The sequence below is a fragment of the Melospiza melodia genome, chromosome 5 (assembly GCF_035770615.1).
Source record: "Melospiza melodia melodia isolate bMelMel2 chromosome 5, bMelMel2.pri, whole genome shotgun sequence".
Lineage (NCBI taxonomy): Eukaryota > Metazoa > Chordata > Aves > Passeriformes > Passerellidae > Melospiza > Melospiza melodia.
Window position 1 is genome coordinate 31,384,875 of NC_086198.1, and position 140,738 is coordinate 31,525,612.

Below are 140,738 nucleotides of genomic sequence, written 5' to 3' on the forward strand. Positions count from 1 at the left end.
AGATGAACATCACCCTCACAGGACCAGCGCCTGCCCCACCCTTATCTCTGGGGCTTTTATTCCTCTGTGAATGTCATAAACCTCGGGGGATTGAATACACTGTGTACACTTATTTGAGAACACGGAGAATCATATTTCACACTCATTCCAATTCACTTTTGCCCTTTTGACTCTTGAGGTCAGATTACTTACATTGAATCTCCTGGAAGGTGGAGTAAGTTGCATCACACTTTGGAGCAGGGGATCATTTGGTGTATGTGAAAATAAGGAAACTGATAACCACCTTAGAGTCAGGGACATTTTGGCCATCAACTCAGATTTCAGCTAACAAGACAGCAGGGCTTTATTAGTCTGAAACGAGCTATTCCCTCGATTATCTTTCAGTGAAGGCCCAGGCCACTTTATTATGAATGTAAATACAGCAGCAGTAACTGTAAAAGTTTACTTTGTAAAAGTTTACTGCTCTACTTCCACGAGCTCCTTAAAATTTTTCTGCAGACAGTCTAGGGTTTCCTTGGCACTTCACACATATAAAAACCCTAAAGCAGTGTCTACAGAGGACATCCAGCTGGTGACAATGAGCATCCACGTTCCTACACACATGGCAGGCAGATTCATTGCCAGGACTCACTATTCAATCACACCTCAGGTACTTGTCTGTGTCTGAATAAAGCCCATGATGACTTTCTCGGCATGATATGGAACCTAGATTATTAGCTACTCTTCACCAGAGTTGAGCAATTCTATCCTTTATGGTCCTGTGCAAATCGTTTTACAGCTGTGGAGTACTGCTCATTAAAACAACAAAACAATGGCAAAACGTTGGCAAAACATTAAAGTAACTTCTCCATTGCATTCATATTTCACTTCCTCCTGCTAGTCAGCATCTTGGGAAATCAAAGTTTAAAATGGTTTCCATTGTTTTCTACCAGTGTGTGAGTCATTCAAGCTGAAGGAAGTGTGTAATGCAAAAGAATTTATACTCTAGAGGGACAATGAACTCCCCAAGGAATCTTTTAGCATTAGATCTGAGGACACACACACTGAAACCATGCCATGAAAAGCAAAGGTTTTATGGTTCTCTGCTCTCTGGTTTGTGGAATAACTCATAAGTTGGTGTTATGACCCTGAAGGTGAGGTAACAGGTTCTTGTTAATGGGGTAGAGAAGAGTGAAATGACACATGAATGACCAGTGTTTATATATAGCAGGTTTAGTTTAGAACTATGGAAAGGAGGTATGCAGCCGCTTCAGATATTATCTATAGAAATATAACCATAGAAAATATAAAGATAGAATTTAAGAAAATATATAAGGAAAAGAAAGAGAAAGGACAAGACAGACAGTGGGAAGATATGAAGGGAATGAGAAGAATGTGTCTTTACAAACAAACTGTGAGCATGCCTGTAGGAAAAGCTAGATGCTGATAGGTGAAAGAAGCAACGGGAGTAACCATAAATTTCAGACAGAGACTTTCTCATCTAAGGCTGTATTAAAATCCTGGACTTGGAGATACAAAGAAAAGGCGGGGGTGGGTATGTGTGTGTGTGTGTGTGTGTGTGTGTGTATTAGAAGGGGATACGGGCAGCCTGTACCTCCCAAGTACCTCAGTCAATGGGGAAAGGAAGAGGGCCATGCGGCCAGGAAAATAGGATTAAAAGAAAGCTACGTCCTCCAAAAACTTGAGAGATGCCACGGGAATGCCCATGGACTCTCCCTTTTTTTTTGGAATAAAGTCAGAGGACTTCTCTGTCTCCTTTTTGGACATAAACCTCCGGTGCTGCAAATTTTTCTGCACAGATAACAAACACCACCTGTGGACCCAGCAACAAGACTTAATTGATGCATTGAATTTTCATATGCGATGATCGCAGTCTTGATCCATCAGGGGTGGGGGAAGCCCCTGAAACATGAAGTTCAATGGGTTAATACACAATCCAGTTCAGGTGGGAATGCTCAGGTACCTCCCCTGTTGCTAAGCGAAGGTGGGCTTGTACGGCCACCCGGGCTGTTCCTGTGCTGGTCTGAGATTTCCCAGCACACATCCCAAGCCCTCTCCTCCTCCCGTCCGGTCGGGGAGAGCAAACCCGGCCTCAGCCAAGGGCGCGCTGCTTTCGGAACCCGCTGGGTGTGGGAGTCATTAACCCCCAGCATTTCAGTCCCTCACACAGACGGTGGGAGAACTGAGTGAGCGAGGAGAAGACACGCAAAGGCCACATGGGAAATTTGATTTTTTTTCTTTTTTAATTACCTACGGTGAGGAAAGGTCTTGGAGATGACACGAATGTTAAGAACGATCACGTTAATAAGTTTCGACGACGAGGATTTCCCGGAGAACGCACTAACCCCGCCCCGCCTCAGCCCCCGCGCGGTGTGTCCGGGGTCGCCGCGCATGCGCAGCGCCGCGAGACTCCGTCCCGCCGGCAGCGGGGCGGCGCTAAGATGGCGGCGGCGCTGCTGGCGCGGTGGTGCCGGGGTGTCCCCGGGCTCCGGGACACACTCGGGCTCCGCGCCGCCCGCCTGCCCCTCGCCGCCGCCCCGCCCCTGCTGCTCCGCCGCCTCGCCGCGCCCCCGGGGCCGCGCAGCTTCTCGGCGGCCGAGCTGGTGCGCGCCGCGCCGGCCCCGCTGCAGCCGTACTTGCGCCTCATGCGGCTGCACCAGCCCGCCGGTGAGCGCGGCGGGGAGGGCCGGGGCCGCCCGTGGCCTCCCGCTCCCCGCTGAGCCCGCCCGCGGGTTTTGTCTCCCCGCAGGGACGTGGCTGCTCTACCTGCCGTGCACCTGGAGCATCGGGCTGGCGGCCGCGCCCGGCTGCCTGCCGGACTGGCACATGCTGTCGCTGTTCGGCGTGGGAGCCGTGCTCATGCGAGGGGCCGGCTGCACCATCAATGACATGTGGGACCGCGACTATGACAGACAGGTAGCGAACCGCGGGGCCAGGCCGCTCACAGTGTGCAGTGACACGACAAGCGGGCGTGGCTTCAAATTGAAAGAGTAGGTTTAGATTAGATTTTAGGAATAAGTTCTTCACTCTGAGGATGGTGAGGCATTGGAGTAGGTTGCCCGGAGAAGTTTTAGGTGGCCCATCACTGAAAGTGTTCAAGGCGAAGTTAGATGGGGTGTAAGTAACCTGGTCTAGTAAAAAGTGTCCATGCCCACAACACAAGGGTTGGAATGAGGTGATCTTTAAGGTCCCCTTCCGACCCAAGCCCTTCTGTGATTCAGAGAACTGAGCATGCGCCCATTCATCTCCATGTCACAGAATCAACAGAATTTTTTAGGGTTAGAAGGGATCTCGGGAGATGATCTAGCTCAATCCCCTTGCCAAGGCCAGCTCATCTACAGCAGGTTACACAGGAGCACATCCAAATGGATTTTGAATGTCTCCAGGGAGAGAAACTCCACTTAACACATGCTGTTTTTTCTCAGCCATGCACCAAGGGTTCTGAAGGCACTGAAATATATTAACATCACTAGTGATTCCTTGATGAGTGCAGGCTCCAGCTTCTGGAATTTCTCCATGTTTCTGTCTGAGATGCATGCAATTAATTTGTTTACATTTCCTCCAAAAACAGTAGAAAGTATTTTTTTCTTTGTCTAGGACTGTAGTAAGTCTTCTAGGATACTCACTCACCTCTGTGTAAGATAAAATACATGCTGTTGTTTGCTTTAGGCAGTACTTGAACAAGTTTATTTTTCAACCTTGTTTTGCACCACAGAACAAACCAAGTAACACTTTTTTGCTACACTTGCTAGTGACAATCTATCCAAGAATTACTTCCCCCCCCCCCCAATTTTAGGAGCAGCATTTCCTTTTATTGTTGTATTGTTAATTTTGGCTGTTCACAGTATCATGCCCAGCCCTGAGCTAATCTCCTTCTATTATGTTGTATGTTTTTATTTATCATCTCCCATTTGTTCAGAAGAGGGAAATAAGTAAAAGGCAGTGCCCAGTGTGAGATTCTAAAACGTGCACAGGTTCCAGCTTGGAGGGGAACATCCTGATGATGCTGTTTACTCCTCCTGTTTTTTTTTTCCTGTATTGTTCCTGTGGTTTTGGAGTTTTGAGTTTTGGCCCTACAAGACACAGACTAATGAGCCAATCCAGTATGTGGAGTTCTTAGTATGGCACTTGTGTTTGTGCTGTTGGGAAGGCAGGGAATCAGAATGGGGTTTATGGAAGCTTTGGATGGTTTAGGGTTTGGAAGGTGTTAACAACTACATATGCTAAACAGATTTGATGCGGGGATTTGATAAGTAAGAAACGAATTTCAATATAATGGTTTAATTTGTGCATTATGTGATGTGGTCAGATAGAAAGTTTTAAAAATTGCCTTCGCAGCTTTTTCTGGGGTACCTTAAAAGGCTTCCTTCAACACAGGTGCCATAAAGGCCAGGCCAACAGCAGGAGTTGGTTGGTGTAGGTGATGGTGTGTCACAGACATCTTTTGTGAAGAATCTTTTTTTTAGGATTTTTCCTCTTTCTGAGAAGCTGTGGCCTCAGCAACAAAATGTAAACAATGATTATCTGCTGCTGTGGAATGCAACAAGTAGATCCGTGATTGGTCTCCTGTGAATGTTTTGATTTACTGACCACTCACGGCAGAGCTGTTCTTGCTTTGTGCCTAGACACAGAACTTTGTTGATTCTTTCCTTTTCTATTCTTAGCATAGCAAGCTTCTGAGAACCTTTCTCTCTATTCTTTTAGTCTAGTCATAATGTAATATATATCACAAAATAATAAATCAAGCCTTCTAAACATGAGGTCAACATTCTCGTCTCCTCTTCATCCTGAAAAACCCTTGCAAGCCCTGTAATAATGGTGCTTTGGGGTTTAGATTTTGTGTTACTGATTATTTGGGACATATTTTCTTTAAGTGAAGCATCCCATGTTTGGTTGCACTGTGCAGTAGAATTGGTCACAGCTGTGTTAAGTGCATGTTTACTGCTCCAAAAGCAGTATTTGATGTTAGCATAGCCTGATGGCAGAGGGGAGAACAAGCTAAAAGGGTTTATATAAATTCACATTATTCAAGCATAGGCAAGATACTTTTTATGTACAGAATATTCTGTAAAAGTTGGCTTTTGAACCTCATTGAATAGACTTGACACCATTTTCATCAAAATGCACAATTTCATGGAATTGTTAGGTTGAAAGGCACCTCTGGAGATCATCCAGTCCAACCTGGCAAGGCAGGGTCACCTGGAGCAGGTGACACAGGAACATGTTCAGGTGGGGTTTGGAATGTCTCCAGAGAGGGACACTCCACAATTTCCCTGGGCAGCCTGTTCCAGGGCTCTGCCACCCTCAGTGTGGAGAAGTTCTTGCTCATGTTGAGGTGAAATTCAGTCATTTGGTGTTCTTTTGGTGTTGGTAATCTTTGGCAAGTATTCACCATTCATTTAGTTTAACTTTTTTCTGACACTTGTTTCTTTCTTCAGTTTAGCTTGTATGATTTCTTGCTCCATACAGAATTTCTGAATTCCACTGTATCCCAGTTGGGATTAAATGTCTTTTCGCAGCTGTTAACTCCACATCAATGGGACTGGATTCTGAAAATGCCATTAGAAAGAAACAAAAGCAAACAACAGAATTAGGACCTTTTCATTTCGCTTCAGAAAATAGGAAAAAAACATTGTAAATTGCCCATCAGTTACAGACGTACCTAGTGGTAATATTATTTCCATTTTTAGGTTGCAAGGACAGCAAGCAGACCCCTGGCAGCTGGAGATATCTCCACTTTCCAGTCCTTGGTTTTTCTTGGGGGACAGCTCAGCCTGGCACTGTGTGTGCTTCTGTGTCTGAATTACTACAGGTGATGTATGAGTTATCTTTTGGTTTTTAAAGTCTGCTTCTTGGTCCTGAGTTAAGCACAGAGATTTTGAGTAGAAACGGTGTTGGGGTCAGAGGGAGGATGTTATTAGTCATGGAATTGTAATTGAAAGGAAAGAATTAGATCAGTACCATGTACATCTCCTGCAGTGCTGCACTACATCTACTGATCTTTAGCCTGGCAAACAATAATTCTCTTGGTACTTTTTGCAGTATCATTCTGGGAGCATCCTCTTTATTCCTTGTGATCACCTACCCTCTGATGAAGAGAATAACATACTGGCCACAGCTAGTTTTAGGTGAGATGGAAAGATTTTTTCTCTTTTTTTAATTTCAGATGTAGTTTTTGGGGTGTTTTACAAGTTTGTACTTGAGCTTTAGCAATCTGACTTTTTATAACTTTATATCAAAATAGAAATACCTTACAGACAAAGCTCTGTTGTGCCACAAGCTTCTTAATTTGTGACAGGCCCTGGCATTGATGTGTGGTTTTGGGGTTGGATTTTTTTTGTTATTAGAAATTAGTTCCTTGTTTTGATGCAGTGATAGGAGGTAGAAGAGTAGTGTGGAAATAAACATTTTGTCATTTGAGAGTGAGCTGTAGTTTTGCAGTTATTTCAAAACCCTTCTTAAATACAGATTTGTCTGTACAGCATTTCAGTCTTCAGCTTCTAAAATAACTCCTGAACAGATACTGATGGTGCTTGTCTTTTGGGTTGAGCTACTAAAATATACCTGTGTATATTGGCTCTCACATTCCAGCTGTCTTCAGCTTCAATTTTGACCAAAAATTGTCATTTTCAGGCTAGAAGTACCATAGTTGGCTGCTGTGTACTGTTTTGCAGCCAGTTATCCTGACATGTTTTGTTACACTGACACCTGAGCATTTCACCTTCAGACCTGTTGTTAGAGTATTCTACAATAGTTCTGTGCAAGTGTTTCCCTACACTAATGAAGTCAAACTCAAATTAGGGAAAAATGTGTGGCATATGTAATTTTTCTTGCATGTCCAGAGTATTAAATGTCAAATTATTTATATTTATTACCTGCGTGAAGATAAGTGGTAGAAAAATAGAGATGTTGGTATTATACAAAAGGCTGCTGATATGATACACTCTCAGATAAATTGTATTTAATTGCTGCTGGCATTCTTGTAACTTCCATTTTTTTAAATTCTCTTAATGTTTTTAGGATTTACATTTAATTGGGGAGCCCTTCTTGGCTGGTCTGCCATCAAAGGGTCATGTGAGTGGTCTGTGTGTTTGCCCTTGTACTTTGCTGGAGTCATGTGGACACTGGTGTACGACACCATTTATGCACATCAGGTAGGGTGACAGTGAAACCTTCCAGATACCCGTGTTTAAACACACAAGTTTGTGTGTTTTGTTTACAAATTTGTTGTCAAACAGCTAAACTAACCTCTTGCAGTTCTTCACCTGCAGCTGAGCTGAAGCAGCCCCAAAGAAGTCCCAGCCCTTCAAATTTTTATTGCTGTTTGCCAAGGTTTTACAAGTCAGGTGGAAAGATGGAAGTACAATACCCGTTGTGCTCTTATGCTTTTGTGTTCTGGAAATATTTTTGACATTGGTATTAACTCCTGGCTGCTAAACAGCTCTAAGGCCAGCCTTCTAGTTTAAATTTTAGTGTGGGGACCTACAACTGCCCTTAAATTGGGCTCCTAGTAAGAAGCATAGAAAATGTAAGCAAGTCCTTAATTTTTATTTTTCTTATGAAGTGGCATTGGATTATGGATTTTGTGGTAATTCATCTTTTCATTCCAGGATAAGAGGGATGACATCATGATTGGTGTGAAGTCAACTGCACTGCATTTCAAGAAAGACACAAAGCAGTGGCTCAGTGGCTTCAGCCTGGCAATGCTCCTGAGTCTGTGTGTGACAGGGGTGAATTGCAACCAAACCCTCCCGTATTACTCGGCTGTGGCTGCCGTAGGGGCTCACCTGGCACACCAGGTTTGATGGATTTATTCATACTTTTTCCACGAGGAAGTTCTTACTAACAAGTCAGAGGGCTTTTCAACTCCCATCAATTAATGAGCTACCCATGAAAAGCAGTTCCTGTAAAGAGAACTAAAGTCTTCTGACAATAAGCTTGGTCTTCTGAAGTACCTTTTGCAGACCTTTTGATTGAGGAGACCTTCAGTCCTGACCACAAACAGTGGAGCACTGAGTTTCAGTTTGTTTGTAACCAAGAGAAGTGCCACAAATTAAGCTGTGATCTCAAGGAAAGTGTTTTTTTCTCACTGCCAGCAGCAGCTGCTGCTAGATCCGCCTCAATGTGCTGCAAAATACTGTGGTGTTGACTGCTCTGATTCAGTTCTTGCAGTGTCTGGCACACATAATAGCAGATGTTAGCATTATAATTTTATGTTAATTGACAGTTCTAAAGAGTTCTCTTAAAAGCAGAGAACAATCCAATTCAGTCTTGTAGTTGCATTCATTTAGAAATTTTTATGAATAACAGAAAGAAAGAGATTAGCTTTGTCAGGAAAGGATGCAGATAGAATCTTGTTATCTTGTTATTTCTGAATACTAACAACTGTGTTACACAGTGTTGTAGTAGGTGACAAGTCAGTCTATTCAAAAATTAATTGCTGGTTTTGATAGGTAAGTGATGGCAGAGTATTGTGTATTGCAAGTAGTAAAACCATTACTAGTCTGAGAAGTTAAATTTGGAATGGTGATGTGGAACTTTTTATAAAGCACATTGATCATAATGTTGCATTTTAGTGGGTGGAGCTCATGCAGGTAATGGATATTAAACATATCAGTGGGTAAGAGAATCCTTGTGTTGATGTAGTCTGGCACTCAGCCACTGTTTTCATAGTGACTGTGCTTGGAAATGTATGAGGAAAAGAATCCTATGTCCTCTGCATTTACAGTTTGAATTGTCAGAGAGCCTTTGTGCTGTTGTTTTGTCCTAAATGAGAACCACTTTTAAGGATCTTTGTAAGTGAGGATGCAGACTAATGAGTATAAATGATGGGGGATTCACAATTGTGTGGACTGCCAAAGTCAAAAGAGCAGAACTGTTCTGTGTACCACAGAGTAGCTTCTTTTTGAGGAATTATTTTAGTATAGTCCTGCTTAAATATTTTTATGCTTATCTTCTTGTTCAAGATTTCTGATTGTGTCTTTAACTGAGTTTAGAAAGCTGAGTAAGATGCTTGAGGATCAGGATTTCCAAGATTTCCTTGATTCACTGAATTTTTTCTGCCTGAGGCAGAAAAATTTGGTCATGATGATATCAAATTGTATCCCTCTCAAGAGGTGTGCCAGTAGAAAAATAACATCTTCTACTTTCCATGTGTTTCTGAAAGAATAGCTTAGCTGCTGTTTAGTTTAATTTTCCAGTTCAGTGTTTCAAGTTCCTAGTGTCTGAGGAGCTGACAGGTTCTTAAGGGCGTGGATCACATCATATTTGAGAAGCTTGTGAAGAGTTTTTTTTATTATTTGACCAGGACCCAGCCCTGTTTTCTCTCTACAGCCACAAATGAAGCAGATCTCCTGGCAAAGGTTTCACTTCTTTCAGTCAAATACTTTTTTCTATTTTAACTTTTTCAAAGGCTGAAGTGCAAAGTTTGAGGTTTTTGGGGCTCCTTCTCTGTTAATCCTTTCAGTCATTTTGCTCAACATTTCCTCTTGTTATTGTGCTCAAGACTTCTGCACCAAATTTTGATTTTGGGAGTATTTTTTCAGTAAATTTGCTCTTGCTGTACCTTGTGAGTTGGGATTTTTTGTTGTTGTTTTTTTTTTTCCCACTTTTATTTGTGACTCGCAGCAGAGAGCTGCCATGTGGGTAAGCCAGGCCTTCTGGCTGCTATTGCAGGTGTCCTGGTCCTTGTTTGGAAGGGAATTGCATGGACTTGGCTAAGAGCAACTGGACTGAAACCAGCCCTGTGTGGCAAGGCAGCCTCTGGCACTTGCTCTGGTTCACTGCTGGCTCTCCAGTGCCTTGTCTCTGCTGAAACATAGCACAACACCTTGTAGCAGAGATGGAAAAGTGCATTCATTTTTATTTAAAGTTACATTGAAGAATTAGGTGGCAACCTACTGAGGAAAATCTCAAAACTTATTTACATACCCAGATATTTTTGTACTTTCAAGTATCAATCCAGACACACCAGTAACTGGGCTTCCATTGAGATGGTCTGGGAATCATGTTCTTATGAGATCCTTGACTTTTCAGCTGTATGTTGAAAAAAATCTGTCAAACACAGATGCCAGTTATGCAAAAAAAAATTAAACACCAAGTATTCCTGTTTCTTGTGTAGTTAAGGGTAGACTTTAGAGCTTAAGAATAATTTTTTGAAGTTGCAGATAATTTTGTGATGTGTAAGATATTTATGAATCTGTAGAATAATAGTAATCCTTTAATGTTATACTGTACTTTTGCAGATTTACACTTTGGACATAGACAAGCCCGAAGACTGTTGGAAAAAATTTGCTTCAAATCGTACTGTAGGAATTCTGCTCTTCGTAGGGATTGTGCTTGGAAATCTGTGGAAATGAAAAGGCTTAAATGCAAAAAGCCTTCAGAAAACAGATAGTTGAAATCACTATACTGATATTTTAGTCTAACTGAAGTGTAGATACTGTAAGAAGGAAAACACTTGTAATATAAATATAGCTGCTTTATATTGTTTATTTATAAAAGCTGGTGGAAACATTCTTATTTCTGAAATCATGCAATTTTGATAATTTGATAATAAAAAAGTGGAAGTTTTGGTTATCTGGGAATAACTTCAATCTGCGTAGAAGTTCCAAAAAGTGAGCTCCAAAAAGCTCTGCTGGTCCTGTGTAGTAGCAGCAAACTTCTGTCAAGCTCTGGAGACTGTGAACCCAAGATTTTATATGAAACAGGTGTCTCTTAGTGACAGCACGGGTAAAAATGCAAAATTATTTCCGGATGTAAATAAATTTGTCTGTACAAATGTATGTATGTTTGATGGTCTGATTTATTACAAAGGTAATTTTGAGTTTGAGTTGGAGCTTGCTTCATGGAAGAGTTGCAATGACTGTTTTCCTTCTGGGATGTCTAGAAACTGTCAGGACTCTAAATGTGTGAGGTCCAGAGTAAGGAGTCAGTAGAGAAGTATTTAAGAAGATTTTCTGCTTTTACTGTGATTGCTGCAGCAGGTGCTTTCCATGTGAAAAGGACAGGCTTCTGCAAAGTTGCCTGCACAGAGTGAGCTAAGCTTGTTTGTCAAGAGTGATTTGAACACACTCTAAGGACTGAAAACAAAAACAGAGAAGCCCAGAGCTGTTGCCAGATGTGTGTGAGGAGTGGTTGACTGTGGGCTACAAGTTCATCTGTCAATGCAAACTGTTGACGTTTATTTTAATTCCGCTTGTTTTGACTTATGCCTACCGGTCTTATTTGTAGTCTCACAGGAAAAACCTCTTTCTAGGGGAACGCCTAGAAACAGTAAAAATAGCAAGTGCAGGCTAACTAAGTGGTCCTTGCACAGAAGTTGTTCTTAAATAGGGTTTGTATTTGTGGGGTGGAGAAAGTATTAAGTTGAAGAAAAGAGTTTAATAATGAAAAACCATAAGCTTCTGATCAGTTTTGTAACATAGCTGCATTTTGTAGGGGGAGAATTTTGATGCATCCAATTTGAAGTTGAACTTTGTTTATTAGCCATTTACTAGTAATTAAAAAGTCTTGTAACTAGTATGGATCAGTTTCAGTAGTGTTACTTTAGTGAGGTCATGGCAAAAGTTTTTAATCTGTTTTTAACATACTGAAGCATCTTTAAGTAGCTCATAATTGGGAAGAGTTCACATTTTGTCATGTGTTTGTACCTTCTGGTGTCCTGTGTCTGATGACTGCTTGTCACAAGTCTTAAAATGAGAAGAGGAAAAAGGTGTCACTAAATACAGTGTAAATTAAAGTTTCAAAACAGTCCTCATGTCCGGAACTTGAAAATCACTTCATATTTTCTGTGTGAGTTTTCCAAATTCATCTTAATTTCATTTCACACAGATAAGACATAGCTGTATTTTAGGTTCATTGCCTGTAAAACAGAAAGATTTAGGTTCCAGGCTGTAATCTGAGGATATTAAATTAATTAAAAACTTTTGTTAACACAAGGAAATAAATAATTTTTCAAGTGCAAAAGAGGTAAAGGCTACTAAGCATGTTAGTTGCATGAGCATTTTATGATTAATGCACAGAAATTAATAATTTTTAAGTGCAAAAGAGATAAAGGCTGAGCTGCTTCCTGGCTAAAACCTTCCTGTTTGGATCTGTTGGCAGATATATGTACATCTCCTCCCTTCATTCCCAAGGTGTTCTATTCCAAATCTTCACTAAGATGCTCTCTGCTATAATTGGATGCAGTTTCTTAAAAAGTTTTCAAATACTCCTGTCTCTAAGCATCAGCTTTTATTAGTGTGTTTTTGCAGAACTAAACAACATCCTCTGGAAGTTTCTTCTCCACTATCATTGCCTTTCTCCCACACATCCTTTCCCAAGTATTCCTCCACAGGATGGTGAGATAACAAATGCATTTTTCCAGCAACAGAAAGGTCAAATGTCCCAAACTGAAACACTGCTCAGTGAAACAGAAAGCTCTGTACCAACATCAGCCCTTGCCTGTGTGTTGCACTTTGTAGAAGGGTGTATCAAAGCAACACTAGCTCTTTGTCCAGGATTAGCCCTATAGAGGTAAGGGATCTCCTGCAAGGATAAAGGGAGAGGTTGCCAAGGCATTGGAAACCTGCAGGGTGGGGCTGGATCTTTGCCTTAGAAGCCTGTTTTGTACAGTGGCACACAGGAGCTCTCACACTCCCCTTTCCCAGGGAGACGACTTGTCAGAGGAGGGTCAGCCAAGGCAAACTCTGCCTGGGTTCTGCTATTAGTATTTCTTGGTAAATATAAAGGTGTTGATGGGGCAGGTCAGGGTTTTCCCTCCCTCTGTTCCCAAGCAAGTGCTGCAGGAGCTGTGCTGTGTGAACAGCTGCAGTGCCTGTGCCAGCCGGTCTGGCTGCTAGGGAGCCTGGCAACACCATGGCAGTGGGTCAGGCATCTCACCAGCCACGGGTGACATGATCTGGAAATAAAAGGCACTCCTTTTCTGTTTCCACTTTGGCAAAAGCTAGCAGAGGGCCATTAATTAATTTCTAAACACTTCACGGTGCAAATACCAGGAGAGAGGCTCTGTTTGAGCTTCAAAGGAAAGCTGCCAAGAAATAATGTGCATCTTAGCTGGCCATGGATAATGAGAACTTTAGGTACTAGCTGAAGGCTCCTGGTGTACTGAAGAGGTGATTTTGCTTTTCCTGCAGTGCCTTCCTGCATTTTGTGATGGAGGCAAAAGGTCAGAGCAAATTTTAATGCAGTGTGCTAGATGCAGTACAAGAATTACAAAAGAAATAGAAAAAAAACTTCATTGGTTTTACAGCATTTTTCTTTGCCTGGATGGTGGTGTTTAAGAAAACCCATAAAAAATACCACTTCCAGGCAGCTGTACAGAAGTGATTCTGTCTGAATAAAGCAGAAAGAGGCCTAATACACTTAAAAGAAACAGAAAAAAAGCAACAACAAAAGAACAGTGTTCATGCCAAGTTCAATGCTTCTAACAATACAGCTGTATTTTTGGGAGTGGAAGTTCCCATCCTAATGCAAAACAAAATCCAAAGCCACCCCTGACTTCTTATGCCTGCGAAACACAGTTCCTCTAAATTACAGAGCTTGTCTGTGACAGGTACAGTAACAAGGAAGTACACCTAATACAAATTAAATAAATAAATAAAATATACCTAATATAAAATAAGTTGCATCAAGTGCATAAAGAACAGAACCAAGCCTGTAACAGTTTGTAAGGGCAGTGGGGGAAAGCGGTGGTCTGCCCATTCCCAGGACCTTACTTTTTTCCTGCACTGTTGTCAAAGCATTCACAGAGTTCAGCTCTGAATGTAAAGTATCTCACTTTCTGCAACTCCCTGAAAGGACCTTGTGGCCAGGTGGGAGTTGGTCTCATCTCCCAGGTAACAAGTGACAGGAGGAGAGGAAACGGCCTCAAGTTACACCAGGGGAGGTTTAGACTGGATATAAATTCCTTTGCTGAAATGGTGGTCACACATGGGAACAGGCAAGTGGTGGAATCACCATCCCTGGAAGTGTTCGAAAGGTGTGAGGCTGTGGGGCTAGGGGACATGGTGCTGAACATGGCAGTGCTGCATTAGTGGCTGGACTCAATGATCTTAGAGGTATTTTCCAACATAAACGTTTTTCTGTGATTTGATATTGAAGTGGAATAATTCTATCTTCAGGTTATCAGGGGTGCTCAACCTCACAAGCAGCAGCGCATACATAACACCAGGGGACTGCTTTGCGGAGAAACTTCAACACTGGTGAAACCACTGTTTGCTGTTCAGTGTTCACTTCAGCACTGTGAAATCACACCACTTAGTAGAAAAACCTGTGTGCATTTTTTGTTGCCTGTCATGCTGCAGCACAGCCAAATATTTGTCAAACAGATTTTCAGCTTCATCAGAGCTTATTTTCCCCAAATTCTGTCATGCTATTAATCACTTTTTCAGGGAATATGTATAAATGGAAATAAAAGTACTTGAGAGGAAAATGGAGTAAAGCACAGACTTATGTACACCATAAGATGTATTATTGTTGTGCTTTTAAGCATTTGCTGGAAGGCACTTTGAATTTATTTGCTTAGAGTTTGCGTGATCCCTTTTTCCCCTGCACTTCCGCATGCATGACAGCGCCCAGTGGGTGCAGCAAGGCAGTAAAAGAAGGATTTGGCAGACCATGTTTAAGTGTCACTTTGACTGTGTTTGTTAGATAGGGGTAGGAGTTTCCTGCCTCTCTCCTTCTTGGGAGGAAAGCCCAGGGCAGAAAGCCAAGGCCATGTATGCACAAGTGGTCCCTGGAGCTGGTGGGGCTGAGGTTGCTCTTGGCTAGGTAAAGGGCAGGCTGGAGGTCTGGTGTGCAGTGCATGGCTCCTTTCCCAGGTGACAGGTGATAAACTTTTGGTTGCTCAGCCCCAAGCAGGACTCTGGCACCTACATAGCTCCTTCCCTTATTGTGGCTTTTTCTGATGAATATGGCCTCCACATCAGGACCACTGCTAGCAGCACCTGGGGACAACTGCTGGTGGGTTTTTTCTCCTGTGCTGGGTAGGATGGGGAAAGTGTTCCCTCAGTCCTCCCTGAGTCTCAGCTCAGCTGTGAGATGATGCGCTGCCAGGGGACATCTTGGGACATGCGCACAGGGAAACCATCCCCATGCAGCAGGTGCAGAGGCAGTGAGTGTTGTTGTCTGCTGTCTTTGGGATTTGCTTGAGAAATCAGTGGCAGGAGGGGAAACAAGAGGCAAAAAATTGCCTTCAAGATTTGAGCTGCTCAGTGCTGATTTATATATGACATGTTAAGTCAGAAAAATGGAGGTTAAACTGCTGGGGAGCTTCCATCAGAGGTTATAACCTACCCTTCCATTGGGGTGAGCAATGCTGGGTCATGAGACTGTCGTAGAGAAGCAAAGCTCTCCTTTGAGGGGCACTTGCAGTCATGTACATGCAGCAGGTGTGGAGCCATACAGCTTCCCCACCTTGCACATCATCTCTCTGGGTTCAGCTCTCTCAATACCTTCTCCCCTTCTCCCATCTGTCTTAAGAAACATCATTATTATTATTAAGTAGTAAAGGCCTTTTTTAATCTACAGTACAATTTATTCTGCTAAATAACATCAATACATTAAAAAAATACATTTCACCTGTCAAACACCATTGCAAAGTGTGTTGTATGTCCTTTTGCTAATACCTTGGTTAATGCTGGATTAACTTCATGATGCATCCTGTGTGGCTGTTCACTTCACTCCTGCTCAGGTGTTAAAGCAAGGACACCCCGTGTGGCAGACTCAAGGGACAGCAGAAGGGAAGGTCCATCGTCCCCTGCATTGCCCTGGAGGCAGCTGTCAGCTTGGGATAAAACTGCCATAGAAAATGCAAAGAGCACATGTTCAAGCTGGAAATTAGCCATGGGCCAGCTTACTTCAGAAAGCCTCTGGAGCTGACCCAAGAGCAGCTGAACTGCTGAGGTTCTCCTGCTTCCCACCATTCTGTGGGGATGGGGATGGGTACAGGAAGATCCACGCTTGCACCCTCTGATAGTTCTGCTTGTGTGCAGGTGCAACTCAGTGAGATTTAGGCGGTTAATGAAGCAGCAGACTACAAAATGTGTAAGTTGGACTGATCTGTTTGTAACAAGAGGATTGACTTGTTGATTTTTACTTTAGTTGTTTTTTACCTTGTGAGCTCCTGAGGTAAAGCTTGATTCCCACAGGGCATTATCCTGTAAGTCTGAGTGACCTGGAGAAAGAGTGGCACCACTGAGAGCATGAAAAGGTAGCAAGCCACAGGAAGCAGAAGCTCAGCTACAAGATGTGTGATGTCTTTCTCACACAAGATGTGTGAAACATCTCGTGACAAACCATTGCTAGTGCTAGCATGCAATTGTTGAGGGATTTGAAACCACTTTTAGGTGTGACCAGCTGTGGCTAAGAGCTGCTGTGAAGCTGGTGGTACCTTTGGCCCTGGATGTGAGCTCTTCACTGTGTGCTGGACTTTATGTTTCGGTGCCTGTGGCACAGGGGTTCAGCCCCTTGCCCAGAGGGCACTGCACACTCCCAGCCATAGCATCAATTCCTCTCTGATCAGCCACCCAAGACTCTCTCCACTGTGTGCAGTGTTCCTGGCATGGCAGAGATGAGGGATGTGCAGACATGGGAGCAGCTCTCTGCTTGTACCAACTGCAATGGCTTCAGTGTTGGTGAGATGTGCAACTGACCCTCAGCTATATTTCTAAGGGCTGTGAAAATTTCCCCTTGCACTTTCTCAGCTCCATTCTCCTGCAGCTTTTACCATTGCAGGAACTTCCCTTCTGCCTGAGCCATTTCAAACTGTGGGAAGAGAGCGAGGTTTGTGGGTAACATGTTCTTCCATTGAAGCTGTGGAGACGTCTAGAAAAAAGGTGAAGTTTCTGATTCAGAAGACCTTCTGCATGTCTGAAACAGAGCTGTCTCTGGAAAGGACTGGTGGGATCAGAGCTTTGGAGAGAGGCCCCCAGGCACCCTCCTGTGCCAGACAGCCCCCCTGACCTGCACACCAACAGGATTCATGGACCCTCTGTGAATGAACACGCCTCTTACCACTGAAGACACCTTAGCTTGTGTAAATAGTACAAGGCAGCGTGCTGGGGAAAGTGGCTTTGTTCATTTGTGGTCATGTTTGAAGCTGCAGGTTGGACTTCTTTTAAGTGGTACAGAGAACAAGCACAAACTTTTACGTGTGAGAGGGCCAAACTGGAACACATAAGTTTCTGCTTGTAGCTGCTCCATAAAATACAGAGGTAGACTGTGTAATCCATACTTTGTCCTTTGCAGAGAAAGCAAAAAGGTATTAAGGGAGATTTTTTTTCATCTGTGCTCCTGAATCTTCATCAGTATTGCATTTAGTAGTAGTACATGTTAAATTGGTGAATATTTTTAATTTCAGTGGAACTTTTCCATTTTCTTCTTAGAAATAAAAATGGAATGGCTTGGTTTGGAAGGGACTTTAAATATCATCTATTTTCAAACCCCATGCTGTGGGCAGGGATGCTTTCCACTAGAGCACGTTACTCAAAGCCCCATCCAACCTAGCCTTGAACACTTCCAGGGATGGGGCATCCACAGCTTTGCTGGGCAACCTATTCCAATGCCTCACCACCCTAACAATGAAGAATTTCTTCATAATACAGACTAAACCTACCCTTCTCCCGTTCAAAGCAACTCCCCCTTGCCCTGTCACTACATGCCCTTGTGAAAAGTCCCTCTCCAGCTCTCTTGTAGCTCCCTTTAGGTACTGGGAGGTGCTCTGAGGTCTCTCTGGAGCTTTTCCTTCTTACCACCTAAAAAACCTGACTGCATTTCAGCTTGCTGTTTCCCTCCTCCCCAGCAGACTCCTGACCATGAGCCTCATCCAGCCAGCTGCTGGGATGTCAGGCATCTCCTCTTCTAGGGAGAATCTGCTGATTCACAACTTTTTGCAAACCTCAGTTTTCATAGCCTATTGCAATGTTCTCACAAAGAACACCAACTGTGTATGAGCCAGCCAGGGAGTGGCCAGGCAGCCCCATTGTAAAAAGCAGGGACAGACACAGAAACTTTGGAGCTGCTGGAAGCCAAGGGAAGCATTTCAAGGCACAGCTCTCTGTTTTCTCAGCAGCACTACTGGTGCTTCCCATAAAGCCTTCCCATAAAGCACCCTAAGTCCCAGCCTGCTGACAAAGCTGCCATACTGAAGTTTAGCCCAAACTTCTCCTTTCCCCATTCTTCATGAGGATGAGAGAGAAGGGAATCTCAGCATCAGCACTTCCCATGGGATGCATTGAGCTTGACTTGCTCCCGAGAAACACCACCCAGACCCTCTCTGGGATCTCTGCATGCTGTGTGCATCCTGCTGGGAAACAAAAAGCGCTGTCCTAGTGCCACAGATTCTCCACAAAATTTGGAAGTGCATCCAAAACTGTCTTGCATGGGGCATGAGTGGTTACGTATTTGGGGCATGTTAGTGTAGAAACTGTAAGATTAGTGTCTTATGAAGTGAAATTTATGTGCGTATAGTAATTGCTCAGGTAATTTTACTGTAGTGGCTGGGCTACATGGCCTGTGACAAGCACTTAAGGAATCAGCCTAATTATTATGGAAAGCCTCCCCATGTAGGATGTGTTTTCTAAGAAATGAAAACCTATATGTCTGTTCTGATAAAAGTACATTATTCAGAACTGCTCTTCCCTGAGCAGCAACATCATGCGGGCAAAGTTAAGGGAATAAGACAATAAGCATGCAAACAATTTAAAAAAAAAAGAAATAACTAATCTTGGGAAAAGGAAAAATAAATTACTGTGTTCTGCATTTGTAAAGTCTGTGGTTGTAAGGACAGGGAACAGCAACTGATCTCCCCCTTCAAGTTACCTCCCACTTGTATGTTTTTTTACTACTGGCTGCCAATAACATCTGAGGGAGTTAGTTTAGTTTCATCTTTGCCAGAGCCTCTTTGTGCAGGGAGAGGAGGCAAGGCTGCTCACCAGGTTAGTTCTCTAAAAGCATGGAAATATTACTAACTTGTTAGCCTGGGAAGAGTGGGATAATAGTGTCAAAGTAGGGGTTTTTTTTCTTTTTTCCTGCTTAGCACAAAATATAAATCAAACTATGTGGCAAATCCTACTGGTGCGGGGCCGGGGGGGGAGGGGATGGGATTTAAAAAGCTGTGCGCAAAAGCTGGATTATGGAGAGTTTACCTTTGCTTACTGCTTTCTGATGCTAACACAATTGTATAAATGTGTTAAAGGAATCTGATTGGTACTCAGTACTCTCTGTTTAAACTGAGCTGCCCTGCCAGAAGTTCGGATATTGATGGGTTTTGATACCTGTTCTCTCCATGTGCTTGCTTGTCCCTTCAATGGCTTGTGCTGTTGGTGGCAAGAGCAGCTATGCTTCAAACTCTTCATTATTGTTTGCAGCTAGGAGAGGAGAAAATAGGTGAATAATACTTGTGTGGTGGCACTGCTATTGCCAGGCAGAGGGAAGCTGTGGGTTGGCAGAGGTGTTGCACTTCCCTCTGGGCACACACCTGATACTACCCCCAGCTGCACTCCTGCAGGGCTTACAGACTGGTGTGTGCTGCCAGCTGAAGCCATGAGTGGGATTTCTGGAGAAAGAAAGTGCTTATGGAGAAAGAAAGTGCTTCCCCTCCCTCAGCATCACTCCTTCATTTCAGTTTCTATTCTGGCTTCTGAGCTCAGAAGCAATGGGATGAGGAGGAGGAGGAGGAGGAAGAGGAGGAAGAGGAGGAAGATGAAGAGGCTGACCACCCAGTAGGGTGGGTCTGCCTTTGTCAAACTGCTGTTTCTAAGACATTAAATAAATCCACTCAATTTACAGAAAAGAAGGCACAACAAATGTGAGCAGGCAGTCTATCTTATCTCAGAGAACCTCACCCAAGCCCAAACTTTCTTAGACTTGTTACCTAGAAAAGCTTTGTGCTTTTTTACTTGGCTTGGGAATTAGAAGCAGAAAGAAATTGCTCTTGTTTCTATTCTTACTATTATCATTATAATCATCATCATTATTATTATTTTAGATCTGAGGTTTACTGATTTTCAAGGTTTACTTGCTTGCTTAACCACGTAAGGCAAGGAGAATGTTTCAGACTTTGGACATTGATTTTCTCTCTTTGTGGCTCCATACATAAGGAAACTGGAGATACGAGTTTTCTATACTACTCTTTTGTGTGTACCTGGCTTTGTTATGAGGAAATGAGCCCACAGCTGCTTCCCACATACCCTGTGCCCATGCTGCGTAAAATACACCAAGTTCAACAACTGGAATGCCCAAGTCACTCCCTTTAGCTTGGGTTCACTGCCCAGTTCAGCATGAGGGGAATGAGTCATGTCTAAGCACTAGCAAAGCCTTTATGGAGTGGAGTGGGGAACATGAGTGATGCTGTTTTGAAGGCTGGATAAAATGGCAGATAATGTGAAAACCTTGAACAGATAGAAATGCAGGCAAGATGTGGTTATGCTCTATGCCCTCCAGTGGCAGCAAGGGAGCTGGGCAGAAGGAGGCCTGCTGAAGGGTGGTAGCCACCAGTTTGGTTGGAGGTTCAGACCAAGCACGGGTTTTTCACTGACTCTCCTGTTTCCTGTCTCTTTCAGAAGAGGGCCTGGGAATGGCTGCCCCAACCGTAGTGACGATCCAGCCCCAATTCGGTGGGGCCATGTCCTCTGTCTCCAGGTGCACGTGGCAGACAGGCCTGATGGACTGCTGCTCCGACTGTGGTGTCTGTGAGTGCCTTGGACACGCTTTCCTTGCCCCTGCTGCCTCTGTGGTGGTGCCGCAGCGCAGCCCGGCAGCCTGGCTCTCCCAGCTGCTCTGGCGGCTCCAGGCCGGCAGGCAGAGCCTCAGCCGGGGCCGTGTTTCTTCCCCTGCCAGGCTGCTGCGGAATGTTCTGCTTCCCCTGCCTGGCATGCCAGGTGGCTGGGGACATGAACGAGTGCTGCCTGTGTGGGACCAGCGTGGCCATGAGGACCCTGTACCGCACCAGATACAACATCCCGGTCAGTGCTGAGCCTGCCCCTCACCCACTGCGGGCCTGAAGGACAGGGCGCCCCAAGGCCCCTCTCTCTGCGCTTGAGGGAGGGGCTCAGGACAGCAGGGATTGCCACTCCCCCTGCTTTTCCCATTCGTTTCCATCTCAGCGCTGCTTCTGTCTTGGAGCTTTGATTGAGATAACTGTGGGCTGAATAAAGAATAGGTGAAGCTGATAAATAGGTTACACGGATAAAGATCCATGATCAGGTCTGGGAGAAAGGTGGACCGTGCCTATGTGAGGGTGTTTCTTCCTGCAAGGGAGGTGGTTGCTGCCATCCCAAGGGCAAACCATAGGGTCCCAAGTTCACTTTCCCCACATTGTCTCTTCCTGTGAACGTTTTTTCTTCCCAGTCTGAACGTCAGAAGTCAAAAGAAAAGCTGTTATCTGCAGCCTGCACAAAGGGCTCCTTCCTTCCTTTCTGTGGTTCCTGGGGTTTGCCAGCCCAAGGCTTCAGTGTTTTCTACTCAGGATGCTGCAGCCTGCTGAGAAGAAAAGAGTACTTGACCTAGAATGCGATTAACATTTTCTTGGCTGGAACGTGGTCTCTGGGAAGCCTCTGTCCCTAACCTGTGTCTCCCTAACAGGGGTCCATTTGCTCTGACTACTGTGTCACCCTGTGGTGCACTGTTTGCTCTGTTTGCCAAATGAAGAGAGACATCAACCGCAGGAGGGAGCTTGGCATATTCTGGTAAGCCAGGGATGGTGGTGCTCGTCCATAAAGCTGCTGTCACACACACGCAGGTCGCTTCCCAGAGCCTCTCCTGCCAACATCTTGACACCAGACCAAGTTTGCTGCAGTGGGGAAATGGCCACGGACAGTTGGCCAGAGTGACATGTCCTGAAGCAAAATGTCACTGGGGACCTTATGCAGGGTGGAGGGAGGAGGACTGGGGTGATACATAGAGTGTGGTGAGGCACATCTTAGTCCTGACACTCCTCTCCCATCCTGTTGCAGAGGCTGCCATCCTCGCTGCATCCTTGGAGCTGCTGCAAGCAGGAGTCACCACCGCTCTGACTGTTGGGAAATGCACCATGTGGAGCTTGCCTTGACTGCATTTGATTTTCCCTACTTAACTGCAGAAATAAAGTTTTGAATTTGTCTTCCTACCTCTGTGTGTGTCACTCTTGCACCACCTGAGAGCACCAATCCTTCTCCTGCTCCATCCATCTCAGCAGCCCTTGGTGTAGCTGAGATTTCCCTGTGCCTGCTGCAGAGAGAGATTTTCACTAGTATTTTGTTATTGAATCAGCTATTAGAAAGGATATTTAATACATTGAAGGAGTCAGTGTTGCTCATCCAAGTTTTAAAATTTGGGAAAATGACTACTGCTGCAGGGCAGAGCTGGGTCTTCCTGCAGCCAAGTGACCTCTGCTGTTGGTGAGTGACGCTTTCTGAATAGAAAGGCAGGGGGTACCTGGCACCAACTCACCTTGATGTTGAAGAGATATGGACCCTGAGCATGAATTCCTCCACACCTGCAATAAAAAACCTGTCTGGGTTGTGGGTTATCTGCATCCTCTCTAGGTACAAATGGTGCCATCTTCCTGCATGGCATTACACTGCCCATCTGTCTGCACTGGGCTGTGAGCCCTGCATTCCCACCCTGAAGGTGGAGGTTGCATCCACCCTCTCTCCATCAATCTCAAGAGAAATGCTAAAGGACTTTTGATCCCTGAAAATATCTCCCAGCTTCATTCTTTAAGGAGAATATGATTTTTTTTTTGTCCCCACTCTACCTTCCCCTTTACCACAAAACATTTTATGGGTAAGTAGCGTCTCTGTCCATGCTGAGGGGTGGATTAGTGTGATGGCACTCCCAACTGCTTAAACCCAGATGGCTCAGATGGATGATCCCTGGCAATGCAGAAAAATGCATTTTTAGCCTGAGGAAGGCCGCCCCTGTGTCACCCAGTGCAGTTACAGAGGGTTCTTGCAGATGCTCGCGTTTGACAAAGGAATGGTGCTGCCCCTCCAACAGCACATGGCTTAGGGCAGCACAGGAGCCTGGCAACAAACTGCCCTTCTTGGAAAACCTCTCCCACCAGGGCTCTGGGCCTGAAGACCAACTGGGTGGGGAGAGGTGAGGGCTGGCAGTAGGAATGCAGCAGGGAAGCTGCCATTGTGCAGAGCTGCACCTAAGCTACCTTTTGCTCTGTTAGTCAGAGGGAGCAGAGGTCACTTGCCAGAGCACATATAAAGCATGAGAACCAGGAAAAGGACACGTCTCTGCTGGGACAAGGACAGCTTGGAAAGTACGTGTGGCATGGCTTTGCTTTGGTCTGGTACGGAAACTGCTTGTGGCTGAAGGGGTGATGCTGGGCAAGGGGAAAGGGTGGAAGCAAAGGTGAGGTTTTCTACCTGGAAAGCTGCTTCAGCACCCACTACAGTGTGGTGGGTGCTGCTGAAGGCATCTTGACAGATGTGGGGAACAGAGGTGGAGGACAGCAGTTTTTGCACTGTGTTGCTCACATAGCGCACTGTATTTGTGCATGCACAGTGCCCATAGATACAGCTTTATGACCTTGGCTGTTGGTGAAATGAAGCTGCATGCACCTCAGTATGCTTTTGCCCCCATCAGTCATTCCAGCACGGCTGGTGATGCCATGGGGGTGTGAATTGTGAAATTGTGATACATTTTTTTGTGCTGGGCCTGGTCCATCTCTCAGTAGCTGAGTGTATGGCAGAGGTTTCTCCTTGCTGCTGCCTGCTCTGCACTGCAGCCACCACCTGTGCAGGGATGTGGTGTGCTCGTACCTGGGGAGGGGAAGAAGAAGCCTGACTGGAGGAATCCTGTCCCTAAAATTTCTCTTGCTCCTGGTGCTGCTCCTGTGCACAATTCTCCCTGTGGTCGGGCCTGCTGCTGAACATCCCTGTCCCTGCATGGGAGCCCCATGCTGGGCTCACCCCTGCACAGCCTGTCCAGGGTCTGTCTCCTCCCCTGCCCCTCCTGGTTCTTCTTAAATCATTGTGTGCAAGGCTTCCTGAAGGGGCTGCTGATTTGGTGTGCTGGGAGGTGTTGCATTGGCTGCAGCGGGGATGGGAATCACCTGAGATCTCATGGATGAACAAACAGGGACAGCTGGCCAAGGCAGGGCCAGGAGGTGACCGGAAAGGGACGATGGATGCAGTGTCCCCTGCTGCACTCACAGGTGTCTCAGGTGGGGACAGCCTAGCCATGCTTCCACTGCCTGCAGAAAGCTGCAAAAACTCAGGAGCAAACCATGTGGAGATTTTTACCAGCTTTCTTCCCTCTTACACCATAATTCAGCAACCCATTTCCTCTTCCTGGGACTGCCAGGAACAGGGGCTCATCCTACAGCAACAGGCTGTTTCCGACAGCTGGGATGTGTCTGTTTTGTTGGGGTGTCACAGGAGCTTCCAGCAGAGCCAGCAACCCTTTGCCACCTGTTGCCATTAGTCAGTGCAAATGCAGTGCCACAGCCGGTGCCACTCTGATTTGAGTAATGAGCTCAATGGCACAGTCTGAGAGCTGGGCATAGTAATTGTTCCACCCCATTTCTTGTGTCATTTAATACTTAACTTTGTGTTACTGTGCAATTCTAGTGTGAAAACAATCCTCTTAGAGTCTTAACAAAGTGGTGCTGAGCTTGGGCAAAGGGTAGGGGGTGTGTCTGCATGGGAGTTCTGTGGGAGAATCCTCAAATTTTTTTTTGTTTTGTTTTTTGTTTTTGTTTTTTGCTCCAAAACCAAAACTGAGAGTGGCAGAAGCTGGTCCTGTGCCTTGCAGGGGTGGCAGGGAGGGAAAGGGCCCCTGATGGAGGTGCAGGTGGAGTTGTTACTTTGGTCAAGTGATTTTGGGGACGGTACTGTGAAGTAGGAGATTTTCTGCTCTCAGAGAACACAGCCCGTTGCTGAGGAAGGATGGGATGGAGAAGAACTCCACAGGCCATGGTGACCCCACAAGACTGAGGAGGAGGAGGATGACGTGTTGGCACAGACAGTTCAGTGGAGGAGGGATAGGAACTGGTGGCAGGGCTCCTGAGAGCTTGGGGAGACCAGAACTGAGCAATAGTAACTTTGGGAGACTGTGATCATAAACAAAACAAAACAAACCCCCCAAAACCTGCCCAAAATGCAGACAATTTTACACAGATATTTTTATGTGATTTTATGCAGACAATGATGAAAGATGACCTGGAGATGAAAAGACTAGTTTGAGGTGTTGAAGCGCTGCAGTTCTGAAGCAGAGGGACCTTTGTCTTTACAGATGTTTTACTTAGGATATGTGCTGTGTATAGGATGATGTGCTGCTGCCTTTGGTGGAAAACTGGTTTTAGAGAGGGCTTTCCTTCAGAGGGTAGTGGCAGCTTCTGGCAGAGCTGTGCCCCCCCCTTTGTGGTGAGAGGGGCAGTGGGGACTCCCCAAGGAGCTCTCTCTGAATGCAGCAGCCTGAGCAAGACGCCCACTTCAGAAACACCTGCAGCATCTTCCTCTGATGGCTTTTCTTTCCAGACCACCAACTGCCTGGAGAGACCTGAGCCCGTGCTGGCAATGGCCTCTCAAACTGTGATTACAGTCCAACCCCAGTTTTCAGCTGCCCAACAGCCTGTTGGGAGTGGCAAACAGGGCTGCTGGACTGCTGCTCCGATTGCGGTGTATGTGAGTACATACAGAGCCCTCATCCCTGCTGATACTTGTGATGTGTTTCCTGCTCCTCCTGCAGCATTACCCTGCCACAAACCCCACTCCCATGGGTCCTGCAGGCAGAGCAGCTCTTGCCTGATGTCAGGAGCCACAGGTCTCAGCTGGCTTTTCCCCCTCTGTATTTGCACCCATCGGCCAAGTCCACGTCTCACTGTCCCACAGGTCTCTGTGGGATGTTCTGCTTCTTCTGCCTGAACTGCCAGGTGGCTGGGGACATGGATGAGTGCTGCCTGTGTGGCTCTAGTGTGGCCATGAGGACCCTGTACCGCACCAGATACAACATCCCAGTGAGTGCCCAGCTCGGGGGCCCGTCCCCACAGCGACAGCGGCCACGGGATGGGTGCTGAGCTGGGGGCTCAAGGAAGGAGAAAGGGGTGCCCAAGGGGAAGGGCAGAGACGAGGAGTTGCATGAGCATCCCAGCTGGCCAGCAGTCAGGGACATATCTGCCTCAGCACTGTGAGCTGGAGGTAATCCCAGCACATGCTGCTTCATCCCAGTTCTTGCTGGATATGAGCAGCAGGATGCTGCAGGGCCCAAGTGAGCTCCCATGGGGTACTGACAATGTAAAATAGGAAGGCTGAAAGGTTTAACGCTTGGTGTGGGAAGGGGTTTTCCATGCACTGTCCCTTGCTCCACAGGGCTCTATCCTGCGAGACTTTTGCTCCATCTGGTGTTGCACCCCGTGTGCACTCTGCCAGCTGAAGAGAGACATCAACCGCAGGAGGGCAATGGGCATATTCTGGTAACTGGGGGTGCTGGCGCTGCTCTGTCACTGCTGCACAGCACCAGTGCCTTCCCGGGGTCTCCCTTTCCTCTGGCACCTGACTCCAGACACAGGGCTGCAGCAGTGCCAGAGCAGTAATGGCTGAGTAAAGGGTGGTCCTGCTCTCCTATCCCGTTGCAGATGCTGCTGTCTTCAGTGCACCCTGTGGAATCGCTGCAGGCAGGAGCTGCTGCTGCCCTGGATGTTTGGATGTGCACCATGAGGAGTTTGCCTTCACTGTGCTCGATCCCCTTTTCTCTTGGTAAAGCCAGCAATAAAAGCACTGTCTGTCTTCCTGCCTGTGTGTTGTTATTTATGTCCCTGTGTCTTTCTGCAGCATCACAATTAGTGCTGTACTTTTCTAGGCTGTGTGACCAGAGGCATGATGAGGTTGTCAGGTAAATGAGGCTTTCTCTTGCCCACCCACACTGGAATGAGGCCAGACCACAAAATTCAATGAGGGAAGATAAAACAAGTGCCAAATCTGCTATGGGAGCAACTTCTCTGTGGACACCACCAATGTGCAGAGCTGGTGACAGCATTGCCCTCTGCTCAGAGAGGCCTCAGAGCACTGAACCCATCCCTATGGATGCCTGGACCGTCCCCAGCACCAAGACACAAGTGGGGAGTGGTGGTGGTACTGTGGGATTCCCAGTCACTCTGCTTTCCCCACACAAACATTGTGAAGCGACCATCCCACGGGAATGGCTTCTCTGTGGGTCAGACCCCTGCAGCTCGTGGGTGTTGGGTGGAAGACCTGGGGCTTGGGGGCGCGAAGGTTTATCCATTGCCTACCATGGTGACAAACAGAGAAGAAGCAAGTCTGGGACTGGGGTTGTTCTGGCTCAGATTGGTTTAAAGTTTATTGGTTTGAACAGAGAAAGGTGGGGCTTTGCCCAGAGAGGGCTGCAGGGGGCCCGGAGGCTCAGTCAAATCTGTGCGTCAGTGCTGGCACCTGCAGGACAGGACGGGAATTTATTCAAAAATACCTTTTCCACTGGCCTGTTCTCACCGTCACAGCTCCCGCTGCATTTGCCGCGGGTGCGAAGGGGCGAGGCTGTGCCGCTGCTGGCGCCGTGTCCGTGTGTGCTCGCACACGTAAACGTGCACAGAGGAGCAGGGGAAAGCGGCTGTGCCGTGGTGCCAGCCGGAGCCGGGAGCTGGCAGTGTGCCTGCTGTGGGAACTGATGTCACAGGCCTGCTGGGCCCCCTCTGCTCCCTCCTGGCTGCTGGTCCCAAATCCCTGTGCACCCTGCCAGCCAGCAGAGCAGGGCTGAGGGCCGGCTCTGAGCCCCAGTGCACAGCACATGCAGCTGCCTGGTTTGAGGGGCCGGTTCAGTGACGGCCCTGCTGCTCCTGCAGGAGCCCACGAGAGTGCTGAGAGCACCCAAGATCCAGGACTTCTAAGCCACTCAGCCAGGAGTACTGGCTGAGCTCTCCTCTTTCCAGTGTGTCCCCAGAACGGGGCTCCCTGACTGACAAATGCTCCCTGTCCCCATCTCTCCTCCCACGGTGATGGCTGTTTGGGGCTTCCCCGACAGTCATTCCTGCTTGGCATCCTTCTACGCCCGTCCTTGATCATGGAGTCTCCTCCCCGGGTCTCTCTCCTCCATTGCATGCAGAGGTTGGTCCATCGGGACCAGGGACAAAGCCATGAACCTCCACAATTCCCATGTCCTACACCCTGAGCCAGAAGCATCCAGGAGGCTGCTGAGCAGACGCGAGGACGCAGAGGTTTTGTTTCTGTGAATTTCTTTATTAGAAGTAACTACAAATGACCACAACTAAAGCGAGTCTGTACTTAAGATCACTCACCTGTATTCATTATTTAGGGTGCCACCAGCACGACCCTCGCCGAGGTGCTGCCAGCAGCGGCCAGGAAGGAAAAGCCTCCTGTCGCAGGTGCTCCGCATCACGGAGTCCTAAAGCCCGAAGCTGCAACTGCCCGGATCCCGATCCCGATCCCGAACCCCATCCCGATCCCGGAGCGGGCGGTCCCTGGCTGTCCCACTTGCTGCCGGTGTTCCACCCTCGTGGTGCACACAAGGAGGCGCAGCAAGCTCCGTTTTTCCTCCGGGATCCCGCTTCTCCCTTGAGATCCCTGCGGACTGTGCCAGGACTCCGCGCTGCCTCATCTGGGCCGCCCCAGGAGCACCGGGACTCTCGGGCTGAGCGCCACTGGGATGGCACCATGGCCCAGGGATATCGAGGGACATGGACCTGCCCACGGCACCCCCAGGGGAGGCACCTCCGTGGCAGCAATTCCCGATCGGAGTCAGCCCTGGATGGGCAGCAGTCCCAGCGCCCCGCGGCTGCTTCTGCCCGAAATAGGGATGTTTTCCGGGTCCTGAGGCGTTTCTGTCAGTAATGCTGAACCTTCCTTTCCTGCTCGAGGAGTCTTGCATTGTGCTTTCCCACCTCCCTTCAGGCCGCTGCCAGCCTGCTGGGGCCAGGATGGTTGTGGTTTTCTTGTGATGCCTCCCTCGAGACCGGTGCAAAAAATGCATGTATTTTATGATTGGCTTTTCGCAAATATTAAATTCAATATTATATGTGTTGTGTTACAAAGTAATGCTGTATTAATTCTCTTAAGTAGTGTGTTAAATATAGTTTTAGGTTACAAAAATTGTTAAAATGGAAACGATGCTATGTAGGATACTTTTTTTAAAGAAAGGACTTGCAGTGAGATAGCAGCCACAGGACACCTAAATCTTTCAGAGAAGAAGAATTTATTGCCCTCTTATCAGAAGAAACTAACTTCTTCCTGCCTTGAAGGCGCTGTTAAGATTAGAAGGAAGAAGGTGATGATGACCACACAGAATCCTGTATTGGAATGGAATTTATGCATCATGTATGAGGTGTATGAATATGCAATAGGCTGTTGCTTTTAAGGGTTAATCCTTTGTTCAGGGGTGTCCTTTTTTCATGCCCAGAAAAAGGTACCCGGATGTCCGTAACTCTTTGTATTTGTTGTCTCATGTTGTCCTAATTCAAATTGTCCACATTATTATTACTCTAATTGTATTACTATTTTTATAACCATTTTATTACTGTTAAACTTTTAAAATTTTGAAAACATGTGATTGGCGTTTTTCACACCGGGATGCTCGTGATGATCATTTTCCTTGCTGGTGCTAAGACAGGTCCTTCTTGACACAGCTTTGCCCTTGTGTCCTCATGGGGCTTTGTTTGCCCAGGCCGTGCTGTGGAAATGCAGCAAGGAGCCAGGAGCAGCCAGCCCCAAGCCTGGGGAGAGCCAAAAGTGCCTACCTCATCCAAGGAGTGTCAAGGGGCTCAGGAGCTGCAGACAATGCCTGGTGAGTGCCCAAAGTCATGGCCAAACAGCCCCACACCCAGCCATGCTGTCAAGGGGGTCTCTCACTGCTGGCTAGGGTGGGAGAAGCCCAGCATAACGAGGAAAACCTCATTGTGGGTGATGGATAAGCGCCTGAGATCCCCTCTGAGGGCTGGCTGGGTTGGTTCTGTTCCTGCTGCCTTTCTTGGCACTGTATGAGTGTGGGTGGGGGGCAAACAATGCCAGAGGGGGGTCAACACCATGTGGGGATCTGTCACAGCCCCCCAGACCAAAGCCTGTCCTAGGAAGTTTGTGCCTAATGTTTGGGAGCCTTGGGATCTTGGAAGGGAGCTCAGGAAAGGTGAACCAAGAGTTGTTTTGGTCTGGCCCAGCTGCACCCCATTGCCAGGAGCTCTGTGTAGTGCTGGGGACAGCCCAGCGTTTGTGGGTACAGCTCCTGTGCACACAGTCAGGGCAAAGTGCACCCTGCTTCACTGAGGGGTTTGTGCAAATGCCCTTACTGGAGTGCCCTTCTGGGAGGGATGTGACTGTTCTGGATAGGGAGGGGGACAGGCATCTCCTGAGGGTCTCTGGGGTGTGCCACCAGGAGCTCTGACTGACTGATGCCTCTCCTTCTTTAGCTACAGAAGGGACTCCGCTGCCTTGTGCTGCCCCCTCACCTGCAGCCCCTCGGAGCAGGGCTGCCCAGAGGAGCCTGGCTCACCCTCATCTCACTTCTGCTGCCAGGAATGGGACTGAGAGAGACCCTTCACCAGTGAAGAGCATGTGACATGTATTTAATCTACAAGAGAAGGGGCCAGGCTCCTTGCTGGGTAGAGCTGTAGGGGGATACAGTGTGGGTAAACAAAGGTGGTATAGAATGTAATCTTATCCCCCAATGAGTTGCAGCTGGACCGATCACTAAAGATCAGGAGCAGGCCTGATGTTAACAGGCCTGTAGCCAATAAGAACAGTGTTATAAAAGAATGGATTGGTGGGATCTGGAGTCAGATGGCTGCTGCAAGGACCAGGAACAGTCAGTGCTTAGAGGAACTGCCTGTGAGAAACATCGAGGGGGTATGAAACTCTGGTGATATGGAATGCTTGCACTATAATGATAAAAGAACTCTTGATAGATAAGATAACATAGAGCTCCTTGCAGAGGACAGCCCATGTGGCGCCTGGGTGACAAACACCCTGGCTCCAGTTGATAGACACCCCAGCTAGTTTGGATTAGGGATGCTCCTGTTTCTCACAGCTCTGACTGATAAATGCTCCAGCTGCCTAAAGCTCAAGGTATTTGATGCTCTAAGTGATTTCAACTCCTGCATCCTCCAGATAACAGTTCTGGCTGCTCTGCTGTTGAGGCACAAGATGCTCTTGCCAGCAGAGCTTCTCCCCAAGTGTTAGGGACGCCTGGGTTTCTCTTGAGTTTCAGGTCATTCCAGATCCTGGATGTGGTATGCTAATTACAGGCAATGGGTGTTCCACCTCGGGTTATTTGAAACCCTGAGCTATTTTGGCTCCAGCACACACCAGAGGAGAGGTGCTCCCACTGCTTCCAGAGGCAGAAATTAAGTTGGGGGATGTTTGCAAACAGTCTGAAGGGCTCCCAGAAGTGGGAGACAGGCTGTCTCACAAAGCACACTGATAAGGTTGGAAAGGCCTCCAAGACTGAGTCCTGCTATCAACCTAACACTGCCATGTTCACCACTAAACCACAGCCCCAAGTGCCACATCTACACATTTTGTTAACACTTCCAGGGCTGGTGATTCCACCACTTGGGCAGCTTGTTCCAATGCCTGACCATTCTTTCCATGAAGATATTTCTCCTAATATCCAATCTAAAGCTCCCCTAGCACAACTTGAGGACATTTCCTTTCATTTCCTTTCATCCTGTCACTTGTTTACCTGGGAGAAGAGATTGATTCCCCACCTCTCTACAAACTCCTTCCAGGCAGTTGTAGAGAGCAATAAGGTCTCTCCTGAGCCTCCTTTTTTCTAGGCTAAACATCCCCAGCTCTGCACTGATCCCACAGGGACACGAGATGATGTAGTGGGGTATGACCCTGAGCATCAGATCAGACACTCTCCTCTCTTCAAGGCTAATGCAGTGTGAGTATTGATGTAGTGGATGGTGGTAAAAGCACAACTAATGCAAGCCTCTCCTGATACAGCCTTCCTACATTTCCATGGTGGTTCTCTATGTTTTCAAGAAGCTCTTTTGCTGTTCCTTCATTTTTGGTGCAGAGCAGTGGTGGTGCTGCCTGCATCAACTACAGGGAAATAAACCAGACCACCGAGTTTCACATCCCACACTGTTACTAATGGACAAAATCGATACTATTTCTTTTCTTCCCCAAGGCCTGGCCCCTAAGCAGGTTTGTGTTTCAGGATTCTGCGCGGTGTGAGCTGGGACATCAATGTCAGTCACCAGAGGGCACCAGGGAAGAAGGATGCTGAGAGTTCCTCTTGTTTCTCTGCTTTGCAATTCAGCACATGAAGGAGGGACAGTTCTTCAGCACTGCCCTGCTGCTTCTGCTGCTGCTGTTTGTCCACAGGCAATTTCACCATGACAAAGCATCTGTTCCAGCCAAAGATCACAACAATTTAGCAGTGAGAAAGAAATATCTCAGTCACTGCTATGTATTAGAACAGATATGAATGGGTGTAAAAACTCTGAGGGTATCTATAAAGTTGTCCTTGTCCTTTGTTTGTGTTCAGGACATTTCACAGAGGGTGCAGTGCTTGATATTGGGGTGCTTTAACTCCCTCCCTGGGACTTGCTGTCTCAAAGAAATCAGAGAGCTGGGGAGGAAAACATGACTGCAGACATGGAAACATGCTAGAAGAATCTGGTGTTAGCAGCTTAAGAGACTGTTGTGTTCACTGAGAGGAAACAGAGGTCTTAGATATCTCCCAGGTGTGTTAATTCTCAACTTAGCCAGGTTTTGGCCTGCAAAGCAAGGCAGAGTCAAAACACCTGTAAGACAATGCAAGGTTGTGAAGGATTATAGCTCTAAGCCTAAATTCAGGAGGTTGGAGCACATCAGGGAAATGCAGCTCACTCTGAGCAACAGGGAACCTGCTAGGAAATCTCCCACTCAAGTGAAATATGTGATGTTAACATCACAGTGATTTAACTGGTACTTTTCTGGGGCACAGTTTAAGCCATTTGTTATGGGAATGTTAAACAACCTGCATATGACATGCATGAAACATCTAAGGCAAAAAAGCATAGTTTATTTTTGACTCTAATATTTACAGATTTTTGAAAGTGACCATGGATTGGAGGATGTAGTTGCCACTTCTCCAGCTACACTGGTCAAACCAAGAGTTTATCAAATTTCTCCTCCTCCAGAAAGGAATGCAAAACAATCATTATTTACATGAAATGTGCGTGAGAAATTTCATTACAAAAATGTAAACATCAGAAGGCCTAGAAGAACTTAGAAGAACAGGGTGACATCTGAGAGGTTTGACACCAAGCTGGAAATACCGCGCAGTATTATGCCAGCCTGATCTGCAGCTCAGGAGAATTCCTGGTAAGCATCATGTTGAGCAACATTTGACTCAATGTCTACATCCATTCCTTGAGGTTCGTCACCTTTAATCTTTCAACAGCAATTGCTCATACAAGGTGTGTTTCCTTCTCCTTGTAATAAAATTTTACGATGTTTTTAAACATCGCAGTGGTGAGGTGAAAGCTCCATTCATTCCAAACAAAGAAGGGGCACAGCTCAGGACACACCTTGGCTGGTGTTGCTGCGGTGCAGATTTACCCTTTTATTTTGGCTAATGGACAGCTGGTGATGACCTTCAGCCAGATTTAATATTTAAACAGAACATGCAAGCTGCTTGGAGGGACTGTCTGATAAGGTGATACCTCACTTACGTTGTGTTTAACATCTCAGGGTTTATGTGTTGTGGACTGATTAAAGCTCTCATGCATGTTATGGATGTGCCTCACATGTGACCAAGCACAAAACACAAGTGTGAAAGGTTGAACTCCGTATTGAATCAGTTGCTAACCTTGAGTAATCCTGTGATATACCACAGGTTTGCCCAAAGATAGATGAGGGAAAATTTATGATAACTTTTTGTGCATTGTCTGACAAATAAGCACGTGGGGCAGGCATGACCTTGGAAACAGTAAGGTAGAAAAAAAATTATTAGGGTAGGATTCATTACTGAGTTTTGCACTCCTGAGGGCACAGGTTTCAAGCCCTGCGGCAATATGTGAACCTTGATCCCTGTGGGAGCCCTGAAGCAGCAAAGCTGATGAGGTGCCAAAGTGTGCTCTGTCTCTCCCTAATGAAATATGTAATCTTATCTCTGAGGAATCATGTTCCTACAATGCATTCCTTTTATTGCTTATTTGAATGTGAATGGCTCTGGGCTATCTTTATACAGGACCACTAAAAATCCTAGCAGCTACCAGAGTTGATAACACAGTCCCTTCAGACTGTCTATACATGTGTCCTATACATGTGTCTAAGAGAAAAAACTTCCCTGTGAAGTTAAATTGCTCCTGGCCAGCTGCTGAAACTGCAGGAAGGCAGAACTCCTTTCACTCGATGTCTCAGACTCTAATGCATGCATCAGTTGGGGCTTTCCTTCTCTGGAGTCTGCTCCACTCCTGAAGACAGGAGCAACTGTGAATTGACGCATTCAGAAACAATCTCAAGGATACCTGTGCCCACAATTAAAAAAAGAAACCAAGTCATATTGGCTCTTAAAAGCAGAGCAAATACCTGTGCAAACAAAATAACCGCAGTTTTTCATCTCCTTTTGTTGTTGTGTTGGTTGGTTGGTTTAAGCTGGAGCACCAGTCATCCTGAGAGCAGCACTCACCTCTCTCTGCATCCTGTGCAAGTGCTCTGGTTTTTCCTAGCTCATGGAAGAATATCCTGAGTTGGAAGGGACCCAAGAAGGATCATAAAGTCCAACTCTTGGCCCATCATAGGACAGTCACAAGAACCACACCATGTACCTAAGGGTATTGCCCAAAATCTTGAACCCTGTCAGGCTTGGAGCTGTGACCACTTCCCTAGGGAGCCTTTCCAGCACCCAACCCCTTTCTGAATGAAGAAACTTTTTTCTAATATCCAACCTAAACCTCTCCTGACACAACTTCAGGCCATTCCCCAGGGTCCTGTCATTGTCACCACAGAGAAGAGGTCAGTGTCTGTCCCTCCTCTTCCTCTCACAACGGAGCTGTAACTGCAATGGGGTCTCTCCTCAGCTTCCTCTTCTCCGGGCTGAACAGACCAAGTGACCTCAGCCACTCCTGGTATGGCTGCCCCTCAAAGCCCTTCACCATCTTTGTTGCCCCTCTTTGGATGCTCTCTATAGTTCATACTTTCCTATATATTGGCACCCCAAACTGCCCCCAGCACTCAAGGTGAAGCCACCCCAGAGCAGAGCAGAGCAGGACAATCCCCTCCCTTGCCCAGCTGGTGATGCTGTCCCTGATGCCCCCCAGGACAGGGCTGGCCCTCCTGTCTGCCAGGGCACTGACTCACATTCAACTTTCCATCAACCAGCACCCCCAGGGCCCTTTGCACAGTGCTGCTCTCCAGCCTCTCATTCCCCAGCCTGTCCATACACCCAGGGTTGCCCTGTCCCAACAATAGGGCAAAATACAGCACTTGTGTTTAAAGTTCATGTGGTTGGTGATTTCCCAGTCCTCCAACTTGTCAAGGTCTCTCTGCAGGGCTTTCTAGGGAGTCAATAGCTCATCCCAGTGTAGCAACTTATTTCACCTTTGAGTCCTTCATCCAAGCTGCCTGGGGAAAGGCAGGATCTGATACTACAAATTGTCTGCTGAGGTTTCCAGCCCAGGCTGCAGATACACTCTCCCTGAACAAGATAGCAGTATTTCTGCACCTCCTTGGAGACACGTGCACCTTCCCAAATGCCACTGGGACTATGCAATGATTTCACTAGCTGGTGGCATGCTTCTAGGTCTTATATAAATACAGTAGAGAGTTAATTATTATAAAGTCATTGATAAAAGAAAGACCAAAGTCTCAGATGCATGGTTCATGAACAATTATATACTTACCCATCCCAGGTTACAGCTACATAAAAAGATCTTGCCCTGTGGTGTTTGGTCCAGGAGAGCTCTTATGGGCGCCCATGATATTTAATAATTAGTGATGAGTCTTGCTAGGAAAAAGAGATTATTTTAAAAATCATGATTTTAAATGGAAACCATCCATAACGTGTACTCTTCTGTGTCATCTCCCAAGGAGAAAGATTGTGACTCCATGGGGTCATGCATTTGTCAAAGCTCTGGCAGAGCCCTCATGTGGTACAGTGCCAACAGAACTGAAGGAGTTCCTTCAGTATCCCCCAGAGTTTGTCCAAAATCATCTTTGGGGTTATTGGAAGCTACATCTGTCCTGGAAAGCAAAACTGCATCAGGGAGCACGTAGGAGAAGAGGTATACCTGTCAGTGATCCTGATCCCCATTAGCACAGCTCCTGGAAATCTGTGGCTGATGCTGCCCAGTAACCTCAGCTGGGGACAAGTGCTCCTACTTTGTATAACAAGGGCTGCCTTACCTTTGGTTCTTTCCACAGCATCAATGTCATACCCACACACTGTCCTGTGAAAACCCCACTCTGATGGGCTCAGAAAAGCCTTTGCATTTTTGCAGGTATTCAGAACTGAAGGAAAACGTATCTGTCTCCAGGATACTGGGCAAGAAGATATCACAGCCAGCTGAGCGTTGTCTGACATGCCGTGCTGGCATTCATCCCACCCTGCCGGCTTTGCCAGCCCTGTTCTTGGCTGCAAGCCTTGGGCAGGTGGGGATGCTCTCCTTCACTGACAGTGTCCCCCCTGTGGGCGCGGGTGGGTTGTGGCAGCTGCCGAGTTGCTTAGCTGAAAGGAGAAAAGGTGGAAGCGGGGCTCGCCCCGGCCCTGCCCTCCCCACGAAGGGAGAGGGTGGAGACTCGCGGGGTGATGGAGCACAGGGTACCCAGCTGCCGGCCCGTCCTGCAGCAGATGTGAGATGTGCGTGGCACTGTCCAGCCCTGCACGCTGAGCGAGCCTCGGAGCTGCGCCTCGGAGCTGCGCCGCGGAGCTGCGCCGCGGAGCTGCGCCGCGGAGCTGCGCCGCGGAGCTGCGCCTCGGAGCTGCGCCGCGGAGCTGTGCCTCGGAGCTGTGCCGCGGAGTTGTGCCGCGGAGCTGTCTCACGGAGCTGCGCCTCGGAGCTGTGCCGCGGAGCTGTGCCGCGGAGCTGCGCCGCGGAGCTGCGCCGCGGAGCTGCGCCTCGGAGCTGCGCCGCGGAGCTGCGCCTCGGAGCTGTGCCGCGGAGCTGCGCCTCGGAGCTGTGCCGCGGAGCTGTGCCGCGGAGCTGTCTCACGGAGCTGCGCCTCGGAGCTGTGCCTCGCTCCTCCCTTCCCCGGATCCTGCATCCCTCGCAGCGCCTCTGCCGCCTCCTCGGCAGCCCCGAGGCGCCGACACGGACCTGCTGCTGGTGAGTGGATCAGGTGCAGCAGCTCAGCCCTTTCATTCAGGCAGGTTTAGCTCCATGTAGTGGCTTGCTCCCTCGTCCATGAATTGCTTGCACTGCCATTGCTGTGGGATAATATTCAGCAGCTGTTCTTCTCCAACACCCAAGGAAACCGCAGCAAAACGCTCACCTGCCTTCTCCCAACTTTTCAAGGGATTTTGCTGGAAAGGCAAAAAATTCAATGAAAATATGCTTTATAAAAGGTGGGGGTGCGGAAGCTTCAAGGCATAAATTAAAACCAGTAAAAAGGTGAAAAATTAGAAATTTTTGCTGGAGCTGCCATTCTCCGTGCTCCCTCATGCATGTTAACATTTGTGCTCTTTTCGTTGAAGGTAGATTACAAATCCGTGGTAAATAAGCTGGCAATTAATTTACAGATTGCCTCAATCGCATTATCCTCATTTACTCAAACGGTTTTAATTTCCTGCACATGTTCCTGAGAAAGAGGAATGTATGGTCCTGCCCCCTTTGCTTCCCCACAGCCATTCTCCGATCAGTCACATCCCTGGAAATGGCTAGAGAAGGAGGGGAGAAAAGGTTCTGTGAATTTATATATATTGAAAGGTTACAGCTTCTCTGAATTTATATATGTCTCAAAAGTCCAAAATGCACATACAGTACTGTTTCAGCTTGCAGGCTGCAAGACCTAACTTTGTAACCACTAAAAATAAGAGAAATAATAGCACACTTAACTGCGGTTTCTCTGGCATGTTCAAATATCCAGAAAAAAGAAAAAGACTGTTTTTAAAAAGGGTTTAGAGCATCTTCCTTTAGAAAATTATGCTAAAAGCTGCTTTTGTCTCTAAAACACTTCCTCCTTAAGTAACTTCAACACTTATTCTCTATAGAGGTAAAATCTATTGAGTATCTACTTGGATTTTTTAAAATGCACATCTGAATTTTGCTATTTATAATTTTACTAGCCCTCCTATAGTATTGTTCTATTGTATATATAACAATACTATTGTATAATATTGTTCTTTATTGTGGTGGGGCGTTTTTTCTGTTTGAAATGCAAATCCCCCTGGTGCCAAAAGCTTTGCAGGAAGACTGACAGGAATAAATGTTCCTTATTTTGTTATATAGACAATGTATCTTGAAGGACACAAATACATTTACTGAAACTGTTTGAAAGACTCTACTTTGCTGTGGAGTCAATCATGTTTGAATCAACTGAACTTTGTAGCACATTTTGTTATTGTTGGATGGTTTTGTTTAGCTCCCTTTTTTGTGTGTAGGAAAATATGAAACTTTGTACTTTACAAGTCTCAGAAGAATACTCAGGAAAATGACTGTACTGAGACATTAATTTCACCTGTATTGAAACAGCGGGCAAAGAGGTTTCTTGGTTGTTTTAAAGAAAGTAGTTTCATTTTGCCACTAATCAAAGGTTAAATCTCTAGATCCAGTACTTTGTCTCCTGGCAAAATTTTTTGAGACTACATATCTCTGAAGAAAATTATTTTCTATGTGCCCTGAGCTGAAATTATGCTGAAATCAGTGGCAATAGAAATATTTCAAAACTATTTGGCAAAACAAACAAAATTTGCAAAATTTCCAGAGAGTTTATAAATTTTTAATTCTGCTGATGCCAAGTGTACTATACTCATGGCTGATATGATGAGAATATGAAACATTTATTGAGATTAAAAAATACTTTTGAATACAGCAGAAAGTATATGTTGTTATAGAATCTCCTGTTCATATCTGATTTAAAGTAAATATTTGTAAGCCAGTGGCAATGAAATCTGAGAAACTTAATTTAAAATTTGCATAGAAATTGATTTGATTAACATTCATCTTGGCTGTTTCTTTGTCCTGTAAGTGTTCTGACTTAAAATGTTTCATGGCTGTATGCCACATTAAACTTAAATAACTATTTTTTAACAGATAGAATCTGCAATATTTTAAAGATTCAATTTCTGAGGCATGGTTGCAAACAGCTGGCAATTACATTAGCTGTGAAGGAGCAGGACCCTCCGTTCCTCTGGTGAAGTTTATTGCTAGATCAGAAATGGGAAGGCTGTTTTGTGAAATACCAAACGGATTATCTCACTGCAACTTTTTACACCGCAGCAAAAAAGAGGCATCCAAAAAAGCAAAGCAAATCCAATGCCTGATTTTAGCATGAGTGCATATTCTCTACTGTTTGCACTTCATCTTCTCCGAGCGCACTGTTAGCTGAGATCCAAATGGCCGCTCCCAGAGGCTTCCACGGATCCCCCAGGCAGAGCCACAGCTGACCCAATCTCGTGTTGATGCCAGACCTTCTCTGAGGGACAAGCAGGAGTTTGGGACTTCCCCAGGCCCCTTCCCACCAGAGGTGTGACGGCGGTCACAAGGGTCTTGAGGCGAAGAGAGAGACGAGAATGTTGACCTCATGTTCAGAAGGCTTGATTTATTATTTTATTATATATATAATACATTGTAGCTATACTAAAAAGAAATGGAAGGAAAGGTTCTCAGAAGCTAGCTAAGCTAAGAATAGAAAAGAATGAATAACAAAGATCTGTGTCTCGGCAGAGAGGGAGAGCAGCTCTGCTGTGAGTGGTCAGTAAATCAAAACATCCACAGGAGACCAATCACGGATCCAACTGCTGCATTCCACAGCAGCAGATAACCATTGTTTACATTTGTTGCTGAAACTTCTCAGCTTCAGCAGGAAAAATCCTAACAAAAGGATTTTAATGAAAAGATGTCTGTGACACGGAGGGAAGAAGAATGTCCAGAGCCCTGTCATCCTGCCAGACCAAGGAGTTGCTGTGGTGGAGACCTTGCAGTGGTTATGTCCCTTTCAGAAGAGAGCAGGCAACACAGATTTTATACAGCAGAAATAACCACACCAGCTCTAAGTGAATGAGCATTCTGCATTTTTTTTCTGCAATAAATTTTAGTAGCTCTGAAAGCATAAAATGCTATTTTCAGTATTAATGTAGCATTTGAAATAGATGGAGTTTTTTACTTTGATAAATGGCATGTCCTCAACAATACACATTTTTTTCCTGAAGGAAGGAACAGAACACAGGTAAATCCATGTACCAGGTGTTCTACCTGCTGCACCCCACCCTGTCCCTGCAAGTGGCACAAGCACCCTGCAGCCAGGAAGGGCTGTGACAACTTAAACCTGAGATCCGGTGAGACCTGAATCCAACCTCTGCTCACAGCTCCCTGTAGTTAATGTTTTCCCCAGGGACAATAGCAAAGAATGTTGTTTTTCTCTGGAAATTTGAGTTATCAAGACTTCCTGAACTGGAAGTTTCCTGCTGACAGCTGTATTAAATAGCCGTTTAGAGACTGTTTGCTATGGATATATGTAATTCTTCCCATACCTGATTTAATTATATAGCTTCCACACACATTTTTGCAAGGAAGTGTACAATCTCATCCTATCTCGATTGATAGACTAAATTTGACTACAACAGACTGTCTGTTCTTAGGAACAACATTGTAAAAGCAGCATGATCCTTCACTTGTGAAAGCAGTTTCTGATTCTCTGCTTATTGTCTACCTGTCTAGTTCAATCTGGAAAAATTAATTTCTTCAATTGCTAAAAAAATTGTTTGATTCCTGAAGAGCATTTCAGAAATTTCAGTGCAAGTGCTGAGCTAGGTTTTTATGCTGGTCTTTGGAAAAAAATACCAAAAACCAACGAAATCAAATTAAACAAAGAAAAATGTAACCATTCTGTTGATTATGTGTGAGGTCAAACTCTACCTCATTTTTTTTTCTCATTTGGTCATAATGTTGCATCTGTAATAGTGAAATATGAAGGTGAGCAAAAATGTGATCAAGGAAAATACTGATCGAATTACTTTGTATATGTAATGATATATCCAGGTCATAGTCACACTGTCTCCTGACTTCTGCACTCTGTGCTGCTGGGTTATCCAACAGCTCAAGGGATTTTCTAATGCCTACATGTGGTGTTGCCCCTGTGGTTGTGTACTTGGCACCTAGATCAGCAAATATCTGCTCAGCACTAGGTGAGACTTTAAGTGACAAGTTCCCTCTGCAGCTCTGAATGCACATCTCCAATTTACCAAAGCATCCTTTCAAAGGCAGTGATTGATGTCCAGACAGATTAACCTAGAGACTGCAGGAAAAATAGCCATGTAAAATTACCTGTCCTCCTCCAGGCAGGTAAATCTCTGGCACCAGTGAGAGTGTATGCAGTTTTTCAGTGAAAGGCCTCTATATTTTAAATGTTGCACATTTGATTGATGTTCAACTTATTCAAAATGCATTTTAGCTAAAATTAAAGCTAGATCCATTGTAATTACATTTCAAACAGGGTTTCTTTGCACTGGGCCAAGATTACTGGCTACTAAAGCATTAAGACCTTATATTTTTGTCAGCACAGAAGACTGCAGCTTTTCAGAAGAGGCAGTCTTGGGCTAGTTTTGAGATAGTACTGCTGGGAGACAGATGAACCAGCCTTTATGTGGAGATAGGCTGGTTGCTGAATGTTGAGCTTCCAGAGGTTTCACTGTGCTGATAGCCACCAAGGAGAGCTCAGCTGTCTGTCAAGCACCCTGAGCAAACTGACAAGATAAGGGCTTGCATTTGGGCTTTTATATGACCATATGAGCCCGATAGATTAAATGGCTTTTTTTTATTCCCCAGTGCTCTTTTTACTGACAGCTCTCAAATGCATTCAGCATGTCTGAAATTGTGTCATAATTTGCCTCCTTTCTTGCTGTAAGCAGTGTAACTATGCTGAGGGAGAGGACTGGTCACCCCAGAGCTCCCCACTGATCACCCTCCCTCTTGATTCCCAGGAACTATTGCATTGTTAACTTTTCCCATAGTGATATTTAAAGTAACTAGACTCTGATGAGTCAATATGTTATACAGAGAGGCCAGACTCTGCCTCTCCCCAAGATGACCCTTAAGGTGGAGCAAAGGGGACAAAGGTCTGCGTGCACAGGGACAGCCAGGGATGCTCCACTGCGCAAGTGGATGGCTCATCGGCAGAAGCCTGGCCAATGAGAGAGGTGAGAAAACTTTAATTATTCCACAGCTACCTTCTCACATGGAAAGCAAACCCAAGGAAGAGAATTTCTTGGCAGCAGTGTCAGTTTCCATGTTGCTATATCCTTCCCAAAATTATCTAGATTAATAGAACAGTTGCTACCTGTGGCCAGGTGCTGCTGCTGAGGGGTAGTTGGAGGGGGAGGATTCTGTGGGATAGGATTCTGGGGTTGTGCTGGGGCAGACACAGCCACTTCCAGCTGCTGAGGCAAAGTTGAGGCTGTCAGGGATGCTGATAAAGCTTCTCTGGAAACATGTAAGAAAGGGCAAAGGATGTTGTTCAGCAACTGTGAGACAGGAGTGAGAAAATGTGGGAGAAACAGACCCTAGAGAAGGAAGTCCAGGTGCCAGAGCAGATATTCACCTCAGAAGGCAGCTAGGTGGGCAGCTGAGGTCTCCCAAGTTCAGCCCACCCTGCAGACCGTCAGGGTGGAGGGAAACTCTTCTATCTCCCTGCCTCTGGCAGACCCTCATCAGCTTTGTGTCATCTCCAGGTCTGAGCCCACCGGACCCAACCTTCCTATCCAAAAGAGATACTCCTAGATGGACCTCTTGCAGGCCCACCATGGGCCCCGTGCCAAACACTGAGCCCAAAACACACACACCTTTCCTCTTCATACCGAATCAAATCTTCTCTTTCCTGTGTTTCATGTCCAGAGGAAAGATGGCAGAAGACCAGCCACACCTGTGTATTCAGATGTCAGAATCCGGTACAAATGGCATTCCCAGTAAAACGCAGCCCTTGCCAGATTTGGCTGGCAGGGCAGGAAGCGTGCTTACCTTCCACAACATCTGCTACCATGTGAAGACAAAGACTGGGTTCCCGTGTTTCCGAAAAACCACCAAAAAACAAGTTTTGAAAGATGTCAAGTACGTATTTAAACATCCCATTAGAGTACCTGTAAGTTTTATTTCTGTCCGGAGAGTTGACTTCACTCATGTCACTGAGCCATACAGCACAACATGCAGACTAAGGTTTAGAAAAATTATTTATATGTGTGGCTGCTTTGTGCTTGCTGTCAGCTGTGCTTAAGCCCAGGTGCTCAGTCCCTGGGCTGAGCCTGTACATCAGAGAGCACACTTCCTTTGGCCCTGGGCATACAGTCCTCCTGGCTCCTACAGCACTGGGCACACCAGCCAGCTCTGCTTGCTCTCCACTGCCTGGCAATCCTCCCACTGTGCCAGGGTGTTTAGCTGAGATACCAGCAGCCTGTCCTTCGTGGTTGTCTCCTTCCCTTAGGTGGCCTTGGGAAAGGTTAATTTTTTGGGGGGTTAAATTTAAAACATTTAACACATTAATATTAGTGAGGGTTAGGTTAACTTTAAGAGATGTAAAGGTTTCTGGAGTTTTGGCTTTTTTTTTGAGTTGTTTTGCCTTTTTTTCCCCAACAGTGAGCACTACTGCAGTAAAGCAGTCATGTCCCTATGGTCTTTGTTCAATAATCAGTGAATAAACTTGCCCATTCACAGCTCAGTAGTTAAACTCAGTGCAAGGCATTGGCATACAATATGCCATTCCAAGTCACCCATGACTTTCAGCTCTCTAACTCCAATTTCTATCATAAATATTTGCCCTTTTTTGTAGCTCTGTCTATCCTACTCTTTGCCCAGGGAATTTCCACGAAACATGAGCTCTTAAAGGCTTTATTGCTTTCCTCAAAAGCCATATGTTGTGGTACCTCAGTTGACTAACATGGGTCATTTGTGACATTTGCCATCTGGCTTTTGAGTTTCATGCGGCTTTAATGTCAGATAAAGAGAAACTATCTATTACATTTTAAGCACAGACAAATCCCTAGTTTGTTCTGACTACAGGGACTATTATTCTCTCTGTTGAGAGAATAAATCCTTTAGAACTGAGTATGGTTAAAGCAAGTGTGTGCTTCTCTTGTAGAGACCCATGTGGTAAAAATACATGTACAGATTTTGCTACATTTTAGTCATGTTTCTGTTCTGTCTTATTATGTGATTATTAGTTTTTCTTGAATTAAGAATAAAAAGTTAAGGTGAAGTCTGATCTTACATATTGCTTGTGATTAGGCAGCTTCATTAATTCCAAAATTAATGGCATGCAGAAAGTAGTTGTATGGATAAATTACACTGGTCTACCAGTTGAAACAGGCAAAGAAATAACCTCACCCTAACTATTAGGTAAAACTTATCCATTTTGTCTTACAGTGGCATCATGAAACCAGGATTGAATGCAATTTTGGGACCCACTGGCAGTGGTAAATCTTCGTAAGTGCCCCCTTCACTCTCCACAGAAATTGCACCAAGGAGAAAGTGAAATTGTACACATTTAGCAGTAGTGGCCTTCTCTTTCAGAGAAAGATTGAGTTTTTATTTAGGGCTGTGTAAGTCTCACAGTTTTCTGAGAAATACTTGAATTCCAAAAGACAGATCATATGAGAAAGGTGAAATTCAGTTTTAGTCCACAGTTTACTGATAGTCACTCCTTACACACCATTCTGCTAATGTGTAACCAGGTTGAGGATAAACTCAAATTATTGAAAAAATGGACATGGACCTGCATGGATCTCATTTTCTTAGGAAACCAGGACAAAAGAAACTCAGTCCTTGAAAGTTGCTGGGGGTTTTCTAGATTGCAGAAATTGAATTTGATCTGCTTTTATGTAGCTGTTCTTTCCATGAGCTGGGTTTGAAGTTCAGAGAGCTTTGCCTCCTGTACATTCATCTGACAAAGTAACCAACTTTTCCTTTAGGCTACTGGACATTTTGGCTGCAAGGAAGGATCCCCGTGGACTCTCTGGTGACATTTTGATCAATGGAGCTCCTCAGCCCGCCAACTTTAAATGTACCTCTGGCTATGTAGTACAGGTAAGTAATTTTTATCTGTGGATTCTATTGTAAGAAGTTGCTGCTTTGTTGCAAATACCTTGCCTTCATCCAAGAATCAATGAAAATTCCTTAAAATTATGTCAACATGTTACAGAAAGGTGGTCTCTCAAACCACATGTAAATCTCAACTTCCCACAACTGGCAGGATCCCTTTGCAAGAGACAAGCAAATGGTATCTTAAAACCTCCCCTCTGTCCTGCTTTGACCAAACAAGTTTGGATGCTGAACACCATCGCCCTAACCCACATGGACCCAACCTCTCTTTACCTTCCCTCTTCTCTCCCTCTTCTCACCTGCGGTGGGCTGAGGCTGCACGGGCACACACACTGTGAGAATGACCTGAGCTGTAGCTGCTCCCTAAGTCCCTTCAGCCCCTGAGTCTCTCCCTCAACACCTCCAAAACACTGAATAAGGTAAGGATACATAAGGGACTGTTTTCAATATTTGCCTGTTTATATATTTTGATATCATGCATGATGGACACTGTTCCGATGTGGCATTGCTTTATGAATTAAGGCAAATATAATTACGTGCATGAAATCCAAACTCTCCCGTGACACGGGCATTGAAGATGCACCTTACTGCATGTTCTGGCTGCTGCTGCTGTCCCTCTGCATGCAAGGACAGCATAAAACATAGGTAGATACAGTTCTCAGAGGAATAAATAGAAACTGCTGAGCAACCACCAAGTATCTACCCCTTTTTTTTAAATGAAGGATGACGTGGTCATGGGAACCCTGACTGTAAGAGAAAATCTGAAGTTCTCAGCGGCACTCCGCTTGCCAAAGTCAGTGAAGGAGCATGAGAAAAATGAACGAGTGAATCAGATCATCAAGGAACTGGGTTTGAGCAAAGTTGCAGATTCCAAGGTAAGACCTGTAAACATGTTACTTAAAATGTAGTAAGTGGTTTATTAATTAACCAAATGAGTCATCATGGCAGATTTGAAAAAAAAAGTCAATTTCAACAGGATGTTTCAGCAATAAAATAATTAGTGACATTTCTGTATGGAGACTTGTGCTGATGCTGCCATATGGTACTACATTGCAGGTAAAAAGAAAGGCAAAGGCAAAGGTGAAAGGGAAAGTTAGTGGTTGGAGAAAAAGACAAGACCTCAAGTAATGCTAACATTAAGAACAAGGATGTGTGTAAGATAACATTTACATCTGCTTCTGAGTGTAGAGCCAGAATTTCTCACAACTCTTCCCAGATACTGCCATGTGGGTACAATACTGTTTGTTGAAGTATTTCTCCTTGGGCCAAACAAGACAAGTTTTTTGGTTTTTTATTAGGTTGGTACCCAGTTCACTCGTGGGGTGTCTGGAGGAGAGCGAAAAAGGACCAATATTGGGATGGAGCTCATCACGGATCCTGCCATCTTGTTCTTGGATGAGCCAACCACGGGACTTGATTCCAGCACTGCTAATGCTGTCCTACTGCTGCTGAAAAGGTGGTGGCCTTAGAAACAGCTTCCTGTTCTCAGCACTCCGCTCTGCTTGACTTCAGTTGTATTTGACTTGAATTACAGTTCAAATGAGCAAACAGGGAATTCAGACATGTAATTATTTACCAGTGAGCCAAGGATGTGAACGGAGTAGGAAAAAAACTGAATGAATTCTCTCTCTCTAAAGTGAGAATTCTTTTCTCATACAGACACTGTAAATATGACCTAAATATTTTTTCTTTTTTTTTTCTTTCTTCTTCCTTCTCTGGCATACCAAGTTAATCAGACTTCATCAAGACTTAACTGAACTTTCAAATGCTCTTATTGAAACACTGAATCAACTTGCAAAGCTGACATCTCTGTCATTCTTCACATTCAGGATGTCAAAACAAGGAAGGACAATCATCTTCTCCATCCACCAGCCTCGGTACTCCATATTCCGACTGTTTGACAGCTTGACACTGCTGGCTGCAGGGAGAGTGCTGTTCCATGGGCCAGCCCAGCACGCCATCGAGTACTTTCAGTCCATTGGTGAGCACTACTTCCAGCAGGGCCAACCTTTGGTTTGCACCAACTCGAGTGCAATGCCCATAGCTCTGGGCCAGAATTGGACACGGTGTGTCCAAGCAGGTCCAGTATTTTAACAGGCTTCTCTGGGTGTTTCTCCTCTTGGCCCACATGTGGATTTGGGTGAGCTGTTCCTGGTACATCTTAATTAGAGGAAGCCTGGGCTAGGGCTGGGAAGAGCACGGGGCTAGCTGTCACCTCGCTTTTGCTGATGGTGCTGCTTGGCAGTGCCGCTCATCCCTCTAGAAAGTGTGGACTTCCCAAAGGCTGCCTGCCATGCTTTGGGGCAGGCTGCTCCATGGCAGGATGTGCAGCTGTGCTCTTGACAGCCAAGCACGGTCCTTGGCCAGTCACACAACCCCACGCAGGGTTCAAAACGCTGTCACCACAGTGTCAGTGTCACCACAGTGTCAATGTCACCACAGGCTACCAGTGCGAGCCCTACAACAACCCCGCCGATTTTTTCCTGGACGTCATCAATGGAGACTCCACTGCCGTGGCAATGAGCAAGGCTGATGACAGTAACACAGGTATGAAACCCATAGCTGAGTCAAGTTATCCTCACATGTGTGGGAACGGGGATTTTAAAAACTGTTTTGGTAACTCTCAGCACACAGAAATAACTTCTTTCATCTTCAAGGCAAACCAGCTGAAATCCTGCAGAAGCAGAGATGATAAACCAGGATAATTGTTCCAGTTAAGGACGTAATTTGATGCAGTTATGACTTGACTATTTTACCTAATGTAACAACTTTTCTGTTAGGAAATTACTGTTTTCCTTCCTCTGAGCAGGGTGGGAAGGGGTAGACATAGGGTACCACTGCTCATCTAATGTTTCTCTGAAGTTGTGCTAAGGCAGAAATTATCCCCAAACTAACGAATCAGCTCTCACCTATTTTTTTGGAGCATGCTTTCTCATACTTTTCTGCTGTCACTCAGTAATAGCTTACTGTCTTTTCACAGGAGTGAAAAGGCAAAGGAAGTAATGAATATGCTGTGTGTCCAAGCACATTTTCACTATACCTTTACCAAACAAGCAGCCATCATTTTACAAAAGTGCTCTGATCAGGGTCTAGCAAATATTATAGCTGGCAGATATGACACATTACATCTGTCATTGCAAAAGCTCACACTACACCACAGTTAAGAAAAAAAGGAGGTCCAGCTGAAATTTATATATGATCAAAGTGGATACATGCAGGATTACCTGGATCTAAAAGTCTGGAAAGCCCAGGATTGTGTCAATATCTGTGAAACAGATCACTTACAGAAGCCTCTGGGGACAAAGGGGATGTAAAAATCACTTTTTGATTAAAAGCCATGTTGCAACTCCATGGGCAGACAAGGGTTTGCCTTGTCAGAGAGCAGAGAGGCTGCTGCTGCTTGTGGGACAGGTTGCACAGGCAAACACAGATTTTTTATCATATTTATACCAACTCTTTTGAACTGTCCTATGGGACTGAGTGCAGTGAATCACTGGAACTACGTGTACATCTTAATTCTTCTGTTTTTTTAATCGTTCCAGCAGAGAGAACTGAAGAATGCTCTGAATATGATAAGACCTTGGCTGAGCAATTAGCAGAAAAATACTCCAACTCTGCCTACTACCGAGAAACAAAAGCACATTTAGAGAGCATTTCTTCAGGAAACAAGAAGAAAACCAAACCACTTTTCCGGCAAATCACATATGCCAATTCCTTCCTCCACCAGCTGAAATGGGTGTCCAGGCGCACATTTAAAAACCTGATAGGAAACCCTCAGGCTTCCATAGCTCAGGTAAGGCTATTTGTATCTATGGTTTTGTGATATACGTTGAATTTATTTGGGTACTGGAGTATTAGATAAGTCACAGGGATGGTTTTGCCTCTTGATATCTTGACTGCAGTAAGCATCTGAAGAAAGAGTGCTCAAGGTCTAGGAGTCTGGGGATAAAAGGTGTTCTGAATGCTCCCAAATGTGGGACTGCTCAGTAATCAATTTTGGACTACTGAAAGGCTTTGGGAGGTAAGACCTGTCCTAGCAGGGTATTCTGCTGCTCCCAGCCAGGAGCACATTATGTCCCAAGAAGTTTCACACGTTTGCTCGAGAGCATTCTTCAGATTTGACTCTAATTTCCCAGGCTTGGCACTGTGGGGTTTGGCCTCAAATCCTCTCCCCTGCCAGGAAAAGTTAACAGACTGTGTTTGTGTACTTCATTAAACTTCAGCACAAAAGTAAGTGCTGGCAGTTGGCTCAAGTGCAAAAGTTTTTTTGCAGCCCTGTAATGTGTGTGCTGTTTGGTTATTTGACTGTTCACATTGGTGATGATGTCTTCTGGACAAGGTGTCATGAAGTCCACAATGGGGTTCAGCACACACCATGAAAGATAATCACTGGCTCTGTCAGTGCTGCTTTTTCTGAAGGATCAGAACCAAAAGTGTTGACTCCTTCAGAGTTGCACATTGATTTCAAAATGAAGAAAGTTCAGCTAGTGTCTGCAGAGTGACTAATCCTCAGGAATCCCCTAATTCATGGGCCAAATTCTGCAGCCACAGCGCCACAAAAATTCCCACTGCAATTCTCAGCAATTCGGGAGGGGCCAATAGAAAAGTTGGCCTGTAGCCAGGGGTATAAATTAACTTCATCATGTTTTATATAATGAGGGAATTATATAATGAGGGCTGGTGTGGAGGTAAAACAAGTCCAGAGTCCCCGAGGTCAGAAGGCTTTGAGTATGTGTGTGTGCCTGTAGGTTGATATTATGGAGATCCTTAATTGCTTTGTAAAAGCTTGACCTTGTGACAAGAATTGGACTCTCAAGAACCTCCTTCATAGCCCAAGGTTAATGGTCCTGACTTGTTTCTCACAATCTTTTTTATCTCCCCACCCTCATCAGGGGGGGATTTGTTCAGCATTCTTTGAGGGGTCCATGCCTCATTAAGCCTTTTTTTCATTAATCTGCTCCAAATTGGTCTTGAAATGATCCCTGCTTTCCTCCGCAACTGGCTCAGGACCTGAATTATCCCTGACATTTGCTCCTTTCGGCAGGATCTTAGCAAGAGAAGGTACCAAGGATCAAGTACTTTATGGTGTTAAGACTCTTGAATTGCTCAGGCTTAAAAGTGACAGAACTGCCTGATACCATTGTTTTCCTGAGATTTTTTTTGTCATTTGCATTTAGCATTTAAAAACTGTGATGCGCCCACTTCAGTCTTTTAAGTAAGTCCTGTTATCTCTGCTATTTAAATAGTTACAGACTGCAAATATCAGCATATCTGTAGCCCTGTTGTAGCGTCTCATTACAAACAATCCCATGAGGAAGATGTATGATAGAGCCCAGTAACCACACACTGAGGAGCATGAGAATAAACTGTCATCCTCATCCTGGCAGTCAGGAAAACCTTTGAAGCAATGAGAATGATACCTCCCCTCCTCTTTTCTCTTTTTCCCATTTAGCTTGGTATTACAGCTCTTCTGGGACTGGTTGTAGGTGCCATCTTCTTTGGGCTTGAGGAGAACTCTGCTGGACTACAGAACAGGTCAGTCAGTCTAGGCAATGGATATTTGAAAACTTGATAAAGCTCCCTTCAAAGGAGCTTAATACCTCTTGAAAGCAAATGCTTCCCTTCACATCAGTAAGGCCAAGCCTGTGTGACTTGGAAGTGAGGATGTGATTTTGTTCCTCTAGCAAGGTCCCTGCAGAACTGAGGGTGTTAAAATATACAGACTTGTGGCTACATAAACCTAGGTAACTAAAGTTGTAATCTTGCAACTGTTTCTACTCACACGCTTGAATTTACCATCAGTAAGAGATTTTCAAATTATGCTGCTCTATGTATCATTTTGACAGCTGTATGACCTGGCCTGACCTGACACATGAGTTTGCCACTATGAAACCTCTGGGTTCTTAATCCCATAAAACTTCATAGCATTTGTTTAAAAACAACCCAGTTTTAAATTGAGTAGGAAGTGCCTTAAATTTTTGTGGAAAAGGTGAAAAGTACTTCTCACACTCTTTATTTGGTTCCTCTCTGTTTGCAGCAGACAAATGCTTCACCATCTGAGAATCTTTAATGTGTCAGGAAATTACATCAAGGAAAAAACCAAACCACAACCCCTCAAAAGAAACCTCAGTTGATTTTCTATATTTTGGCTGCATCAGAGAATGTGCTATCATTGCATGCCAAAAACAAATAATGACTGTACCACATCTATGTCAGGCTTGTTACAGATTCAGGCTCATAGCCAAGAGTTTTCCATGGATTTTGGGATGGAAGGTCAAACATTACTAAACTTCATGAACTGCTCGTGGATTTATGTACTCTGTTGTGGAAACACTACATTCACATCCCATTTTAAATAACAGCTCACTGTTTTGCTATTTTGCAGAGTGGGTGCAATGTTCTTTCTGACCACCAACCAGTGTTTCAGCAGTGTCTCAGCTCTTGAACTCTTTGTTGTAGAAAAGAAGATATTTATGTAAGTAAAGCATACAAAAAAGATACCAGGCTCTGCTGTTAGACTGTGAGTTTTTCTGACATGCCGTAAATGTCATTTAAGTACAGTTAGTAGAGAATTTTCAAATTATTTCAATGAAAGTGCTCATTGCAAATATACTCTCTTAGTCTATTAGTGAGTTGTCTGCAAACCCCTCAAAAGGTACCTGTGATTACAACTGGCTCAGAGTGTAATATTATTGACACAGTTGGTAAAAACCCCTTGAATACTCAATGTTGGCATTGATTAATAATGTGTGACTGGCTAGTGAGGGCGATAAATGTCATCTAACTGGATTCTTTAAAACTATGCGGTATAAAATATGAAAATTATTCAAACTTTACACTCTGTCTTGATGACATGAGACATAAATTTACTAAAAATTATGTGCACAAATACCCATGTTCACTTGCATATGAAAATGTCACCAGTTCTATACTGTATAGGCTTACTGGACAGCTGCATTATAGCCCAAGTATAAAAGATTTTCTTCTAGTTTGAGCTAGAATACATTTGTCAAGGGGTGAAAATCAAACTGGTTTTTAATGGTTAAATTTGTAGTGCTCTGTACCTATCTCTGTGTTCCAGGCATGAATATATCAGTGGGTACTACAGAACATCTGCATACTTCATAGCAAAGCTAATGGCTGATTTAATACCCATAAGGACCATGCCCAGCATCATCTTCACCTGCATAGTTTACTTCATGCTAGGCAAGTATGGTCTCCTACAGTCTCACTCCAACCCTCCCAATCAATCATGGCATGTGCATCTTACAGATGTGTATGCATACACAGATGTTTATATAAGCTAAATGCCTACACTGGCATGGCATTGGCTACTGAGCTTACTGTTAGCACTCCATGTTGTTTTCTACAGAAAAGACACAAAGATTAAAACATTCATCAGAGAATCTGTGACATGTCTCATCTTCACTGTCCTTGGAAGGAAGCCATAACGTTTACAACATTGTTTTGATTTATTCCTTTTCATCTATGGCCTTCTTGGCTTCTGATGACTCTTACAAGATACTTTTCTGATCCTTGCAAGAATACCTAAAAGAAAAGGTTTTATTTTAAGATCTTAATACTGTGTGAATTAATACCAGTTTGTTGGCTTTGGTCTGAGTTTTTACCCTAAGGATTAGGAAACAAGGCCACATCAGCAAGAGGCTCTCAAACTGTGAAACTGGAGAGGAACAGACCTTGCTACCGAATCCATAACCACCTCAAAACTGCTAGGTTTTTTAGGAGCTCTCTGCTGGAAACTAGTGAAATGATGTACAGCTGCCTCTCATGGAAGTGCACTGGAAGTTTCTCCTTTGATGGACGACTTGCAGCCACTTTGGATGTGTGAAGTACAGTACTTCCACACATTCTACTACCTTCAGTCTTACTGCAGTTTTGGGCATACTACTTATTCATCCTCTCTTCCACTGTCAAGACAGACACATAGGGCTGTCACAGGCGCCACAGCAGTCTTGGGTCACAGTGACACAGCCTGTGCTGGCAGACAAGATGTAATTTGAAAGCAGGACACACTAGGAAAATCACAATAGTGTTCAGGTTATGGCAGAGCTTTCAGCAGGATCATTCTGAAGCCCTTCTTGTTCTGATCTTTAAGGTTTGAAACCAACAGCAGAAGCCTTCTTTATAATGATGTTCACTCTTATGATGGTGTCCTACACAGCCACTTCCATGGCACTTGCCATTGCAGCAGGACAGAGCGTGGTCACTATAGCCAACCTACTCTCGACTGTTGCATTTGTTTTTATGATTGTGAGTAGCACTTTTCAGTTCTCTAGTCTGGATCGTGAAATCCCAGAAATGCTGAAATCCAGAAATCCTACTAGCATGGAGTTCAGCTAAATTCTGCAAAAATCTGTTGGGGTTAACATATCCTGTTTTGTTCTGGTTTGAGTATCCTGATGCTGTGGGGTGGAATATTTGTCCTTTGAAAGAATAAGAAGTGAGGGGCTGGAGGCCTGGTTATGAGGAGGGGAGTGGTTCCTCTGACTTCTTCTCTGGGCTCTAGCAGACAGAAAACTGCCTGGAAAGTAGGAAAGCCCCTTAGGGCTACATTTCATCCTCTCTCCCTTAACTTTGTGAAAAGCATATGTGTCTGGCTGAGAGCATGACGTGCAGCCCCCTGTTTTCTGAGACCGCTAGCCCAGCTGTCCTCCCCAGCTGCAGGGCCCACCTTGGGCATGTTAAACTGGGCAACACACAGCCACAGTCAGGAGATTGGCATTTATGATGAGGCAGAGCTGAACTGTCGCAGACATTTTTCCACAGAAATCCTTTCTTTCAGATTTCTGTGTCTTCTGGAAGGCAGAGGCCTCAGAAGGGAAGGTAAACAATTGTTATCAGCTGCTGTGGAATGCAATAGGATTCACCTTGATTGGCTCATTTTCTATGTTTATAATTAAGGGCCAATCACCAGTGCAAGCTAGGGGACTGAGTCCCTGGACACAACTTTGTTTTAGATTCTTTCTATCTATTCTTAGCTTAGCTAGCAGCTCTGCAAACCTCTCTCTCTATTCTATTTAGTATAGTCATAATGTATTATATATAATATCTTAATAAATCAAGCCTTCTGATCAAGATACAAGATTCACCGTCTCTCTATCACCAGCCGTGCCCACTCAGGTGCGGCAATATTGAACCTACAGCCAAAATCCACATTGCCTCAGACTCAGGGCACACAGGCAAAACCCAGAGCAGCTCCACACTGAGGAGCAGCAGAGAGTTCACATGAACCTATGTGGGACCCCTAGACAGGAAGCATGTGGGAAGAGCTAGAGAAGGACCCATGATGAAAGCATGTAATTTGTAATCTGTTTTTTTTTTTTTCTTTTTGTTATGGCTTTTTTTTGGTAAACATTGCCTCTAGATTTTCTCTGGGTTGCTGGTCAATCTCACAAGCGTCATGGCCTGGCTCTCTTGGCTCAAATACTTTAGCATCCCTCGCTATGGAATGACAGTAAGTGCTCTGATTTCCTGTGTACAAACCTGGAAATGGTTGGCTAGAAAGGAATGTCTTGAATCGTGGTAATGAAATCTTCACACTTGGTGGCCTAACAAGGAAAAGGAAAGCTAATTAGGTACAACAACCTTGGAGTATTGTGCAGTGTCTTGAAACAAGAAGGGCTTCTCATCAACTAGCACCAATTGCTGTTGAGAAGAGCTCATTTCAATAATTTGGAAATACCTCATATGAGAGACACAACTACTACATTCACTGGACTTCAGCTAGCAGAAATGTTTCAAAGTAAAGAACAATGTCATCCCCACCCAAAAAAGTAAAAATCTCCTATTTGTCTTTTCCATCAATCAAACAAAAAACTTGCTAAAGCTTTTCTCCTAATTTGCAAAAATTTTAGTCAGAGTGATGTTTTGCAGAGAAATTTGGGCTTTACTGTGCCTGTGCAGAAATAGCCTGGCCTGGGAGAAGTGGTAAAGCCTGTTTGGTGCATGCTTTACTAGGTGTGTACAGGCTATATATATCCCTCTCTTAAAAGAAAAAAAAGAACTCTGCTACTTTGCTAAAAAATGAGGATTTGGCCAATATAATAGTGATACCAGCACATTTTTAGGATGACTTTAATTGCATTATTTCTCATCTTGTTAATGTATCAGTCCTTTACCTACTAATTTCTGTTGTCATTGTTTCTTTTATTTTAAAAGGCTTTACAGATCAATGAGTTGCCTGGTCTGAACTTCTGTGGCAGCAGTAACAGCACAGTGTTAAACAGTGGCGGTAGCTATCGAGAGACAGGCCGGATGTAAGTATTGTGGTACACTGAAATGAATCCCACTATCAGCAGCCTTAGAAGTCCTAGAACATCAGTCTGAGTATCAGAGATACTCACTGATGATCAGAGAATCTGTGAGCTTTTACATGGAAAAGAAACCTTTGATTGGGTTTTTGCATTCTACTGCATGGAACATTCTGCTTGTTGGCATATTTAGTATTTATGACACTAGAAATACCTCGTATTATGCTTCTTACCTTTCTTCAAACTGTATTTAGTGAGAGCTATGCACACACACACACAATTGTACACCCTCACAAAATCCACTTCAGCTTCCTATGTGAAACTGGAGCTACAAGAAAAGCGAATTTACGATGGAAAATTAACCACTGACATAGAGCTGGTGCTTGCCCAGCCTACTACACACATGCAACCACATTACAACTTCTAGAGATCTTCCTAGATCGTGCTGAGTGGGTTATCAAGTGACTAAGCTTATCAATGTGTGTGCATTTATCTGCAGGCCATGTACTGGAGAGGAGTATCTGGAGAGTCAAGGCATCGATATGAGCACCTGGGGGCTGTGGCAGAACCACCTGGCTCTGGCCTGCATGACACTCATCTTCCTCACCATCGCCTACCTCAAACTGCACTTCATGAAGAAGTTCTCTTAAAACCAGAGGGAAAGGCGCAATTCCCACTGTTCAGCAGTTTGCTGAATGGATTGTGCAACTGACTTGATTATTTTTAAGGAGACATTTCTTTGTACTTTTATTATTACCCAAGTCAACAACATGAATGCCATCCTTGTATATTAAATACTTGCTGTTAATTTACTCTGTCAAAATGTCTAGCATGGCTCACTCCTCTGTGCCACAGAGGAAAAGAAAAAGTGTACAGCTGTTCATTTCCTCAAGAGACTGAATCAGTCTTTCTGCATATTCTAGCTATGATCTTGTCAAACACTATATCTAATATTTAGTGGCTTAACCTGAAATAAATAGTTCCATACTTTAATTAGCACCTACCTTCACCAGGAAGAAATTAAGTCTAAAATGATGCTTATCAGGACACCAACACAATCTCAGCTGCTTATGTGGTCACAGGATATGTGAGACAGGGACAAAATTCCTTTAATCCCAGTGCCTTTTTCTATTTGGGAATCATTACTGCGCTAGAATGTACTTATTGATGCCATCAAGCCTTTCCTGCCTCAGTCAAGTATAGAAGCACTGTGCTTTTAAATAAAGGTGTTGTTCTTACACGGCCAGTTCCCATGATCCTTTCCTGAAATTTGTATCTCCTCTGCAAAACTGCAAGTCATCTTCACTGTCCCATTAGTGCTGCTATCAAGAGTAGTTCTTAGTAATTTTTATGGGGACCAATTTCAAGTGCATGACTAAACAGGATGGCAGCACCTTTGTAAAAGTCCATAGATTGGAGCAATCACTTCCTGGCAGGCTAGTGTTTCCCTGGCCACGTGCAGCAATGCTAACTCATTTCTTTTTTATATCTGCATAGTTATGCATAGTAAATGCATAATGATGCACAGTAGACAACTTTACAGCTCTTTCCTGGGTTGTTACTGTTCATCTTGTTGCTCCTGCAGTGTTTGCCCCAGCTTGCGTAGGCCACAAAAAAAACCTTACAGGACCTTGTTTCTGTAAGAGATTTAGAAACATGGAATACCCCGAATGGGAAGGGACCACAAGGAATCCTGGTCCTGCACAGGACATCCCCAAAGGTCACACCCTGTGCCTGAGAGCATTGTCCAAACACTTCTTGAACTCTGTCAGGCTTGGTGCTGTGACCACTTCCCTGGGGAGACTGTTCCAGTGCCCAAACACCCTGTGGGTGAGGAACCTTTTCCTGATATTCAGTCTAAAACTTCCCTGACACAGCTTCAGGTCATTCCCTCTGGGTTCTGTCATTGTCTCCCCAGAGAAGAGATCGGGGCCTGCCCCTCCTCTTCCTCTCATGCTGTGGATGTTGTGGACTGAGTTGGGGCATCCCCTCAAGTCTCTTCTTTTCCAGGCTGAACAGACCAAATGACCTCAGCTACTCCCCATGACTTCCCCTCCAGATCCTCCACACTCTCAAGGCCTCTGTACCTTCAGTTACACCACTCCTTGAGAATGGGCAGCTTACATATGTTGTAAATTTAACATCTCCATACATATGACATTGGGATTCACTAATTATTATATTGCTTTGTTGGTAAGATGTCATGCTGCTGGGGAAAATAAAAGCTTCAGAGCACAAAAAATTAGCAGAGTGTGTTCTGTACCTTTAGCTTAACCCTTTTTAAGCCAAAGGAAGCAGTGAGGAGATAAGAGTTATGTTGTTATTAAAAAAAAAATTACAGGAACTCCTGTCATGGAGTACCAGGTCCTGGTACTACAAAGAAATGAAAGCGGAATTTTTGCTTTTGGAAAAGAGAAAATCATCCCAGATTTTAAAATGTAGAAATCTACAGTTGATTGAATTGCAGCTGGTCCTTGTAATTTCAACAAGTTATAAGCATGATCACACAGACTGTGTTCCAGTCATAAAAGAAAATTATTTCTGTATATAGCAGTGGCTTCTGAGAAAGGAAATGATCAAACTAAGTTGAATTACTCACATTTTGAACAGGCTTTGACACCTTATTGCACAGATAATATTTACCACAAAACTCCTATACTTTTCTTGCTTTCTACTACTTATTTCAGCAGCTGGTCATCCATAAGAATGTATTTACATAAAAGAAATGTTTCTTCCAGTACTTTCCAATACTTTATTCTGTAAACTTGTAAAATTCTATACCTCAGTTGCATGGGCAGAAATTACAGTAGTAGCAACGTCAGATTTCTCTCTCACACTACAGGCTTTAAATTAAGATTTTATTTTTCTCTTTTTGTCCAGCACCGCACATGACATGTTCTAGTGAAAGGTGCCCCTGCCCATGGCAAGGGGTTGGCAATAGGCAATCTTTAAAGTCCCTTCTAAATCCAAAATTCTATTATTCTATGATATATCTGGTTCTCCCCTTTAGTTTGGTGCAGATCAGTACAAGTACAATTACAGATTAGTACAACTACAACTTCTTGCACAAGGCAGGAGACACATCATTCCTACCATTACTCGAAGGTGTATTTTGCAAGCAGTGCAAGCAGAGGGGGAGAGACAATCAAGAGAACGGAAATGAGTCCAGAGTCCCTGAGGTCAGAAGGCTTTGAGTGTGTGTGTGTGCCTGTAGGTTGATATTATGGAGATCCTTAATTGCTTTGTAAAAGCTTGACCTTGTGACAAGAATTAGACTCTCAAGAACCTCCTTCATAGCCCAAGGTTAATGGTCCTGACTTGTTTCTCACAATCTTTTTTATCTCCCCACCCTCATCAGGGATTTGTCCAGCATTCTTTGAGGGGTCCATGCCTCATTAAGCCTTTTTTTCATTAATCTGCTCCAAATTGGTCTTGAAATGATCCCTGCTTTCCACTGCAACTGGCTCGGGAGCTGAATTATCCCTGACATTTGCTCCTTTCGGCAGGATCTTAGCAAGAGAAGGTAACAGGATTAAGTAGTTTAGGGTGTTAAGACCCATGTATTGCTCAGGCTTAAAAGTGACAGAACTGCCTGATACCATTGTTTTCCTGAGATTTTTTTGTCATTTGCATTTAGCATTTAAAAACTGTAATGTACAGAACTTAATGATTCTGATTATATCACTAACTCAACTGAAAATGTGTTTTCATGTATAAAAATTCCTCTTTAGTTTTCGTACACTTTTACAGCAAGTGATTTAATCTGTACTCTTGGGGAAACTATATAAGACTTACTTTTATTTAGGTTTTAGAGTACTCAATCTAGTTGAAGATTTTTCTTTACATCCTCTGTCTGAACAACTTCAATTAAAATAAATCACAAGCTGAGGGTTGATACTTTCTAAAGAGATATTAAACTCATTTATTTCAATTAGTTTAAATGAAACTTTATGATAATAATCTTAAAATATACCACTTTTAAATTTTATTTGCTTTCAGTACAGAAACTAAGGTTTTGATATTTTCTGTGCCAGTAACTGGAAGTAATTGCTTTTTCCTTGTAGTGCATGTTCATGAAGGCAAGAATAGATAGCAAACGGGCTAGATACAGCTACTATATCACCCAGTTGAAGTGGTCATGTCCCAGGAAGAATATTCAAAACTTACACAGATTTAGAATGCCATTATTCAGAGCTCTATATTTATTTATTAAGAAGAAGAAAAAATAAACTGCAACCTAATGCTAAGAGCAGCCTAAGGAGTAAACCTGTATTAATTGAGAGCTTTTAATATGCAGAAGGGCACTGGCAAAACTCAAATCACTGGTATTCAATTCTACCCATTCTATTCAATTCAATTCTTCTTCTTTGTGCTAAAAATATTTAATTATCAATAATTAAAATTGTTGGAACAATTCTTCTGGAATAAAGAATTGTTTCAGTGAATTTTGAAGCGGGTTAGTAAGCTTGGAGGCAGAGCAGTATGAATGGCTTTTGATGAGGACTCAGAAGGCTAGACAGCATGGAAAATACACATACCTGGACAACTGAATGACATAGGCTGCTGACTTTTCAAATGACACATGTAAAAGGCCTATTACACTGACTTGGGGATTGTTACTTATTTTTCACAGTGTACCAAGGGTTTATAAATTGTATTTGTTCAAAAGCAAAGATTTAACAAGTGTCTGACTGCTTGCTGACCCTCTCATTCTCACCAAGGGCCCCCATGTTCTACTGATGAAGCCACTACCACTGTCTGGATGCTTTGGGCTGCATAAAAAAATGTCATCATCTTTCTTGACTTCTGTGCTGGTGGATAAAATAAGAGCCTTGTAGGCTGCATACTAACCACCTGTGAGGAAAAACATTTGTTTCATTTGGGTTTTCCACAGGCATTGAGAAATGTACTTGTAGGTTAGCACTCCTCTAAAACAGAGAACAAATCAATAAAAAGGTTTGCAGTTCTGTGTTTTTGCAGTACAGAGCAAGAACTGGGAAAAAACACCATAAAGGACAGAAAGAATTTATGTCAGGTGGACACTGGAAGCTGTCAAACAATGATAATGAATATATCCACTGAAAAGGAAGAAAGAAAACAATTAGGATAGCAACATCAGACTGATCCCTGTTATGAATTTGTAATTACTTCAGTTTGCAAATTTTCTCTGGGATGCTGTTATACACTACAAGTATTCAAACTTTTATTTCTTGGATAAAAATTTTCAGTATTCCTTGCTACAGTGCCAGGTTTTCTGCACACTTCATACAAATGTTCTTCTAAAAGAGAACATATAATTTAGAAAATTGAAAAAAAAAGATGAATAGCTTTCTCATATTAACTGGTGAATGCCATTTTTATAAGCATCAACTTGCTGTCTCTTGAACATTCAGGGAAGTGAAAGTGCTCACTTTGTGTTCAGCTGTGTTTTTTTACACAAAAGCTACATAGCAGGAGGAGAGAGTATATAATCTGATAATGTAAATAGCAGCAATGCCAACCAAGGCTCCTGGCGTTGCTCCCCTGGATATTCCATGTGACACACTTCTATTTGCTAAATAATCTGTGATTATGGTTCTTACAGACATGAACAACTTCTTTCAACATAAATATTTCCCTTCTTTTTTTAAAAAAATTAGTTCTCCTGTCAGGTAGATCTTATTTTCATCTTCCTGTGCCATAAAAAAAGGGAGAAGTATCCTGAACGTAAATGCTTTTCCTCTCCCAATTGACATCTCCCTCCTCTTCTTGCTGGACATGAAATTACAATCAGTTAAGACAGTTAAAGCCCTTGTCAAACCTGTTTCAAATAACTAAGCCAGGAAACACAGCTGGCCTTTATGACACAGCTGTGGCATCACAGGAACACTGAGAGAGATGGAAATATCTTTCCAGTGCTTGCCAGCTCTGCCTTCCTGCAGCACAAGGTTTCTCGTGGCTGCATCCTCTGCACACAGACATCTGAAACTGAGGAGCTGGGGAACTCAGTCTGACAGCATCTACCTCAGCTCCAGGAAAAGCTAGTAGCAGTACAGAAGCGTGGTTACCTCAGACCTTGGAATGAATTGGTAATTTCAGGTTTAGCCTGAAAGGAGCATTCTTCTCCTTTGAGTGTTTCTCGGAGTCTACATCGCACCACTCTCCATGCAGCAGTGAAAAGCAGCAGCCTGAGCAGCACACACAGGCATTTTTGACAGTGTTAGGTTTTTATTTTGAAAACACCTCTACTGTGACTTCCCAGAAAACAAAGCCTAACTTTTCTCACTGGAAATTATTTTTTTCAAAACTAGAAGTCTTAAAACCTGAACAGGAGTTAAAACAAATTCTAACTCTGAAAGAGATGAATATTGTTGATTTGTTTTTCATGAGTAATTCCTTAATGAGCACTTTGTCCCCTGTGAGTCTCTGCTAATCTTTAACTCTTTCCATGACTTTGCAAATGAATGAAATTACTGGTTTCAACTTTTGGCAAAATGTCACCAGCAAAACTGTGGCTGATACAAGTTGTCATGATCCTTTGGCAATCTTACTGCATTGACTACTAATGGCTTTTTGAAAACCACACAAAACCAGTACACTCCCTCACATCTCAAAACCCTTCTTGCTCCCTTCCTGGTACCCCACTGCTGCTAGGCCTGCTCCAAAACACCTGAACATCTGGCTGTAGGATCTGCTCTCACATTTCATCCAAATTCAGGCCTGTTACAGAAGGCACAAGTTTGCTGCTCTTTGCATCCTGGGATGCAGTTTCAGTCTCCCTGACTATTCCTTGGAGTAGAAACAAAGCAGAAGAGCTGCCAGAATCTCCAATCCAAGGAAAATCCAGGGTTTTAGCATTACTGGTGATTAGGCAGCATGTCTGTAGCAGCCCTTTGATCCAAGCTGGAAGCAGCTGAGTGTGTGCTAAAGCAGCAGTGTGAGGTGACACAAATAAAACACAACTCTTTGAATGCCAGTCTGTCACCTGAACCATTAAGCTGTCACTCCACCTTTCTGTACCTATTTTGCATGATCAGTGCTTAAAATCTGGAAGTCCTTGTTATACAAGTGACAATTTCTTGCAGGCTTTTAATCATAAAGGTCCCCTTTTCCTCAGTTTTTTGACGAAATTTTTCTTCTTGTTTGGATTTACTGGAGAAGAATCTTGGATTATACAAGACATCCAAGTAATGCCTGTGGACATGGAAGAATTACTCCAAAAAGCTCTTATTTCAAATATGCACCTCAAACTGCACTTCCTGAAGAAATCTTCCAAAATCAGCAATATTACAGCATACACACAATATTAAATAAATAAACAGATAAATCAATAAAGTTCCCACTCCCCACACACTGTGACTTTTATACTGCATTGACTAAAGGCTTAATATACTTAATAAATTCAGTATGTATGTATTTCACTAAAGATTGAGATGTATTCACATTAATAATTCCATTTTCATTAATACAGCTGTCCAGAGAGAACCATGGGTTTTACATGACAGCCTGGGTTTTACAAGCTCTATTCAAACCCTCCAGATGCTGTAGTATTCTCTCCTGAATGAAGGCGGGGGGCAGGGGGAATAGAGAAAAAAAATACTTAAATTACTCAGCAATTAATGAAGAGACAGTTACTAGTAGTGGGAGCTGCTACCTGAAGTAGCAGAAAGCAGATCTGTGCATTTGCAGAAACACGGATTTGAAATAAAGTGTTAAAAAAGGACTGCTTGGGTAATGAATCAGCAGGATCAGCCCAGTCCACTGTGTTCATTTACACCCTCTACTCCCTTTATTAGGTAATCTGAGAATAAGATATGAGCTAAAAGAAACACAAATAAAATGCAGGATTCTTCATGCTCCATTATAAACAAACCAAATATAGGCACAATATTTGCTTTGTAGATTATATAAAATGTTTATTAGGAAATAAAGTGCTCATTCTTGATCATTGTAGAAGACTTGCATAATTAACAGCTTCCAAATAAGACCAAACACTGTACATTACTATGCATAACTGTACCTTTGTAGTAAGTGACAAAGATATTATAATCTAAAACTCAAAAATGCATCAATAAAATGTTTGTAACATTTATCAAGCGGCAATGCACTTACTGCAAGGCCCACTGTCCACGCACATGGGTACTCCATGAAAACTTATTGCACTTCAAGATGAAGTTTGTTATCAAGTAACGACATGTTACAGAAATATACCCCAAAAAATACAGCTATTAATGCAAACACTTTCATAATAAACATATAGTACAAATGAAAGGTGAACTGAGTGACTGAATTTACATTTTGAAAGACATATTTTGGATATGAACATAAAGACAAGGCTCTGTATATTTAAATTGCTTTGGTATAGTATTTTCTATTTTCTTGCACACCCAATGGCCATGAATACAGCTGGTGTTTCTCTTTGGTCTGTTTACAGTCAGAAATGCAGTTCAACACTGAAAAGCTTCCCTCAGAAAGGTTTCTGAGGTGTAAAACCCTTCAATCAAGGCAAGTGAGAGCTTAATCTGAATGCCCTCACCCTGCACAAATGGCCTACCCCCACTGTGCTGTGCACTGTTTTTGCAGGTTCATGAGGACTCTTGTGAAAGGGTATGAATTCCTTCCCAATACAGGACCAAATAACCCACACAAGAACCACAACCTGCTCTCCTACTTAATTCTGTTCCCAAGACACAGCTACTAAAAAATTCCAGTACTGAATTTCGTCCTCTTCCAGCTTACATTAATTAGGTTTCTGTGCATATGGTTTCTCATAAAATCAAAAATGGAAAGGTGTGAATTCTATTTAGTTTTAGCAAGTTCCCTGGTGAGAGGAAAGGCATTCCACACATCCAGGCAATGCCATTGCAAGAAGGTATGGAACATGGAAGCTTTGCCTGGGCAGCACTCCCACAAGAATGAAGAGATACCAACTGCTTGTTGAAACAGAAGGCACCAACATAACACATGCCACTTATACTCTGTTAAACTGGCCTTTTCTCCTCTGCATATGCTACTAATAGCTAAGATGAGGTTGATTATGTGGCTTCCCATTATCTTTTTCACCAGCTCAGTCTTTAAACACCAGAACACTGCCATCTTCAGGAAAAAAGCACAACTGACAGCCTTCCTCCTAAACCAGCATTCCACACATGGAGACACATTCCTAGGCCAAACTGCAGACACTGCCTCGGTGCTCTCTACAGGAAACCAACAGAATTTCAACGTTGCATGTCCTTTCAAAAATAAAGCTTCTATGACACAGAGCAGAGGGAATACTAAAAATGCTAAAAACCAGTGATTGTAATACAAACACCTTCCCAAAGGAATCCTGTGCTGCACCTCAGCAGAGAAGTCTATGTAGAAATGTAGCTAACCATTTCACAAGCAGTTTAGTTAAATGTAAATACAGACCACATAGTTGAGATGTGATTAGAACTTCACATGGCACAAGATCAGATTTTCCCAACCGTCAGAAACTTCTCTGCCCCTTTCCCTGTCACACCCAAGGAAAACTCAGTGGTTTTCAATTTTGTGTGCTTTTAAATAATGTATTTTCTGCAAAGTAGCTGTACTTATCTAAGAACCTTTGGAATGTTTATCCCAGAAACACATTAAAAGATAGCATTAAAAAACAGGCACTTTGCAACTTAGCTGAAAATTATTATGTTAGTTGGGTGAAGAGTATTTCTTGCTAAATGCTACTTATAGGGCATTCAGTTTCTACCACAGAATGATGCAATTTACAATTGTACAAACTAAGTGCACTTTCTTCTGCTTAAAGAAATGTACCTCTCAAAACAGGAAAAAAATCTTTTAAATTAAGTAAAATACTAAGTACACAAGAATAACTCAGAAAGACAAGTAGAAACTCCTATTTTCTAAAAAAGTGCCCTTTTATCTGTCAGCTGTTTTAATGAATAAGACAAACTGATGCCATATTATTTTAAAATTTGCTTTTGAAAGCCTTTAAAAATTGTACATTCCAAGAGGAAGCAGAAAATTAATAGCCTCTTATTATGTCAGCCACTGCACATTATTTTGTCTGAAGCTTGCTGCCCTCGTGCAATTGTTCCCAATAACAGTTTTATGGAATCAGATTTCTGTCCTGGTGGATATTTTCCCACTTGCTATCCATTCAGTTTCCAGCATTTTTGTTTCCAAGGGTGACACTCTCACTGCTGGCATTACAAATGGCTTATGCAGGCCTGAAAATGATTTATGGAGTGAATATTTACTTTTACCCACCAGTGCAAGATGTCCTTAGGGGTCTGATCAGAACGATCCCCTCGTGCTGGGGAATTTGCTGACTGAATACTGACCTGAAACATGTGGGATCCCCTACAAAGCTGAAGCTACACATGGATGTTGCTGCCCCCATTTCCTGCTCCTGCATCAACGCCGTCTGACTGGGAGGAGGACGGCCGTGAGCTCCGGGAGCGCGGCTGGCCGCTCGGTCCCAGCGGCGTTCCCAGCCGGTGGCTCATTTGAGAGCCCGTGTCGTCCGACTCCCAGCGCTCCAGCTCCTCTCGCACCAGCTGCTCCATCTGCTCCCTGTGGATTTCACTGCTCCGGCCCAGTCTCTCATCCTAAACACATTAAAAGGCACAAGCTGGAAGTGCAGCTTCCAAACTGAAGTCTAGGCAAAACCCTATACAACCACAAGAAATTCTTATACCACTTGAGTACTTCCATAGGCTAATGGGGATACAGCTCCCACAGCAAAGTGTTTTATTTCCAGGGATGAAATTAAATGCCCAGTTTGCCACCTAGGAAAGCACAACTTATGTTCCACCTGACAGATTTTAGCATCTACAGAAATAACACATTTCTCCCACTGGCCATTTCCAAAGGGCCCTCAAGGAAAGAGAGAGTGAAAGGGGAAGCAGCAGAAGTCAGGTCACCCTCGTGACAGAAGTGACCTCCCTCACCTGCCACACACAGTCCCAGAACAACAAAGGAGAATAAGAGCAGACTGGACTGGATCCCATAGACTCTAACATATTAGTCCACAAAAAATATTGTATTAATCCCAACAGACACCAAGGATTGGAGGAGCTGCTTCAGCAACTACTGCTGTCCAGATCACAGGTTTAAATGGTGACACAGGGCTGCTGTAAAACATGTTGTCATATCAGAATCTTGAATCATGTTCCCAAAATTTCATGTTTTAAATTTCATGTTTTCCTAACACCTAACTGAAATCACTCACCTACTGCCAAAGCAACCATCTCCTCTTTACAACCACTCCTTCAATCCTGCCAAGCCAGGCAGTAGGAGGAACTGCCAACAGAAAGGAAGACATTCAGGTTGTGACCAGATCACAGAGAGTGAGTTTCTTACCTCTGTCACTCCATCTAACAGCCTTCCCAACACATCTCTTCTTTTCAGCTTGGCCCTCTCCATGGCTTCCAGCTTCACGATAACAGCATCAATCTTGGAGACGATACTGCCAATGGAATGCTCCATGCGATCCACCCGCCTCATGAGCCTGGGGGCAATAAGTGGGAGCTTCAGTGGCTCGGACACCGCCCAGACAGCACTGTTCTAGCATGTCAACACCAGGGCAGACAAGGATGAGACATCACTGTTATCCAAACACGCCCCTGACTTCCCACAAACCTACCAGCCAGGAGGGATAAGGCATCCCAGAGCAAGAAAGTAAAACAGGGGCAAAGCACATGGGGGAAAAAAGTACATCTTGCACTCTGCTTTCACTGCTCTTAGGGCATCATCATGGAAATTTGTTGGTTCCAGTTATAAAATTCTTTATTCAGCCAGTGTTGCTGTAATTAATTAATATGGAGATCTATCACTTCGGACAAAATAAACACTCATGAGTAACTTAAATCTTATTAGAAACAACCATTAAAGCTCTCACTGAACTTAAAATAAACTCAAGGGTTTACTACTTAAAAACACCACAAAAGTATTTTCTGGCATTATTGTAACATAACCCTTTTGTCTGACTTTTCAGTGACAAGATTTTAAGGACAGGGGATTTGTTGCTGTTTTTTTTTTTTTTTTGTTTATTCTGATTTTCTATATTCTAACCAACTCCCATGAGGCTCTCTAAGGCACTTCCAGTTCAGATATTATTTGAAAGCTACTAAAAGGAGTGATTTATGTACAACAAAATCCTAACACTTGCTTTTATAAATAATTTGAATAATATCAAGGAGAGAATACTATATAACCCAAAGAAGAAAACCCACAATAAAAAAAACAAACAAACAAACCAAAACCCAACATGCAGATTTGTCCCCCTCAGAAGGACAAACTTACACTTGGAACTCTTCATAGGAAACCCCACTGGAGCTGCTGCCCCTCCTCCTGGAGCTGTGTCCACTGTCTTCATCCTCATCCTCCTCAGAGTCGTCCAAGCTCCGGGGGAAGCTGCGGCTGCTCAGAGGACGTGGTAGAGAGCTCCTATCCAGGTCCAGATCCTCCTTTGTGAAAACACAAGCCAGAGAGAGAGAGAGAGAAGATGTTAAAACCCTTCACCTGTACATGGGGGATGGTGGTGTCAAGGTCAAAGAGCTCCTGTCCTCTATCAGTTTCAGCCAGCCAGGAATGACAGCAAAAGTGAAGGGAGACAAGAGGATTTTTCTGAGGCAGGAAACCAGTGCAGGGAGCAGACTGGCAGACAATGCTGGCAGCATCCCACTCCTAATGCTGAGCTCACCCTCTCTTTCTCCAGGTCATCTCTCATCTGCTGATGTTCATGCTCTGTCAATTCCTGGTCCCCATCCTGATCATATTTGGTAAATATTGCTTCAATCTCTGCATCCGTGTGCCCCTTCCTGAAAAGGCAGTAAAAGCAGTTCCTTCACTTTCCATTTTTCAGATGCTGAAAGAACTCTGTGTATTAGAAAACATTTCACTTCAAATGGACTTTCATCCTCAAGACACAGACATCCCATTGTTGCCTACAGATTCACAACACTGATAAAAACCCCTCAGTCCTTATTGTTCATTAGTTGAAGCATCAGTCTTCCCGACATTGAACATTTCTCCTTCACAACTCCCTTCTATATCTCCTTGATTTGTACCCTTGCCTTGGACTCCCGACTGGTTCACAAACTCCTGCAGCAGTCTGACAGAAACATTACCATTTCCTCAAAGGTCTCTGAGGAAATGGTAATGTTTCTATCATTTCTGAGGAGAAATGGTAATGTTTCTGAGGAAATGGTAATGTTTCTGTCATTTCTGAGGAGAAATTGTAATGTTTCTGAGGAAATGGTAATGTTTCTGTCATTTCTGAGGAGATTTCTGAGGAGAAATCTCTTCCTCAGAGATTTCTGTGTTGTTCTCCCCAAAACACAGAAGTTCAAGGAGGTTGGGCCCCAGAGCCCCAAAACCTTTCTCTGATATGTGATGCCAACACCAGCCATAATGCAGAGAAAAACACTCTGGTGTGTGTCTTTATCCACATTAGTGTGCTTCTGCTAGAGGAAAATCACATCACAAAGCTAACACCACAAGTCCCTGGGGATACTATTCAAGATAAGAAGTAACAACTCCCTTACCCTTTGAGATCCTGCCGGAGTTCATCAAAATTGAGTTTTCCTCCACCTTGTCTCAGACTTTCTGAAATATCATCAACAGTAGTTTTCTTCAATTTAAGTTTGATCATGGCTTTGTTGTAGCCCTAAAAGAGAAAGTAAAATTCTGTTGTTTCTCATGAAACGAGATTCCTAATAAGTATATTGATTACAGAAATTAGCTACTGTATAATCTCATTCAGTGTGTTCAGTGTGATCATTCAAGGCAAAGTCTCAGATGACTGAAATACATTGTGATGGGAAGTTTTCACTAATTTAATTTACACTCAGCTCAGATTAATTTATTTTAACTGAGATGTGTACTCTCACTAGCTGCTGCCAGCTTTACTTTGTACAGTTTATATAGTATTTTATGAAATAAATCCAGATGTGATGAATAAGATGTCAAACAAACAAAGCATTACATTTACCTTCCTGATAAGGTCAGACAATTCCATTTCTGCCTTCTGCTGTGCCATATCTGATTTGACTTCAGAGTAGGTATCATTGATAATGGCCAAAAACATGTTCTGTTCATAAGAGAAAACAAAAATGTTGAAATTTCAAATTTCAACAGGACTGAGCCCTACTACTCCTATGACCTTGTTGTGCAGACCTTAACATGGATTTTGTTTCAAAAGGCCAGAAGAAAATGGTGATCTGTTTAAAATGAAACTAACATCCAGAGCTTGATATTGAAATATGATGTGCTGAAGTATAACAAATTTTAATCAACATCACTGGTTATTAACATAACTGGAGAATTCCTTTCCAGAGACAGTTCACAGCTACACACAGCAGTGGCAGTAAACCCTGCAAAGCAAAGCTTACATAGGTAACAGCTGTGAATTAATCCAGGCAGAAGGGCTGGCAACAAAAATGCCTGAGGAATCAAGTTAACTACTCATCCTGTAATAATCAGTACAAAACAAATGTTCTTATCTATTTACAGCTCTGCTTGCATTTCAAACTAAAGATAAAATCAAAAAGCTTAAAATCAGGCACTTGGCATTTATGGCACCAGCTCTGGAAAGAGCTCTTTCTGGTACAGAGAAAGGAGAAAATATTGGTCTCACTAACTCTGTGCCAAGCATGTAACTTAATCAAACCATGCTCTCATTGCTGAAGGGCTCCTGCTAGACATGGAGTAAGCATGACTGAATTACAAATTGCATATTCAAGAAGAGTTACTCAATTTACTGGCATGCTCAATGTAGAAAGGCAATGTTATCCTCTGTTTCTTCATGGACTTTTAAAACATGCTTTGGGACAATCTTTCAGTGCTGTATCCTTATGCATTCATGCCCAACACCAGAGAAGTAAGAGGTAACTTGACAACTCACTGTTGTGCTATTTTCTGCTGCTATTTTGCCCAGCTTTAAGAGTTGGTGCTTTCTGCTCATCTTCCCTAACTGAATTTCCAGAGTGGTCTGAAGGGACTTGCACCAATATTTCATTCAGACAAAATGATATTAAAAACCACACAAATTATAGTGAGTATTTTGGATAACCTGCTCTGACTTCACTTTTCAGTCCTTTTCTGTTGCCCCTTAGAAAAAAGAGATTTCTTTCCCTTGCTGGACACTAGACTGTTCCTCTGGAACACTTTAGGTGCTACAAAGCAAACAGGAAACCTGCTTCATGTGAACCTTTGGCACATAGTGACATATTTGTTATTTTCCCATTGAATCCTGGTCCATCTCACCAAACACATAAATTCCTCACAAAAGATTTGAAATTCTCTGCATCCCTACCAGTGAACTTCATCCAAGATGAAGTATTTTCCCACAAATAAAATCTGAATGCCATTCCTCCTCATCTCAAACAGTAACAAAAAGCTGCACTAAGTTTGAGGGTCACTAAATAACACTAAAAATTATGATGATACAGGACTGCTGAAGAACCATGCTCTTGCAGCAGGCAAAGCTGTGTGTGGCATGCAGGAACAAAGCTGTTGTAAACCCAGCCAGCCACACATTAGAGCAATTTATGAATCAAGAACAGTACAGGTACTTTTCACCAAAAGAGACAGCCTTGCTGTATCTGACTACCAGGCACTATTCAGATTTTAGAAATAAAATTAATAATAATAATAAATTAAAAATGTGGATCACTACATGAGAATGACAAAAAATATACTATGCAAATCAATTCTAAAGGAGGAAAAACAGTGTAAAAGAGTATAGCGAGGAAAGAGTGTAGTGACCAGCATGTAGCAGTCAGGCCCCTTCATGGGCCATACACTCATCATTATCAAAAAAGCCCCAAAAGTAGCAGGAGGAATCAAAGGACAAGTGATGCAAAAGCAGCCACTGACACACTCCATATAAACAAAGTGTACATACCAAAAGAATGAAGAACATAAAGAACACAAATGTAGTGAAATAAACAGGTCCCAAAATTCGATTAGCTTCTTCAACCTCTGTGAAGTTGAAGTCTCCCAAAATGATGCGGAATTGAGTAAATCTTAAAAAACAAAACACATCCAGGAGTTGGAGAAAATATTACTGGAGCTGTGTGAGGATTCTCAACCTATTTTATTCTAGCAGTGGGACTGACAGGCTGCAGAGAGATCTGCACTCTTGTAACACTTTATCAGGGTCTGCAAAAACAATTCATCAAGCACATCTTATAGGCATAACCCAACTCACAGTCAGGTGCACACACAGAACAAAGCCATGGGGGTTATTTCTCCTTTTTGGTCACAACAGGAAGCAGAACAAACTAACAATTACTACCGTGAAGCTCTTAGATCCAGTCCCATCTTCCTTACACACATACAACCCCAACCCTCTCCCTCTAAGCTGGAAGAAGCTTGGCAATTTATGGCACAATCAGCATATTTCCAGTTCCTTCACTTCTCTGCAAGAAACTCCTTGCTACACTGCCCCGGTGTAAGGGAGCAGAGGAAATCAGTGACTGAACAACCTACTAATTTCCTCAGTTACAATCAGGTTGTGTTGCACCAAATCGATCAAGGAAAAATTGATCAGCAATCTTATATTAAGTCCTCTCTCTCTCTCCTGGATTCCAGATGCTTATAAATTTTGTGATTGTCTAAGATGGACTCTGAGTCAAGCAACTATGAACACTATCACGAACACAACCTTATTATGCATCCAGTATTTCAATAAGCATTTAACCACTGAACATGGAGTCATTGCTTTGTCTAGGAATGTAACCAACCCCTATAAAAATCATATCACACCAACCCAGCCCTGCCATTTTTAGCTTACTGCTCTGACAGCAATAATACAGAGATTAAAATGCAATAAAAACGTGTTTGCTACCAGGTTATATCAACAGCAGTGTGCCTGCAGCTTATCTGCTTAGACGGACATCACAGGATTTGCCTCTGATAAAGTAACTGATTCACCAACGCACCAAAATCTTCTTTCCTTTTTTTATACCTGTACTTACATGCAATCTTGGAAAGTGCTGAAGTCATCAATTTGAGTGCCAAAGACAAGATAGGCCAACTGAGCATATGCTAAGAAAATAATAAAAAACATAATGGCAAAGCCAATTACATCCTTGACACAGCGAGACATTGTGGTGGATAACTGACTCATCGTTCTGTTGAAGTTAACAAATTTGAAAAGCTGTTAAAATAAAAAAAAAAAACAAAGAAAAAAGATGAAAAGAGAAGGAAGACAATTTCTTAACATAATTGCTTAACATAATTGCTCTTTTACATAAGATGTCCTGAACATGGCTAGAGACAAAGCAATACCCAGTAAGAATTACTGACTTATCAATTGAGGAATAATAAAAACATTTCTTAACATGTCTGCTGACAAAACACAAGGACTCGCTACTTTTTCTAGACCTAAACAAGAGCTGACTACACCTGTGGCAAATTACAACTTAGCTTTTCATCTGCAAGAAGTTACCACTGCTCTGACTTTCTCACATGATTGACTTTGAGAGAAACATGAGTAAACCTCAAATAATGTGTCTCATGAAACTCAGAATACTGCTTACATTCTAACAGTAGAATAAAGATGTGTGTCTTGAATTACCTTAATCCAGACAAAAAACACTGTGACTGCAGCAATGTTGTTAAACTGCATTTGCCAATATGCTAAGGGTTCAAAATTGGGGAATGAGTTCTGATCTTCCAGCAGCTTCTTCAGGAGCATATCGACAGCTGATGTCCTATAGATGTTAATTCCTATAGCTACCACAGACAGCTGAGGACAAAAGAAACACACAAATTTACAAAAAGTAATTAGGGCTTTAAAACAACATGTTTGAGACATCTACGTCAGATAAAATTAAGATATGTGGAACTTCATGCATTTCACAATAAAACCATTATAGTCCTGGACTACAGACAAATAGTCTGGGAGTAAGAAGATTTAAAAGTAATTTCCTTGCCACTGTTTGTGAACAACAAGATGACAGTGGCAGCTAGCAGTATTACAGAAGTGATGTTGTCGCAGAGAAGAAAATGTAAGGAATTCAAACAGACAAAGGTGAAAAAGAACACAGAACAGAAAGACAGCAGTAGCCAAAAAGGTACTACAGTTTCTCCAGAGCACAGACTGAGCAGTACTGCCCAGAACTGCAGAGAAGCTGCAGTTTTACCACAGAGGTTTCTTGCTTTCACTTCTGCAAATGTTCTGTTCATTACTGTAAGTGAACACTTCACCACAAATGGAGAGTCATGTAGGGGCCTTAGTTAACTTATGTATTGTAAATATATGTATGGCAGTGAAAGATCTTTGTATTGTATTAGTGACCCTGCCCTGATTCTAGTTATTGTAAATGGGCTGCAGCTGTGATGTCCTTGATTGGGCAGCAGCTGTAGCCCATGGAGGTAGCTGAGATAAAAGGGGGCGGGGTGGTCAGGGAGAGCCTGGGAGAGGAGCCCTGACCGAGAAGTAACAACACCACTGCTGTGAAGATCTGCCATGAGAAAATCATCAAGAAGCTATGAGACTCAGAAAATATAATTATACAACAATATGAATACAACATCTGGTGACCCCGACGTGATAAAGATCTGCAGCCACAACGAACATCGAAAGAAGGTATGGAATCCCCTGGACAGCTGAGAGCTGCGGCAGCCTGAGAGCTGGGACTCTAGAAGAAAAGACAGCTGAGAGCTGTGGCAGCCTGAGAGCTGGGACTAGACAGCTGAGAGCTGTGGCAGCCTGAGAGCTGGGACTCTAGAATATAGTAAGGCCTTTAAATCGAGGAGCTGTAACAGCAGAAAGCTATAAGATTATGGCTTTTCAGAGAGCTGTAAGACTATGGCCTTTGAGGAGAAGAGCCTGGGAACATCTAGGGATTTGTGTGTGTGTTTAAAGACAGCCGAGAGCTGTGGCAGCCTGAGAGCTGGGACTCTAGAAGAAAAGACAGCCGAGAGCTGTGGCAGCCTGAGAGCTGGGACTCTAGAAGAAAAGACAGCCGAGAGCTGTGGCAGCCTGAGAGCTGGGACTCTAGAAGAAAAGACAGCTGAGAGCTGTGGCAGCCTGAGAGCTGGGACAGATATGTATATTGTAATTGTAAAGTTGCTAAAAGAAAAGGGGGAAATGTAGGGGCCTGAGTTAACTTATGTATTGTAAATATATGTATGGCAGTGAAAGATCTTTGTATTGTATTAGTGACCCTGCCCTGATTCTAGTTATTGTAAATGGGCTGCAGCTGTGATGTCCTTGATTGGGCAGCAGCTGTAGCCCATGGAGGTAACTGAGATAAAAGGGGGCGGGGTGGTCAGGGAGAGCCTGGGAGAGGAGCCCTGACCGAGAAGCAACAACACCACTGCTGTGAAGATCTGCCATGAGAAAACCACCAAGAAGGTATGAGACTCAGGAAATATAATTATGCAACAATACGAATACAACAGAGTCATAAGTACATAATCCTACATTTAAACAATGCCCCTCAGGCAACACATAAACAGAGAATTCTGACCTCTTGTGTGATCTGAATTTTACACTCACAGTAGAATACTCTTCACTGACTGTAATAGCAAAGCATTTTTTCCCTGCCCAACCTTTAAGTGTAAAAATCAGCACACAGTTCATGTAAACATCCTCCTAAGCAGCCCTTCATTTACAAAGCACTGTGATGCAAGTAATATTTCCCTGGATTACAAATACCGGCTTCAAGACTTGAAGCCTTTGATTAATCCAATCCTGAAGATATAAAACAAGTACAGGACTGGAACTGTTTCAGCATTTCTGGCTTTGTACACTTTTGGTAAGCACAGCTTGATCTGAGTCTAGAGAGAATTACATTATGCAGCTTTATATCCAAAGCTCATATTTTTTGGCACACTAAGATTACTAATGTGCAACACTGTCCACTTAACCCAGACAGCTGCTAGCACTCTACAATTCTGAGGCACTACTTCAAACTTGGTATTAGCTGGTGAGTATTTAATACCAAGATAAATCTCCTTGTGGTTCTTTGCAAACATATTCAAATCCAAGTCCCATTCCTTGAAATGTAAATCACTTCTTTAAAGCAGATGATTTTCTTATTTGAAAGCCAATAGTCTGTACCAGATATGTAGAAGGGAGGGCAAGTTTGTCACCTTCAGTAAAAGTCTGTATAAACAAAAACCACAAATGCATGATGGACAAATACTCTAACTTTGCACCAGGCTGAAAGCACTGAAGACAGAACAACCAACTTTGTGAAACACAGACTAAAATTGTCATATTCAGACTGAATACCCTAATAGTCTGGAAGTATCCTTCCTAATGATGGCCCTGTACTTTAAAACCACAACAGGAACACTGAGTAATTCATGTCTCCCACAAAGTGCACTCTAGAAAGCAATTTTAGCCTGATTACAAAGATTACTCACCACAATGATAAGGATATCAAGGCAATTCCAAACACTTCTGAAGTAGCGCAGTCCGTGAATGCGAATTTCTAAGACCTCTTCCACCATATAATACAGAACAAAAAGACAGAAGGACATTTCACAGGCTGCCAGGAAAAAATCAAAAGTGGAGATGTAATGAATCAGCCTCACAGGCTGAAAGTGCCAAGATGTAACCAGGCCTCCAGTGGCTGGAAACTCTATTAGCAACCTGCATTTAAAAAAAGGCAAAGAAAAAAAAGAATTTAATTTAACAAGAACTGATGAAAAGCACTACTAAAAGACACTTGGGTTTATTTGTACAATTATCTAAATAATAGAAACAAACCCATATATGATTCCAATTTTTCACACCACACAAAAGTTGTAAACGTGACCACACTCACTTTTGACTAAAACTCAAAGCCTTTCAGGAACAGTGGGGAAACAGAGACTGAAAGATTTGTTTTCATCTCTGCCTGTTTCATTCTGTCTAAACCAAAGGCTGATGCTCTACACCCATGTATTTACTTGAATATGCTAACTCTCTAGAAAGGTCTCCTGCAAACTGCACCCAAGGCATGGTGGCACCAGGAAAGCTGGGACAGACTCCGTGAGGAGCCTCACTTCTTTGACAGGGAGGTATGGCACTTCAGCTGTCTGTCTCTTTTACACAAAACATACACTCACCTATGTGGGATTCACATTCTCTGAACCTGAGAGAAGCAGTGAGAGAAGCAGAGAAAAGAATGATCAAAACAATTCTTATCTCATTCGCTGCTCCTGTGTTGTGCCAAAGCAGAATGCAATATGGAGATTGTTTACCCAAAGTGACGGGGTTTTGTTTCCTTGGCCTATCAGGGCCAAGCACATGGGCAGACTGTCAGTCAGCAGACAGTCACAAGATTCTGTGCAGTTGGGTGCTTGCGCAGATTCAGTTTAGATGTAATATAGTGTAATATAATATAGAATAATATAGTATAATAAATTAATTAATTAATTAGTTTTCTGATATCCATGGAGGAGTCCTCATCATTTCTCCCGGACTTCAGGCAAAAATATCACCCATACACCTATGTCCCCAAAACAAAGCCATCACAAGAAAACCCCAGTTTACAACCCACGCTGTGCAACTGAACACTGCGGTGATTCTGTTCATACCTGATCACGCAGAACAGGTTGATGTTTGCATTGTACACAGAGAAATCAATGAAGGCTGCTCTGGTCCCTCTGTCCAGCCACAGGTTCTCCTTCAGGCTTGCAATCTGCAGAGCTGTCACTTCTCTGGTCCGCGAGAGGTCTTGGTAATAACCAGCCCCACTGTACGTGGCAATCAAGCCCCAGTGGCTGCTGCCATTCAAATCCTTCTCATTGGTGTATGTCCAGCTAGTTCAGAAATGAAAGAGAGCACATTGGTCTTTCCACTTTCAACTTACAATTAATAAAACAGACACCAACCAAACCTGACCAAAAAACATGCATTAGCTATTAAATATACTTTAATTCAGAGGGTCCTTGCTACAAAGTTTTGATGTAACCTCCGAGAAAGAAGTTACAAAGTTCCTTTGACTAACACTGTAAAATTAAGTTAGAAAACTGGGTGACTAGTATATAAAAAATGAGTATGTATCTACAGGAATGCTACGTACGCAGTTCCATTCCGGAGCCCAAAAGGAGCAGTATCTTCATTAGCTACAGAATAGACATCATAGCAGTCTTTGATTTCCTCCTTTAAATCTTCAGGTATGGAGCAGGAACCATTTCTGACTTTCAGCTGCCGAATGCGAGGCACTCCTAGGAGCAGGTTCTCATAATAAATGAAGCTTTTGTTTTCTGCCATGGTTTTGTTGTTGTACCACATTTCCCAGTAAAGACCATCCAGCAAAGGGCCTTCTGTGAACTGGGGAGGATGACAGAACTTCAGTTTGCATGCTACCAGCACTGTTTTTGTAGCTCTTCATTCCACAGAAGTGTTAGAATTGCAGTTAATAATTTCTCTGACATAAGACTTTACTATTACCTGCCCTCCAAAGACATCCCACAGGCCCTACCCTGCCCCACCAACATTATTTGAGCTCTAAATTTTCACATATTAAAGGCCTACTTTGTTCCATAGCTTTGACATTGTGCACATAGATTTTCATGCACAAGTCTGACCACATTAGGAAATAAGATTCTAAAGGTAAAATTTAAGGTTCATGACAGTACCAGTGAACCACAGCAACAGAGATATAAAAACTTGGGTTTAGATTACCTTCCAGAAGTCATCCATTGTGGACAAAGTTTTGAAATCAGTTTTCTCCGTTTTTGACACAGGTGTTTCCAGGAAGAGCTGTGACATAACCCTTGTATAATAGTACATACTGGAACTCACTGTCCCATAAGTCACTGCAGAAGGTTTGGTAAGGAGTGAGAGATAAAGGAATGAAAGAAAGAGGGGGGAAAAAAACCAACAAAAGCCTTTATTTGTTTTGAATGCATCAAGCTGAATTTGTACAGATTTTGTAGTGGAACTATTAAGCTCCAAAACAAAATCCACACCAAGCAGCATTTATCTGTCAACTGGGATTAAAATACAAAAAGCAGTGAAGGTAGACTGATCAACCAATTTGTAATACTCTCTTCTCCTTTCCACATCTCATTCTATCATTAATGCTTCTACCAAAGTAAACCTCAAGGAAAAAAGGCACAATTCAGCCGCCTGAAGAGAGGCTGGCAGGGCCTTTTAGGTGGTTTGTGCTACCCAAGGCATGCATGGAGAACTGGCACAGATGGCACAAAGACCTCAGGACAACTATGCTCTGCTTGAGCAGATAATGACAGTCAACCAGGATACTGCAGGGCACTGGGAATGACATGGATTAAGCAATGAACGTCCAGTACAGATGTGCAGTGCCTTTAAGAGAAACTCCCCACAGAAAATAAATGACTGTATTTCCTCACACAGGGCCAAAGGTATGGCTGAGGGCCACAGAGCATAAATTATAAAATGATGTACAAAACTAAGATGCGTTGAGGAAACAGTCTTTGGCATGGGTATTTATGGGGAATAAAACAGAGTACAATGGAACTGATAAAGGAGCCTGATATCCTAGGCCTGATCAAGCAGAAACCTTGGGAGAGACAAACACAGATAAATTCTCCCTGGGCAAGAAGTGAGCAAGAGACATGTTGTGAAACTTTTGTGATAAGATAATGTTACCAGGTGACGTGATGTGATGTCATGTCATGTCATGAAGAATATGTAACCAATGGGAAATTGTTACCAAAAATAGAACCTTAATGAAGTGCCATACCAGTAAAATCATATATAAATGCCTTGTATTCTCAATAAAATTGGCTTCTGATCCAAGCTCAGATGCTTCTGTCTCTCCATTGCCAATAGGTATTGTTACCACCTGTAAATACTTGAACCACTCTGTGGCTAAAACTCAGAGGAATCTGAAAGATTAGGCCTACACTGAACAATTACTGTCAGTTTTGATAATTGTTTAAAATTTATAACTTTTTTTTTTTCCCTTAACAACCAGAGAGCAAAAATTATTTTTAACAGAGTTCTGCTGTGCACATGGATGGAATATATCACATGACTGTGCAATACCTGGATTCTCTCTAAACATTACTCTCCAAACAACAAGAGAACAAGAAATGCTCACAGCATTTAGCCTGCATTGGGAAGCACTCTCCTAGGGCATGCCAAGCCACAGAACCAGACTGACCTCCAGTTATTGCTTATGTGTAAAATAAAAAGGATACTTAAAAAATACTAATAAGTTAGCAATATCTCCAGATATTTAACACACTACATTTTCCCTTTATTCTGTTAGCAAAAATCTTTTTCTGTAGCAAAACAAACAGTTAACAGCCTGTTAAGAGCCAAACTTCTCCTGCTGAAACAAATTTCACTTTAAAGCAGACCCCTCACTGCAACACTTCTCCTGGGGTTACAGTGTGCCAGCGACAAGAATCCTTGCACTGCTTTGTTCATAAACCTACTCTAAGCACTCTTAAATTACTCAGGAAGGAAAAAAACATGATATTTCATATATAAACATGCCTGCAGTACAACATCAAAACAGTTGTGTCAATAGTATAAAATTGGGGCTTTTTAGTAATTCTGTTATGTTCAAGCAGAGCAGACTTGCTCTCAGAGACAGTCTATCAGTGCAGTTTTGCCTTTGCTTTTCCACTCTGAGACTCCCTCTCACAAAAACTTAAAACATCATTTTGTTATATTAAAACCGATCATAAATGGCAACTCAAGAGTCACCACCAGCATTTCAGCCATTTAGGGCAGAACTGCTCACACTAAAAACTGGAGACTTGAAACATACTGGCTTTCTAAAGATACACTAACTTAATGTGCACATTTTGTTGGTTTTCTCCCTAGCAAACAAATAAAACAGATATTTTGTAACTCCACAAGAAGTTCTTTCTTGCATTGTAAAAGTAATGTTACTATGTTCTGTGCCCTTCAGTGTTATGATACTTCATATGGTATCAAGACAACAAATGGCACAAACCACAGAAGTCTCCAGCTGTGATCTGTATATAATCTTGCTGATGAACTTCAAATGTTCAATTCAATTATTTGTCCTGGATGGCTAACTCCTCCTCTTCATTTACCATTTCTTCTCAGTGATTGCAAAAAGTGTAGCAGAAGTATTACACGGCAATGTGGTACTACAATAAAAAAATGCTGTCTAAAAACAAAGAATAAGTCTACTATCATCCTGCCTGAAGATTCTAAGCTTGTTAAGATGCAGAAAGTTGTAGTATTTTCAGTCTCAAGCAACAGCCCATGTGCAGAAAAAAGAGAAATATTTGATTCCAAGTATTTGCCTACCTGTCTATTCATTCTCCCACATTAAACAACCTCCTTTCTGGAATGACACAAGCAGGTAGTACAGAACTGATGCACTGGTGCTGGATAGTACTTACAGACACACAGGACCACGAGGAAAACCATGTACGTGATCAGCTCCCGTAAAATACTTTTCAAGTACTGCTCTCTGCTGGTGTTGCTCTCTTCCATGAGTCTTGTTCCCCACAGACCTTAAAAGGAAAAATATATATATAATGATGTGCACAGATGTCTGGTACAGTTACACAGGTGACATAGTAAGTGGTGTTGAAAGCTTAACCTTTGTCATTGCTGCAAGTTCTTCTATGGATTTTAAGTTTAAGAAAGAGGAGTTTTGTTGCAGACAGAATGGGGCCTGAGGCAGTATCAACTATCAATGAGATACCATAATAATTTAGGAACAGTTCAGCAGAACTCTAGCAGAATTGCAGAAATACTGTTGCTTAGAACCACATGGTATAAAAACAGATACAAGCATACAGAGACATGCACAGACAGCCATCCTTCAAGAAATGGAAATGCAGTGCTTTGGTATGTTATCTTTTAAACATGCAAATCATTGTTCAATGAATGAAAATGCACATTCATTATTGAGCCTTTAGAAGCAGTCTTAATTTTCTACATGAAAGGAGGATACTTGAGTCAAATTTATTTTTAAAACACCATATGATAACCTTCCTCTCTCAGATAGGCAAGAGACACAGCAGGGATGTTGGTGAGCATTTCTGCATGGTTTCTTTCCCTGCACAACAAAGAGTTATCAATTAAACATCAGTAGCAGCCTAAATGAGCAACTGCTGTACAGTCTAGCTGTCAGCTTGAGCAACTGCATCAGCTGAACACTCTCTGCCTGGTCCTCATTCCATATAATGCTTGATATTCCCAAAAAGACAGGGAGAGAAGCTATTAAACTTTGGTGATCTCTTCCAAGTGGGTAACAAAAAAGCAAAAGAATCTTTTAAATAGACTCTTTTAAAAGGAACAACCACCTCAAAACAAAATGCAGTTAGCAATCACCATCCCTATTTCCCATGTCTAGTATAGAGTAGAAAAAAAGCTGGGAACAGCTGCTGTTGCTCAGACTGCTCCCTTCATGGAGCTTCTCCTCATTTAAACCTAAAGCAAGGCAATTTGACCTCAGTTTCTGATCAGTGAAAAAGCATTTAAAACTAAAAATTCACTCCTACAGAACTGCAGTAAACTTCCATCCTTTGCAAGTGTTTTAAACAGCTAACCTTTCAAAACATCCTTTACCTTCATAGTAGATGGAAATGTAGTAACCTCAAACTCCCTAGGAAAATCCTGGGTCCATCAAACATACCACAGTAATTTGAAATGGAACAGTAACAAGGGATAGCCAAAATGCATTATAAACCTGACAATGAAGCATGAGTTCAGTCAATCTGCAAGCACTGCTGCAAGGCTAAGACAACGGGCTAAGCTGCCAGCTGCAGACCTTTGTTTGCTAACAGAGATGGGAATAAGGAAGCTCTGACCACTACCTGCATAAATGAGAAAAAAATGTCTTAGATGTTTCTTGAAGCCTTTCAGCTACCACATTTTTAAGTTGTGACATAAACCTGGAAACCTCTCTTGCATGGGCACAGCAAGCACTAACAGTTTAAGCATTAATCTCTGTTCACATGGTTTAATTGGTAACTTAGGGCCTTCCCTAGTGTCAGCCCCCAAATAGGAGAGCTTTTCCAAAGCTGTTCTTTAAGGCCCAGTTTGAAAATGTGCAGAAAAAAGACCGCAACTTTACTACACTGAATGCCAAATCCTCCCCATTAGGTCATTCTGAAGACAAAAACACAAATCCAAGAACATTTACTGAGTCACTAATAATAATAACTCAATAAATTCAGCCTCTAGCACAGCACTACGTTGCACTAGCAACCTTCATAATAAAGGCAGGAAGACATTATGGAAGAGAGGAGGAAAAGGCTGGAAAAGGCAGTGAGCTAAGCTGGCGAGAAAGCCAAGTCCCGGCTGTCAGCAATTACTCACCAATAAGATATGTGGTGAGCAGAAGCAGAAAGTTTCCAAACTCAAACTCTGTCATATTAGACTGCTATTAGGAATCAAGTCAGCAAAGAACAGAAAGTTACAGCAAAGAAAAAATCCAACTAAACAGCACCAGGGATCACACAATGATTTTTGTGTTAAATGAGCTAGCTTGGAGCTTTCATTAGCTGTAACATTTTTGCAATATAAATATTATTCCCCTTTTTCTCTTGTTAGAATATTGATTTAGATGCATCAAACATAGTAGAGGTAAGCACTGCTGGATGTGACATCTGCTGCAAACAACAAACCTGTTTTGTTTTCCTATATACATTTGCTATTCATCAACTTTTTGACATAATCTGTGTATTTTTATCAAATAAATCTGCAACTAGAAATTGCTCATACTCATTTTGTATGTAGCATTCTTCATGAAAGTATCAATTAATGAGTGACTGGGAAGGGTATTTTGTACCTTTATATAGCAATAACTAAGAAAACCTTTCAAGAAATGCCCAACACACATCAGTGATGACAGACATGAGGACATGGCAGCACTGGGTGACCAAGCACAGCTCTACAAGGCAGGATTACCTTTCCAGGCTGGCTCTGGAAATACACCTTGTTTTTACCCATCAAAACTTCTGGCAACTTCCTCCTTAAGAGAGTAGAATAATCAGTCCCTCTTGTCTCAGCATCTGGGATATTTGCTGGAGAGATCTGTAAAACTAGAGGAACTAAAGGCACTTCACAAACATTCATGTTAGAATCTGAACAGAATCCACATAAAGAAGGACCTCAACTACTGATAGTCGGTTCTATTCACTTAGAAACTCCTGTTACAGCAATTACCAAAGTCCCAATACTTTAAATCCTCTCTGCATTTTTCTTTCATAACTCATGGCAAGTAAAGTGCAATCTGTCATTGAACATCCTTTAATACTAAGTGGCATCTTTTTTGCCATGGTGACTCTATCACTTGTGATATCCAAAGGATTGTTCCCTCTTGTTGAATTCTGTCTAGTGAGATGCAATTCTATTAAATAAATCTATGCCAACTTTCCTGTAGTCCTTGAAATAAAACTGAAAGCACCATTTCCAGTCTTCAAAGATACTCATGGACATCCATGGAATATCTAAAGAACCGTGGAGTATTCTTTCCCACAGTAAACCCACAGTGATCCTTCAAGTGCCCAATAATAATGTCAGGCTTGCAATCAGCCCCTTTGAACTGCGCAGCACAGGGATCACATCCTTCAGATAAGGTGTTTCCTATTCCACAGAAGTACAGCACCCTGCAGCACCTCCACAGCACCAAAGGCTCACCCAGACATTTACTGTGCCCAGGAATTTATGGCAACATTCTCATCAAAGAGCCAGAAAAGGATCTGTCGACTACAGCAACTTTAGCTACACTTGCCTACAGAAGGAGGTCAGGAATCACCAGAAACTGTTTTCAGTACTACTGCACAAATCACAACAGAGATGGAACAGGAGCAACACCTGCCAGGTCACCACCAGGTGACTCACATTCGCCTCATGTACAAACATTGCTGTTTTTCACCACAGCTGAAAATATGCACAGGAGGCTCCTTCTTGGCAACAACTAAGGTGAAGGGAGCATCTGAAGGATAAAAACTTTGTAAAACTTTTTATAAAAGTACTCTGCTTTCTACATGTGAAGCAGCTCTTTTCCTAGGAAATTACACATCTCAGCAATGGACTAAAACAAACACTCTACTGGAGACTCCAAACAGCACAGTGCCAATTCATGCCCAACACAATTATTCCTGGTAGTTCTTCCTGGTTATTCTGGTTTCTTGCTATGAAGTGACTTGGGTCATTGAACATGGTCCCAATAAAACCTGCTAAAAAGAAAACATGCTCTCTTCCATAATCTCTGCAAGTCTGACTTGCATACCACTAAGATATTGCAATGTTCAAGAGGGATTTCTTTCGGTGCAATACAGCCAAAGCTAGAGAAATCATTACAGCAAATAATCTTTGAATGCCCATGAAAATCAGAGAAGGCACAAATCCTTCCTTATAGTCAAGCTTGTTTTCATAGTTCCACTGATGCCATGGCAGCCAGTAACAGCAGTACGATCTACTATCTTCAGAAAATCCACATTTCAGAAGAAGAATCTTTATTTTCTAAATATGTTTTACTTTTTCTGCAGTTTTATAACTATAAAGATTTACCCGACACTTAAATCGATGCTCTGTTTAAAATCCTTGTACTTTGAAGCTGACATTTTAAGCTTCTCTGAAAAGAAAGGAAGGTTTTCAATGTGTTCTCACAATCTTAAATCCAAAGGACTCCCCATCCAGCATTCTCTCTGCTGCTGTCAAATCACCCCAAGGCCAGATCAGCAGGAAGTTACTGCAGTAAGCTTTTAACGACACCTCAAATGTTCACATGATATGTGCTCAGTTTTGCTTCCAACTCTGTCCCTGGTCACCAGCTGTGTGGCAGCAGACAGCACTTGACTGTAAAGGGCAGCACCAAGGCACTGTACAATACTGCAGAAAAAGAAAAGTGATTCAAACACCCTCCCAGCAGCCCACTGTAGGTATCCTACCCCATCCTAACCACTTCTATAGAATAGGGTTTTGCTGAAAATGAAGCACAAGCATTCTGCCCCAACCTTCCAAAGACCTGGTGGTGGGGCAGAAAGCCAAGGTTGGAAAAGACCTCTGGAGACCATCACGTCCAACCTATGACCCAACATCACCATGACAATTTGACCATGGCATCGAGTACCACATCTAGTCTTTCCTTACACGCCTCCAGAGACAATGACTCCACCACCTCCCTGGGCAGTCCACTCCAATGCCACCTTTTCTGTGAAGAAACTCATCCTAATGTCCAACCTAAACTTCCCCTGTGCAGGAGTGTGGCACACGGAAAGCAGCCAGGAGCAACACCTGGGAGGCAGAGAGGTGGGGAAAGGAAGGAGCGAGATGGGGGTGCGTCTGCGTGTGCTGGGGCCATAACCGGGAAGACAGATGTGCACGAAGAGATGGGGACATAGAGGCACAGGATGGAAAAGGACACGGGCAGAGGAAAAGGAGCACTGCAGGCAACTACAGAGGAGAGACTACAAACAACTCTACAGGAAGCGGCACCCGCGCCTGAGGAGCCGGGGCAGGGTGCGGGGTGCGGCCCGGGGCGCTCTCACCTCGCAGTCTCCGCGCCAGGCGCTTGGCCCAGGCCGCCCTGCGGGGCGCGGCTCCGTCGGGCGGCCCCGAGAGGCGGCCCGGCCCCTCAGCCCCGCCGCGCCCCGCGGGGCCCCGCCGCGCCCGCCGCCCGCCGCCCGCCGGGCCCCCGGTGCCGCTGCCCAGCGACGACGCGGCTCCGCTGCCCCACTCCACGTCCATCTCCAGCACCGGCCCCGCCGCCGCCGCGTCCTCCTCAGGCTCGAAGCCCGGGTTGTCCCGGCTCCAGGCCTGCCGCGAGCAGACGGAGAGCGGCGGCGATGGCGGGCAGGAGCCGGCCCGCGCCGCCTGCCCCAGCCGCTCCAGCTCCAGCTGCTCCCGGCCGCGCCGGCAGCCGCCGCCGCCCGCCATGGGCCCCGCCGCTGCCGCCCCTTCCCCGCCCTCTGGCGGAAAGCCCGCGGTGCGGAGGGAGATGTAGTCCCCCCGGCTGGCGGCGGGAGCGGCGGCCGGGACCTCCTTCCCGCCGTCCTTCTCCTCCTCCCACGCCTCCCTCCGCTCTCCAGGACAGCCCCGGACCGCCCGTGCGGTAACGGGGCAGGGCCGGCGCTGGGTGTTTGCAGTCCCGCTCATCCTCGGCGAAAGTACGAGGAGGCCTCGCGAAGAGGTTGTACTGGTTAAATTTGTGAGGAACAGCCATTTCACATCATTTTAAGAAGAAGTATTAAAGCTCCCCCGGTTCGGTCCAAGCCCCAGTGAACAGTAATGCAAGTACAGGGTTTTGAGGTTTTATTGAATTCCATTTACAGCAAAACACCGCTCGGCAGCGCAGAGAGCAGCGGGCCCGAGGGGCGACGCTCTCCCGCCGTGTCCCACCGTGTCCCACCGCCTCTGCCGGCACAGCCCCAGTGGCCACGGACCGCCCCGAACCCCAAAAGCCACCACGCGAACTATATTAAGAAACAGTGCCCCGAAATGAAGAATGAAGCTACTCCCTGCTCCCCTTAGGTAGAGATTGGAAAAGAAGGGAAAAATTATTTTTATCTCCTTTTAAAGGGTGACTTCGTTGCTTTCGATGCTGTGACGATCTTGAGAATCCTCGGCACTTTCCAGCGTTTGGCTTCTGATATGGTCAGAGAGCTCCGCTGACACGCGGTCCCGGCTCTCCCTGCTTTCCACACTCGAGTGGCTGTCCCTTCTCTCCCTGCTTTCCACACTCGGATGGCTCTCCCTGCTTTCCACACTCGAGTGGCTGTCCCTTCTCTCCCTGCTTTCCACACTCGAGAGGCTGGCCCCTCTCATACCAGACTTGCTACTGTCCCCTTCTGCCTCGTGGCTGTCGGATTTGGGCCTGCTGTCGTTTTCCAAGCTCCGGTCATGCGGGTGGCTGTCCTGCTCGCTGCTGTCCCGCCCGTGGCTCCGGTCAGACCACACCACACTGCTGGCGTGCTTCCTCAGGGACCTGCGGGAAGCAGGATCCTCCCGGGAGACAGAGTGCTGGCTCTCTGCATCCATGTCGCTCTCATCTTCCTCAGTCGCATCATAGATGAGCTGTGTTAGAGAGCAGAATAAGAGCCATTGTCACCCCTGAGGAACTGTTTCATCAAGTGCTGCACTAATGCAGGCTGCTTGGACTACAGGGATGCTCAAAGCCTGCGTGATGAACCTCTGCCTGGAGCTACTCTGATGTTTTATGGAGTTACATGAACCTTTCATATGAGAAACTCTCATTTGCTCCTGGCCTCAGATTTCATGTGTGCAAGTAAATCGTGACAGTGCAACTGCAGTTTGGCACAGCTTGCATCAGCAAGCTGCACTCCTGCCCCAGTGCATTGGCAGTCATCAAGACCCCTGATCTGTGGTACCCAGAGAAAGGAAATGCATTCCTTCACTTATGCCTACTTTCCCCATATCAGTTTTTAAAACCAACCCCTATGAAATGCCCATTTTCAAGTTCACTCCCCATTTCCAAGAACATGGGCACCACTGGTCAGTGCTATTCACCTTTTTCATGGCTTTGCGGAGTTTGATAGACTTCAACAGTGCAGCTTTTGCCCTCATCCTGTAGGCCACACTGTCACCTCTGCCAGCATTGTCTCCTCGGGTGAAAGGGAAAGTGGGGAATGGTTCAGTTACTGGAATGTCCGTGGGGAAAATCGTGACAACCTCTTCAGATTCATCCGTGTCATTGGAATCATTGTCATCGTCATCATCATCATCATCCACGTCTTCATGGCTCTTGCTTGACACATCAGGAAAGGGCTGGAAAACATTTATTACACATCAGGCAAATGAACATGGATGTGAGAGGGGCAGACTGGTACCTGTCCTATGGGCCCAGGGCATAGGCACTGTTGAGGAGCTATGTGCAGGAACTGCACTGAGTTCACCTCCCCCTGCCTGGAGCTTTGTTTTGTTTTGGAAGATGTTACTGCAAGACCCACACCTGAGTGAGGAAAATGAGAGCTGCTCCACACTGGCTGCCCTACAGCATTCAACAGACATGCTGTCCTTCAAAACACTTACCAGTTGTTCTGGGACATCCACACTTTCTTCTGAAGAGTAAAGGGTCTGAAAGCAACACAAAGCTCAATGTTAGTACACAAAGGCACATACAGTAGAGCTGATCAGCATGTTGACTATTCTTTAAGTGCTTAATCCTAACTTGCAAATATTGGCATGGAAAGATGCTCTGCTTTCTCTTCCAGTTAAGTGTCTGTACCTGCTGAGATGATGCCAGGTCACTCTGTGGGTGCTGCTGACTCTCCTGAGACTGAGAATTCACATAGTCATTGTGGTACTTATGCAAGTGATGGCCCCTGGAGTCCTTAAAGAGAAAATAAAAAGAAGGGGTTAATCCTCTAAGGAGCAGGGAAAACTGCTGCATCCCATCCTGTTCTTTCTGGCAGATGTGGCATCTGCAGTACCTAGTCCTTCTGTATGGGATGTGTCCTCAGCTGTTCATTGCAGTAGGAAGAGGACTCAGAGCAAGCCATCATCCCAGATGAGCATTGATAGATAAGATAGAGAGATGTGCCTCTCTCACTGGCAGAGCCTGGGCAAATTCCAATCAGTTTCTCCGGCTTGTTTTCATTAAGTAGAATTTGGAGTTATATCTAACAATCATTGCTTCTTCTAATTCTTAAGCCCTTTCTGGAGGGAGATTTATCTCCCACTTCATGAAGACTCTAAACTAAATGCAGTAGTTGGTTCTCAGAGCCAAGAATTGATTTTACAAGGGTAACAGCTAGCAATAGGGAATGATTTAAAGAGCTATATAACAAGACTAAATGCAGTTCACTTACATCACTCAAAAAAATAAATAGGATATTGGATTAAGGCGCTCCTCCAACACCAAATAGTGATCCACACTAACAAATATGGGTCATAGTAATTTTGCCATACTGCAGTGTTGGAGAATTTTGCTCAGAAATGGCTTATAGAGTTTTGTTCAGACATGCCATAATCATATACAGCTGATGGAAAAGTAAAAGGCAGCTGTGAGGAGCAAATTCTCACAGCCTGTTTTTGTAAACAACAAAAGTTCTCAGGCACATTTATGTAAACAGCAGAGGTTCTCAGGTTGTTTTTAATAACAAGTAAATATCTTGTCCTTGACTGGTTTAGGAAAGCAAAAGTTGACAAACATGGAGGCCTTGAGAACTTTCATAACAGGGTGAGAAAATAAATATTGGATTCAATAACAAACCACAGGTATTGAAAACAAAAGGAGGGGTTAATGTGTAATCTGTGACCTATGATGAGCTCGGATTTTGCAATATGCATGAGCTTAATTAACACCACTATAAAAGTGTGTAAGTGAGATCAATAAATTGGAGTTCGATGCTGATCAACAAGGATGGGTCGTCTCCCCTTGCTTTCAACACTGCAGTCTCTTTCTCTTTTTAATTAACAGCTAACACATTTTTCATTAAAAAAAAAGATTTCCAGTGCTGGTCTGGAGATAGAACTAATAGAAGTCCACAACCAAGACACATGACACAGGAAAAAGTCTGTGGACATCAGGGGCTCTCTGCTTTAAAACTAGCTCATAACAGCCAGGTAAGGACATGTTCTGCAAGCATCTACAATCATAGAACAGGTACCAGAAAATGTGTTTTGGAGGAAAACAAACCACAAAACAAAAATCAAAAAGTACTTATCAAAGAAAATTAACAGAAAGACAAAATGAGCTTACATATTTTTCTTTGGAGCTGGAAGAAATGGCATGCTGCTTGGATTGAATCACCTTGAAGGGAAAAAAGAGAAAAAACATTGATCAGTGCTTCTCGCTGATGTGCAAAGGAAATAATGCAAGTACTGGGGATAGTGATTGTGATTTACTCACTGGCCATGCAGCTGTGATGCTGATAAGGCATAAACACAGAACTACCACCTTCATTGTGATATTTTACCTAGAAAATATTTTGGAACAGTAAGTCAAGAAAGTAAAATACCCCAAAAAACGATAGGCTTTTCCTTTATCTTTGTATACTTCACTATGCCAAGACCAGGTCCCTGCTATGGATTCAACTTGCCCATGCTAATTTTATTTCTTCTATCCTCTGTCACCACCTCCCACCTACCTTGTAATGATTTAGCAACTCAAAAAGCTCCAGGAATTTTGAAACTGAATGCTAAAAAGAGCTGAGCAGTGGTGAGAAAAACCACACTGAAAAGGTGAACTGACCTCTGCTGTCTACTGACTTGCATAGGCAAAGGAAAAACTCTGTGAAAAACTGTTATAAATACCAGCTTTCTTCAGTCATTTAACACGATTGTTTTGAAAAAGAGGCAGGTTAAGGCAAAGAATTTGTATTGTCTTGTCAGCTATTTTGAAACTAGTTTTTAGGGTTATTAACTTGAGTTGCTGAGTAAAGTCAGTTTACATGAACATAAACGGCTTTTATTTATAGATCTCCATTTCCCCATCCAGAAGTTAGAACAAAATAACCTGTGTTTCCAAACAAGAGATTAGGTGAAATAGCTGCTCCAATAGCAATTTAATAAATAACTGATTCCTGCTGAAATTAGGAGAGCTACAGTAAACTTCAGTGCTTACTGACCAGTTCCCAGAATAAAGAAAATCGCTGAGAATTCAAACCAATTTACTGATGAAAAAGAGTCATTCAAAATTTTGGTAAATCACAGCAGAAAAGAAAGCTGCTTGGGACATTTAAATGCATTAGTAAAGGCTGGCCCTGAGAACAGGGCACTCTATTAGAGGTATTGCAATTTCAAGTTTCACAGAGAAATGTATCCCATTCACTGTCTCATCAACTCAGGATTGTGCAGCACAAACCATGAGCCTGCCAGGAGAAACAGGACACTGGCAGGCAGTGGTTACATGAGGAAGAAAGCTTTCTGTGTTTCTGGTGCATGATTCAGTGGCAGGATTTTCAGTAACCTTCTCCCAACATCTATCAGTGCACAAATTTAAAATTGTGATTATGTGCAATACCTGGCATTGCTAAACAACCTTGGTCCTATAAAAGCACCCCTTTTTCCGCAGAGAAATATCAAACATCCCTGCTCAGTGAAGCAGTTTTCAAAGTTCTGCTCAGTGTTTCCTAGGCTAAAGCTGCAGATGGACTGGGACATGTCAGGTGAAAAAGAAAAAAAAAAATTACCTTTTTTGGTGCTGAAGGAGTCAGCCACAACAAGAGCACTCTCAGTGATCCCAGCAGCAGCTCCAGACAGTTGGCTCCCAGCAGCTCTGGCTTTCTCCCCTCGTCCCCTGCTGCCTGACATCTCTGAGCTCTGGGAATTTAAACTCTGTCCCAAGCACAGCCACCAATCCCCGTGTGGTGGAAAAAGATGAGGTCATGAGGCTCGTGGCCACCGTCCTGCCCACGTTCTCCTACACTTCCTCTTTGGCTTTGTGGCTTTTGAAGCAAACAAAAACCATTCTAAGGTTGAAACATTACTTATGAGCGAGATCATTAACCAGCAGGTCTGTTGAATGCACAGTGTTTGTTTGGTATCGTGTAGGAGGGTTTCAGGGCATGCCTGGTTTACTTCTGTAAAAAGCCCAGCTTTCCAGAAATCTTTTGTACACTGTTCTGTAGGGGGTAGGAATGTCTAATGTGTGCTGGAAGAAATAAATCTGAACATAAAAGATGTGTTAATGTTTCCACAGAACTGTAGACTTTCTCTCCAGGGCATGCATGGTGCTACAGGAATTGCAAAGATGTTGCAGATTATGGCCTTTTGCATTTTTTGGTCTACCTGGATTAAAAAAAAATTAAAATTAGTAGTACTAGTTGTCTCAGTAGGCATTCTGCATCCAGCAACTTGTTTGTAAAGATGTACAAGAGCTCTTATTAAAGAAGATTGGTGCATCCTTATAAGGAATTATGAGGAATTCTTACTCATTTTCTGTTCATTTGTATTCCTTCTGGCTCCTTTCTCAGGTGGTTTAGTCAAGTCATCTGCTACAGCTGTCTCATGCACCAAATCCATTTCAGAGCCCTCTTCAGGGACCAGTTACCAGATATTTTTCAATTAAAAAAAAAAAAAAAAGAAGAAGAAAAGAAAGTGCAGATATAGCTCCAGCATGAGGAGTTCCATGATTGGCATTGGGAAGCAAAGGACATCATGGGATGAAATTCCATGCCTGCTCTGGAGCAGTGCGTCAGCCCTGCTGATGGGTGACAAACCTATTGTGGCCTCCCTTAGATGTCCATAACTTTGGACTGATTCTGCATCAGCTGGGATGTGCTGGGGGACTCTCAGACCCTCTTCCGTGTGGTGTTTCTCTAAAAGAACAATGAGGTGTCACTCAAACACAGAAAAACATTCCAAACAGCCCTCTTAGAAGGCAGAATATTTGTAACTGTTTCAAGGTGGTTATCTTGCTCCTCATTTGTGGCACCCCACTGGTGTTTGCTGTATCTTTAGCCAAGCGGACAAGAAAGATCTGTTTGTAGCAACTCCTGTTCCCAGTTATCCTGTGCTTACTGGCACTGCTGGGGCATGCTTAAAGACCTCAGGAGCAGCATACCCATGCTTGGCTCAGCACCTCCCGGTTACACCATCACACAGACCTAGCTGATTATATTTTTGAGTTGAGATCAGCAACAGCTGGAAGTTCAACTTAGTGTACTTAAGAGAGTGTTCTAATATCCCAGTGAGAGAAGTGGATAAAAACATAGTAATAGTATATCATTAGTAGTTCTGACTGTAAGGATCCACCTTAGCCAGGACCATCCTAGCTTTTCTTTTTGAAGCTATATGACCATTGTCATAACATAACTCAGGAAAGACTTTTCAACCAAAAAAGCCTTCAGCAACTAGGATTTCAGCATCAAGATCTTATGCAGATTTAGACAGATCTACCATCTCCCATTATACCTGCAGCTCAGTGCTGCTGAAAATTAGTTTGCTGAAGGCCTTGCATGCAGATACAGGACTCCAGCTGGAAGTGGGTGCTCTTTGGAAGTGTTGATTTGAGCATCAGGTGGTAGCCAATACTTACTTAGTTACTAAGAGGGCTTCAAAAGGCCACTGCTGTTGACTCCAGGGAACCCCAAGCCAGGCCCTTAGGTGGCCAAGTACATTTTGTCCCAAACACCAGTCCTGACCATCAGCAAAAAACTACTTTGGTCTGACAGAGCAAAAATGGAGACAGAGTGAAGCCAGTGGCTCATACCACTGCATGTGGGACTGGGTGTGCTGTGTCCTGCTCTCCTGTCCACACCCTGAATTAAATTTTGAGCCTGAAAAACCCACTTTCCCTACAAGCCTTTCATCAAGAGACACAGAACTGAAAAACAACATTATGCTCAAAGATCCTCTAGAGCTGCTGTCTGGCCAAAACCAACACTTGCAATCTGCATAATGGTGTATTACTGAGTATCAGACCATCAGGAAAATCTGTATTATGTAAACAACCTGTTTCACCAAGTTCAGCAGCAGTTATCAGTTGTGCTGATGGAGCCATTAGAAACAAAGCCTTCCTGCAGTTTGTTACAGACGTTCCTGTACAGGTCAATTATTACTGTGGCACCTCAAGGCAAATGTTTTGCAAGAACCTGAAACACTTGTCTCCCAGCAGAGTCTCTGTGTGACCCCCAGGGAGCTGTTTCTGGCAAACAACTGGTGTTTCCAGTGTGCTGGGAGATTACAGTGTTTTTGAGTATGTTGCCAAACATACTACGCAATCCATTATACAGTAGATTTTGTAAGAGCTAAGGAGCAGCAAGGATGTTTTGCAGTAATCCAGAAGCAGGATGAGAAGCCATGGCTATTAATAAATGTCTTCATTTTATGCAAGATTAGCCTGTACAGAGCTATAGTAAATTTAGCCCTTGTCTCATGCCTATCATTATGTGGTTATTCCTCCTGTAAATTATCTAGCTGAGAAATCCTTGGCCTTGGTAGGATTTGTGCTTCTTTTGGTGAAAGCAGGGAGCTTTCACCATTTTCACTTCCCACATTAAAATCCATGGTTCTGGAGAGAACTCGTGTCTGCTGGTGGCACAGCAGAAGCAGCTTGCTTGAATTTGTACAGGTGGGAGGGTATATGATTCTGGTTGTGAAGATCTGTCAGGGTCTGTGCAGAGCATGACTCTGGCTGTGATTTGTTGCCATGTAGGTGACATTTTCTACTTGTCTGTCCTGTTGAACAAAGCTTTTGACCACAATTCCTTCCATCCTGGGCTATATTGGTAACATGTGGTTAGGCTGTCATTTTGTGCTGTCAAGAAGCTGTATCAGTGCCTCCCTGCACAACCTCCAACACCTACCTAAGATCCTGAACTAGGACATCAGTGTGATGCCCAGCAATACCTCTGGCTGGCTTGGGAAATCCCAGCCTCCCTGCCGCGACCTGTAGTGGTCAGTCAGCTTTCAAGACAGCTGGCTTTTGTTGAATTTTGTTCATCAAAAAACAAGTCTGGAGGTGAACATGAACAAAGACTAGATGGCAAAGACTAAGGCTGGAAGAGAGAGGCTATTTTCTTTGGTAGCATTAAGAATGCTGTCAAATACTGTTTTGCAATTAGAATATCTCCAAGAAAGGCAGACTTAGTAAAGATAGGTTTCTGTGAAAGACAGATGAAAAGCAATATTGCTACCATAAAATGCTCTTTGGAAACTCAGTGTATTAACCAATATACCTCCCAAAGCCATTACATATTCTTAATTAAACCTTCAATAGTGAGGAAAAGCTTACCTACAGCAGTGGGTAGACTTAAAACAAAGCCTTCTGCCTCTTAAATAGACCACATAGACCACCACAGTGTTTCTGTCTGGGCCCAGGAGAATATTTGGTACACAGTAGAGATATGGGTGTCAGATCTGTTTGATAAAGCAATTACAACAGAGATTTTCTCCTTACATGTGCGAACAGGGCACCCTGATAACAAATGCTTTGCAGCACAGCTGTATATCTCTTCCTTTGTACCACTTGGAGCAATTAAAGTCACTTTCCCAGAGTCAGCCCTACCAGTTCCTTGAGGAGTTGCAGAACTAGGCACAACACTGACCTAAAGCTAGAGTAGGTGATAAATTGGCACAGACTTTCTGGGAAACAACCCCACAGTAGGCTGACAGCATACTAGAAAGTGCCAGTGTCTGACAGATTGCAGTTTTTTGGTCTGTCCTTATCTTCCTCTACTCAAAGAGAGCCCACTCATTTGTCTCTGGCTTCTGGGGCTAGTCACTATCTATTCCCATTTTCAAATGGCTTTTTAGGAACAGCTTTGGAAAGTGAAGAAAAAAATTAATATTTGGGAAACTGCCATGCAGCTGAATCTCACAAATCTGGAGGTTAGTCAACCTCAGTCAGATCCCACCTTTCAGAGAGGCAAGTGGGTGCTCCTGAAACAGCATAAATACAGACAAGCTGTCTAGAACTTCTAAAATGAAGCCCCACTGATGTCCCCTCCCTTGACTTTTACAGCCAATTAGAAAAAAATCCAGATTTTTTTCCCCATTGAAATTCATGTATTTTAATACTCAAGTCCATGTAGCAGGAGAAATTAAACCAGCACAGAAACATTTTGTTATTTTCAGGTCATCAGAGTTACCAGTGTGAAGAGCTAAACACCAGCTTTTCAGTGCTGGGTTTGTGGCTGTGCTTCAGCTCTGAATTGACAGGAGAAGAAATGCATTTGTTTTGACTGGAAAATAACAAACACAATAATAGTCTGAAGTACTCGTAGAATCAAGAACGACCAGTGAAAGAATTTATGTGTATACCATGTTTTCCTAACTGTACCATTTCTTAATATATGTAACCCTCAAAAAGCAATTTTTTGAGAACAGGAGGATGAGACCTTCTCATCTCAGGATGAGAAGGAGCTGAGCTCAGTCTGAAGTCTGAACACTGCTGCAGAGATAATGCTCCAGGATGAAGGAAAGCCTGTGATGTGAGGTGTGTGTGCTTAAATCCTTTATAAGCTCACAAAACAGCAGCCATCGGATTGCCAGCTCAGGGCTCACAGTTTGAGTGCTGAGAGGAATTGGAAAGTAGGAAACAGCTTTACAGAAGATTGCTTCTCAGACAAGTATTGGAAAAACTTTGTGACAAGTTGTTTCCCTCTCTCCGCCTTGCTCAGTTCCCTGTTTCTGATCCTACTGCAAAATTTTCTCCTCCTACTGAGAAAGGACCCTAATGGAAAAATCTGAATATGCAGAATGGATATGGAAAGAACAGCATCCTCTCACTCTGCATTGTGAAACTTGGAAAGTCACAAGATGCCTGTTCTCCCAAGTGCTGGCAGTTTTGGCAGGTCACAACAGGAAAGATTCTGCACACTGCACCCCTCCAGCTGTATCTCCATGAAGCTGTGCTGGCAAAACAGAGAGAAGCCTTTGCTGCAAGAAACAGAGTGGATCACAGCACAGCTGGACAGAGAAGAGGTAGACAGGGAGATGACGGGCCAACTCTTCCATGTGCTGCTCTGTGCATAACTGAGACGAGCATGACAGAGTCCTGACTGCATCCCGGGAATCCTTATCACACAGCAGCCTTGATTTTGCATTCCACACTTACCATGTTGAGCTCATGTCATGTTTCCATACCCAGCCACACAAGGATCACAGCACAAGGAGCTGAGTCCAAAAAAGCTTGCTACCAAACCCAGAGCCCAACCTTTGGCAAGACACAATTTCTGAGTGGCTCCTGGAAGAGGCCAGTGCAAAACAGACAATTTGGAGAGGTGCCAGGTGTTGCACAACCCAGGATTCCATCCTGCATATCTGTGGCTATCTGTACACAAGGCATCTTTTCTGCAGAAGGCTGGAGCATGTGCTGCTTGCATGTTGTGACCCTGTCAACAAACCTGACCTCAGGTACAGGCTTGGCTACATATCAGAATCCTGTCAGATTTCACACGGCTTCAGCTTCTGCTGCGAGCAGTTTTCTTAACTCTCAGCCCAGGGCCACTGTGGTCTGAGGCGGGCCGGGGGCAGAGCTGAGTCAGTGTGAAAGCAAACATGTCCCAGGCACTGCGCCCCAGGCTGTGCGGGCCCTGTGGTGGAGTGGGAGGAAAAACCCATCTGTGGGCCTGGTGAAAGGAAATTAAAGAGTTGGGGACTGGGCTTAGGGAGGAAGTTGTTTGGCCAAGAAGCTGATTTGTTTTTGTGGGGGAACCAAAAATCAGCAGGCCGGGGTCAAGGCCTCTCCCGTCTCGACTGAATAATGGAGACATTCCCCACAGCCTGCTCAGCCTGGAGGTGATAAGGCTATTTTCCCACAAAGCCTATGCAGGCAGGAGCTCTGCAGGAGCTATCCTCTCCACTGCAGCAAGGAATCACTTTGGCTCTGGCTTGGAAAGCCAGAACATATCCTGCATGTCAGTACTCTTCTTTGAATTGGTATTGGTGGGGGCACCACCTCTTGTACAGCAAGCAATAAAAGTGCCAATAGAGAAATCCCTCAGACCCAGCAATTTCTCCTCATGTTAGGCATACTACATTTTTTAAACTTGAAAAGGTTTTTAATGAAATTTGAAGTAATAACTCATACCTGACAGATATTACCATCAGCAAATCAAAGGGGATGTTTTCTTAAGCATGTAATTTTCCAAGAAAATAGGATAAATTTATAGACTGAATAGTTCAGATACAAGTGTCTGAGACTGAATAGTTCACATACAAATGTCCGGGGAAAAAGGTTTCTTCTCATTAAGCACAGAAGCACAAATACATTTGGCAAATCCCTGCTCTCCCTCCTTGCTTACCAGCTCTCTTTGGAAGAGAGCTGCTATTTTGGAAATACACAGTTGAGAGATAATCACATCCAGATTTAGGAAATAACATTTTGCGCATAATTCATACTGGCTACCTAGACAGATTGTTGGTTGAGTGTGTAGCTATAAATTTGGCAGAATAAATGGCAAACTGTGGTTGGCATATGGAGGCAAAGCAGGATGCAAACTGCAGCTATACATTAACTAGAGGAAAGAGAAGCCTAAGAAACTGAGTTAAGCAGCAGGATCTGAATCAAACAATAAGAAGGGGCAGCTGTCAGGGCAAATTACTTTTCAGGAGGATATACAGCATCAGAGGTCTTTGCATTAGGAAGAACATTACCAGTCAATAAATAACACTGCTATTTTCTTCACTGAGTCTTGTTTGTCACAAAGAAGTCAAATGACTTCTCCTCACCCATGGAAAATGTGAACACAGTGGATGACAGGCAATTTTGGGAAGGAACATCCATTCTGTATGGAGAAACTTGATTTGCTGCACCCAAAATAACTGCTGTTGAAACACAGGCTAGATCTCATCTCAGCAATTGATTAGGCAAAAGGAGAAAGCTCAACTGCTGGCTGCAACTGAGTTGGTCTCACCTCAGACAGCAGGGCAGCAACAGGGCAGTGACACATGGGCCGTGCCAGGCTGGAGAACACAGATCTCAGGGTGCAGGTTGTCACCAGATAACTCTGTGCCCTCTGCAGAGCTGAAAAGCATTTTTTATGCACCCAGCTCCTGAAGGGAGCACTATAGGAACTCTGTACCTTCATTGGCACCACATCCCACAGGAGTTTGCCACATCCCTGACAAATCCTACCTCTGCTTTACCCTAAAAGTGCAGGCAAGGGCATATTACACAGCTACATTATCCAGGCTCCCTAAACCTGGCCACTGAAAAATCAACAGCAAAGGAGTGCTGCATCACAGAAACTCCCAGTGAGATTATTCCTAGTCTTCTGATTCAGGCTTAAGTAAAGACAGGAAGAGGAAGGCTTAATTTCAACAAATGTTCATGGTCATGGAGGTCTCTTTTCCTCTCCCCCAGGCAAAGAAGCCAGGCTGAGACACTGAATTTGTATATATACCCCCCAATACCTATTGGAATTTGTAGATATACCTTCCAATCTCTCAGGTCAGCAGATTCATTCATCCTACCTATTTTTTAGGTAGCTGCTCTCCTGAGACAGAGAGCAGTGTGACAGTCCCATTGGACACAGATTTTTACAAGAGGAAAGGCAGGACCAAGTCTCAGAGCAAGAGCAATAGAAGATGGATTGTCCAGGGAATATTATCCATGACTCTCTTTTGGGCAGTGCCAGCAGTGTCATTGCTGGGGTGTAACACTGCTGCTTCACAGGCAAGTTACAAGGCACCCTCAGTGGCTTGTTTGGGGTCTTAAGATGGTAGGAATAATGTAGATTTTCCAATAACAATTAAAAACCAGTAGCATCTAAATAATTAGAAATGCAAACTACCACAGCAAAATTTTTTTTTAAGTGACCTTTCATTCATCTTCCTGTCTACCATACCTGCCCTTCCCACACTGATGTTATAGCATGTGACTTCGATAATTTTCAGCAAAAATAACATTAAGTATGGCTCTGGTCTTGCAAAGCTGCTGTATGGGCACAAGCTTTCTGTTAGAGATCAAATAGTTATCAGGTCCTGTTACTGAGTAGACTATTAAATATACTGTTTTTAAAGCCAGGCCACTCTACATCTTGATGTAAAAATAATTTGCTCATTTTGTTTATCTTCTCCTGGCTGCCTACTGTTAACAAATGAGATGAGGCATAGATGCCTAAGAGATATTAAAAGCTCTCTCTGAACTCCAGTTGTACTAGCATTTCTCTTAATACATTGATTTCCCTTCTTTATCACCACGGATATCAAGGAAAAATACAGAGGCAAAATAGAAAACAAACAAAAAATAAACCCAGCCAAGTAATTGCATTCATTGGCTGTAGGTTTTAAATCTCTTTCTCCAGCAGGAAGTCTTCTCCATAGACTCCAGTGAAGAGCAGCTCTGTTTACACATACAGAGGAGGCAGAGAAGGAGAGAGTCTCTTTTAATTACATGGGCTTCACAAATGCTGCAGATTGAACCCTTAGACAGCAGGGCTGCTCCCCTTTCACAAAGATAAGGCCTATTGACAAATTAGCCTGTCTGCTTCTTCCCTGATTAGCAATTAAAGGGGGCATAGGCAAGCCTATGGCCTCCCTTGTTCCATACTCAAGCTGCAGAGCTGTCCAGGTGTCCAGGTCAGTACCAGGAGATCTTTCCTGGAAAGCCAACAACTCTCCCAGGCCTGGACTGGTAATACAGACAGACTTGAAAGGTCAATTACCACAGTGTACAGATGATACAAACCAGAGGATGAGACTCTGTGGATTTTAAAAGCTTAAACAGGCCACGTTTTACTCTGACCCCCCTGCACACATCAGACTGAAGGACAAACTTCACATTCTACTGAGCTTATCAGCTTGCATTTGCCCAAATGTAGTTATTCCTCCTGCACTGGAGTTGTTCTGTTGTTAAAGCTACTCTCCACACAGTCATGTTGATGAGCAGCAGCTATACCACCCAGCTGTAACTCCAAGAATTAAATTAAGCACAGGCCTTCGGATTTCCCCTTGTTTTTTGTGGCCAGAGAAAAGATTAGATTATTGGGGCCATTTACACAATTCAGCCACATATAAACACAGCAGATTGGCTCACAATTATCAGTTCTATTCCAGTCCCTGGTATTCACAAGTTATATTCTGATTTTAACAGAGATCAGCCTGATGGAAATGCTGGTGAGGTTTTGCCAGCATCCTTATGCTCACAGCTGGGAAAGCCTCCCCAGAGCACTGGCTTCTCACCTTGATCCAGTTTCACATTTTACTGCCCAAGAAGTCTGTTTCACTGCATGGCAAACCTATCTGTGACTTCCAGGGAAACAGGAGCTTCCCCAGCTCCCTTAGGCTGCATGCACACCTCCTGAGATCTCCTGGCTTTTTGGAAATAATATTTCTTCTCCCAGTGATCAACTCTGAAAAACAGCAGGATGTCAAATTACCTGAACCACTGATGCAAAATGAATTGGAAGCACATGGGTATTAAAAATATTTAGAAATTACAATATTTCTCCACATCTTTCTTAATGCAATACAATGTACTCTCATTGCTCTTTCTTCTGCAAAAGCTTTTCTCAACTTCCTAAGAGCACCTTGTCTTCCAGCAGGAGCAATTCTTGTGCAGGTTTTCCTGCTCTTACTCTCCAGAAAATCTTTTTGATGACACAGGCCCTACTCTAATAAGCAGCAAGGTGGAAATTGGGCTCTCCAATGAAAACAGCTATTGGTTTATTTGTTTGGGTTTTTATTTCGACATAGTAATCTCCCTGCAGGCGCTCTAGGAAAGCACAAGAGAAATGTTTCTTCTGCGAAATGTAATTAACATGGTTTTCTTCCTGTTGCAAAGTATAATTACAAATATAGACTGACACACAAGAATGAGGTTATTTTGGGTGATGGTTTTGTGCAGCAAAATACTGTGACTAGTTCGGTTTGTCAAACAGAAGACGGGGCAGATGTCTCTTTCCTTTCCTGTTTAAGCCAGTGGTCTGGGAAGGGCTGCCATAACCTATAATGATGGTCAGCTCACGCAAAGAAACTTGCTTCCCCCAGTCTATAAATGCAGTTTTCTGAAGGCTGAACATATGCCAGAATATGCACGTGCTTTGTGATCCTGTGTGACATGGCAAACCCTGGTCTGATTTCAAGTTGTGTTAAAACTTACATAAAAATGCCTCAGTTCTGACAAACCTGCTGCCTCTCAATACCTGAGGGGAGCCTACAAGAAATCTGGAGAACTCAAGAAATCTGGAGACTAACTCTACAAGGGTATAGGGCAAAGGGGGAATGGCTTTAAACAGACAGAGGGCAGATTTAAATTGGCTGTTAGGAAGAAATTCTTTACTGTAAGGGTGGTGAGGCCCTGGCATAGCTTGACCAGAGAAACTGTGGGAGCCCCATTCCTGCAAGTGTTTAAGGCCAGTGTTGAAGGGGCCTCTGAGCAACCTGGCCTAGTGGAATGTGTCCCTGCACATGGCAGGAGGATTGAAATTAGATGACCTTCAAGGAGCCTTCCAACTCAAACTATTCTATGATTCTATATACTTTCTCACACATAACTCAAACAAGGATGTGGGATATCCTTTCAAAGTCAAAGAAACGAGCGAGACTTTCCTCTGAAAAAGCATTTCCTAAGAACCTGACCAAACGTGGGATCATCTTCACATTTCACTGTGTGTTTGCACTTGCTCTTCAGGTGGCAAAGCACTTAAACTTGTACACAGCTGAGCCCCAAGAGCTTTTGAGAGCAGTGGAGTGTGGCACAGTGGGACTGGATGGCTGCAGCCCAGGGAAGCAGTGGTGAGTCACCTCCTGCCTGGAGGTCACTTTATCCAGATGGGCAATTCCCTGCAACGTGTCCCCACATGCAAAACATATAATCCAAGACGGAAACAGGGGACTGAAATAACAAATGGTTTACTTTCTCCAGCTCTCCACACCAGGTCAATCATTAAACGTAAGTGAGAAATTACATTCCATCAGCACAAACCCTCTCTAGCAGAAGTAGGAATTTGTGTACTGAATTTGTTTGGATGTGGGCTCTACAGTCATTACTATAAATCTTTTTTGAGCCAGTGTACCTTAAAAAAAACATCAGCTGCTTTCTCTCTTATCTTCTTTATTCACTGCAGGAATGTACAATTGTCCTCCATCCATAAGACAAGACACTGCAGCACAAGTGGCCTGGCTGAATAAACCACTGGGAAAAACAGGCATCAAATTTGCACCCTGAGGAACTGCAGACCAGTCAGTCCCCCCTCAGTGCCTGGAAAGATCCTGGAGCACGTCCTCCTGGAAACTGTGCTAAAGAAGATGGAAAACAAGGAAGGTGATTAGTGACAGCAAATGTGGCCTCACTAAGGGCAAATCATGCCTGACATATTTGGTGGCGTTCCACAATGGGACTAAAGTGTTGATGGATAAAGGAAGAGTGACTGAAATCATCTATCTGGACTTGTTCAAAGCATTTGACACTGTCCTGCACAATGTCCTTGTTTCTAAACTGGAGAGGTGTGGTTTGGATGGCTAGATCACTCAGTGGATAAAGAAGTGACTGGATGGCAGAATGCAAAGTTACAATCCACAGCTCATTGTCCACCTGGATACCAGGGATGAGTGGTGTCCCTCGGGGGTCAGTTTGGATGGGCATTGTTAAACACTTTTGTGGCACACATGGACAACAGGATTGAGTACAGAGTCAGCAAGGCTGATGACACCACAAAGCTGTGTGGTGCAATAGGCACACTGGAGGGAAGGGATGCCATTCAGAGGGACCTGGACAGACTTGAAATGTGGAATCTTACGAAGCTCTACAAGGTCAAGTGCAAAGTCTGCATCCAAAGCAGTGTGGCCAGGTCAGGAAAGGGGATTCTGCCCCTCCTCTTCACTCTGCTGAGACCCCACCTGGAGTGTTCCATCCAGCCCTGGGATCCCCAACAGGAGATGGACATGGAGTTTTTGGAGGGGGTCCAGAGGAGGTCACAAAGATGATCAGAGCCCTGGAGCACCTCTCCTGTGAAGACAGGCTGAGAGAGATGGGGTTATTTAGGATGGAGAAGACTCAACTCCAGAGAAACCTTATAGCACCTCCCAGTATCTAAAGGGGGCTGCAGGAGAGCTGGAGAAAGACATTTTACTAGAGACAAAAAGAACAAGAGGGAAGTGGCTTTAAACTGTCAGAGGGCAGGTTTAGATTAGATATTAGTTAAAAATTGTCTACAGTAAACGTAATGAGACACTGGAGCAGGTTGATCAGAGAAACTTTGGAATCCCCATCTAATTGTACAAGACCAGGCTGTATGAGGCTCTGAGCAACCTGGTCTAGTGAAATGTGTCCCTGCAGGGGACACAGGGGTGTCAGGGGACACAGGGGCAGGGGGTTGGAACAAGATGGTCTTTAAGGTCCCTTTCCACCCAAACCATTCTGTGATTCTGAGTTAGAAAGCTTTAGGAGCACACATGACTAAGCACATGACTTTAGGAGCACACATGACTAAGCACAAGTGGTATATACACACAGCATACACTTTTAAAATTAATTTTCTAGATATCAGAAGATAGCTGGTTATCTACCAGAAGGTGCCCTCATCCTGCTGGGAAGGTATGTTCAGAAGGGGAGTTGGAAGGATATTTTGATTCCCAGGTGATTGCACAAAGGCCACTTCACAAATCCTGAAGATTTTCTTGAATCAAATTCCTGCTAAAAACCAGGAATCCAAAAACTGTCGCCAGTGTTTCACAATATTTTGGCCTATTCAGTCTGACGACTTGCTCTGTCACATACAAAGAACATAATGAACATAACATTCACAGCTACAGCTCAGCAAGGATTTCCCAGACTTCTGACCCTTCCAGCAAGCTTTTAGAACCCAATTATTCTTTAGGCTTTGTCTGTGAAACCTGTGAAAGGATTCATCTATGAAAACCCAGGACCTTGGTGGCCTGGGTGGTCCTTGTCTGGGCAAGTGGATAATGCAGGCAAGCAGGTGCAAAGGAGGGTGAGGGTGCCAGGCACAGCTTGGATTTAGCATCCATCTGATACTGACAGTGGTCACTGGGACTGCCACAGGCTCACAGCCATACAAAGTTCTCCTCATAGCCTGTCATAGGGTACAGAAAGACTTCTTAAGGAAAAACAAGCAGGAAAAGACACAGAGAATTTGTCAGGCCAATCACTGAGGGGAGGTGGGTTAAGCAAAGCATTCTGTGCATTGTGTGCAATGGTTCTGCCTCATGCACCCCCATCCACAGGCTCTGTTGGCTTGTAGCTTCTTGCAGATGCCCATCTCTCAGACCAAACACCTGCAGGCTTTGGAGAGCCAGCCTGACTCTCAGAAGGAGCTGAGGTCCAAATTTCCTCTTCTTGTTTCAAACACAAGGAAATGCACATGAATTCTGAGCAACTTGAGAGGTGTGACAGACTGCTTTGTTTCAGTACCATGTAAAACTTTTAAACTGGAATTTTCCAGCAGCATTCCAGTGCCAGACTAATGATTTCTGAATCATGTTCTGCCTGTCACATCAGCAAGGTATGTCAGACCCTGCAGCAAGGGACTGAGCTCTGTGTTGCTCACTGAAATGAGAGCAGGGTCCAGCCTGAGCAGTGCTCTGCTTGTAAAAAAGAGGGGGTGAAACTTCCACCAGTCACTAGACAACATCTCTCCAGTTCAAGCTAAAGGTCCCCCCTTTCTGGGGACCTTTAGTGGCAGCTTTCCATTGCAAGACAGAAGAACCCCAAGTAAAAGTATTTCTCAGGCACACAAATATGGAATATCCAACAGTGTCAGAAGAACACAAGTAGCTATCAGTAAGTGCTTTTAAATGAACTAAATTGAATTATATCAGCATTTTGCTAGAAACTATACTGAAAACTAATTCCTGTATGGTTTCTGCAAGAAGGGGAGGCAAACAGAGCAAGCCATGACAAATACCTTGACAAACCCCCCGCTTTGTGCCTGCCATGCTGACACATCAGTGGCCCTTGCAGCAGGCTCTGGAAATACAAATCCTGAGTGCAGAAAGAGTAAGAAACAACATCACCATTGCCCTTCTGATACAAGTCACACCAAGGGATTGCTTAGTGGAAGTGGAGGATTAAAGAGAAAGCAAGCAAGCTAAATACGAAGAGCACATCACAGTAGATGTTCACACTAGTTCTAGACTATCACCTGTGCACAGTCAGCTGTCCCACACTGAGCTGTTTACAGCCTTAGGGCTTTACCTGCTCTGGAAAATGTTAGCTTTTGACCTGTGCCCTTATATTTCTTATATCTCTGAGCCCTTAAAAACCTTTCTATGGTCCTCATGGCTATTGGAATTCTTCTGCAAACCCTGAGAAGCAGAATAGGTGTTTTGAAAACAGTCTGATTCAGCAAGTCCATGCCAAAGCCCTGCACAGCTCTGCCTCCTGAGCCCAGCAGCCCTACGAAGGGGTCTCCTTCCCTTCCCCTCTACAGGGCCCTGGATAAGGCTCTGACATGAAGCTGTGTACTGGTCAGTTGGTCCCTGACAGCATGGTCTTTGAAACCATGGAGAGAAACCAAGGCTGACACCAGCTGCTCCTGAGGCTTTTGTACCATGGGTTCAAAGGATTTTATTGCTGTCATTAAAAGTCAAGTGATTTAATCTCACTGGTGTCCTAATGCATACCTTGTTAACTAAATCTCATTTTCTAGTAAGCCATGAACTATCAGACTATTCATGCCTTTAAACAAGCAGGACTTCCAGGGATTAAGTGTAGTGCAGAGTTGGCTATGCCAAACCCACTGCTAGCACCTTCCCTTCCTGTCAGGTGTGCCACAGCGGCCTGCCCAGACAGCATGACCCAGGATAGTGCCTGACCACAGACCTCAGTCCCTGGGTGTTGGGAAATTTAGGTGACTAGAGAATGGAAAAGTACAAAGCCGTGGCTAATTCCAAGTCCTGCACCTGCTAGATAGTGTGTCCTTGGGTCTAGCTGTAGTATAATAACAAATAGTGAAAGAGACATGAGAAAAGAGAGATGTAACCCCTAAGGAATGAGGAAGAGTTGATGGTATAGTTTAACCAATAGATCGCTTGGCTTACAGAATATTCATAAGCCTATTACTTGCTGTATAAGTGTTTGACACATTCTTTAATAAATTGGACCTGTGATGAACCAGCTGGTGTCCTGGTCCCCTTCCTACAGCACCTGGGGCATCAGCCCTTTGATTTTCCCTTCAGAAGCAGATGCCATAGCCAATGCAGAAAGTTAAATTTTCTCACCAGCCACAAAACTCCTCCGGATGACACAGACGCCCTGCTGTTTCCTTGTGCCTGTGTGGAGAAACACAAGTCCACACCTCAACAAACACCTCCACCTCCCAACTCGGGGGAGGTTTCTCTAGCTCTGAAAACCCAGGCCTGGGCAGTGTTTGAGCTGCATGGAGAAAGGACACAGATCAGTTTTTCCAGTGATGATAGCAATGCTTTGCTCTTTTCTGGGATCTGGCTTTCTAAGTGGCCCAGAGCCAGGCAGCACTAAGTAAGCAAGGACACAGTAAGCACTAAGTAAGAAAGGACACAGATCAGTTTTTCTAGTGATGATAGCAATGCTTTGCTCTTTTCTGGGATCTGGCTTTCTAAGTGGCCCAGAGCCAGGCAGCACTAAGTAAGCAATAGCAAATGTATAACATAATTTCTGTTAAAAACCTACTCCTGGCTCTGCAAACAGGAAGCTAAAACTTCCTTACCTTCCTCAAGCCCACCTCCACAAAGCCCTTTTAGTGGGACACACTGGTTAGGGCAGGCAGGACCACACGGAGGCAAAGGAAAGCATACAGGGCTTACAGGGAGATTGTGCAGGATGGAAACAGGGAGTGAGACATCCTCCTCTGATGGGAGAGGGCAAAAACTTGTTATCCTTGTGTATCACAGCATGTCACCTTAAACACTCTTAAGTACCCCCAACAGCCCCAGCTGGTGACTAAGGGAGAAGGCACACAGGGAGGTTAGAAAAAGGCAGAGTTTCCTGACATGCATTCATTTCCAGGAGCATTTACTCACTGCTGGGAACTGCTGAGAGCAGCAATTGTTCCCCAGTTCTTCCACAGAAAATCCCATCTTGCCCCCAGGCATGTGTCAGAGACTTTTTCCAGTGACCCATGAGAGCTGGGAGGCCACAGCAGACAGTGGGTCCAAAGGAGATGACAAAATCATCATCATCTGATTGTGACTCACCTCAAGTTTTGGGAAATCAGAACATCTCTCCCTGCCTGTTAGTGATTTACATCCAGAATTTATATCCAGAACCTTTAGGTACAGGAACTGTTTGCAAAACCCAGGAATTTTTCCAAGGGAAACTCATCCTGAAGGGTCCCTAAGGTCATGGCAAACTTGGCACCGATGCACTTTGATCCTATTCATGAAAGGTGCACTGCCTATCTCTAGACAGGAGATAATGTAATCGTTGCCAGACATATGAATTATTTTACCATTTACTAGGAACTAATATTTAAATTCTATTTTACGCATTCATTTTTTTTATCTTGACTTTTTTTTGTTTAATCAAATAATTAAACCATATAAACTCATCCTGAAGGGTCCATGCTCCTCCTGCAGCATGGACCTCCCCCTGCCAAGTGGAGTCAGAACCTGTATGAAGTAACCTACAGGTCTTCAACATCAACATTCTCATCACCAGTGTAGCAGTTATTTACTTTGTTAAAGGGGACTATTGCACAGCAAGAACCACTCCTTTGCATTAATGATCATTATTCAGAAGCATTAATGATAAACAGGAACAAGGGCAAAAATTTTCCAGGCAAAAAATGAGACTCCCAGATATGCCAAGCCATGGCAGCACTAGGTCTCTTGATGTTCCCCCACAGCCTTCCCTACAGCATCTCCCTTTCCCTTCTGTTCTGGCCCATTTCAAAAAGCATAAAATTAAGCTAGGAAGCATTAAAGAACCAGATAAAATGAGTAGCAGACTATTGCACAAAACTGATATCCAAGGAATTTCATTAAGGGGTCCCTCGACCTCATTTGGCTGAGAATTTTGGACAGTCAGAGCAAGGAGCTAGCACCAGTTTACTCAAGTTGGAACACAGAAGGTGAACACTGACAGAGGACAGAGCAGGAGAAAATGAAGCACCAGGGTGGAAATGCATAGTGGAAAAGGCAAAGCTGGAGAAACAGCAGTGGAAAAAAAAGGTTGAGGGAGAAAAGGCCAATAGGGAAGAAAAGCCAGAAGGCTGGGAGGGAGAAGGATTGAAGCACAAGTAACTGAGGAAACTGGACTGGAAAAGGGGGAGAGAAAGCAAAATAATGAATTTAAATCCACTCCATAAGGCTGAGCTGGTCTGTCAGAGGCTGAGCTTAAGCAGAGGGAAAAGCGTGGCCCCAAGTGTCCCTGTCCCCACAGGCCCACACAGCCTTCTGCACAGGTGGCAGTGGTCCCTGCTGGGGTAGGTCTGGCAGTGTCCGTACTCCTGCATCAACTGTGCTCTCATGAGCTTGATTGTTTAATTGTTTTAGTATTAGGAAGAGATGCTTGTCATCAGGGATATGGGATTATGCCCTGACCAAGACAAAATATGTTTAACATCTGATAGCTGATTCACATCACCACTTCTCGCATCCCCTGGTCCTGACTAGACAATCATTACATGCTTTTGTTAGGTTTCTATATATGCTCTTTTCTGTAAATTTAAAGCGGACCTTCCCTTCCAGTAAATTACAGCTTTGTTTTTGCTTTCAGGCCAGTCTGCTGCACATGTTTTCATGCAGCCCGAGCTGCTTGTTTTTGGCTTTTGCAAGACGCTGACTGCGGAGAAGGTTGAGCAGTTTAGTGGTTGAGTGGCTGGTACAAAAACAAACCTACAGATTTCTGATCCAGAACACCAAAACAACACAGTATAGAGAACCAGCTCAGCTGGGGCCAAGTATACGTGCTATTGCGTTACACACCCCCGGTGTTTATTGACAAAGCAAGCCAAGCTGGGCTGCCACCCCTCCTTAAACATGTACTTTTCATGCCCAGAAATTGTCCTTGGATCAAGTTTCTGGTGGGAGGAGTGTGCAAAGCAGCAGTGCCTGCAGGATCTGTGGCCAGCACATCTTCCCAGAGGTGAAACACGTGTGTGAAGGGCTTGTCCACACTGCTGTGAGATGCCTGAGACAACAGTGGGGGTTGGTTCCTGTGTTGCAGGCAGATTGGGAGCTCCAGAAAAAGTTTATTAAGAGAAGCCATCCCATTAAGTTGAAAGGTGTGGAAAGAACCCCCTTGCTTTTTGAATTCCTCGAAGAAGAGCTTAGTTTGCAATCCAGTCTTGGGCACCAGACTTTGTCAATGGTATATGTGCAAAAGGTTATACAGGGGTAATTAAGACTTTATGCAACTTTGTCCAGCAGCACAAAGGATGGCAAACCAAATATATTTATAAAAATAAATTGAATTATTCATTTAAATTGGTTGCAATAATATTTTTTAAAGGGCTTAATCAGAGTTATTTACAGCTAGGTAGCTATTACTACTAGTATAGTGCACTGGATTTGAAGCAATATTGAAGCAGTTATAATAAAGCAATTATATTGAAGCAATTATGTCCCTAATCTTACAGGCTTTTTAGAAGCTGAAGAGCTTCATAGAAGCTGGCAGTGCTCCTGTCATTAGCTGGCAATCATCAATGGAACACTGCAACCAGTGACAAAGAAGCAGCTTGGGCCATAAACAAGCTGTCTAGATACAAATGAATTATTCTCAAAGAAAATAGTTGTCTTTGGATGTGTGCACAACCTGCTACTCTTTCAACCTTCAAAGCACTGAAATAATGACATTTTTTAGCAAAACATCCAGTTGTGTCTGTCCTAAGAAACAAAAGTCTTCTCACCCCAAGCAGTGCCTGTTTCCCTTCCTCTATAAAACACATGCTATCACAAGAACTACAAAGCTTATGCCTTTAGCATTTCCCCCCAAAAAATCAGTTACTATACTGTGATGAAACGAACAAGCACTTCTGACTGATCAAACCTAGGGTTTTATTTCCACCTGTTAAAAGAAATCTCTGTCTACCAGCAAAATCTAACATAGATGAGCAGACTTGATTATATTTAAATAAATTTAAAATTTATTTGTAATCAAATTCAGAGAAAATGGAACTTTATACAACAAAAACTATATACACATAGAGAAAAAACTCATTATACCACCTATCCCCCCAAATCCATCTGACGCTGTCTTGAAAAATAGAAGTACTTATATATAAATGGGATGATATTGTCCTGGAGTGAGATCTGTCCTGCAGGTTGGGCAAAAGCTGGCAGTCTGAAGGGCAAAAGGCAGGCACTGACTGCAGAAGACATGGCCACACAGTGTTGACAAAATCAGTCGTCCACTTTGCACAATCTGGAAGAAAGGAAATCACAACAGGAAAGAATCTGAGTTAGCTGCTTTACTGGAAGCAGGCAAACAGGACTTGGAGTATCTGCAATGTGTCAGTTACAGCTGAAAAATGAGGAACACATAGCTCTGGCAGTGCCTCCTTGGCAAGAGTGTCTCCCTCTATGTACACCAACAAGAAGTAACTTTTAGAGCTCCAAAGCAAGGTCTGTGCTTCAAACCAGCTGCTCACAGCATCCCACATCAGCCAGCTCAGCTTCCCTTGTGCAGCTCCCCTTGTGCCCCATTCCCCACCCACAAAGATGGAAAGATGACAACAGGTGGGTCCTTACCTGTGGGTAAAAATCCATGCAGATCGGACACCTAACAGTACCTGGTGGCCAAGCACTAGAGAGAACAGAACCAAAAAGAACATGCAGCTGTTTATGTCACCAGAGTGACACACAAAATGTCACGTAATCTCCAGCTGCACTGAGCAGCCACAACGCATTTCCTTTGGAGAACCCTGCATATCCTTAACTCTCTCCGTTTGCTGTATGCAATAATGAGTGTGGGTCTCGCAAAAGAAAGAGCATCTTGGTTGTCATTGAGAGGAGGATGAAGTCAGGCACCCTGCCCTAGGATCTGAAGTACCAGCAGCCTCCAGCACTGGGCAGTCTATGTACAGCAGCATTTATGTCCAACAGGTCATCAATAACAGCTTTGTAACTACAGCATTGAGCTGTCCTCTGGGAATTATTAGTTCTAGAATGGAACAAGGCCTGACACTACAGAGTAACACTGCAGACAGCTCTGGCAAGAAGGACTTTGCTCAGCATTAAGTGCTGCTCTTCAGCCTCACCTAAACAGAGCAGGAAGGCACAAGCTGTAACAGAGCAGCTTGAGATCAAAGGGAAAAATTATGCCTTTTTTATATCAAGTTCTCTCCTATCTTGCCTTCCAGTAATCCAAAGCACACCAGATTTAATAAAGCCTGCACAGAATATGTCCAGCTGCTGCCAAGCCATCAATACCAATGAAAGTATTTCCTTATCTAACAGCACTAGTAGAGCCTGGCATGAAAAGAAACTGTAATGTATTGTGAGCTATGGCCTGTGCCTAATCACCCTCTCTTGCTATACTCCCAAACTTGTCTTGAGGGTTGTGTGCAAAGCTTTCCATCTGCCTTGGGCTGCCTTCCTCTCCTAAAGTAAAAATGGTATCATTTGATCATCATGCAGCATGGGATGTGGTCATCACTGGAAGAGGGAAATAAGTAGAGTAAGTAAAGGTTTCAAAGGTAAGCCAGCCCACAGCAGTAAAACATAGTCTTGTCTGTATGAAAAACAAAAGGCAAACCTCAATGTCTGGTACATCATGAGGCATACGTACTCTGAACTCCCAGTTTCATCTTCTGATGAATCCCTTTCTTCAGATTCTGAATCAGTCACAGATACATCATTATCTGTTGCTTCATCCTCATCATCATCACTCAGTGCAGAGGTGTCCAACAGCAGCTGGCTTCTTTGCTGATCACACTCTGCAATTTAATTTCTGTAAGTTAGATCTATTATTTACTCTCTCTCCTTGGAACTACCCTTTAAATGAGTTATTATAAATAGTCTGTAATGGTTCCTATTTGAAATGGACCCTATTCAGCTGGGTTAAAATCAGTCTTAAATAAACTAGTTTCGCTAAATATTGAGGCTGACCTCTTCCACACATTGAGACTATTCTGCTGCAAACCAAAACAAAATTTTTGTTCTGTTCACCCTATGAACAGCTAAAAATGTTACCTGAGAGAGTCTCAGTGTTATAAGTTCCACAGAGTTATACTATTTATGAACAAATCTGCCTTATAAAGGGAAGATCTCTCACACAATTCGTACTAACAAGGTCTGCTGTGGTCCTATGGTGTTAAGGTAACTTGAAAATTATGACACATATAGTTCAAAGGAGATACATTTTTAATGGCCTGGTAACACCTAAAGGGTAAGAACTGCTGTTTGCTTTTTAATTCTCAGAATACACATGCAAAAATGATCTCTGCAACTCCCTGTCCATGTAACAATAATCAAGCACTAAGCAATTAAAAATTACAGAAAATGTCACCAAATTAAAGTTCCTTCCTACATAAGTATAAATCAACAACTTATGTTGTGGGGATTTTATACTGTGTTTGATAGCAGCTATCAGACATAGGTGGGATCCATTCTTTGAGACACTGGCCAGAGGCTTTAGCACTGTTCTTTGCCTTTTGCTAAATGCAGTTTCAATCCCTGGTGTTTGAGATGGTTGGAAAGGACACAGAAAAACTAATAATTATATTTATAACAGTTCCATTATCAACTTTAAAATTTAAACTCACCTTCAATAAGCTTGCATCAGTGCATATGGGAAGAGAGAAAAAAGAAAATACAATTAGATTTTGGTGTGCAGGGTTACATACCACCACCAGCACATCCAAGCAATTACAACAGATCAGATGAAGAGTGCTAGGCTATTGCTCTCTAATTTTGGTTAAGAACATTAAAAGTAGTAGCCAAATAGCTGTTGTCCTGAGAACAAATAAGAGCTTGCTGCTAGTTCTCTTCCCACTGCTAGAATAGGATAGAAATAGAGGCAGCTTTAGAACCTCCTGAAAACCCTCCTCCCTCCTCCCATTTCAGCTTCCAAACTGGATGCTGGCTGGAGGTGTTTCTTTCCCTCAATTTTCCCCAAAACAGGAAAATTCATTATTAGATGAACTAAAGAAAAGAAAAAACCAAAACAAACAAACAGGCACCAAAAACAAAACAAAAAAACCCAAAAACCAGAACAGGGATTGGGAGGAAAAAATTCCAGTTGTCTGCTCTATGGGCACTAGGCAAATAGAACTCCAATGTCTGCAATCTGTCAGTAGCTGCTAGAAGAATGAGGAACCCACAGATCTGCCAGTGCCACCTCGGCTGGAGTTTCCCCCTCAGGGTACACCACCAAGAAGTGACTTGGAGGGTCGAGCTCTTTGGAGCTCCAAAGCAAGGGCTGTGCTTCAAGCCAGCTGCCCACAGCACCTCACACTGGCCACATGAGCTGTACAGTGCCCTCTCTGCCCATTCCCCTCCCACCAAACAGAAACCATAACAACACATGGATCCTTACCTCTAAGTACTCATCCACCCAGTTTGGAGAACTAAGAATACCTGATGACCATGCACTAGAGAGAACACAGCCAGAAAGAACATGCAGCCATTAATTTCACCACACATAAAGTGTTACTGATACATAGAATGTCAGAAATTAAAACATCCCCTGCTCTGACTTAGCAACACCCCAGCCCAGCAACACAATTATTCCAAAAACTCTTATGTACTGCAAGCAGTTCAGCACCTCTCAAGCAATTATGTAAGACACATTCATTAATGACCTCATGAACACAGAAGAAAAATTTCCATTGGATTTTGCTAGGAGTTCTTTTTTTTTTAAGTAGCTCTCTTCCAGACAGGATATTATATTCTAGGTCTGAAGTTTTTGCATAATATCAAGCAGAACCCAAACTTTGTCAAAAGACTGTTTCTACCCTATGTCAGAAATTAGAGTGTAGAGAGACACTTTATCCCACACATACCTATTGTTGATTCCTCCTTCCTCATCATCACTTGCCAGTAGCAGGACTGAATTATCATCTGCTCTGGAAACAAGTGGGTGCTGCTGGTTTTGCTCCAGCTGCTGCAATAGGGTAGAAACAGGCAGTTTAGGAGCCACCTGCACACACTCCACCCTACTCCCCTAGTTCCATGACTGGATTTGGATTATACATGTTTCTTTTCCTCTTTCACCCCCAAATGGGCAAATTCAGTTGTGAGAGCCACAAACACTTGGTGTTAGATGAACAACTGCTGAAGAAAGGAAAACACAACAGGGACTGGGAATAAAGAATTCCAGTTTGCTTCTCTATGGGCAGCTGGCAAAGAAGACTTGAAATATCCTCAGTCAACTGCTGCTAAATAATGAGGAATCCAGAGATTTGGTAGTGCCATCTTGATAAGGGTTTTTCCCTTGGTGCAAAAAAATGACTTGGAAGGATGTACAGATTGGAGTTTCAAAGCAAGGGCTGCACCTCAAACCACCTGCCCATTACCAGATGAGTCCCATAGCTTCTCCTCTGCCCCATTCCCCTCCCACAGAAAATAAAAGGAGGGTGACACTGGGATTCTTACCCATAAGAAGCAGTCCTTGTAAAGCACACTTGATAGGGGACCAAAGAGCCTTGTGGTAGAGTGAACAGAACAAGAAAAATATGCAGTCATTATTTTCACCACACAACAAGGGTTACTGATACATAAAATGTCAGAAATTAAGTATTTCCTATTCTGATCTAGCAACATCCCAGCCCAGCAACAGCCCAGTCCAGCAACACGAGCATTATAAGTACTTTTATGTACTGCAAGCATTTCAACATACCCCAAACCACAGTGTAAGATTCAATCAATAATGGCTTCATGAACAGAAAAGTTTCTGATGGATTTTAGGGGTTTGTTTTGTTTTGTTTTTTACTCAGTTCTCTTCCATACAGCCCACTATATTCCAGGTATTAACTTTTTGCACAGGATTAAACAGAACCTAAAATCTTGGCAAAAAGCTGTTGCTGCTCTCTCAGAAATCAGACTTTGGAGAGACACTTTATCTGTCACATACCCATCATCATCTCTCAGGTCTTCATCATCATCACTGGCCAGTAGCACAACTGAATCATCCACTGGTATGGAGAAAAGTGGGTACTCCTCCATGCAGGTGGGTAGAAAGGGTAGCAGCTTAAGAAACATGTTAAAACCCTCCTCCTTGCTCCCCTGCTTCATCCCTATCTGGATTTAGGAAGAGGCAAATCCTTCCCTCTTTCTCTCTTAATTTGCCAAACAGGCAAATTAAGTTGTGTTAGCCATAGAAATTTCATATCAGTTGCAGAGCTGATAAGAAAAGAAAGCCAGAACAGGGATTGGGAGGAAAAAATTCCAGTTGTCTGCTCTATGGGCACTAGGCAAATAGAACTCCAATGTCTGCAATCTGTCAGTAGCTGCTAGAAGAATGAGGAACCCACAGATCTGCCAGTGCCACCTCGGCTGGAGTTTCCCCCTCAGGGTACACCACCAAGAAGTGACTTGGAGGGTCGAGCTCTTTGGAGCTCCAAAGCAAGGGCTGTGCTTCAAGCCAGCTGCCCACAGCACCTCACACTGGCCACATGAGCTGTACAGTGCCCTCTCTGCCCATTCCCCTCCCACCAAACAGAAACCATAACAACACATGGATCCTTACCTCTAAGTACTCATCCACCCAGTTTGGAGAACTAAGAATACCTGATGACCATGCACTAGAGAGAACACAGCCAGAAAGAACATGCAGCCATTAATTTCACCACACATAAAGTGTTACTGATACATAGAATGTCAGAAATTAAAACATCCCCTGCTCTGACTTAGCAACACCCCAGCCCAGCAACACAATTATTCCAAAAACTCTTATGTACTGCAAGCAGTTCAGCACCTCTCAAGCAATTATGTAAGACACATTCATTAATGACCTCATGAACACAGAAGAAAAATTTCCATTGGATTTTGCTAGGAGTTCTTTTTTTTAAAGTAGCTCTCTTCCAGACAGGATATTATATTCTAGATCTGAAGTTTTCACACAGAATTAAGCAGAACCTAGGAATGTGACAAAAAACATCTTTCTACGCTATGTCAGAAATTACACTTTGGAGAGATGCTTTATCTCTCACATACCCATCACTATCTCGTGGTTCCACGTCCTCATCACTTGCCAGTAGCACGGCTGAATTATCTGCTGCTCTGGAAAGTGGGTGCTGCTGGTTCTGCTCCCATTGCTAGAATGGGTTAGAAACAGAGGTAACTTAGGAATCACATGAACACCTCCCCCCCTGCTCCTCTGTTTCAGTTCCCTGACTGGATTTAGGCTGGAAGTGCTTCTTTCCCTTTTCTCCCACAAATGGGCAAGTTCAGCTGTGATAGCCATAAACTCTTTGTATGAGATGAACAGCTGTGGAAGAAAAAAATCCACCCCCAAACCCACAATTATTTTTGCAGAATTGGGGTTGGGTAATGCAGATTCTTCCATAAAGTTCAAAACTTTTGCTAGCATCACTGCTGCATGTTTCTGCTTTGCCATGCAAAACTCAGGGAATAAACTACCCTGTGGGCCAGATCTTTGTAAAATAATTCTTAGAGTGAAAAATAGGACTGGATTAATAAACTTTAAATACTTGGAGTAATAAACAGTCAGTACCCCAGCCAGCTACAGTAGTGCTTGGTATCTAAGTGAGAGGAGTACCTCAAATCACTGTGCAGCTCAACACTTTGTATTCGGGAAGTCAAAGGCTTCCTGTCCTCATCTTTCCTTTTTCTTTAAATCACTGGCCTGTATCTTGTGTGTTTCTAGATCAGCTTCAGCTTTAAATTGGTACCTTCTATTCTATTACCCATGATTGCTAAACATTCTCCCCAAGTTTTAGAGCCACAAAAATTTTAAATTACTCTTTAAATCATTCTGCAAGTGATACTCAGAGATGCTGATGCATTCACAGGTACCTTTGGGGTTGACTGAGAGCTATACCTGAAGTAGGTAAGTCAGATCTGTGTTTCAGCCCTGAACATTTGGATGCCAAAAGGCAGGCCTGGCAGCACAAGAGAAAACTAATTTGGCTGTGAGATAAAGAGAAGCTTGTCATTCACTTCTTACCACAATACTACCAGAATCATTGCCAGTTAGATTGGTGTCTTCAGAGTCAGGAGAGTCAGCTGGGACACCTATGAATTCCTCACCAGCTGAAAACCAGAACGTTAGAATCAATACGAGAAATTGCAGAGGAATGAAATGGGCAGTGCCAGAGGAACATGCTGAAGTAGGATTCATCTGTCCCCTGGGTCTCTTCTTTTCAGGAATGTGTCCAACATTTCACTTCAGCTTTGCTCTCAACAGTCCACAGGAGAGCATTGCCAGCCCTGTCCTCTGCAAGAAAGAGTGGCTGAACTCCTCACACAGTTCTGTTGGATGACAGCAGCTTGCAGGAGACAAGATTTATCTAACACAGGGGAATGTTTATCACACAGGAAAAAACCCCAAACCAAAGCTGGAATCATAGCAGGTATCCTGATTTCACAGAACCATACTGTAGAGGTTCCCTTGAGGGATGGGGCACGGCTAATGACAAAGTTTCCTTATCTGCTTCCCAGCTGGGAGATCCCAAAGTTTTCTAGCCTGTGTAGTGGCTAGAAAGTTAAGTTTTCTAGCCTGTGTAGTGGCAGCTGGGGCAGCTGCCAGCTGCTCAGTGGACACCAAGGTACTTGAGCAGCACTTGGACCTTTGCTACACAGTTCATCTCCCACTGGTGCAAATGTATCATAGCAAATGTATCATGTGCTTGCGGGGAGCCTTGCTGTTTACAGACGCCATACTAGGTGCTTCCTAAAATCCCAGATTTCCCTTCTTCCCCACTAAAGGGCCTAGAGGCTGCCAAATGCACACATTTGAGTGGACCCCAGCCCTCCACAAGCAGATTCTGTCCTTACCAGGCTCAAAAGAAAGTGTACCACTTTCCTCGAAGTCTACTGGCTCTGGCTCTGAAGCTCCACCTGTGCTGGGAGCCACCAACCTGCTCAGTTTCTGAGCTTGACTGGAATCATCTGCTTCTCCACAGTGCTTTTGCTGATTCTAGGAGGGAGCAAAGCCTTAGCATTTTCTGTGGGCATAAGGGTAACGTGGCCCTCATTTTTGCAACACCAATGAAAGCAGAAGGGTACAGATAACACTCATGAAGAGGCTGGAATATGCATCACATAGTGCTATGGGTCACTCCTTCCTGAGCACATCAAGGAAAAGGAGTCGCCCCTGATCTCTTGCCAGCTGTCTCACCAAGAAAAAGCCTATCCCAAAGGCTTGAAAATGAGGAGACTACTTCACAATTTTATCATATCATTGTTCACAGTGTAAGCATTTCTGAGAAATTGCTAGCACCCAGAGAGGTTCAAAATCTTTCATGTCCCAAAACATGAAGTTACATGAAGTCTTAATAGGCTTCTTTTCCCAGGCATTTGCTACAAACTCTTTAAATCCTTTCCAGAAGTACCCCAGACAATGTGTTTTAGGAATAGGATTTGCATTGAGTAGTAAAGTACTCACTGTGCTCATGGTGCTTCATGACCTAAAACCACTGGAAGTGTAAGTGTGACAGGGATCAGAGGAGGATGTCAGAGAAGCTGCAGTGATTGATCCCTTCGATTCCTTTAGGTAGCACACTGCTACAAAACCCTAACTTCTAGGGGTCAGAGGGCTCTTCCAAACCTACCAGAAGAGAAGAGAGGAGATTACCTATCTGGAACACCTGTTCTCTTAAATACCACCCCTGCTCTAGGATTCCCACCCCTGAGTCACCAGTTTCTGTACAAGTTCAGTACTGGAGCCTCAGACACCTGCAGCTGGGCCAGAAGCCCAGAACAGCCCCTCAGCATCAGAAACCTTTTCAAAAGTAATCTACGCTTACCTGTGTAGTCAGCCAAGGGTTTTCCTCATAAATGTCAGCAAATCACCTTCTGTTCTCACCAGGGATGGAGAAGATGCACACTACACGGTGGAGACGGACACCTTGCACCTGCTTCCCAGCAGAGCATCCATCAACTGTCTCAACAGACCCCAGGTCACCTGGGCACCCTGGCATGGAATCCATGTGGCAACGGTTTGGCTGTGGCAACATTCCATTAATGGTAGCAGAAGCCCTCTTTGCACTCTCCTGGTGTCCCAGAATGCTTTGGCATGGAAGGGACCTTAAACATCAGCTGGTTCCAATCTCCTGCCATGGGCAGGGACACCATCCACCACACCAGAGTGTGCAGGACTCTGGCCAGACTGGCCTTCCAGGGAGAGGCATTCCACAGCTCCTTCACGTATTTTAGTCTGGGACTGAAAACTGACATGAGACTGTTTTAACTTTAATCCCCAGTAAATAGAAATTTAAACTAAATGAAGAGATTTTTGAGGTTGGGTTGGATTTTTTTCTAGATTGGTGAAAGTCTAATAATTTAGATTATTTTTTAAAGTCTCAGAAGTCTTGAATTTTTTAGGTGTTCAACTATTCCTCTGCTGAGCATTTCGCAAGAAGATTGGGAGGAGATTTGCTCTGCTCCTGGAGATAGCACCTTCCTCTTGAAGCCCTGCTCTGCTATGAAAGGCAACACAGGAAGGAAAGTGAAATTAAAATTCAGTTTTTCTTCTAGCCAGTCTGCCACTGGACCTGCATTCAAAGGGTTGGGCTGGTGCTCCTGAGAGTAGCAGTAAACCCATCCCAGCCCTGCTGGATACAGGGATGCTCCTCAGCCCCTGGTCCCATGAGTGCTCTCAGGTGTGGGGACGATGGTGGAAATTCATCCAGTGCTGTGGATAGCATATGGATATTTTCAGCTCACAACATAACAGAGGAGGATCATTTCTTAAAATAATTTCTCTGTTGATACAATAGTTGCCCTTAGATAATGGGAAAAGTATTGAGTGGTTAAAGATAGTTGGGGATGACTTTCCCGTTTTTCTCAGTCCTGTGTCTGGAAGTTGAAGCAAAGTCTGGTTTTGGTCATCATACACACATCCTTCATTTCTCATATTTGGTGCCTGGCACAAAGTACTTACTTATTCATATATTAAATATGCATTTGGAATTGATCAAGCACCTTAGCATTTTATTTCAAGCATTAGATCTCCTTTAGGAATTTTATTATCTAAAACTCTGCCCTTTGGACCCAACATTTTTGGAAAGCAGGAGTGTTTAAAATGAGATGAAGATTTATTGGCGTATGAAATATCCCATGTGTAAAGGCAGGGATCCTGTTCACTCACTCTACAGGTACAGCTGAGGTTGGCTGAGTGGGGTCAGCCTTGATTGTATTTTGGGGTGGAATTGGATGGCTTTTAGCAGGAATGTGTCAACAGGGATAAGGGAGGAGGGAGCACTGAGGAAAAGGAGGGTCAGCTTTCAGTAAGTCAAACATTTGAAGGCTGTCAGGCTTGATCTTCCTCATCACTGGTGGATGATGGCAGCAGGAGGCTGGGAGATTTTATTGTGAGGCCCAACACTTTTTTCATTAAAGCCACCATTGAAAATATTCATCACTTGGTGGTGGGAGGGAGATAATTGCAGGGAAGCTGAAAAGGTGACATACCTATTTTATCTCCTCCCATGCGGGCCAGTTTTGAAGCAAGGTGTGAAATCTCTGAAACATCCCCTGCATTCCATTTAATGACAGAAGTTTTTATCTACCAATTTCCCAAACTTAAAAGATTAATTATAGCCAACAGTCTAAGCTGAACCCAGACTGACTGGCTTGGTATATCAGTCACCTGGAGGAATAGCATTGGGATTTTCACACAGTGGCTACAGTTTGCCAGGATTTTTTGGCAGGAGAAGTTTTTTCCAGACAACCTCAGAAGTGTGAAAAACCCACAGTTCACTGGCCAGAGATTGTCAGCTCTGTACTCTTGCAAATCATGAGTACCCTGATGATCAGAGCAAGGCCCATAAAGTAATTTAAGAAGGATGAATGTAGTATGGAGTGTTGTTTAACAAAGTATCCAGTTGCGAGACAATTGCTCCCCAAAGAAACCTTGCAGACCAGTCCGTCTAAAGCTACCACGAGGATGCAGGGAAGTAAGCTAGGATTACCAAAAGAGGCCCCAAACAGATTGTAATATTGGCTAATAATATTTTTTACTTATGTCACTGAGATTTGCATTTTACTCCATGTATCAAAATGTGCCTTTATTGACTATAGTGATGGTTCTGACTTCAGAAAATGTTTTCCAAAATGTTTACAGGGAAGTGCTGGTGGATGGTCTATTAGAGACTGTTCAGAGTAGGTAAAAACATTTTTGAGCCCCCCTGATAATAGGCAGTACTGTGTGGCTTCCTCTGCAGAAATAAACCCCAAGTTTCCTATTGCTGGGGCTGCTTTGCACCCTCCTCAATGTCAATGAGGCAAAGGATGGAGGCTTTGGGGCATCTTCCATTGTCCAAAAACCCAGATGTACTCAGGCCCCTGCAGTTGCCCAGCCTTGGCTGCCAACTTTGGAGCAGGAAGGCTGAGCACTGGGAGGAAGGGTGTGCTGGGGCTGTGCACAGTATTTCAGTCCCTGTCAGTCCCTCGTCTTTGGTGTGGGATGAAGATGGGTCTCACTGAGTAACTACAGCAGGTGACAAGGAAAATCATTACGGTCCTGCAGCCATGCTCAGTCTCTTTTGAGAGATGCTGCTTTCAACTGCCCCCTCTGGCTGTCTGCTTTTGCCCTCTTCTGAAAAACCGCGGTGTTACATCGGGGAAGGCACTCTTGTCTCTCTGGGAGGTTCCTGCTACCACCTCACAGCCAAGGAAACACCTGGGAAGGGCTATTTGTGATGGGGACCACCTGCCCCGTCCCTACAGCCAGCATTGATCTCTGGAGCTGAAAATATACAGTTCAAAACTCCATTCAAATGGTTCCTCAAAGTGCACCATTGGTTTTTAGGCTTCTTTTAAAAAGCATTTTAGCAGTTCTTTACAACCTTGCCGGCCTGAAGCAGGAGTGTGTACCCATACTTGCCTGGTCACATGACCACAATTAACATTCATCAGAGGAGCTGGGATTTTTAGGGACAATTTATTTTTTGTTCTGCACCCTCAGACAGTATATATCACACTTCACTTGGGTTCGTGCACTTACAAGGTGGGATGAATGACCTTAAATCACTTCAGGGGCAGCCTCTGCTGCCCCAGAGTGAAGAAACACCTGTAGATAAATCACTGCTGCCCTTGATTAAAAAAAAAAAGCAAACAAAAACAAAACAAAAAACTCCATAACACAAGGAACATAATATAGATGTGTATTTATTAAGTCTAAATTAAATCTTTTCTCAAAAACAGGCAGCTCAGCCAAGCCAAAGAGCAAAAGGCCGCAGAAGAACCTCTCCCAGGCTTGGTGACTACCTCTAGCTCAGCTGTAAGCTTGCTGTGGGTGTTTGAGCATGACGGGTGGGCAGTGTCACCCTGCCAACACCCATCCTGCCAGCCCTCATCTCCTCACCCTTCACTACAAGGAAGAAACAGCTCCCTGCTTTGCTCCAATACTCTGGGAAAACCTTTTCCTAGGGAAACTTGCAATTTTTATATTCAGTGGCCTCTTGTGCAGTTTGGCAAGTGAGATTTGAAAGAGCAGGGCCAGGCAGCATTGTGGTGCTGAGCAGGGGGCTCAGGGTGAGCATACCAAAATACTGTATTCTCCCAGATGCAGAGCCAGGGTCACAGCACAAAAATTCCAGGTGTTTTTGCAATGACTGTGCAAGGAGGTAATGCTGGTTTATGTGTATGCCATTTATACCTGAACTAGCCAGTTTTATACCTGACCTCGCCATTCAGGCAGAGCTCCCCAGGACCTCGGGGAAGCGGTAGGATGTCACAGACATCAGTGGGACAAGATGGCAGCAGTGCCCATGCCAGTATCAGGCAGAACTGGGCATCATTCAACAGGCACAAAACATTCCCAGCAACAGGCTTTTTATTCCACTAGATGGTGCCCAGCCCTTGTTTAAGGATGTTGCTTAATCTTTTGGACCTGATATGGTCAGGACTGAGGATGGAGGGCCCTGGGCACTGTGCCGGGGCTGCAAACTCATTAGTTCCAACCCTGTCAGCAGTGAGACCCCAAAACCATGCTCTTCATTTGCCAGGCAATCATGCCGAGCCCTAGACCCCCAGAGCATTGCCGTAGTCCATAAATCCAGGGGTGTGATGTGCCATGGCAATTCTAGGGGTGAGTTATCCAGCCCCGACTGCCAGCAACTCTGCAGCACCTTTTAATCTGAGCTGGATGGGCCAGCATGGGAGGTCCATGAGCCCTTAGAGGTCCTCTGCATGCTGCCCCAAGCCTGGGAAGCTGCAGGCAAATCCCTGCCACAGGCTGCCTACATCTCCATGTTTCTCCAGCACTGGGACCAAGGTACACAGAGCAGCTTCCCCAGAGAACCGGGGCCTAATGACCTGGTGGGGGACATGGGGGGTACATGCAATTTTGACTTTTTCTGCTGGAGAGCATGAGCAGTAGCGAAGCAGAGTCCCAAGAGCTGGTGGTAACTGATAGCACCAGTGAGACACAGTGTCCTAGTGTTCCAGCATGAATCAACTATGTATGATCCCTAAGTACTAAGTTGCTGCAAGAAGCTATGTATGTTTCATCCCTGGAAGTGTTCAAGGCCAGGTTGTTTGGGACTTGAGCAACCTGGTCTAGAGAGTGGCATCCCTGCCTGTGTCAGGGGAGTTGGAACTAGATGATCTTCATGGTCCCTTCCAAGCCAAACCAGCCTGTGATTCTGTGTGCCATAACAGGATCTGCCACTTCCCTGCATGCAGGTGTGCAGAGGGCAGGGAAGCAGGTACTCTATGAGTACTTCACTGACATCACGGCTGCTCCTACCTACTCCTGCCTGCTTCCTGCACAGGCACAGCACTGGTGGTGAGTCTCCTCCACCTGTGCTGAGGCAATACCTCTCCCCTCAAGGCTCAATGCCTCTCCCACTGTGCCGCTCCTAAACACGCCTGTTTTAGCAGCTTCTCAGACAGAAAAAGCAACCTGCAATTGCATAAATAGTGATTAACTTTGATTAACACTGAGGGCATGGCTCCAGTGTGTCGAAGCCCAGCCAGGCCTGTGCGCAGGGGCCAGTGGCAGGAGTGGTGGTGGCACAGTCAGAGTGTTATGGTGCTCCTGGAAGGACAGTGTGGCCAGGAAATGTACCATCAGGAGGGCATGATGGGGACTTCTTGCTGGGGGAGGTGGATGAACTGAGGGGGAGGATGCTCTGTGGGCCTCCCTAGCAAGCCCAGGGATGCTGGTGGCTCTGGGCAGGATCTGGTATCCCAAGGGAGGGGTGTGTAGGGCTTGTTGGCCAAATTGCAGTCCCACAAGAAATCGCAGGGTCAGGGATGTGCTGGGGCGAGAAATCCCCTTATGCCCAGGGACCAGCCCACCCCCAGCATGCTGCTTGTGGCAGTGACTGCCTGAAGTCCCATTGCAAACACCAGAGTCAGCAGATCCACAGGTACAGAAATGCCTTTATTTCTCCAGTAGGCTGAAGTGAAACTGCGAGGACAGAGGCTTTTTCTCACTGCTTCTTTAGTTGCTTCGCATCAGTGCACAAACATCGCTACCCTATGCCCTGTAGCACAGCTGCTGTTCCCTGGCTGTCCGGCACAGCGCACCCGTGCATTCCTGCTGCTGTGCCATGTGCAGCCTCCCCCAGATTAACAGCAGATTGCATGAACCAGTGATTTTTGGCTCCTGGGCTCTGAAGCACTGTGTGCCCCCCAGCAACCTGCCCCTCACCCAGGCAAGAGCAGAGCCCGCAGGGGGGATGCCAAGGGGGAAAACACGGCGAGTTACCCCCCAGCTCCACCGCTGGAGCCTACCGGGGTGGATAGCGGCCACGCCTCAGAGGGGCCCCTGGATCCAGCGGCCTTGGGGGTACCCTGGGGATCCCCACCCTGAGGGCTGCAGTCCCGTCTGTCCGCTCTCGCTGTGGCTGCCCCGGTCCCCCTCGGAGGACTGGCTGCTGTCGGCACTCCCGAGGCCTGGATAGGGGCCGTGGGGGCCGCCGCCCGCCCCGCCAAGGCTGTAAAAGGCCCGCTCACGGACATGGAGCTCGTCAGCACGTTTCACCTGGTCCAGCTGCCGGCTGCGGCCCAGTGTCGCAATGGTGCCCGGCGCCCCAGCCCCCAGCCTCCTGCCATGGTGCCCGGGCAGGCGGCCACCCCCAGCCCCCAGCCCTGTTGTCCCACTCTCTGCACCTCGCCCCTGCTCCCGGCCCCTGCCTGCTGCCATGCTGCCCGTGGCTTGCCCTGCCTGTGGAGCGGGGCTGGCTCCTGCTTTGGCAGCTTGAGATCTGCCCCCAGCATCGCCATCATAGTCGCCAACACTTTTCTGGCCCCCGCTCGACACCCCGCCGCTGGGTTTCCCACTTGGGAATGGTGCTTTGTCCGTCCTGGGTGTCTTGTCCAGCCCTGCTCCCCCTGGACGGACCCTCATCCCTGCCCCGGGCCGTGCCTCCACACGGGAGGGAGTGGAGGTGGCTGTCCCCACTTCCCCACTCCCTCCTCTGCCGAGCACAGTGCCCATGCCTGCCCTGTGACTGCTGGCTGTCACTGACGGGGTGGTGCGGAACCCCTCAGTAAGGGCTGGGCGGATGCTGTCCCCCTTGGCTGGGACTGTGATAGTGGCCTCCACATCACCCCTGTGGTGGGGGGTCGTGGTAGCCACATGGTCTGGCTTCCCCTTGGACTTCTGCCCCTCTTCTCTCACCTCATCATCATCTTTCCCATGGATGCTGGCCACTGTGGGACTGGTAATGTCACCACTAGTGACTCTCCAGGGAACAGGGGTTGTCAGTCCTCTATCAACACCGATGGTGGTGGCACCTTCCTCATCCTCTCCAGTGAGACGGCTGTCCCTGAGGCTGCTGGTAACGCTGTCTCCATGGGTTGGGGTGGCTGTGGTGGCCAGTCTTTCAGGCTGCCTGCGGGCAGGCATACTGTCATCTTCACCTCCACTGGGTGCCACGGTGACGTCCAGCCTGAGGGGAGGCCTGCTGCTTCCCACAGAGGGGATGCCATCATTCTCCCTACTTGCTGTGACACCAGCCTGGGTGGTTACCTGCTCCCCCATATGGATGTTGGCCCTCCCAATGAATATGTTTACCTCATCATCCTGGCCTGGTGAGACCTGGGTGAAACCCTTGGCCCTGTCTGTGCTGCCGAGGCTCCCGTGGGTGATGGTTACGCTGCCTGAATCGGGGATGTAAGCGTATTCATCCACACCTGCGGCGTCCACTTGGACATCCTCCATCTTCTCAGTGACAGAGGACAAGGCAGTGCCTCCTGTCCCTGTACCCTGCTTAACACTCTCCTGCCCTTGGCCAGAGACAGTGGCCTCTCCGCTGCCCTCATCCCCTGTCCCTCTGGTAGTAGGGGCCCTCCCCCTCCCCACGGTCACGGCTCCCCCCTCTGGAACCACCCTGGGGACACCATCATCCTTATTCTCACTCCTGACCCTGGACCTGTTCCCCACCACAACCTCACTGGGGTGTTCACCCTGAGGGAGAATGGGAACACCGCCATCACCTTCCACCACCAAATCCAGATCGCCGCTGCCCTCTGAGCTGGATGGGGTGGGACCCATGCCACCCCCACTGCCATGCACGCGCATGCCAGTGCCAGGCTGAGGACTGGGACCATCCCTGCTGATGCTTGGGGTGCTGCGGTTTTCGGGACTGAAGACAATCCCATACTCAATTACTTCACTGCTGCTGTTGTCACTGTGCTCTGGGACTGTCCCTGCTGACCCAGCTGGTGGCTCCCTCCTGGCATTGCCCTCATCCAGCCGGTGGCTGGGGATGATCCTCTGGTGGTCAGCCTCTTCTTTCTGTGTAGTACACACAAGGGAGAGGTCAGGGTGATGGATTGCTGCTAGGGGTACCCCAGGCAGGCCAGGGTCCCACAGTGTCCCCTGGCTCCCTCCTTACCTTTATCTGCGTCTGGTTCCTCCGCGTTGAGAATGAGTAGACATATTTGAAAATGTAGAAGCCATGTTTGGCATTGCAGCTTTTCAGAAATATCTGGTGGGGAAGAAAATAACCAAAACCCACAATTTTCTTATTAATTGCATTGGCAGGAGTTTCCCTTTCTGCGTCTGGCACTGCAGTAGAGTCCCACCAGTACCCACTGAGGCCCCAGGAGGTGGCAGAAGGATACATACCCGATGTTGTCCCACACAGTTCCCAGCAGCTCTCTCAGGCAGCGGCGGTGGCACCTGTGGGCAGCAAAACACAGGGAAGAGCAGAGGCATCAAACACTGCCTCAGCATACAGGCAGCTACCAGTGCCAACTGCTGACCACCCACCCTTTCCACCTTCAGGGAAGGGTGGGAAAACTGCATTGATTAGCCACGAAATTCCCAGGCACTAGCTGGGGTGCTGACTTAGAGACAGCAGCAGTAGGAAAGGTCAAAATCCCATATCCAGGATCAGAAAATTATTGTGAATTTTGCTCCAGCATGATTGTATTGCATGCTAGCTTTCATATGGTGTTGTTGATAAATAACAAATAACCTTTTCCTGGAGACTGCTGCAGAGGATTTTACCACAGAGCATTTTTAATACACAGCATCATTGCTCACAAAGGAATGCTCCAGCTTACTGCTTGGATCTGCCTGTGATGAGACCGGAGCTGGTTAACTGGTGGAGTTTCCAGTGTTTACTAAGCTGCTGAGCACCAACCTGTGTGTCCCCACAGCTGAGTTTCTGTACATGCTTGCAGGTTTCCAGCTCTCCCTGATTATCCTGGCATCTTTTGGTGTGTATTGGCTAGTGCATCCCTCAGGGTTGGGGAACCTGCTAGTGGGAGCATCCTGTGAGCCTCACAAAGCCATTTCAGGCATCCCTTACATGCCAGAGAGAGAGACAGCCCCGTGGAAGAGAGTCCTCTTTGATTTCAGAAAAATTAGTCTCTGAAACATCCCAAGACCAGCTGAAGGGGCAGAAACACACCCCAAAGTATTGAATATCCCCAGGTTGTTTCATTGTTTGTGAACAGTGTCAAAGCTGGATTACAGCTCTGGTCACACAGCATAGCACTAACTCCCATATGTGCTCCTTTTCAGATGAAAAGCAAATCTGATTTATTGCCTTCCCCTGGGCTGCTCTGCTACAGACCGGGTTGTAAGAGCTTGCTCTGTGGGGTAAGAGACACATGGGAGGGGCCATCTCAGGAAGATGGGATTTCCCTCTTCCTTACCCTGACAAAAAAGCAAGCCTCTTCCAGAAGCAGACTTTCACTCTAGCTGTGTATTTAGTAAGCTAAGCAACAGTTATGCAAGACAAAAATGGCTCCTATTATATTCACCTTAGCTTGCCCTGTTTTTAGTTAAATCTCTCAATATTTCAAATTAGGAGAGCTGGAAAATAATTGTGGGCGCCCCTCTGACCACTGTTCCCCACACAGGTAAGATCAACATCCTTCCCGCACCTCCCTGCCTGTGACTTCATTCAGGCTAAAAGCACATTTTTGCAGGCCAAAAGCACCAGGCAGACCCCAGATCCACAGAAATCCAGGAGGTACAGCCACCCAGATGGATACTTGTGCAAGTCCCTGATTGCTAAGCTGAAGGAACATGCTCAGCCACCCCAGTGCTAATATACATTTTTCCTTCTGGGGTCACCTCTGCTGTTCACGTTACTTCATTCCCCAAGCACCAGAGGTGGTATACACAACTACAACCTATGTTTTCCCACTGCTGAAAGCATGCCAGGATGCACTGGATAGCACATCTCATGCTTCCAGCAGGAACCCAGGAAAAGCCATACTCACAGGTGTGGCGAGGGCTGTGCTGAGCAGGCACAGGCACAGACAGGCAAGGGAAGTTTGCATCTTGGGCTGCTCCTGGAGGTACAAAGTGAAGCATAGCTGCAGTTAGTATTCCTGGGACTTGTGGTACTCAATAATCCTGGTTAGCAGCAACCTAAAAGCTCCTGCTATCCCAAAGCTCCCATGGCAGCAGGGTTTTGCAGCGACCCTGGTTTTTCCCAGGCTTTGTGGTGGCCCTTGGCATTGTCCTGCCTCTTTGCATCCCTCACAACAAGGGCAATGCTCTCACCATGTGCTTAGGACACAGCCAGCAGCTCCAAGTGGGAGCTCTGACACTGGCTATTAAAACTGCCTAACTTCCTCTGTCAAGGTAGCTTGGGTGGATATTTGTAATAAATGATCCCCTAAAGTTGCTGCAAGTTAAGCTGTTCATAAATCCCAATTAAGAAAGCAGCAGGCTTTAGGCTTTCACAGCACTGATAAATGGCAGCAGGCAATATCTCCATTGGCCAATTCTCATTTCACCCAACCACCCTTGCCTGGGCTTGCAGGTCCATCCCAGAGACTGAAGCCATACCAGTATTGCTACAGGAAACACCAGAAGGAAATACATGCACAAAGATCAGCAGTACAAAAGCAATGTAAGCTCAAGAGATGTGCACAGCCAAGGATCAGGGTGTCCCCATCCCCACTGTGGCTTGCCCAGAGTGAAAGCAGGAGAATCCCTGCTCAGGGACAGCAGAGCTGAAGGGCTAGGGAGAGACAGGGCAGGAAGCTAGGTGAGAAGATTACCTTTTCCTGTCGGAGGCAGGTCCCACAGGCAGACTGTGGAGCCTGTGCCCACTTTGCTGAAATTTAAAGTTGGCCCCGGGTGCACAGAGCCAATCAGCTCCCGCCCAGGGACATTTGTCAGCTCTGGCAGCACTCACAGATAACCAGGGGGAGTAATTTCCAGCTAAAAATGTGTTTGTGGTAAAAGACAGCTATCAAATGTTCCACCTGGCTGAATAAACAGAAAGCACAGTTTATAAATATCTGTTCTGAAGGCAAAATTGCTCAATGATTAGTGCAGATCTTAGTGTGGCACACATCCAGCTAGGTTATTGATAAGAGGGTGTGCAGTGGGTCTTGGCTTGCTCACTGTGACCAACATGGGAAAGCTGGCAGGGCTGCAGACATGGAAGGGCAAGATCCATAGCCAGGCCTGGTCCTGGCCCTTTGGCACAGAAGGGCAGTGTTGGCCAAACTGGAGCCTCACCATGCTGTGTCTTCTGACACTTGCTTTTTGGGTTTCAGCCTCAACCACTCTGAGTTAAACCTGTGCAAGCGCAAAAGAGAGGAAATATGTATGGCAAAAAAGAAAAAAAATATGTATGTTTTTCCCTGCACTGCTTGCACAGGTCGCTTTGAGCCCTACTTCATTACAAAGAAGTGCTACAAGGGTGTGGACCATGTACAAACCCTCCTTCTCTCCACCTATACTTTGGGTGGCATTGCTGGTCACCTACACCCTTACCAAGAAAGGCTCCCACTGCTGCAGCCAGCCTGGCTCAGGCAGTCACTGTGGAGGTGGTGGCAGCAGCTCCCATCCCACTCTCCATTCTGCCTCAACCCAAACCCTGGGAGCTGGCATAACGCCCACGTTATCACCAGAAATGCTTAAACCATCAGCATCAGCCTCAGGCAGGAACAAATCCTGGAGCCAGCGGGAAACTGGCCCTAGGCACTGGCCAGGGAGTGGCAGTCGGATGTCACCCCACAGGGCAGCCAGCCCACGTGCCTTGGCTCCTGGAGGAGAGCCCTTGCCAGGTGCCTGGGGGGCTGACGCACACAGGGCTGGGCTAAGCGCCCTGTAGGAGTGGGACCTGGCCCCTGGAAGTGCCAGGGCTCTTTGTCCATGCCAGTTTCCTGACGCAGCGGAACACCCCCCGGAGATGTGGATGATGGAGCTCTCGTGTCCCCGCACCAGCCATGAGTGCACGCAGGGCTCCTCAGTGCCACCATAGGGATTTGTCCCCAGGGGTGCCCATGCTGCAGGCAGCACCTACTGCCTCCCCAGAAGCTGCAGCCTGGCTTTGGCAGACAGAAGCAGTTTTGTACAATGGCCAGTGACTTGCTGCTGCAGGAACAGACTAGTTCCGCAGTTGGACCTGCATCAGAAGCTGAACTCAGGTTTCCTTCCTAGGAGTGCAAGAGAAGCACGGTACCTGCCATAAACTGTGAATGAGGGCCATCACTATTCCCAGATGGTGGCATCTGCCTGGAAACCAGTGGGATTTGTTCTATCCCTATCCATAGTGCAGAGCACCAGTTGGCCAGGGACATACTCCTGTTGGGAAGGGACCCTGAACTGAGGACTCCCAGCTAGGTATCACCATCACTGATGAAGGAGGGGAGTGGATGCACCACTGTCACTGTGACAGCCCTGGGAATGAGGCTGTGTGACAGGGACATTTTGGGCTGCAGTACTGTTGTTCAAGACACACATCCAAGTTGCCCAGCCTCATACCCATATGACTGGTGCAGGGACAAAGCAAAGCCCTCATTACAGGGGTGTGCGTCTAAAGCTAGTGATGCACAGAAAGAGAAATTAGTGGTTTTGCCATTATTAAAATTGCCTGATGTGTGGTCAGGCCATGGGAGGTGCATTACCAAGGAATAGAAGACGTGATAAAGTTATCACTGCTCACATATTGGAAATTCACATCAACTTTACGTAAAACAAGGCTGTAATCCCACCGCAGTGTCCCTAAGAGCACCCTTTCATTTTTCAGAGGGCACTCTACAGCAGCTTTCCAAGTTATCCTTGCTATTTCTCCCTCCTTTCATGTGCATCTGAGCTGGAATAACAAGATTCAGCCCTAAGCATCATGCAGCCCCTCAGTCCCTCCCCAAGTGCTGCATTCTTCCACTGACCACAGAAAATTTGGCAGCAAACCTTTTGTCACCAACAAGCTCAGTTCAGTTGCTTTATTTCATTTCATTTCATTTCATTTCATTTCATTTCATTTCATTTCATTTCATTTCATTTCACTTTGCAAGATACAAAAAAAGCCTGGGATAGAGCCAGGGATGCAGCCTGTGCATGACAAGCTGCCTGGCATCCCCTCTGGCATGCAGAGGCTCCAGAGAGCCTTGGAATGCACCTTCCTGAGTGGCTGGGGCTGATAGGGACAGCACCGGGGCTGTGCTCACTGGCTGTAGTAGTAATCCTGGCCGTACACGTCGTACCCGTGCCCTTTGTAGTAGCCGTACTCATCCTCATAGGCGCGGTAGCTGTCCCCACGTGCGTACTCATCCTGTTCCTCGTACCCACCCTCAGTGGTGCCCTCATCCCCCCGGCCGTGGTCCCTGGCTGTCACATCATACTCCCACAGCTCCCCAGCTGTGGTGGCATCTGTGGTGACATCTGTGGGTCCCCCATCATCCATAGTGGTCGCCTGTATCAGACCCTCTTCATTGGTGGTGCTTGCAATGGTGGTAGCTTCAGCTTCTTCCTCCTCCTCTTCTTCCTCTTCTTCTTCCTCCTCCTCTTCCTCCTCTTCCTCAGCTTCACCAGTGCCCTCCTCAGCCGCCGCAGTGCCATTGCCATGAGGTCCAATACTCTCTGTGGTATTGGTGCTTGTGCCGTTGACACCGTTCTCGTTCTCATCTACTTCTTCTTCCTCCTCTTCCTCCTCATTCTCATCACTGTCTTCATTTTCAGAGTCTTCCCCCTTGCTGGCAGTTCTCTGCCTGATCCTTTGGCAGTCCTTGCCCTGGCAGAGGGAAGACAGCACAGCATAACTTGGATGTCAGGAGCTTGCAGCTCCATGTGGAAAGGGGAAGGTATGGGCGCAGCTGAGCATTCCCCCACACCTTTCATGGCAGGACTGTCTTTTTGGGGTACCCTTTCCAACCCCAAGTTAATGTCCAGAGCTTTGTCCTGCTATAGGTATTTCCACAGCAACTCCCCAAGCAGAAACAGGGTGCAGGGTATCCCATGGGTACAAGCAAACATGCAATGAACAGCCCCCTCCCCGTGGGTGCTCCCTCTATCTCCCAAACCGCACCTGCTGGGGGGATGGGATGTCTCCTCCCAGTGCAGCTTGGCAGTCCTCAGGGGCTGCTCCAGCAAGGTGTCCACCTGCCTTGGTTCCAGCATAAAAAGGCCCCTGGAAGAACAGGGACAGACAGGGCAGGGGGTCAGCAGCTGGAGTGGAGCACAGGCCTCTCCACAGCGAGAGGGATACAGTGCATCCACACAGAGCATTTGGGCATGGCTCCGAGTTCCCTGCTTTCTCACGGCTCTTGTTCCAGGCTGAAATGTAGAGGCTGCAGCAGGGCAGATGGAGCTGTGCAATTACATGGTGGTGGCTGGAGTCTGATGTTCCCATTCGGGCTCCAAGTTTTGCTTCGCAAAGCATCTAAAGGTTTTCTTCTGAAGTTACCTCCCCAGTTTCCAGTAAACAAAGAAAGCCACAGGCACACTACACGCGAACACACTGCATGCCATGTGTGGATGGCCAGTGGGAGTGTGATGGCTCAAAGCCAGGCGTGAGCCCAAACCCCACCAGCAATCAGCCATCAGCAACACTTGGCCCCAGAGATCAGCAGCAGAGCGGGGCTCTCAGTAGGGTGCACAGCTAAAAAAAGGGTAAGGAATAACCCAAATACAAACAGAGCCTGAAGCAGACACTGGGGAACTGGTGGGGCAATTCACTCAGGGCCCAGCCTGGGAGGTGGAGCTGGTTGGCACCAGCACACGAGCCCAGCCGTGGCAGGGGGACCTGAGGTCAGTGTCATCGCTGCCCTGAGCAATCTCTGCTGCTCACATGCCAAGACCAAGGACACCTACCCTGGCATTTTGGGCCACCTCAGACCTTGAAATACAGGTGCAGGTGCTGGCAGAGAAAATCCAGGCTGCTCTCCTCTCCAACAGGATAGCCATCAAATTGCACAGTGCAGCCAGCTGTGCCAGTGGAAGTGATGCTCCCTATACAGCAGCTTTTTACAAACTGATATGCTTTATAATGCTTTTTACATAACTGACCTTGGGGCCTTTCTGCATGATTCATCTTGCTGACCACCCTGCCAGTGAAGGCATATCCCTGCATGAGAGCAGCCACTGCTCTGGTGCCCTCAAAATGAAAAGGGCAGACCTAAAGAGCAGCTACATTTGTGCATACCAGTTAATTTCTTTCTGAGAAATGAAATTCCACATTTTGCTGCCCATCCTACTGCTCAAATTTATCCTTAGAGATTGCAGTGGTAGGGGAGAGAAACAGCTAAAATGGGGCAAATTGCAGGGAGGTGCCAGAGCTGGCACAGGGGCCACCCCATGCTATATCCCAATCCCTGACAGGCCTCCGAAGCAGGGTTTAAAACCAGATTTCCTGCTTTCATTAAATAATTTTTAAAAAAGAAAAAAATAAAGGACTTGATTAAGCGTGACACACAGGATTCTAAGCATACTAGATCCTTATTTCAAAGCACCTATGTGCCTGAGACCGCTGGACTATTTTTGAGCATTTGCAGCCCAATAAGGCACAAAAGATCTTTGTAATCCCTTACATTTAATTTTGGACCTGTGTTGCTCTCACAGCTCCAGAGGTGCCCAAGCTCACACTGATCCAGCAGACAGGAGCAGCTTTACCATCTGACTGATACAAATTTGACTTCCCCAATATAGCATCAGTTTGTGTCACTCCACAAACACACATGCAGAGCATAACTGGGTTTTCCATAGGGGTATTCTCAGTGTTACAGGGGTAACAGATCCTGAAAGATGAAGATTAGAGGAATTCCTAACAGCACCCTCTTCCTTGTGTGAACCTCCCTGGTTCTGTTCTTTGGCCCATCCTGCTCCTTTCTGATCCACTGGAAATGGAAACCCAGAGAATTTGTCTCAGGGTTGTTTGGTGCAACCCCTGCCCAGGAAGAAAAAGGAAAGCAAAAGGAAAATATCGACAAAAAAAGTAAAATAAGGTCCAGAGTAGAAAATCCAGTTGTATCCAGAGTGCAAGCCTGTGGGAAGTCAGTGACCACAAATGCTGATGAGAAGAGACTACAAAACCAAAGAAAGTTCCCAAATTCCTGTATTTGTTTTGCAGACTGCTGGTTTGCCATACTCACCCCCTCTTCCTCCTCCTCCGAGCCATCCCCCTCTTCCTCAGATGAGTCACTACCCTAAGAGGAAAAACCAAGTTGGAGGCAGGTGGGTGGGTTCCCAGTGGTGTCACAAGTACAATGTTCTGTGCCCAGGCCCACAGGCCAAGCCAACAGGGCACAGACCTTGCCCCCATCTCATTTGGGCCAAAATCTCTGCATTTGGAGGGCAGCAAAGCAGCAGCAACCCCTAAGAACCACCCACCTGGTACCGTCGCTGCGGGGGATACACGTAGATGTATCTGTACAGGTAATGCCGGTGCCGGCTCTTGAAAACCTACCAGGAGAAGGAGGGGGAAAATCCCATCAGTCTGGGGCCTTGGGTACAGGAGCCACCAAAATGTGCTCTTCCTCAAGATCAGCCCTGTGTGGGACTAGGCACAGGGGAGACCCTACCGCATTCTCTTCTGAGTCATCCAGCTTGGGTTGCCGCAGCCAGCTCTTGACCTGGGGGAAAGGGTGAGTTGGTACGTGCCCCACACCAGCCCTGGCAAGGCCAGGGGTCCCCCCTCAGCTGGCACTCACCGAGAAGGTGCACGCCATTCCCACCAGGCAGACAAACACCAGGACACTCCTCATGGCTGCTGTCTCTAGGAACACTGAAACACATTGAGGGCTTGCATTTCAGCTAGAAAGCACCAACACCACTCCAAACCATCCACGTGTCTGTGTCCACGTGGGTGACTGGGGAGAAGAAAGGCTGACCTCCAGCCTTCCTTGGTGGAGTCACCCAACCCCTCCATAGACCCAATTCTTTCTTTTTCTTCTTTTTTTTTTTAAAGATCTGCCTCAACTTCCATTAATACATTTTGTTTTTTCTAGAAGCCACCATATACCAGAAAAGCAAGTTTCTCCATGTAGTGAACTCAAAGCTTTCCTGGAGAAGGATAACTTATTCCTGTTTCCCCATTGCCCTTAAGGGAGGGGAGAAAGCCAAGCCCCACTGGAGACACAACAGGAGCAGCTGGGAGCACTGCCCACTGTGGTTGCCCTTCCACAGCTCCAAGACCTGCTTGGGCTTTGCCCAGGAAGCAGTTGCTCCTGGGAATTACACCACAGACAGTGTAACCTCACTGAGGAAAAACAAACAAACAAACAAATAATGGAAGTAATTGGCTTCACAGGCTGCCACTGGTAAAAACAGCAGTGGCAAGGCACTAATGCAAAGAGCCCCCCACAGGCACAGCTGGAGGGGATTTAGCTCTAGGCAGGTCTGAGCTGCACACCCAAAGCACCAAAACACAGCCTGGCCTCGTGCATCAAGGAGAAAGGAGGACACCCAATCGTTTCCAGCATCACCCCAGCCTTCCCCCAGTGAACAACGCTCCCAGCATCCCCCTGAGCTCAGTCAGGCTTTCTCCTACCCTTCCTCTGCCTAAACCCAGTATCCGCTGGGCTTGTAGGGAATTGTTATTACATTTATCTGTGCTTGAAGTTTCCCTAGTTTTGCTTAATTCAGGCTATAAAACAAGTGTCCACAAGTTTCTCTGACCTTGCAGCAAGGCTCTGGATGCTCATCCCCTCCACCCAAGTGCTTCATGAAGCCACAGATCCAGAAAAAGACTAAAAGCAGCACTCCAATCCTGCCAGCAAGCTGACCCTCCCATCTCCCTGCAAAAAGCAGACATCAATGCACAACCCAAGGGAGAAAAGCAGCAGCGAGCTTACCCTGCCCCAGCGCTGAGAGCTAACCATGGAGTCAGCCGGCAGAGATTTCCTCCCGCTGCTGCCCTGCTGGGATATAAGGCCTGGCTTTGCCCCCCCTAAGCCAGTCACCGCCCTGCCCAGAGTGACGCCAGCTCTCCAGCATGCACCAAAACCCCTCCAAAACTTCAACGCTGGCAGATTTGGTGCACAAACATAGCACCCCACGCCGCTGCCAAACCCAGAGAGGCTTGCCCTGCGCCACTTAATTGAGGGTCTGGCCTCAGATGTGCGGCTGGGAGGCCGAGGGTATAATAACACTCTGGGTTTTAATTAAAATAAATATTGGGAAATATGTTGCTGGGGGGTGTCCACCTCCCTTTTTGAGAAATCATGTCACTGTTTTTTCAAGTAGACAAAAAGACCGACCTCAAAAGCCCAGCCCCACAGCCGCTTGTGCAGAGCCGTTAGACCAAAAAAAAGCTAAATCCAAAAAAATCCCTCTCCAGGATGCCTGCAGAGGCCTTGGTAAGGGAAGGGAAAGAAAAGGGGACTCAGATACAGGTGTCCCTTTGAGAGCCATTTCTGCCACAATGTTGCTACAAAATGCAGGTCTGCTTTGTTTCTAATGCCCTGCAAACTACGCAGACCCACACAGGGGCCAGCCCAGTCCCCTGCTCTCAAAAATCATGCATTGCTCAGCTGAAATCTGTGTATGTCCCCAGCAAAGCAGAATAACTTCCTGGGAGTGGGGGAGAAATGAAAAACCCCACCCACATGTGCCCTCAAATCACACTGTGCATCTTGGTGACAGGATACAGCAAGTGGATGCCGTCCCCTACACCCACCTCTACAGGGATGTCTTCTCTTCTTTACCTATATTTATCATTTCCTGCTTGGATTTTATCCACCCAGCTCTCCAGTGCACCTCTGCTCCCTCTTTCCCAGATTTTTCTTGTGCTCATCAGCAAAGGCCCCTAAGCTACAGCAGTTCAGGGATTGACTATTCACCAAATGCAACTTTGCTTTCCACAGTGGCAAGGAGAGCTGCAACTCCCACTTGATGCTTTCAGGCCGAAAACCGAGGAGAAGGAAGAGAGGTGCTGAAAGATAAATGCCTTCAGGCAGATCTGTAATGGTCAGCTTAGCCAGTGGTAAAACTATGGTTATTTAGGACAGAAAAATTCACTTTGCCATGAAATGCCTGAGTATTTCTTCTCAAAACTAGGGGCAAAGCCAGCCTCAGCTACACGCAGGGGAGCCCATCATTGACAGGTTCATGGTGGGGAGTTGATAATTGCTGATGGAGCACTACACACATTAATTGTTTCTGAGAAGGGGGACGTCCCCCATAGCCCCCCAATGGTCCAACACCCCTGGCAGCAGACCATGCCACATGCCCACCATGCAACCCCCTGGGGCTGAAGGGCACAGCTGCCCCATGGGCTTCAAAGCCCCTTTTGTGACTGTGAAGAGTCCTAATTATAAGGGAGGCCTGTAGCTGGCCTTGGCTTTCAGCTGACGCCTTGTGCCAGGAAAAGCCACGCAAAAAAACTAACCCAAAAAAAACCCCAAACAAACAAAAAAAAACCCAAAAAAAAAACAACAAAGCAAAACAAAACAAAAACCCACGAAAACACCTCAGCCATGTAGTTCTTCGGTGCCAACGCAGCAGCCTCTGACAAAGATAGAGATCAGCATTTGTGAGGATGAGGATTCCCATGTCCCCCCAGCTCCATGGAGCTGGAGCAGCTGGAGGGGCTGCCCTGCTAGGCATTCAGGGCAGAGATAGATAGCCCTGCTTCCCATTGTCCCCTGCTGTCCTAAGCTGCCTGGCCTAGGAAAGCAATGAGCAAAGTGCCTGGCTTTGAGCTTAAAATTTCAGCAGGGCTTGGGAACAGAGAGTCCTGGTGGGAGGTGATTTTTAATGTAATTAAAGGGCTTCTACTCCAGGCTGCTTAAAAAAAATTATGGAAAACTGACTATAAAAACATACGTTTCACCCAAGATCCCTAAAAAACACCAGGATAATTAACGTGTGCTGAAGTGCCTTGTGCAACCAGCACCTATGTTTAGCTCCTGGAGGGGGTGCTGCCCAGGCAGGCTACCAGCAGCAGCAACCTCAACGGCACCATGGTGGAAAACCAGCCAGGAACTCAGCCAGCACATCCTAATGTTTCCATTTGAAATTTATTTTCTATTACGACTTTAAAATCACCACATGGCAGGTGAGGAGCATTGGTCTCAATGCTTTTGCAAGAACTCTGTCCCGCCAAGGTGGCAGGGCTCGGAGTGATCACCCTTTTGTCTGAAAGGAACCTGTTATTAAAAGTGAATGCAGACTTTGAAAGCTTATGAAATGATATCATCTTGCTGGAAACAAAACATAGAACAGCTTATCTGCCTCCAAAGGATGGGGTTTTAACCAAAGTGGTCCAGTGGAAGGCGGGGTTTGCACCAGCCGCTGGCTGCAGCTTTGTGCTGCAGCTTGCACCCAGCAAGGACGCCCTGTACAGTTTGGGTGTACTTACTTGCCTGAGCCCCTGAGGATCTCAGGGTCAGAGTGTCCCTGTCTGGCTCAAGCTGACATGGCTCCTAAGTCCAAATTTAGTTATTATTTTTGCAGAGCAGTAAATGAGCAGAGCAGAATGCTCCTGCCCTGCCCGGCACTGCAGGGCTGAGGCCACTCCGTCCTATTTCCATGCCCTGAAGCTATTCTGAAAGGAAACCTCAGAGACAAAAATAAGTAAAGAAAACAAAACCAGAAGGACACTTTGAGCATGGTGGGAAGAGACAAAGGTGCTGCTGCAGCCAGGGAAAGGGGCACCCCTGTGTTGCCCTGATTTTTTAATATTTTCTAAGCCTTCTGATCTTTACATTCTTGTAGCAAACTTTCTCACACACTTTCTGTAAATAACTTATTGTTTTGCATTCTTTTATGGAAGAAGAGAAATTTGATAGACTGTTAGTTTGTCCAGTGTCATTGGGGGGGTGGCACTTTCACCCTCCAATCCACTGTCACTTTTAGAAAATGATAAATGCTAAAGTCAGAAAATAAACTTCCCTTTTGTTCTCCTTGAGAGCAGTGGTATGTGCGCTCGTGTTGTTTCATGTCCTATAGCGACACGCCTGCCATGCAGGTCAGCAGTCAGGGCACCCCCAAAACCTGTATAGGAGGCACCTGAGAGCTTGCCCTGGCTTCCAGCTCTCCTCACATACTGTCAGGGACAGGAGTGTGTGTATCATGGTCACCAGCTGGGGAGAGAAGTGATGAGAAAGAAGAGGGAGCAACAGAATAAGAATAAAGAATGCCTCCCTTTCTCCTTACCTCTCAGAGCACAAACACAAATGCAAACCAGCATCAGCTGCACACACAACTCATTATTCTTTTGCCAACATCCAATTTTAGAATAAAAGTGTGAGGGGAGAATATCTAAAATACACCTTGTATCAGTCTCCATTATCAGTACACAATCTTTATATATTGGCCTTCTGCAACTGAACATTTCACATGATTTTCCTTTTTCTCTGAGCAGAAACCAGAAAAAGGAAATTAATTCTATTTTGTGGCAAAATGCAGGCCAGGAGTAGC

The 140,738-nt window shown here is 44.8% G+C and overlaps 8 protein-coding genes across 12 annotated transcripts; 4 read left to right on the forward strand and 4 right to left on the reverse strand.

Annotated features, from left to right (window-relative positions):
- The first annotated feature begins 2,441 nt into the window (after nt 1–2,441).
- Nucleotides 2,442–10,784, forward strand: COQ2 (coenzyme Q2, polyprenyltransferase). Its single transcript, XM_063156796.1, has 7 exons — nt 2,442–2,667; nt 2,750–2,916; nt 5,691–5,812; nt 6,043–6,128; nt 7,021–7,154; nt 7,611–7,799; nt 10,245–10,784. The coding sequence occupies exons 1-7, from the start codon at nt 2,442–2,444 to the stop codon at nt 10,356–10,358; spliced, it is 1,038 nt and encodes a 345-aa protein (XP_063012866.1). The 3' UTR covers nt 10,359–10,784.
- Nucleotides 10,785–18,702: 7,918 nt separating this feature from the next.
- LOC134418462 (placenta-specific gene 8 protein-like) lies at nt 18,703–22,108 on the forward strand. 2 transcript variants are annotated; one of them, XM_063156798.1, is made up of 5 exons: nt 18,817–18,938; nt 20,565–20,693; nt 20,842–20,966; nt 21,586–21,689; nt 21,957–22,108. In XM_063156798.1, coding segments are annotated over exons 2-5 (345 nt in total). In that variant the 5' UTR covers nt 18,817–18,938; nt 20,565–20,578; the 3' UTR covers nt 21,958–22,108. The 2 variants fall into 2 exon arrangements, with proteins under 2 accessions (XP_063012867.1, XP_063012868.1); XM_063156797.1 differs by lacking the exon at nt 21,957–22,108 and having other exon boundaries at nt 18,703–18,938; nt 21,586–21,693.
- Nucleotides 22,109–25,514: 3,406 nt separating this feature from the next.
- On the forward strand, nt 25,515–26,414 carry LOC134419011 (placenta-specific gene 8 protein-like). The gene is given in 4 exon segments (XM_063158010.1): nt 25,515–25,575; nt 25,578–25,622; nt 25,830–25,954; nt 26,307–26,414. Coding segments are annotated over 4 exon segments (339 nt in total).
- Nucleotides 26,415–42,947: 16,533 nt separating this feature from the next.
- On the forward strand, nt 42,948–56,645 carry ABCG2 (ATP binding cassette subfamily G member 2 (JR blood group)). Its single transcript, XM_063156800.1, has 15 exons — nt 42,948–43,153; nt 44,462–44,521; nt 45,007–45,121; nt 45,859–46,011; nt 46,435–46,592; nt 46,966–47,117; nt 47,579–47,683; nt 48,679–48,929; nt 50,589–50,671; nt 51,522–51,611; nt 52,218–52,342; nt 53,253–53,407; nt 54,522–54,611; nt 55,316–55,413; nt 55,907–56,645. Exons 1-15 carry the CDS (start codon nt 42,948–42,950, stop codon nt 56,055–56,057), a joined length of 1,992 nt encoding a protein of 663 aa, XP_063012870.1. The 3' UTR covers nt 56,058–56,645.
- A 6,631-nt stretch (nt 56,646–63,276) lies between these two features.
- Nucleotides 63,277–86,185, reverse strand: PKD2 (polycystin 2, transient receptor potential cation channel). Of its 4 annotated transcripts, XM_063156802.1 has the most exons (16): nt 85,798–86,185; nt 80,689–80,802; nt 78,002–78,135; nt 77,397–77,647; nt 76,909–77,133; nt 75,751–75,979; nt 72,950–73,120; nt 72,348–72,529; nt 71,273–71,393; nt 69,359–69,457; nt 68,913–69,034; nt 68,069–68,186; nt 67,669–67,832; nt 66,727–66,874; nt 65,706–65,972; nt 63,277–65,591 (listed from the first exon to the last, which is right to left on the reverse strand). In XM_063156802.1, the coding sequence occupies exons 1-15, from the start codon at nt 86,183–86,185 to the stop codon at nt 65,739–65,741; spliced, it is 2,700 nt and encodes an 899-aa protein (XP_063012872.1). In that variant the 3' UTR covers nt 63,277–65,591; nt 65,706–65,738. The 4 variants fall into 4 exon arrangements, with proteins under 4 accessions (XP_063012872.1, XP_063012871.1, XP_063012874.1 ...); XM_063156801.1 differs by having other exon boundaries at nt 63,277–65,972; XM_063156804.1 differs by lacking the exon at nt 85,798–86,185 and adding an exon at nt 83,210–84,678 and having other exon boundaries at nt 63,277–65,972; nt 67,669–67,829.
- A 358-nt stretch (nt 86,186–86,543) lies between these two features.
- SPP1 (secreted phosphoprotein 1) lies at nt 86,544–91,593 on the reverse strand. Its single transcript, XM_063156805.1, has 7 exons — nt 91,402–91,593; nt 90,120–90,186; nt 89,970–90,020; nt 88,494–88,598; nt 88,298–88,342; nt 87,776–88,033; nt 86,544–87,322 (listed from the first exon to the last, which is right to left on the reverse strand). The coding sequence occupies exons 2-7, from the start codon at nt 90,171–90,173 to the stop codon at nt 86,822–86,824; spliced, it is 1,014 nt and encodes a 337-aa protein (XP_063012875.1). The 5' UTR covers nt 90,174–90,186; nt 91,402–91,593; the 3' UTR covers nt 86,544–86,821.
- Nucleotides 91,594–125,088: 33,495 nt separating this feature from the next.
- MEPE (matrix extracellular phosphoglycoprotein) lies at nt 125,089–129,427 on the reverse strand. The gene is made up of 4 exons (XM_063158011.1): nt 129,359–129,427; nt 127,749–127,802; nt 127,516–127,608; nt 125,089–127,415 (listed from the first exon to the last, which is right to left on the reverse strand). The coding sequence occupies exons 1-4, from the start codon at nt 129,416–129,418 to the stop codon at nt 125,430–125,432; spliced, it is 2,193 nt and encodes a 730-aa protein (XP_063014081.1). The 5' UTR covers nt 129,419–129,427; the 3' UTR covers nt 125,089–125,429.
- A 2,867-nt stretch (nt 129,428–132,294) lies between these two features.
- Nucleotides 132,295–137,216, reverse strand: IBSP (integrin binding sialoprotein). The gene is made up of 7 exons (XM_063158012.1): nt 137,171–137,216; nt 136,028–136,101; nt 135,899–135,949; nt 135,708–135,779; nt 135,470–135,523; nt 133,408–133,509; nt 132,295–133,113 (listed from the first exon to the last, which is right to left on the reverse strand). Exons 2-7 carry the CDS (start codon nt 136,079–136,081, stop codon nt 132,547–132,549), a joined length of 900 nt encoding a protein of 299 aa, XP_063014082.1. The 5' UTR covers nt 136,082–136,101; nt 137,171–137,216; the 3' UTR covers nt 132,295–132,546.
- Between the last annotated feature and the right edge of the window lie 3,522 nt (nt 137,217–140,738).

Bases quoted from the DNA above. Each gene is read 5' to 3' on its own strand.
- MEPE (XM_063158011.1), bottom strand. From the start codon at position 129,418: ATGCAAACTTCCCTTGCCTGTCTGTGCCTGTGCCTGCTCAGCACAGCC. The intron at 127,609-127,748 runs GTATGTATCCTT...CTTCCCCACCAG, and splicing joins ACTGTGTGGGACAACATCGG to ATATTTCTGAAAAGCTGCAA. The intron at 127,416-127,515 runs GTAAGGAGGGAG...TGTACTACACAG, and splicing joins GGAACCAGACGCAGATAAAG to AAAGAAGAGGCTGACCACCA.
- LOC134418462 (XM_063156797.1), top strand. From the start codon at position 20,579: ATGGCTGCCCCAACCGTAGTGACGATCCAGCCCCAATTCGGTGGGGCC. The intron at 20,694-20,841 runs GTGAGTGCCTTG...TTCCCCTGCCAG, and splicing joins CTGCTCCGACTGTGGTGTCT to GCTGCTGCGGAATGTTCTGC. The intron at 20,967-21,585 runs GTCAGTGCTGAG...TCTCCCTAACAG, and splicing joins GCACCAGATACAACATCCCG to GGGTCCATTTGCTCTGACTA.
- IBSP (XM_063158012.1), bottom strand. From the start codon at position 136,081: ATGAGGAGTGTCCTGGTGTTTGTCTGCCTGGTGGGAATGGCGTGCACC. The intron at 135,950-136,027 runs GTGAGTGCCAGC...CCTTTCCCCCAG, and splicing joins GAATGGCGTGCACCTTCTCG to GTCAAGAGCTGGCTGCGGCA. The intron at 133,114-133,407 runs GTGCGGTTTGGG...TCCCTCTGCCAG, and splicing joins ACATCCCATCCCCCCAGCAG to GGCAAGGACTGCCAAAGGAT.
- ABCG2 (XM_063156800.1), top strand. From the start codon at position 42,948: ATGGCAGAAGACCAGCCACACCTGTGTATTCAGATGTCAGAATCCGGT. The intron at 45,122-45,858 runs GTAAGTAATTTT...TTTTAAATGAAG, and splicing joins CCTCTGGCTATGTAGTACAG to GATGACGTGGTCATGGGAAC. The intron at 48,930-50,588 runs GTAAGGCTATTT...TTTCCCATTTAG, and splicing joins CTCAGGCTTCCATAGCTCAG to CTTGGTATTACAGCTCTTCT.
- COQ2 (XM_063156796.1), top strand. From the start codon at position 2,442: ATGGCGGCGGCGCTGCTGGCGCGGTGGTGCCGGGGTGTCCCCGGGCTC. The intron at 5,813-6,042 runs GTGATGTATGAG...TACTTTTTGCAG, and splicing joins CTGTGTCTGAATTACTACAG to TATCATTCTGGGAGCATCCT. The intron at 7,800-10,244 runs GTTTGATGGATT...GTACTTTTGCAG, and splicing joins GGGCTCACCTGGCACACCAG to ATTTACACTTTGGACATAGA.
- PKD2 (XM_063156802.1), bottom strand. From the start codon at position 86,185: ATGGCGGGCGGCGGCGGCTGCCGGCGCGGCCGGGAGCAGCTGGAGCTG. The intron at 72,530-72,949 runs GTAATTCAAGAC...TTATTTTAACAG, and splicing joins TGTTTTTTGTCTGGATTAAG to CTTTTCAAATTTGTTAACTT. The intron at 66,875-67,668 runs GTAAGTTTGTCC...TATTGCCCCCAG, and splicing joins TCCTATGAAGAGTTCCAAGT to GCTCATGAGGCGGGTGGATC.
- SPP1 (XM_063156805.1), bottom strand. From the start codon at position 90,173: ATGAAGGTGGTAGTTCTGTGTTTATGCCTTATCAGCATCACAGCTGCA. The intron at 88,599-89,969 runs GTAAGCTCATTT...TTTCTCTTTAAG, and splicing joins CCAGCTCCAAAGAAAAATAT to GACTCCAGGGGCCATCACTT. The intron at 88,034-88,297 runs GTAAGTGTTTTG...AATGTTTTCCAG, and splicing joins TGGATGTCCCAGAACAACTG to CCCTTTCCTGATGTGTCAAG.